At 38.5% G+C, this 142,515-nt stretch overlaps 9 protein-coding genes and 1 non-coding gene across 21 annotated transcripts; 7 read left to right on the forward strand and 3 right to left on the reverse strand.

Moving 5' to 3' along the window:
* Positions 1-3,289: 3,289 nt before the first annotated feature.
* Positions 3,290-5,518, reverse strand: mrpl32 (mitochondrial ribosomal protein L32). Its single transcript, XM_041986804.1, has 3 exons — positions 5,347-5,518; positions 5,013-5,209; positions 3,290-3,846 (listed from the first exon to the last, which is right to left on the reverse strand). The coding sequence occupies exons 1-3, from the start codon at positions 5,441-5,443 to the stop codon at positions 3,595-3,597; spliced, it is 546 nt and encodes a 181-aa protein (XP_041842738.1). The 5' UTR covers positions 5,444-5,518; the 3' UTR covers positions 3,290-3,594.
* Positions 5,519-5,995: 477 nt separating this feature from the next.
* On the forward strand, positions 5,996-10,367 carry psma2a (proteasome 20S subunit alpha 2a). The gene is made up of 8 exons (XM_041988900.1): positions 5,996-6,094; positions 6,668-6,744; positions 7,208-7,340; positions 7,675-7,797; positions 8,798-8,879; positions 9,028-9,101; positions 9,253-9,310; positions 9,421-10,367. Exons 1-8 carry the CDS (start codon positions 6,054-6,056, stop codon positions 9,535-9,537), a joined length of 705 nt encoding a protein of 234 aa, XP_041844834.1. The 5' UTR covers positions 5,996-6,053; the 3' UTR covers positions 9,538-10,367.
* Positions 10,368-10,512: 145 nt separating this feature from the next.
* LOC121642268 (ATPase family AAA domain-containing protein 2-like) lies at positions 10,513-26,684 on the forward strand. Of its 4 annotated transcripts, none has more exons than XM_041988885.1 (30): positions 10,513-11,082; positions 12,435-12,583; positions 13,015-13,070; positions 13,161-13,344; positions 13,510-13,591; positions 13,711-13,795; positions 14,147-14,311; positions 14,519-14,636; positions 15,091-15,105; positions 15,722-15,823; positions 16,157-16,265; positions 17,025-17,140; positions 17,775-17,949; positions 18,157-18,245; positions 18,372-18,531; positions 18,959-19,049; positions 19,343-19,520; positions 19,678-19,814; positions 20,033-20,165; positions 20,775-20,961; positions 22,681-22,866; positions 22,999-23,134; positions 23,331-23,527; positions 23,843-24,002; positions 24,119-24,241; positions 24,742-24,915; positions 25,000-25,689; positions 25,926-26,059; positions 26,223-26,351; positions 26,482-26,684. In XM_041988885.1, exons 1-30 carry the CDS (start codon positions 10,885-10,887, stop codon positions 26,512-26,514), a joined length of 4,491 nt encoding a protein of 1,496 aa, XP_041844819.1. In that variant the 5' UTR covers positions 10,513-10,884; the 3' UTR covers positions 26,515-26,684. The 4 variants fall into 4 exon arrangements, with proteins under 4 accessions (XP_041844819.1, XP_041844820.1, XP_041844821.1 ...); XM_041988886.1 differs by having other exon boundaries at positions 14,150-14,311; XM_041988887.1 differs by having other exon boundaries at positions 10,513-11,076.
* LOC121642516 lies at positions 21,056-21,190 on the forward strand. The gene has a single exon (XR_006010910.1). It is a non-coding gene; the product is annotated as a small nucleolar RNA SNORA5 (small nucleolar RNA).
* A 955-nt stretch (positions 26,685-27,639) lies between the features above and the next one.
* On the forward strand, positions 27,640-44,585 carry LOC121642270 (zinc fingers and homeoboxes protein 1-like). Of its 5 annotated transcripts, none has more exons than XM_041988892.1 (10): positions 27,640-28,285; positions 30,268-30,613; positions 30,745-31,187; positions 31,522-31,725; positions 32,319-32,534; positions 33,011-33,175; positions 33,431-34,660; positions 36,061-36,126; positions 36,721-36,814; positions 38,355-38,706. In XM_041988892.1, the coding sequence occupies exons 2-9, from the start codon at positions 30,394-30,396 to the stop codon at positions 36,787-36,789; spliced, it is 2,613 nt and encodes an 870-aa protein (XP_041844826.1). In that variant the 5' UTR covers positions 27,640-28,285; positions 30,268-30,393; the 3' UTR covers positions 36,790-36,814; positions 38,355-38,706. The 5 variants fall into 5 exon arrangements, with proteins under 5 accessions (XP_041844826.1, XP_041844827.1, XP_041844828.1 ...); XM_041988893.1 differs by having other exon boundaries at positions 36,075-36,126; XM_041988894.1 differs by lacking the exons at positions 36,721-36,814; positions 38,355-38,706 and having other exon boundaries at positions 27,641-28,285; positions 36,044-36,123.
* A 74-nt stretch (positions 44,586-44,659) lies between these two features.
* Positions 44,660-49,061, forward strand: LOC121642272 (macrophage mannose receptor 1-like). Of its 3 annotated transcripts, XM_041988898.1 has the most exons (7): positions 44,660-44,997; positions 45,184-45,251; positions 45,418-45,451; positions 46,192-46,254; positions 46,638-46,929; positions 47,257-47,399; positions 47,990-49,061. In XM_041988898.1, the coding sequence occupies exons 2-7, from the start codon at positions 45,249-45,251 to the stop codon at positions 48,337-48,339; spliced, it is 885 nt and encodes a 294-aa protein (XP_041844832.1). In that variant the 5' UTR covers positions 44,660-44,997; positions 45,184-45,248; the 3' UTR covers positions 48,340-49,061. The 3 variants fall into 3 exon arrangements, with proteins under 3 accessions (XP_041844832.1, XP_041844831.1, XP_041844833.1); XM_041988897.1 differs by having other exon boundaries at positions 44,660-45,251; XM_041988899.1 differs by having other exon boundaries at positions 44,660-45,251; positions 47,350-47,399.
* Positions 49,062-49,267: 206 nt separating this feature from the next.
* On the forward strand, positions 49,268-54,141 carry zgc:101716 (uncharacterized protein LOC492784 homolog). 2 transcript variants are annotated; one of them, XM_041988895.1, is made up of 8 exons: positions 49,268-49,528; positions 50,500-50,601; positions 52,095-52,238; positions 52,472-52,522; positions 52,630-52,774; positions 53,202-53,307; positions 53,645-53,777; positions 53,863-54,141. In XM_041988895.1, the coding sequence occupies exons 1-8, from the start codon at positions 49,424-49,426 to the stop codon at positions 54,016-54,018; spliced, it is 942 nt and encodes a 313-aa protein (XP_041844829.1). In that variant the 5' UTR covers positions 49,268-49,423; the 3' UTR covers positions 54,019-54,141. The 2 variants fall into 2 exon arrangements, with proteins under 2 accessions (XP_041844829.1, XP_041844830.1); XM_041988896.1 differs by having other exon boundaries at positions 53,205-53,307.
* Positions 54,142-62,860: 8,719 nt separating this feature from the next.
* Positions 62,861-73,595, reverse strand: tbc1d31 (TBC1 domain family, member 31). The gene is given in 24 exon segments (XM_041989065.1): positions 62,861-63,805; positions 64,124-64,315; positions 64,587-64,653; positions 64,850-65,044; positions 65,136-65,264; positions 65,710-65,802; positions 66,443-66,578; positions 66,680-66,759; positions 66,901-66,973; positions 67,111-67,343; positions 67,458-67,637; positions 68,592-68,725; positions 68,857-68,990; positions 69,092-69,238; positions 69,333-69,412; positions 69,617-69,790; positions 69,926-70,092; positions 70,095-70,119; positions 71,133-71,292; positions 71,414-71,565; positions 71,758-71,936; positions 72,183-72,298; positions 72,457-72,597; positions 73,210-73,595. Coding segments are annotated over 24 exon segments (3,213 nt in total). The 5' UTR covers positions 73,281-73,595; the 3' UTR covers positions 62,861-63,650.
* A 4,628-nt stretch (positions 73,596-78,223) lies between these two features.
* On the forward strand, positions 78,224-83,279 carry derl1 (derlin 1). Its single transcript, XM_041987135.1, has 8 exons — positions 78,224-78,566; positions 79,715-79,826; positions 79,935-79,999; positions 80,654-80,680; positions 81,064-81,159; positions 81,292-81,344; positions 82,130-82,240; positions 82,423-83,279. The coding sequence occupies exons 1-8, from the start codon at positions 78,414-78,416 to the stop codon at positions 82,568-82,570; spliced, it is 765 nt and encodes a 254-aa protein (XP_041843069.1). The 5' UTR covers positions 78,224-78,413; the 3' UTR covers positions 82,571-83,279.
* A 2,134-nt stretch (positions 83,280-85,413) lies between these two features.
* zhx2a (zinc fingers and homeoboxes 2a) lies at positions 85,414-109,387 on the reverse strand. Of its 2 annotated transcripts, none has more exons than XM_041987134.1 (13): positions 108,964-109,387; positions 94,387-94,873; positions 93,433-94,149; positions 91,192-91,404; positions 90,735-90,998; positions 90,403-90,618; positions 90,161-90,245; positions 89,820-90,005; positions 88,914-89,323; positions 88,515-88,767; positions 88,282-88,438; positions 87,836-87,969; positions 85,414-87,096 (listed from the first exon to the last, which is right to left on the reverse strand). In XM_041987134.1, the coding sequence occupies exons 2-12, from the start codon at positions 94,483-94,485 to the stop codon at positions 87,852-87,854; spliced, it is 2,718 nt and encodes a 905-aa protein (XP_041843068.1). In that variant the 5' UTR covers positions 94,486-94,873; positions 108,964-109,387; the 3' UTR covers positions 85,414-87,096; positions 87,836-87,851. The 2 variants fall into 2 exon arrangements, with proteins under 2 accessions (XP_041843068.1, XP_041843067.1); XM_041987133.1 differs by having other exon boundaries at positions 87,850-87,969; positions 108,964-109,386.
* Positions 109,388-142,515: the final 33,128 nt, after the last annotated feature.

Here is a 142,515-nt window from a genome sequence, read left to right on the forward strand (position 1 = left end):
CTAACAATAAACAAAAGGCACTGCAAAGGCAAGCTGATCCACAAACCTACCTTAAACTAAAAACATATACAACTTAAAATGAGGCGATTGTTCCAACACCTTCCCACAAACTTAACTCTGTTAGAATTTATCAAGCACATAAGAGCAACCCAAAGTGCTTCATGTAATAAAAACAATATAAGAATACAGCAATAAAAAAGTAAAGACATAAAAACAATTTGAGATTTAAGAGAGGACAAGAATAAAAACACATTATAATAATAAAGGATTGCAAAATAATGATAAAGCAAGAATGCATTAAATAATATATCAAAACTACCCGAAAGGCCAAAAGAGATATTTTAGAGGAAAGCTCTCTCAAATTTTTGTTTTAAGTCAGACTAAAACCTCTGTGTCCCGCACACAAACCGGCAGCTGGTTCCACAAAAGAGGGATCTGAAAATGAAAGGCTCTACCTCCCAGTCTGGTCTTTGAAATCTGACAGTCAGCCTCTTGTTGCTCACACAATGTTGGTTGTTCTTGTGTAGCTAATATCATGCTCACGTATGTGGCCCATCAGTTTTAAATATACTGATCTTATAAATATATATATTTTTTAATTGTATTTTGTGTCTATTTTGCAAATAGCACATCTCCTGGCCTTCCTGTGCTGCATATCTGTTCCTGACATTGAGAAGCAATTGTGTGAAAAAATTTATATTTTATTTAAGTGTCATACACTTGCGTGCCCGACCAGGCTTATATGACACTATTTAACATTCAAAACAAGAAGATGACCACCATACAAAGTATAAATTCATCTCAATAACAATTACACAAAACAAGATGCTTTTAGTTCAGGATACAGTTCTTTGTTTAGGTTTTCATACCTTTTCCAAGAATCTTACCAAACTATATTTCATTTTCAAATAACCAACTCAGTATATTCCCATCAGTCATCCAGAACAAATCAGGCTTTTTATCTTGAATTTCTCAAACATAACAGTTCTGATATCATGATATAAAGGAAAAAAGAAAAAAAAGGGTGTGGTCAATACAGGCTGTATGTTTCCTAAACCAATCCACCAGTATTTCATTAGGCTCAATATATTCACTAAGTCACTTATTTAAAATGACACTAAACGCTTTATAAACTGTACTTAACAAACTTATGTCTCTACAGCTCAGAGGTTGGTCATAAGCTTGATCATTGATCTACACCACATAGATACCACTCTTAAAGCAACATTGAAATAAAGTGTGCAGAGTTTAACATCTTGGGGCATTTAAGAACCTTATTAAACAGTTTGTACAGGGCAACAGCTTTGAATGGTTTGTTTTTCTTGTATTTAATTTAATTGTACTCTGCACCTCTTCTAAGGTAATACCCTCACTTAACAGACTGCTAGCACAAGGCAGTGACAAATTAATAATTCCATCTTCAAGTAAATATTTTAATTCACAGATTTCAATTAAAAATGTATCATTAACTTTATGGAAGCTAATATAAGTGTACAAGTTGCTGTAATCTTTTTCTCACCTGTCCAATATTTTGTCGGTATCAAATCAAATATACCTAATTTACAAAACCACTACAGGACTATTTTAATCTCATTCAAAATTGGCTAAAAGCAAATTTGCTAAAACTTAACCTAAAGAAAACCATTTGCTTGTTATTTGGTACCTGAAATTTGCTTCACGCAGCTAACTTAAATCTCAGTTTTGATAATGCCGCATTAATGGATAATGAAATTACTGTTAAATATTTGGGTGTTCTTTTAGACCAAGAACTCAAATTTAAACCACATATTGACAACATAATCAAAAGAAATTATGCTAGTTTAATGCCTTTATACCGTTCATCTGTTTCATACAAGAAATAAAAAAGAAAATTGTCTCTCAGTTGATATTATCTATTATTGATTACGCTGACATAATTATATACATATGATATACATCTTAAACCACTAAATATCTTATTTAATACTCATTGTAGATTCATATGCTGTCCTTATAGAACTCATCATTGTACTCTATTTGAGAAACTTAACTGGTTACAGCCTGACGGGAGAAGACGGTGCCATTGGTTTCAATTTATTTTTAAATGTGCTTATTTTGACTTACCTTCATATCTAAAATGTTTCTTAACACCTTTTTCATCCTCCTACTCTGGAAATCTCTCCTTTATTGTTCCATTCGTGAGGAAGGAGGCAGGAAATTGTGTAAACTGCAAATGACACAAACTCTGTGTTAATTTAATTTCTATATAGTTTTGGTAGAAGTGGGTTGTGGAAGCAAGCAAGTGCTAGTCATATCATGTATTGTCCTTCATTTATATATAGTGTTACACAGTATGCTTGGTATACTGTAATATTTTCTTTTTCTGTTATGTCTATGTCTTTATGTTTCTTTTGGTCCCCCTTGCGAACGCGATGTTACATCTCAAGGGGTTTTCCATAATAAATTGAAATTGAAATGTCGAATGTAGACTCCTCACTTTATGTGGCTATTTCAGATTAGATTAACGTGTTATTTCTTCTCAAAACTACTGTAAAGTGGTGTTTTGAGAAAGCTCTATAGGGAGTGCTTTTCCTCTCCTATATTTTTTATACAATAATCTTTTTTTATTTAAATCATGCTGACAGGTTTTACATGTATTATACAGGTCCTTTCTGAAAGCATGCACCTTGCATTTTAAACACCTTTTCTCCACCAAACGGAGATTTAATCAAATGTTCTGTAATCCACTGTCCCAATGTTTTTTTTTATTCTGTGTTTCTTTTGGCTGCATTTTCTATTTATTTTTGGTTAATATTGACTAATTTCCCCATGTAGAACCATACAAAAAAGTTCATAGCAACAATCTATTTTGTCTTGTGTTGCTTGTCCTTTTTCTAGCTGCAATTAAACATTTTTAAGAGCTTCTCAGAGGCGAGAAAATTGTTAAGTTTCTTTGGGGTCTTTTACTGAGCAAACTAGAATCAGCTCTATTTATAAATACTACTGCTGTGTGAAAATGTAGGTAAAGTTTAGAGTGATCTGGGGGCCTGCTTCTGTCATCTATTATCCCCCGAGACCCGGTTCTTTCCATTAATTCAAGGGGTGCTAGTACTTTGGTAGCTGTTGCTGGTTTTGGGTTGCTTGTGTCTTCTGTGCTTTGGGTCCTTTGTGAAACTGAAATAAAGTTGTCTGAACTGAACTCACAACTGGAGAGTCATCAGTACTCCAAGTTGTCCTAGAAGTCATGAAGCAGAGGCAGTAAATCACTTTCAAGCAAGGATTAAAGAAAAAAATAATAAATCCACACTTCCATACAATGAATTTATTGTAATCATGTAAAGATTATGCAAAGAGTCTCTCTTTCTTTTAAAACCCTGACTTGTTTTAAATCTAACAATCATTTGATACAGTTACAAAAATGAAAATTGTCACAAACTCCAAATACTTGGATATTTCAGCGTAGTCACATAGTAATGAAATTGTTTTTAAAGAGATAACTGAGAATGTATAACTGATGTTTACATGTTTATAAAAGCTGCTTGTTTCAATTTGATAGAGCCACATATTCTATTCACATAATGACAAATCTCTTCAAACTCTGTATTTAATAACTCATCAGTAGCTGAACCAGGCAGGCCTCTTCCTGGCCCTCTCCACTATCCTCTTGTCTTTGTCCTGTTCGCTCGGTGTTTCACCCTCGTACAGGACAACAGACTCCACAGCTGGGGTCCTCAGAGGGCCACCTTCCATTGTGTTAATCTGTTGACGAATCTGAGCAGTCTCCCTGGACACTTTAGCGTAGCAGAAGCCACACAAGATGTGTTTCTGCTTCAAATGGCCACACTCAGGACAGGGCTCGATGTTATTCTGAGACAAAAAACACAAAATCAGCAGGATTCAACGACATAAAATAGAGTGTTTGTAATTTACTTGTTATATACAGTATCACAAGTATCACTGCTGATTACGCAGCTTATCTTCATCAATAATGGTTTATAAGCACCAAAATCTGAAAATAAAATATCTTTCCTTTGGAGAATCTGAAGTTTTTATTTTCCTGGTGTGTCAGCTGAACTATCATGTTTTACCATTTGCTCAATAAAATGTTCCAGTTGTGGCATTACTTTCAACAACAACAGCACACAAGAGAACTAATAAATATGAAGTATATTTTTTAAGTCAAGCTTGTTTCATTTGAAAAGACGCCTCTGGTTTTCCCTGCACTGCAATGTTCCGTGAAATATGCATTTTACTTAAAGATGTGCAGCTGCCAGTGTCAGGTAAACACATTGTCACATAAATAAATGACAATCTATTTTTGTCTTTTGGTGTTTTATTTAAATGACCTTTATTTTTTCCTCTTAAATTTATTGCAAATCACTATAGTCTAAATTAAATTAAACTGAATGAAAACACTCTTGATTCTTGATTGTTGTCTGGCTAGGATTATTTGATTTTTATCCGATTTACTGTCACTGGAATTTCAGTGACAAAATTTGTGGCAAGCTTAGGTTTGTCTGTTACTTTGCATTAAATAAAACAAACATTTTCCAGAGCAATAGTGTTTTTGTCAACAGTACAGGAGCTCTTGAAAAGTGTCCACTGTATGGTCGGTGGTTAATTGTACTTTATTTGGTCAATCAGTATGACTGATTTTGTAAAAGCAAAGCTTTGACATGTCTCAATCCAAATACTGTAAAACAGGGATCAACAACTCTGGTCCTCGAGGGCCAGTGTCCTGCAGGATGTTTCTCTGCAGCAACACACCTGATTCAGATGAATGGGTCATAAACAGACTTGTGCAGAATTTGACAACAAAAAGTTTGAGGTGTATTTTATTTGAATCAGATGTGCTGCAGAAGAGAAACATTCACTATCTGGACCAGCCCTTGAGGACTGGTTGGGGATCCCTGCCTCTGAAGACCAGACCAGAAATGATAAATAAAGATAAACATACAAGATAGATACAATTAGTTACTGTGGTTTTGGGCTGAAATAAAACATTGAAAGGCTCTACGAAATACTGATTATACCTTCACTTTAATAAGTTTGTTCTCATTTCTCCTCCTGGTCCGGTTGACCTCTATGGTGCGTCGCTTCTTGGGTGCTGCCATCCACAGGATGCTGTCCTGGGTGCCAGGGGGCTGGTCGGAGCTCTGCTGCTCCTCTAGGTGATCATCCTGGTCGAGCTGAGGTAGGAGGCTGGGGCCATATACTGCCAGCGCTGGAGCTACATGTAGAGGGAGAATATTAATGGAATGCCCAGAAAATGGGGGATGAATATGAAAAGACAGCTAGGATACGAATTTCTAACTATTAACAAACGTACGGACAGACAAAATATATAAGCAGTGACTGTAAACTCACCGAGGTGTGCATCAAGTCCAGCTGCCTGCAGAAGTCTGCTTTCGATGTGTAACAAAGAACATCTGAGGCTGTGAACCAATGCAGCTAAATTCATCATTTTTGTTGTCAGCACGCTCCTTTGCTCTCCAACATGTCAAACAGTTCTCGGTCACGGATGTGTGCTACGTCAGAAAACCGCGACAACTTTTCTTCTTCTTATAGTCTTGTAGGCAGACTTTCCGGTATTTTTGCAAGTAACGCCATCTAGCGGCAAAATTACAAACAGCACTCATGTTGTTTTTCTCAGTTATGTGAGTGTGACAGCTGTTTTTTCTTCGTTTTTTTCAGAAAGAGTGCTGAAAAAACTCCTCCTGTCGCTTCTGATCATGCATAGCTTGTATGTTTAAAAGGTGTCTTTCTCGGTTACAACAAATCCAACTAATTTATATCCTGTAAGAATACACAAAATTAGTTTATGTTATATTTTGGGGCAACTAATATATATATATATATATATATATATATATATATATATATATATATATATATATATATATATATATATATATATATATATATATATATATGCACACACAGAGTTTTTAAAGTCTGTAGTTGTTTGGTCGGTATCAGAGCCCTCAGGATTAAATTGTGCTTACAGGGGGCGACACACACCCCCAAGCGTATTTAGAACTCTCCAGTCCTTCATCGTAGAAGAAGAATTCAAGATGGCGGAACGTGGCTACAGTTTCTCTCTCACCACATTTAGGTAAACTTAACTAAAATACTGATAAATTTAGGAAAAGGCACGGGAATTTGTAAGATTTAGTGGTTGCTGTGGAATAACAGTTTGATTAAAATAATGGAACGCGGCGTAATTGAATGTGTAGATGGAGTTTTGAAGCAGCATTAATTGATGCACTGTCATTGCCAAGAAATGAATTGGCTAACGATGATAGTTAGCATAGCGGCTAACGACTATTTAAGTCAAACGCTCGAGATACTTGTTTTTAGTATCAATGATGAAGAAACTAGATAAATTATTTTATGTAGAAACATTAACCAAGCAGATAGATAACTGTGTTTTACAACCCTGTCTTTTTTTAGAGACTTAACTAGCATTAGGTTAACTGAGATGAGTCAGATGTTTCTGGTTTTTACTTTCAGTTTCGTCTTTCGAAGTTTTCATAGATTAATTTAATACTAACCAAAGTAATTGTTCCTTTTTCCATGTGATATATATATATATATATATATATATATATATATATATATATATATTTATTGATTTTACCTTCACCTTTCTGCATGATAACGCAATACTATGTGTGTCTCCCTGCAGCCCCTCTGGTAAATTGGTCCAGATTGAATATGCGCTGGCAGCTGTAGCAGCCGGAGCTCCTTCAGTTGGCATCAAAGGTGAGGCGTCCGGATGCAGATCTTGTGAAACTGCAGAGAAGCAAAATTGGGTTTAGAATTAATCCGTCTGTGTTAAATGTAGTTAACAGCTTTAGTTGAATGAGATGTTATGAAGTTGCATGATTTTGCTGCAAGATAGCTATTAGTGAATGAAGCATAATACTGCAAACCAAAAGTTTTATACTCGTTGCATTTTTATTTTTTTTAAGGTAACTTAAGACTGGTTAATGTGGCATGTAATACTGGAATGTATTTTTTCAGTTTTCTAAATTTTCATTTGGTAAAAGTAGTTGCAATGAGCAGCAATAATTTAAATTGATAAATCTCTCTACGTAAAAGACTAATACCACAATACCACTGTGGATTCACCAGTCATTGTAAATGGTATACAGGGCAAAGTTGCCTCAGGAAAACTAATCATTATTTAAGATTTGGGAGAACACTAACTTTGGTACCTTTTCAGCTTCTAATGGCGTTGTCCTGGCGACAGAGAAGAAGCAAAAGTCCATACTGTATGACGAACAGAGTGTCCACAAAGTGGAGCCCATCACTAAACACATAGGCATGGTCTACAGTGGCATGGGGCCTGACTACAGGTGGGCATTCTTTGTGGCTGTGGATTCATCTAGTTATTCATTCTGACTTCAAGCATCTGTGTGATGTCTACTAGCTGCCAAATGCACCATGGATATACCAGAGGAATTGCATGTAATACCTCTTCAGAAGATTTAATGTATTTAACATAATCTACATTTTAACAGATTGTGCTATGTACTATAATTAGTGATTGATCTATTTTAATTGATTGACTGACATCCTGCTTTCCTGAGGATGTGGGTAGAAATCATTTGCATTACTGTTTGTCCAGAAGATGTCAAACACAACTGATGAGACTCCTGAATATATGAATGGAATTTGTGATCATGGCAGGGTTTTAGTGCGACGAGCCCGGAAGCTGGCGCAGCAGTACTTCCTGGTGTATCAGGAGCCAATTCCCACAGGCCAACTTGTGCAGAGAGTGGCCTCAGTCATGCAGGAGTACACACAATCTGGGTGGGTAAATGCTAAGATACACTAACACACACACACTTGTATTACATTACCCCTATGTGTAGAAGAAGGAGAAATGTATTAATTCCAGAGCTTGGTGATCTAAAATTATGTCAGACTTGGGTTGCGATTAAATTTGAATTGACTTTGATGATCAGGATGACACATTTTAAGCTGATCCATCTACTGGGTATCCCTCCCCTTGTTAGTTGACAGTAATGTACCTTTGCTCTTTTGAGAAAACCCAAAAGAGGGGTTAAAAAATAAAAATGCCTGTCAGCGCACAAAGGAAGGAAACTGAGCAGAAACATAAAAGAGAATCAGCACACCTAAAGAGCCACAAAAGAAACAGAAAGTGAACTCAGGTTATCTTCCCAAACTTAAGAAGTAGACCAAACAGGACCCACTGCATCAGGAAATGGAAGAGGTTTGGATTCAGTAAAAATTAATGCATTAGTTCAACGTGCAGACTTTTTTATCAGTTAGTGAATGCCAAAACGGAAAGCAAAATTAATTTGTTTAATCATCAGAAATGTTTACACCTCGGTGAGTATGCAGACAGCATGAAAATGCAATTCTGTGCACGAGTCCGTGCATTGCAAGCATCAAACAGAAAAAATAATTGCATGATCTGTGGCTGACTTGTGTTTATTATTATCCCATGTGAAAAGCAGTAAACATAAAACAAATAGATTACAACAGCACCAAGCTCCAAGTTTAACCTTTTTTTTTTTTTTTTTTTTTTTTTGCTGCGTTCATTGCAAGTATACGTTTTAAACTGACATTGTTAAAATCCATATCATGATCAAGATCGACTGACTGTAGAAAATGTTGATGACTTTTTTTTTTTTTTTTTTTAACCATATCACCTATCCTAATTCGTTCGTATTTGCTTGTTGTTGTTGGAGACTACCAGGACTGATTTTTGTCTTCCTACTGGAGGCAAATTTATTTACATGAAGTCATTTCAGGTCTTGTAATTTGATTTCTTCATCCCCTCTAGTGGTGTGCGTCCATTTGGCGTGTCGCTGCTGATAGCTGGATGGGATGAGGACCACCCCTACTTGTTCCAGTCTGACCCTTCTGTACGTTGTTCACATTCCAGAGAAGCAATTCTTGTCTTCCTTCAGTCAGCTCTTTACATCTTTAAATGAACATTATTTTTACAGCTATATCTACCAGATTCATGACTAGTACCAACGTGGCGATGTTTAATCGGTTTGTGTCTGGCAGGGTGCATATTTTGCATGGAAAGCCACAGCCATGGGAAAGAACTACGTTAATGGAAAAACATTCCTTGAGAAAAGGTACAATTTTCTAAATTTTGAATAATTATTTTCGGCATGATGAATGTAGATGTAGATTTTCAATCCCTGATTTCTGATCCATGATTATGATAATTACAGACTTTAAGAATGCACATAATTGTATGTGTATGGTGTCTTTATTGCTTTCCAGGTATAACAATGACCTAGAGTTAGAAGATGCCATCCACACAGCAATCTTGACATTGAAGGTACTTTTTTTTTTTTTTTTTTTCTTGACAAATATTTGGTGTTACAGTAATTTATTTGTGAATTTCCTTTGTATATCAGCTACTAAAAAGTGGCCATATTTGTTTTTCAGGAGAGTTTTGAGGGTCAGATGACAGAGGAGAACATCGAGGTGGGGATCTGCAATGAGGCCGGCTTTAAAAGACTCACCCCAGCGGAGGTGAAAGACTACCTGGCAGCCATTGCATAAACACATCCTGATGGCAGAGTCTTGTGGCCACATTTCAAGAGAAAGATTTCACGGCACAGTAGACAATAGTCTAATGACAGATATTTTTTAAAACCTTGGTTATTAAAACATTATGGACTCGTGTTTATGATTATCCTATTCAACTCCATGAACATCGAGTCTACCTACCGTGATGGAATTCTACTCAGGCTTATAATCTGCCTGCTGACTATGACTAGCTTGCTGTAAAGATCTGTTCACTTAAGACAATTATTTGTAAAGTGATACATTGACTAAACTATAATTGATGGTAGATGGTAGATTTGGGTTATAAAAACTAATTGGCCTTGTTGTTTAACACGTACCTTGGTTATCTGAAATATGGCGGTTGATTACTGTGCATATGAAAAGGAATGTGGGCTCTGATGAATGAAATCTCAAGTTTTCCATAGAATCCTCATTTTCTTTCTTTCCTCAAAGGCAGTGCATTGATTTTTAGAAATCAAGTCAAGTGAAAGTTCTGCTCATTCCCAAAATGTGGCATGGCTTCTGTTTATTAAAAAAGGTAAATGTTTGAATGGTAAAGCTTCCTCTTACTATTAGCAATGGTTAAGTCTTAGTCTCACATTTTCAGAAGTCAGTTATTTTCACAACTCCTTAAACAGGATAGTTTATCATCAGAAGAGAGAGAGTGAAGAGGATCTAATGGGAAGTTTTGAGGTTTTTGAGTCAGTATATGGCTGCCTGTTCTGGATTTTTACATGATGTTTTTTTTCAGGGTAAAACGATTCTTAAATTTGTATTTTCTCTTCTAGTATCTGTCACATATTCAAATAAAAAAGATGACTTGGTGTTGGTTTATTGTTTTAAATTGATAGGTTTTTATACTAATACTGAAATGCCATCTTAAGCATACGTTGTTACGTTACGGGAGCCATAAATCAGCGCGCACTGCTCTAAAGTGCGCGCTCTAACATCTACCGGATCACCTTGTAAACTAGCATGTATGTATTCCTCCGCTTGTTTTGCTGAATATTATAACTGCTGGTGGAACAGCAATAATGATGATGGCGGTCACTGGAATTCGCTGCAATGATGATACATTAAAAATTGGATTACCTTTACATTTTGACTTCATTTTACAAGTTTAACAAAAGATCTATTTTGTTATGCGGCAGCTCATAGCGGCTTACCTCACAACCTCCGATGACGTTTATGGCGCCAGAAATCAAGGGTTTAGTAAGGCGCTTGACTGTCGGCTGTCGGATATTTGCCGTTATATCTGCTATGACGGTGCAACCATAAACTCTAAACATATCAGGTGATTTTCCGTCGTTTGTGGACATATACGGTTGATCAAGAGTCAAGATGGTGATCCTACGTAGCAGCGGCAGTGTCGGAGCTGAACCGATGGCTTCTACGCCGAAGAGGAGGTCGATTGATTTGGATACAAGCTCAGAGTTTTTGTCCCTGATTCCCGCGTCGCAGAGAAAGTCCGCCCGACTTACCCGGTCTTCCCGTTGCTTGAATGACAGCTTCAGCAGCCCTGAAAACACCTCGGTAAATGTAAGAACATATATGTACACAAATGGTTAGCTAGCTAAAATGCAATTTCATTGGAGGATAAATTGCCAGTTAACACGACTTTTGGTGTGCTACTTTTGCTAGCGCTTAGCTAACTAGCGAGTTGCCTTTGCCACTTGTCATTTAGCAACAGCACTGAAAAGTCAATCAAATGTACTTTAGCACTCCAACATAATGTTTATGTTGTTTAGGCTTAGGGACGTTGAGTTAAATTAATGCCCATTACATCGTCGTCACACTAGGTAGATAAGTTCATTGTTTTTTTTGTCAAACACCTTAGTAGGTCTGGTACAGGTAAATGTTTCTTAGGTTATCAAATGTTGATGTAAATAATTAGTAGGGCTGTTACTATTTGTTCATTATTTAATAACGTATGTAATTTATTGTTAACGTTTGGGCATTTTGTCATTTGGTTTCTTGAGGCAACATTTTGTAACTGCTGCAAATTGCATTAAGTCAGTTTTGAAATATTTGCTTTACTTATTTTTACGTATGCAAGTATAGAATAGAATAGAAATACTTTAATAATCCCTTCAGAGAGCCCTCAGGGAAATTTGGGTACCAGTAGCAATACAACACCAACAGTAAAGCAGGACAAGTACAAGACACAATATATACAAGTACAAAGCAAAATAGAGGCAAATAGAATGCAATAAATATAACAATAAGATAAGTTAAATAAAACAATATAAACAATATATGTAGTATGGCACTAATGCTAAATTAAATCAGATGGTAGAGTTCATTCTCTGAATGGTTTTGGAGTCAGTATTAGAAATTCCAATGTAATTAATAAGTAACAAACCATCTGTGGCACATAACTAGGCTTTCAGTGGGGTACCTGTAAGCCAGAGGTGAGCTGCAGCCCTGCAGGGGGAGATTGAGGTTTATTTACTGAAGAGCACTTGCCAGTTTTACTACAGAAGGAAGACCTTCTTTAGCTTTTGTGGGACAATCACTTCCACTCAGAAGAGTAGTTTTTGCATTTACATGAAATTTATCTCTTTTGTAAGTAAGGTGAAAAAACCTACTTCAAGTACCTATAGCTAATGTTTGCTATGTATTGTTTCACAGTGTATATTATGTCAGCCCATATTTTAAACTATAGTTTTAATGTACAACTTAACTGAGTTACAAGCACTAAGTTTTAACAGTGAAGTGGTTTTTGAATATCTTTAAAGAGTAATATAGAGATAGCTAAGCTTACATTTTTTCTTTAGCTGAAAATGAATAAATAAAAACAAATATGTAATCTCAACATGTGATTTCTTAGAGTTGACATATTGGCATACTACTATGTGATGTTAACTTAAAACTCATTCTGATTTCACCAGGGCCATGCTGGTCAGAAAGAGGGAAGCGGTCTATATCATTCTCTAAGGACCAGAGGACAAAGAAGTAAACTAGAGGTCTCTTTTGCTGACATGGAGCCAAAGAGCAGCTCTCCTTTAGATGAAGCCAAAGCTGAAGGGCACTGCACCAGGTAATGCAGAACTACTCACTCGAGCAGTTAATACAGAAACACAAGAGAACCAGACATGGATGTTTTTTGCAGTTTCCACTTTACAAATGAGCTTCAGTGGAGGAGATTGTCTGTGTGAAATACACTCTCAATACTGGAGATACTCTGAAGGGAGGCACAGGTGAAGTGTATAGGAGACAGGACATTATGTATTCAGTAAATAGCAGAAATCACAGTGTTAAAATATTAGATGAGACTCTGTACCCAGCCATTTATAGTTTCTTTTGTGTTGAGATCATGTGTATTTTGGTTGTGTTGAATCCTTTTGCAGGCATTTGTCTTGTATTTTGACAGTCTTTCAAAAATGTGTGTACATTTGTAGAAGTTTAAACACAATAAAAGAACACAAGCAACAGATATTTGATTTTTTTTTCTTTTTATGCATTCTCCAGGAAATCATCCAGGCTGCAGAGAGAGGGAAAAGCATCCAGTGGAAATCAGCAAGCAGGTACAGAACATTACAGATTTCTTGACTAATAATAGAGAAGGCAATAAATTATAAAGTACACCAAACATATGGATCTCTTCTACCCCTCAGATGTTCCAGATGTAGTGGAGGGGTCGTCCACTCCTAAGAGGAGTCGTTTTAACCTTCGGAGCCGAGATACTGAGGAAGAAGAGGAGGAAGAGGAAGATCGGGCAGTGCGACGAAGCTCTCGGATCACCAGATACAAATTGAATTCTCGCAACCAGTCTGTGCTTTATGATCGTCTCATCACCAAGTGAGTCCAGCAACCTTCACTCTTTTTTTTTTTTTTTTTTTTTTTTTTTAAAAAAAAGAAATCTGCTATCTCATGTTGGATGTACCAAACACTCCGACCTGTAGTTGTGGGATTTATGACTTAATGACTTTGATTACAGCCAGTGAAATAATTTCTTTTCCTCAGCACTGCTGAAGCTGTTCTCCAAAAGATGGACGACATGCAGAAGATGAGACGCAGACTGAGAAGCAGAGACACAAAAGAAGAGGTTGAGACCCACATAAGAAGCTTTACTCTATTAATCTTTTATGTCAAGTGTTTACGGTGACCAAGTGTATTAAGCTTCAAAATGCTGAGTTGGTTGGGTTTTTTTTTTCTACCTTTTAGCAGCTAGGCGGGTACACCAATGGCAGGATGCAGCGGTCTCTGCTGACAAGTGCTGAGAGTAAAAAAAGTGAGGAGAAGAACCAAGGTGAGATGGTTTAATTTAGTAGCCACATGTGGGACGATGCTAGAAAACACTGTAAAACATACTGCTGTAAAGACAACTGAGTCAGAGATTTTTGCACTGAAGTCCTTGTGTTTCTGTCAGACAAACTACATATATATGAAATATATGTAGAACAAGTGTGTATCCCTGTGTTTAAAAGCATCTTTCTTTCTTTGAATTAAATACAGACGAAAAAAAATGCTGTTTTTTGGAAATGTCTTTGTCACAACATGTCAAGGTTTATTAATGACATCCTCCGATAAGTTATATTAGACCGCATTTTATGTAGGCATCTTTTTAAGATGTTTACTTTTTTTTGTTTTTTTAACTCAGTAGAGGATGATGATGATAATGAAGAAGATGAAGATGATGAGGAAGAGGGAGAAGATGATGATGATGATGAAGATGGCGAAGATGAGGATGAGGAAGAAGAAAACCAACGACGCTATGACTTCCGACAGAGAAAGACTGTGGTTCGCTACCAGGCCCCACAAGATGGTACTTCCTCTGTTCATAGATTTAATGATTAAAAGGCAGAATCCCCGACACAAGGAGGACTTGGAATTTATTAATACATCAGGACAAATGGAGAAGCTTTTTGAGAGCAAAGTCAGCTGAAAATCTTCACTTTTTAAATCAAAAACACTTTCTTTTGCATTACTTTGGTATTACAATGTTTGAGGAAGTCTGTTGATCTTTTGCCAGAACCCCGAGAGCCCAGGAAACGCAGCGTGTACTTTGAGGAGCATTCGTCCCCTACCAGATGCAGATTCAGATTCAGCTCCACAGCCCCCAGAAGCCCCTATAACAGGAGAACCAGTAGGTTAGTATTGCAACGCACAGTCATCTTAGAATTAGAAATAGAGAATTTGCTTTGGATTATTGAAGTCATGATAATTTTATTAGCACCTTCTGCGGTTTATATTATGATAAATCTTAATTGCCAACTATGTTATGATATAGCTATAACATAAAAAAATGCAACCTACTGCTAATACACAGCAGAATAACAATTTCTCTGTAGTGTTAAACTTGTACACACTTGATTCCCAGTTTAACAGCTTTTGTATTAGTTCATAGCTTACACACTCTTCTAGTGTTTCAATAAAAGATGTTTAGTCAAACCTCAATGGAAAAGCATCTGAAATCTGTCAGTTTTTGGTAATAGCAATGTCTTGCAACCACTCTTGGTTATCATTGCACATTAAATCCATCCCAAAATTCCTTTCTCCCCTTTTTTATTTATTTATTTTTTCTAAATGTCTTCCCACGCTCAGGAGTAGTTCTGAGAGGTAAGGCCCTCACTACATGTCTTTGTCAGTCTGTATTGAGTTTTTGGGGGTGCTGTCTGTCTTTGTCTTTGTCATGGTTGTTGGCAGGTGGCACAGCTGAGTTATACTTTGGTACTGATATGTGCACAAAGGTAACTAGGGTTGCACTGGTTATCCTGGTTTCATGACAAGTCATGGTATGAAATCCGTTTGTCATGACTATAAGGCTTTCTTTTAACTGAGAATTATTGCATTTCACTGTATAGTCTGAAACTAATATTCTGATGCATGATGACTGTTACTCCAGTGAGTTGTAAAGTGCATCTCATCCTCATCAAACAATAAGAGACTTTTTGGGGTGATGGTATCTTTCAAAGTTCCTGCACAAACGGATTAAAATCAGCTTTGCCTTCTTCATGAATCTGTCACTCATTACATTAGCAGTATTTATGTGTGCAAAATGCTTATCCTTATTAGTAATAAATAAATGTGATGTTTATAGTTTTGTTTGACAATTTTAAGTTTACGGTTAGTTTTTACTCTTTTTGTCCTTGCCAGCTGTGTTGTTGCAAAGGTTTACATGCCCACATGATGTTGGCTCTTTTTGTTTAAAAGAAAATGTCTTTTGACCTGGCAGAAGGAGACATGCCATCCACAGTAGTGACTCCACATCCTCCTCTTCGGATGACGAGAAGTTCCAGAGACGAAGGAGTAAAAACAGGAGCAGGTCTGTGAACAGGTGAGACCATCAGGAGCAGCTTTTTTACTGCATAACCACAGATCAACAGAGTTAATGTTTGTTTTTTGATGGCAAAAATTTACAAAGGAACATGGGTGAAGTTTACTGTCTAAAGTTCACAAGGATATATTTTAATTCTTGGAAAATAAACTTGAGAACTTTTCAAAAATAATCTTGATTTGGTTTGTAAGCATAAGTCATTCATTAATGAACTCATCCAGTAAAGTGAGATTTAACTCCTGCTGTAATACTTATAAATGGAGTAGGTAGGTATGTAGAGTCACTAAATATGGATTAAAAGTGATTTAATGGTTTTTGCATTTTGTCTTGAAGATGTCTGCCAATGAATCTTGTTAAAGAGGACCTACTGGGAATCCACAAGGACAGGATGAAGATTGGAGCCAGCCTTGCTGATGTGGACCCTATGCACATTGACAAGACGGTAATGATAGATGGATAGATGCCATCAAATTTTAATCATTCACTTAGAATGAAACTGCCCAATAATCTATGGAAGAGAAATGTTGCTTTAACAACTTTATTCCCCAATCAGCACACGCAGGCCAAGTTCTCTCGCTTTCTGTAAACAAGTGGGAGATAGAAAGTAGATCTTTATAGCTCACCTCATTTACTCTGCCCCAGCCAGGTCCACAATAGAAGCTCGAAGATAAACTTAGAGTGAGCTGACCTTATAGAATTTATATATCAGACATGAAGCAATCAGAATATTTTATTTCTGAATTTATATATCAGAAATGAATGTCACATGGTTCAAGCAGCAGCAGCAGCAAAAACATGATTATTTCAGTCAGAGAGGAACAGTTGAATTAAGTGTATACATGCTAACACTTTCCTGTTGATCAGATTAGCAAGTTTATAACGTCTTGATGTGATTGAGAAATAATTCTGATTGAACTGGCTCAGATCTGTTTTCCTTGTAGCGTTTATGCTAGAGTTTTTAAAAGAAGCCACCCCATCCCACACTCTGATTGGGCTAATTGTTTGTAGTACAGTTGTTGACTGCAATATACCATACTATTTCCATTAAAAGTCAAAGGAGAAAACTTTAATTCTGATTACCCAGACTGAATTTTTCACTAAAACTTAGAATTAAGCATGAGGCAGTACACATAAATACTTTATTTTTTGTCTTATAGAAATAATTGAAGAATCGTAACATCCTGTTTTACACCTGATCCAGGTTCGCTTTGACAGCATTGGAGGTTTGAGCAAACACATTTCTGCACTTAAGGAGATGGTGGTGTTCCCTCTTCTCTACCCAGAGGTCTTTGAGAGGTTCAGGATACAACCACCAAGGTAATAAATCTATGTGTTGTGTACAAGAAGTATTGCACTTTCTTGTGGATATCAGGATGTCACCAGCCAGACTTAAACTTCTTTTTTTAAATATGTGTTTTTGTATCTTAGTGTCCAAAAAACTTTTATACAAACAGACTGGAAGCTGGAAAACTTGTTGTTCCAACTTTGTGAAAGGATTTTTGTACAGTTTTAATTTCCTTTTTATTTACCTCTGCCACATCATCTTCATATGTTTTTAGTGGGGCTGTCAAAAATAATGTGTTAATGGCGGAAACTAATTTATGTAATTAATTGCGTTTGCGTCGCAATTAACGCATGCACAGCATGCTCTATAGATGGATTTGAGAATAAAAAGAACATTGATGGAACAACACATGGGCATCACCCCCGTGGAGAATGATAGTGTTTTAACACCTGTAAACCCCTCTGTGTCTGCTCCTCCTCTGCGTCTCCTTTTATTCCGTGAATCTAGATAAGGTTCAACCATTGTTTAAAATTCTTCATTTGGTTTGTTTAAAGGCAAACACCAGTGGCGAATGTACTATTTTAATCTCCCTCTCTTGTTGTCAGCTTGTTCAGTGTCATTTCAGTCTTAAGTTTGCTTCATTTTTTTTTTTTTTCCTGTCTTCAGGGGCTGTCTGTTTTACGGTCCTCCAGGCACAGGGAAAACCTTGGTGGCAAGGGCTCTGGCCAATGAGTGCAGTCAGGGAGAAAGAAAGGTGTCATTTTTTATGAGAAAAGGAGCCGACTGCCTTAGTAAGTGGGTGGGAGAATCTGAGAGACAGCTGCGACTGCTGTTTGACCAGGTAAAAAGAGCTTCTCATACATCATTCCTTTTGTAAAACTGATGAAGTTAATATTTAAATTCTTTACCTATCTATAAAATGCCACAAAACATTTTTAACACACCAGTTTTTATATATGGTTCATTAAAGTCAGTGCTTACATACAACTTAATGGTCAATATACATCATGGTGGCATCTGATTGAAATTCTTTATGAAATCTTTCTAGGCATATCAGATGCGTCCGTCAATCATCTTCTTTGATGAAATTGATGGTTTGGCTCCAGTCAGGTCCAGCCGCCAAGACCAGATTCACAGGTCAGCTTTGTACCTAACTTTATGCATAAAGTTAATTCCACCACCTTGAATTTAGAAGCTGCCTCTGTCCTCTTTCCTGCATGGAGATTTTAGCTGAACAGAACTTTTTTTTTTCTCCTCCTGCAGTTCTATTGTGTCAACCCTTCTGGCTCTCATGGACGGATTAGACAGCAGAGGAGAAGTTGTTGTTATTGGAGCTACAAACAGACTGGACTCCATTGACCCAGCTCTGAGAAGACCAGGACGCTTTGATAGAGAATTCCTCTTTGGCCTGCCAGACAGAGAGGTGGGATATAACAGTATTTGTAATATTAGAAAGCTGCCTAGTAAAGAGCATACAAGAGAAAAATGACAGCCATTCTGAGATCAGTTTATAACAAATCCCCTGAAACGGAAACAAGATGCTATGTGGAGCAGTATTTTTTCATGTGCATTTAATTTCTTGTGTATTTTGTATGCATAGCAACTTACTGTGTTGAAAACATGGTCCATTTAAATGTAGGTAGGTCATATTTTAATTTTAGTTGCAAGGATCCTGTGAAATCTTTAATAACATCTGGCTGTAAAGAATTTCAAAGTGAGCAGCAATTTCACGTTGCAGAAAAATAGCAAAGAATGCTTTCAAATGATTTTGTACTGCAGCTATAGAAGTTTTTTTGCTTGCAAACTATTGATTCTGATGATAAGCTTTTGTGCTCTGATCTTTATTGTAGGCAAGAAAGGACATCCTTAAGATCCACACTAGACAATGGACTCCTTTACCCTCTGATGCTTTCCTGGAAGAGCTTGCAGATAAATGCGTTGGTATGTTTGCTTACAATTATACAAAAAAAAAAGGTTCAGTAGTAGCCTGAGAGATGCACATATGATTTACTGCCAAGCTATCTCTATGCGCTAGTTGTACATACTGTATAAATGAGTGTGAAAATTAGGGAGACATATATTTATCCTTCTAAATGCACTATTTTAAGCCTAGGAAAAATCACGCGTCTCATAGTCAGAATTATCCTTGGGCTATGAATTTTACAGGAAAGTTTTGTACTCATACAGATTTGCTGATCGTCTTAGTTGTTAACAATAAGCTTCTTGTTTTTCAGGGTATTGTGGAGCAGATATCAAGGCAGTGTGTTCAGAGGCGGCCCTTTGTGCGCTGCGGCGTCGCTACCCTCAGATCTACTCCTCATCACAGAAACTTGTACTGGATGTGAACTCTATTGTCATCACTAACAAAGACTTCATGTGTGCCATGTCCAAGATGGTGCCAGCTGCCCAGAGGTAGAACCATGATACTTGAAGCCACGTTTTTTGCCGTATTGCTTTTTGGTTGCAGTGTGAATCTTATTCTGACGGCTCCTAAATTTGATTACTCCATAAAGTTGTGATTCTGATTAATTTCTCATATTTTCTTCTTTTAAATGGTCTGTACTTTTAGGGCGGTAGTGTCACCTGCTAAAGCCTTGATACCTGCCATTCGTCCTCTGCTGAGCGCAACTTTGCAGAACATCCTCCACACAGTCAGCAGAGTGTTCCCACATGCTGAGCAGGGTTTAAAGAGGAAGAGAGAACAAAGTACAGTATTTTTCTTTTCTGTTTGCTTGTTCATTTTTTTCTGCCCTTCACCTTCTCTTTTGATCTTTTTCTTTTAATTTTCATACATTTGTTCTTTAAGTCAACAAAATGTGAATGCAAATGACTTTTCTTTTATAACAAAATAGAGCAAACCATGACTGCTACTTCATTTTTCAAAATATGATGTATCACAACTTTAAATTTATTTATCTATTTAGATCTGGCCTGTGGATTGTCTGAGGATGAGCTGATGTTCAGTGAAGAAGAGGACTTTGAGGTTTCCTTTGGTGGACTAACCTCTCAACCCCACCACAAAATAACTGCTGCTAAAAGCCTCTTGAGTGTTAACAGGTAGATCACTTGTTCTTCAGGCCTCCAGACTAACTTTTTTTTACGAGCACAGTGGCCCCTAACTTAAATTTTTAGGAGCGCAAGCAGAAAATTTTGGGGCGCACACTGAAATCGCCTTGCACAGAAAATATTCACATTACCTCTCATTTTCACTGTATTGGTGATAAATACTTTAGAAATTACAACGTTAACGATTCACATTTTATTGTGCAGCAGTTGACATAACAAAAAAAAACAAAACAAACATCTTACTGGTCGCACTAAAACAAAACAAGTAGGCATAGAACTTGTCAAATCAAATTGTTCGTCTCCTTTTCTTGTATTGAAGTTAGAGTCGGCAAACCTACTGGGAACTACTGGTCTAAAGAGGGGAACAGAAGTTTGTTAGCGACAAAATAAATTCAGTTATAACTTCTACAAGAAAAGACCGGCAAATGTATTGGTCGCCATTGCGCATGTAGATGAAAAATTCACTCGCACTGTCTCACATTTTAGTCGCAAAATGTGACCATTTGGTCACAGTCTGGAGCCCTGCTGTTTAAGGTTAACTAATAATAAATGGAAATACCACCTCACCCATCTCAGTCTCTGTCATTTCTCCTTTTATAGAGGAGTGTTGAGCCAGCCGACGTCCTACCGTCCCAGGCTTCTGTTGGCGGGCAGACCAGGCTCGGGTCAGAGTTCCCACCTGGCTCCTGCTGTTCTCCATGCTCTGGAAAAATTCACAGTGTACACACTGGACATGGCTGTGCTGTTTGGAGCCAGTGCAACGTTACCAGAAGAAACCTGTGCTCAGGTAACTGGCATACAAGGATATTTGAAATCTTGGTAAATGAATGTGGTCCAGATATTTGGTAATAGATGTGTGAGATGATGTTATACTTTGCTGTTGCAGCCTTGTCAAATTCAGTGTGTTCATTGTAGTGGACATCACTGGCCAAAATGGCTGCTACAAAAAATGTAGTTCATGGGCCTCACTGCCTTACATTTTGGGAAGTGAGGATAAATATGCACTACAGACAAATTCATTTTACAGGGATGTTGAAAATGGTTTAAAAAATAAAAGTCTTCTTCGATTTTATAATATTTTAATTATAAAAATGTTGTAAATTTAAGCACAGAAATACAGAACTCCACAAGATAATAAAATACATTTTATGTTTATATAGAACAGCAGTTCTTGTTATTTCAGGTAATTTCACTTAAAACTTTTATTAGATGTGATAGATTCTCCAACCCTCATGAACTGAATATATGTTAGATTAAATATCTACTGAGAAGAGTTGGAAATCTTATGTGCAAATGATCCTTTCCTACATTTTTTCCAAGAAAAAACTATAACTATATTAAATCCTCAGTTGATCACATTTTTAAAAATGTGTGCCTGTCTGCTTTTGCATGCATTGACTACGTTGATTTCAGGCTTCTCCTAACTACATGCCAAAGTGTCCTTGGGCAAGACACTGAACTCTAAGTTTGCCTCCTGATGTGTCTGCTGGTCTAGGAATGTGTCATTGATGAAAAGCACTTAGTATATAACAATAGAAGTGCTGTATGAGTGCGTGATACAGTGAATGTGACGTGTACAGTAGTGTAAAAATTCGTAGAGTGCTCAACATATGACTAGAAAAGCGCTGTATAAGTTGCAAGTCTTTAAATTGTAGTGCCCTATTTTATTTTTAAGTGTCATGATGAACAAGTGAGCTTTGCTTTCACATAAGTTAAACACACAGAGTGGCTCCTCAGCCTCATTTAGGCTCCCTTAATGTATGGGTACGTCCCTGTCAACTGTTGTCGAATGTCACTTCTCTTATACTTCCATACGACCTTTAAGTTGTCATGGCTGTTGGACAATACATCTACTTTAGGTCAGTGAAGAGTTTAGAGCCCACCTCTAAGTTTTGACATCAGTTTCAGACAGTAACAAACATGGCGACAGTGAACAAGATTAAGCTAATCTACATTCTCAGAAAGACATCAAAAGAGGCAGCGCAGTTAATTTTACTGGTACACATGAGCTATACTGCACAACACCTGCTGTTTCCAGTGAAACTGCTTTGCTGTCTCTCGGTACATATCTGCAAGCTCTCCGAAAATAGAGTGAAATACACATGTAAAGGGTGCAGAGGACAGAAAGCTCTGTCCATATGCATATTTAATGTAGAGCATAAATGAGACTTGAGTCATGTAATGCAGCAATGTTCTCATCACTTTGTTCTACTCCTGCTGGGATGCTGTAAACCTGGGGGCTTAACCTTTACCAGTGCATAAACACTGTGTTTCCCCAGCTCTCAATTTCTGTTCTCTTCGTAGTATAAGTTCAACACCGTTCCTAATCATGTAACATTTTACCTCACTAGTATCCACAGTGCTTTGCTACATAAACCAAAATGGTGGTCTATGAAAGTAAAATCTATTACCCTCAGCAGTTCAGTTCAAGTATTATGTCATGAACTTTACTAGATTTAATTCCAACCAGCACCATAAATAAGTGTTTCTGTTATATCCTCTGCAGATTTTTGTTGAAGCCAAGCGTACCTCTCCAAGCATCTTGTACATCCCCCACATTGAACAATGGTGGGAAACAGTGAGTCCTGCCTTAAGAGCTACCTTCCTGAGCCTCCTTAGCTCCATCCCTGCCTTCTCTCCTATTCTGCTTTTGGCTACCTGCAGCCTCCATTATCACTATCTCAGTATGGAGGTATGGAAAAAAGGCAACAAGACACAACATTTGCAATTATTAATCTTTTTTTTTTTTTTTTTTTTTTTTTTTTTTATGTAAAAAAAATGTCGATCTGCACAAGAATGACATTCCTCATCTTTCTCATCTCAGGTGCAGGAGTTGTTTCGGATTGAATACGGAGAGGTTTTTCATGTCCAGGTCCCCACCAGCCGAGAAAGAAGGGACTTCTTTGAGGATCTGATTCTTAACCAGGCTGCAAGAGCCCCTGCTTCAAAAAAGAAAGCTGGTATGAGTGTAGTCTAATGTAATTAACATATTTGTTAGAGTACTTTTTAAACTTGAAATGATCTTGTCTTTAATATGCAACACCAGCAGGGTTAGATAACACATAGTGGTGGTGTTAAATAATTCACTTATTGGGCTAACAGAACAAAAGATATCAAGTTTATTTAGTCTGACATGTATCAAACCTCAATCCTCAGTGCTCCATGCTTTGGAGGTGCTTCCAGTTGCCCCTCCCCCTGCACCACGTCACCTGACAGAAGAAGAGAGTCAGAAACTGGAAGAGCAAGAGGAGGACACCCTCAGGGAACTTCGTCTTTTTTTGCGTGATGTCACAAATCGCCTGTCTCAAGATAAACGGTTCAAGGCTTTTACAAAGCCTGTGGATTTAGAGGAGGTAGTTATATATATTTTACCACACCGATGCTTTACTTGTACCTGAAATGGTGTACCATATACCAACAAACAAGTATCATTGTTGTCATAGCAGTTATTATGGCTATGTGAGATTGGCTTCAAGCATCTTCTGGGTGCTGCAACTTTTGGTTGCATTAACAGATAATGTAAATGTAAAATAAACAGTTGTAGAGCAGCCTGTTGACCTAATGTTAGTTGTACTTGTGATGCATTTGTTTTTATTAATCCAAGTGATATTTGAATTTGATTGTTTTTCTCCATGTTGCTTGTAAATAAATATTGCCGCATGCTTTAGGTTCCAGATTATGCCGAGGTGATCCAGAAGCCCATGGACCTGTCAACGGTTCTTTCTAAGATAGATCTTCATCATTACTGGACAGTCAAAGAGTTCCTCAAGGATGTGGATCTTATCTGGCAGAATGCCCTCGAATACAACCCAGATAGGGACCCTTCAGGTACAAGACACAGCAGCAGCATATAAACTATTAATTGCTACAGTAACAGATTAGTATATCTCAACAATTGGCTTTTTTGTCCGATTTAACTGAATGTTTGTGACTGTTTACACCAGATCGTCAGATCCGCCACAGAGCATGTGCATTGAAGGACACTGTACAGGCTATCATCCGAGAAGAGTTGGATGAAGATTTTGAGAAAATTTGTGAGGAGATCAAAGAGTCGCGCAGAACAAGAGGTCAGTAGTGTTTGTGTTTACTTTTTCCTACATAATGGGGATGAAAATCTCACTGAACACCAGCTTATGTGGACTTCTTCTTCTTGTTAACATGAGTATAGTCATGCGTCCCCTTGAGTACAGAGTGATTTTTATGGGTAAAGACTTGGCTTTAGGGTTTGAATTAACTGTTATGATTAGGACAAAAGGTTGGGGCTAGTCTATCTGTTTGTTGACCAAGGAAACAAATCTTGTCTATTAAAATTTATGCTTATCACCTTTTACATATTTTCAATTAATTTAAGGCATGCATCATTTTACATAAACTACTAAAAGCTTGTGTGTTGTTAAACCCTTAATTACAATTTATTAAAGCAAGGCTTACACAGTTGTACTTATATCCAGAGTAAACTGCTGTTTTTTTTTTTTTTTTCAGTAAAAAAACAGAAGAATGGCATATAAAATAAATATATATAAGTGAGAGTCTCTGTTAAATCCGTTTTTTATTTTTGGCCCCTCAGGTTGCTCTACTGCACAGTTTGCCCCCTCCTTCTACCATGTCCTTCCCAAACAGCCCAAATCTGCCATGAACACCAGCATCGCTGACACTGAACCACAAAGAGAGACAAATGGATCCACAACTGCAGTAGCTCCCACTACAAGTTTCCCTACTATTACAACACCCAAAAACACAGGTAAAAACTAAGTGATTGCAGGGTGGGGCAATTATTTAGCTAAAGAATTGCAACAGAGAAATGTATTTTCATTTCTTCTTCCAGCCCAGAAGAAGAAACGCCGGAAAAGTCGCTGGTCTACTGGCCACATCGCAAAGAAGAAAACTTACTCTTCTAATGTGTCCAAAGATGATTCACAGTTGGCCTCTGAGTATGAAGATGATGGAGATGATGAAGAGGATGTTGAGAAGGGAGGAAGAGCGGAGCATCATGGAAACAATGAAACAGAAGAACATCAGATGGTTGTTGAAACAGAGCCAGGACCTGCAGCACCGCAGGATGGTAGTTCCATGCCCCGTGAAAGAGAGCTGAACAGTCAGGAAGAGGGATCGCAGCGGGACGAGACAAAACCAGCCACTGAAGAGGAGGTTGCTCTGGGCGAAAAAGAGAAACAAGAAAATGACAGAGAGATGGAGAAAAACAAAGACAAACCTGTAAAACATCAGTCAAGACAGTCTGAAAATGAAAATAATGAAGGAAGAGATGTTAACAATGAGTCCATCTCACTGAATGTTAACAAGGAGGGCCATACAGAGGCAGAATATGACGCTCAGAACAGTAATACAGCAGAGACTATCGCTGAAAATCAGTCAGAGACTCAAATTCTACAGACTCAGTCTTCAGAAGAACCACAGAGCAATGTAGTTACAGCAGAGGAAGCTGAGCTGAATAGTCCTGCAGAGCCAATGGAGACAAATACAACAGAACCCTTAACCCCAGAGGGAGCTGTCACAGGTGAGACGGACACAGGCACATGTTGGCTTTTAATAATGTCACTCTCAAGTTCAGCTACTAATGTTTGATGAAGGTTTAAGATAAATATTGCCCTTATGTCTGCATGATACCTAGTAATAGTTGCAGATGTAGTGCATCTATAGACTGCAACAAATCAAAGAGGCGATCAAAGCTCCAGAGGTAATAGCAGACTGTCATCCAACAGTGGTGTCAACTTTTTTTTTTTTCCCCTTCAGATTGCAACATGAGGCGAATGACTCGGGCTCTAAAGAACACTGTCCTGCAGCAGCAGATGATCAATGTGGACAAAGCTCTGCAGATCCTGCACCAGGAAACGCCTCCTCTGGTTGTGGACAGAGACAAATTAAAGGCATGTGATGCTCTAAATGTATATGCAACATGTTTTACATGGAGTCATAAACAAAAGCTATTTTTCGTCAGCTCTTTCATTCCTGATATTTTCTCCACACAGCACAAGGTTATGTTTTTCTATACCTAATGCCAATTTTGTGGCTTTCTTTGTCAAATTTCAGGAGCTGTTGGAGAAAGTGGTGTCAAAGACTGAAGGCTATGAGGTGTACAAGCTAGAGAAACTCTACGCCCTTCTCTGTCAGAGTGTCTACAGACACAGACGAGACCACAACAAAACAGCACTTCTAAAAGTTAGTAATGCTTCTGTCTTCTTTAAATGTGAGGAAAATCAGATGGAATTAACGTCAATGATCTCAGTTTGGCCCATAACAGCATTTGAAACAGGTGCATTTTTAATCTACTGTTCTTCTGTTTTTTTAGGACATGGAACAAGAGATTGAAGACTTCTGCTGATCTAACAGCAACATGACCATTTATAACAGTGACCATTAACCCTTGATCTGTGTAATTTTACATATACTGGTTCTATTTTAATAGAAATTTATAGGCATTTATATTTGTGCTGTAGCTTAAACTTTGTATAACCTTATTTGTTTATATGTAAGTAAATAGTTTTCATCTAATTATTGTTGTGTGCTTTTTTCTGTAAACATATTTTAGATTGTATAGTCCAACAACTCAACTTAATATGCTTGTGAAGAATGTTACCATTGATAATTAGGCCTTTCTTATTATTTTTCCCTTTTTGTCTAGGCAGTTAGCTCTGCCTAAATAAAAAAGATCTTGTTTGCTTTTAGTTTCCATGTATCTCTGCTACAGAATTGCAGGTAATTGGTCATCTGGTATTATGTGGTCCACTGAAAGCCAGACAAGCTGGAAAAAAATATTAGCAAAGCATCAGATGACTTTTATAAGAGACACATTTAGAGAGAAGTACACAAAATGTGATGACAGTTGCATAATATTTCATTGTGTAGGAACGTCATAATTATGTGACCCATCTCGTTTTCAGCATTTAATATTTTAAAGATGGTGGCATTTATTCTTTCTGCTGTTCTGTAATGAGGTCAGATTAAGTTAAACATATATATATATATATATATATATATATATATATATATATATATATATATATATATATATATATATATATATATAGTGTGTGAGAGAGATTGCCAAAGGTTTATGTGTGACCCTAAATTGCTGTGATAACTGCATGGCCCTAAGCTACATTATTCAATTTCTTGAGAAGATGAACATAAATCTTGGAAATAGCAAGTTATTGTAACGTATTTGTTCATCTGCTAGTTGTAATTATGTTCACATTGCTCTAAATACATATAGCGCTTGTAGCCTATTTTAAAATTTTTGTCTTACAGTGCAGCATTTTTTTTTTATCCTTTTTTGTTAACATATAAAATTGTTGACATAAGCAACAAAAAGTAATATACAACAACTGCAGAGAGGATCAGCTTGAATAAAAGGCAACCAGCGGTGTTGGTGTCCTTAAGTAGCTTCTCAAACATCCCTGCTGGGTCATTTAAGGACATTTTGGCAAACCGCCGAGTAGGAAAACGAATGTTTTTACTTCCTTCTGCGCACACCTCTTAACGCCTTGTTCGTGAACTTGTTAGATTTAACTCAACACATTCACGTAGTGCCTGCAGCTGAATAAAAGTACATATTTTTTTAAGTTTCCTAAATTTTTAGAGCCCTGAAAGTCGCCGAGGAATGACGTCAGGACGTATCACATTGAATGATGACGCCGTTTGATCATTAAAAAAAAATCTGCCGTTAAAAAAAAATATCTGAAAATTAGGTCAGCAAACAACACAACAGCGACGGTCCCGTCATGAATAGCTGCTTAACCGTCTGCTCATTAATTTGAACTTTCACAAAGACGCGCCTCTGGCGTAAAATAACCTGTTCCGACGAGGAAAGATGTCCGGTGTTTTCAGCATCAAACGAGAGCTGTAGCGTTAGACCGGTCCGTTTTTATGTCCGTGTTCCTCGGCTGGGTTTGGGAGACCCTTGAGCCCAAATCAACGTTGACGCTGCTACCGCCCCGGCCAGACTGAGGCTGAATGGTTAGCCGGGGGTAGGAAAAAACACCGACAAATACCACCGGAGAGAATCTGGAAGCTGTTCTGCCGAGACCTAGGAAATCACTCCACGCTTCATCTCCACAGCCTGGTAGCAACACAGTGCACATTTCAGTAGTTCAGTAAGTTTGCCGCCAGACGTTATAAGACTGGCCGGGCTAACACTGGCTAGTTGGCCCACAGTATAGACCAGATGTTATGGAGCTAAATTAGACTCCCTTGTATGATTCATTATTTTATCGTTATTTTAAACATATTAAATAGGCTAGCTCACACCTTCACATTAAATTGCGGCTACTTGTTAATTAAAACGAAGATATTGGCATAGCAGCAGCACAGCATCGTGAACACAATTACTGCATAATCGTTTACACAGATTTTACCAGCACCAAGACGTGAGAAGTTGGCCAAAGCATGCAGTTGTGTGTTAAAGGGAAATATTTGTACATTTGTTTTGTCACAGTGTATGATCTAGTAATACACAATCAGTAGCCATTACATTTAGCTCTGCTATTATCATAAAAATAAAGGCACAAATACACACTTATTACTTACTTAAAAGTACTACTTTTTGTAACCAGGTAATGTGTGTCATAAAGCAAAATGAAAACAATGTCCTGGTGTTTCATCAATTAGTTTAGTGTGATTATCATGTGGTCTCTACTGACATTACTGAAATAATCCCAGTCCACATAGCTCTTCCACAGTATTCATTGTGTATAAAGCTCCCTAGTAGCACCTATATGGAAATTGGGTTTGTGCTCATGTTGGAGAAATCCTAATGTATGTGCATAGAGCAGAAAAACTAGATATTTTACACAATTTACAGGCATCTATAAGTTTTCATTTATTTGAAGGCCTTAGCTAACTATTTGGTTCTTGGGGTGATGAGCGACCAACTTTTTTGGTCGATTTTATATCCCTTTGGGCATCTTTCCTCTTCCTTGTAGTCTCAACAACTTATTAGTTTACTTTGTTTTACATCCCTAAAATGTAAAAGCACTGTCACGTAACAGCATCCATGTCATGGCCTATTTTACACTTCTAATATTATTATTATTATTGTAAAGTAAACCAACATGGGCATCTGATTCTTTTTCTGTATGAACTTTCCTTGTGTTATCTACTTCAGTTAACTTGGTAACAAGAACATACAACAAACTTCAATAGAAAAAAAGACCAGTATTCTTTTTATAATGACTGGTTCAAAAGGCCTTCCGCTAAAGATTTTATGATCATTGGCACCTAATCTAAAACTCTCTCTCTCTCTCTCTCTCTCTCTCTCTCTCTCTCTCTCTCTATATATATATATATATATATATATATATATATATATATATATATATGTATATTCTACAGGTATCCTTACTTTTTTACATGACTTTTATCATGAAAATGAAATAACAATTGTCCATGTAATTTGTTTGTAGTATAGTAAGAACAAGAATATCACGTTCCTCGCTACAAAATGTTTACAAGTAAACTATTTCTGCAGGATGTAAATCTTTTTTCTTCCACAGTACTATATCTGAGAATGATCAGTATCGGGAAATTGTTTAGTTTGTATTGTAATAATAAAGTCTTGAAAATAATGATTATTAGCCATTATGAAACATATCTTCAAAAATATCTGTCATAGTCAGAAAGGCTTAAACTATTTATTATGTGCTGACAAGAAGGAGTCAGTGTACTTATCTAGTGTAATGATTTATGCATCGTCCTTTGTTAATTTTCTGTTAATTGAAGTGTGTTGTTTGCTCTGTCTTAACCTTTATTTTGCAGCATATTACAGCATGTAATCCCATTCATAATGAGCTGCTATAAATGTTTTTTTTTTTTAAAAAAAGTAAATTAATCAAAATTTAAATTAGGGAAATGTTATTTGGATTTTTAAAATTAGCAGGTGTTCTGTATACAAAAGAGAGCCATTTTAAACATTTATTTTTATCTATTTTTTGTTAATATTTACTTAAATGTATAACCTATGTGGTAGCTTTTTGATTTACACAATGTTTCCCAAAGCAGACAATTGTTTATTTATACATAAAACCCTGAGAATCTATTAACAGGTCCTGTAATGACTTTTGTATTTGTTTTGTTTCAGGAAAAATATTTGCAATAATCTGGCACGTGAGCACAACTACCTACAATATGTGAACATCATCACACTGCCGCAGATCTTTTTTACCCCCTGGTAGACGTGAACAGTTAGGTTGAGTTTGCTTCGACAATGTCAAGCCGCCGGAAATCCACCACACCATGCATGGTGCTGCCTACTGATGTGGTGGAGCAGGAAGTTGTAGAAGAGAAATCAGAAATGACAAAGGAGGAAGAGACAGGTGATGAGGAGGAGGAGGAGGGGGGGAGAGTGAAAGAAGGAATGGAGGGAGGACCACCTGCAGAGGATCTTGGTCAGCCTGTAGTGGTTGTCCCCACTCCACAGGATGCAGGTAAGACTTTTTCATGGATGAGTAGCAGTACTACTTTGTAGACCTAAAGTCAACTTTATAGCAATTCTAAGTCAATGGGAAAGAGGCTGGAATTATGTACCACAATGAATTGTTTTCTATCAACTCTACAGATGAAAGCAGTGTCTCTACTGTTGAAGATGCAGCCGTTGACTCCTCCCTGAAAAGCAGAGCTGCAGATCCTCCTGATGATCCAAGCAGTAATCAGCCGATCCAGGAACAACAGCATGATTCACCTGAAGAGGGTGGGGCAGACCCTTCAGTGGTTTCTGCCATTTCTCTCAGCAAGACCCCAATCATGAGAATGAAAACCAAATGTGAACCCAAGAGAATCGCCGTGTCCCTGAAATCAGCTGATGAGGCAGCAGAGGGTGATGGGGAGTTGGGTGGAGAACAAGAGCCCATAGAAGCTCCGCTCGGGCCAATGACACCTGTTGAGATGTTGCTGCACAACCCTATGAAATTTGGGGGAGGTGGCTTCCTGGTCAGTCCACCAGAGCATCAAAGAAAATCATCCATATTAAATCCCACTATTCTGCCTGCTGGCCTGGCACAGGTAGAGTTGAGAGAGTTATTTGGTTTTAGTGCAATTTTTCAGCAATACGAAGGTCAGAATGCAATGTTTTATTCATATGTGAAAAGTTAATATAGGTAATGTAGGTATAACAGCCACTTGGAGACTAAAAACTGCAGAAAGATTTTGGAGAAATAATTCTATGACTAAGTTGATTATTAGCAGCAGCACTGCAGTTGATGAAAGTCATCTTCAGCTACATTATAGCTGGACTGTAACTTACCAAAAAGAGCTTGTGCATGAGTTCACTTTTGCCTGTATAAAGTATCAACAACTGCAACATTTCTCAGTTCTCTTCCTGTCGCAATTATTTCAGGTGCTTTCTGCCTTCCAAGCCCAGCAGAGTGCAGCAGCAGCTCAGCCACAGCTTCTGATTCCACTCAGCAGCATCCCCTCCTACAGTGCAGCTATGGACACTAACCCTCTTTTAGGCAGCACATACAAGAAGTTTCCTTACCCATCCATGGCAGAAATCAGCAGCCTGGCAACGCAGACACAGTTTACAGAGGAGCAGATCAAGGTAGTAAGAGGGGGTGGGATAATTTTACACCCCAATATTACAGAAGAAACCTTATGGATAGTAAATTGTTTATTGTATATATCACCTATATGCTAATAATAGTTCATATTAATGCTTGAATAAAAAAATATTAAGATATAAATAGATGATTGATTTTGGAATCAATCAAGTGACAACAGTGTCCACGATTAGAGCAACAAACAGACCATTTTCCCTTTGTTACCACCTCCCTTGCAGGCTCACAAGCATATCAGCAGGGGATTGATACCCCCAACCCCTGCCCTCCCCAAACCCACCCATTAAGCTTTTGTACTTTAACACAACACTAATCCACAACAAAAGCACATTAGTCTCGCATTAGTTCTGAGAATTTTTGGCACAGATAGCTTAATCTGACCATTTAAAATGCTGTCATCCCATTGTGTTTCTGTGAACAACATATTCATTTTTAAATTCATCATGGTCCCTGTAAATATCCATCTTTTATTAAATGAAACACTGTTTCATTTTTCAAGGTTTGCATCAGTTCAAATACTTTTTTCCTATGTTTTTAAAGAAAAGATTACAGTCAGATGTACCTGATCCCTACATAGGTGTGGTTCTCAGCTCAGCGACTGAAGCATGGAGTCAGTTGGACTCCAGAGGAAGTGGAGGAGGCCAGGAGGAAGCAGTTTAATGGTACAGTGCATACAGTGCCTCAGACTATCACTGTCATACCTGCGCACCAACTGTCAGCTGCTGCTAACGGCCTACAGTCCATTCTGCAGACCTGCCAGATAGTGGGCCAGCCTGGCCTTGTGTTCACACAGGTAGGTAAGGAGCAGACATGTTACATTTGACTTGGTCTTGTTAGATTTTGCTTTACATTTGTCCCTTTTGCCTCAGGTTTGCATTTTGTTTATTAGCATTTTGGCTTAAATATCAGTGATCACATGAATTTACCCACATCATCTACATCCTGAATATAATAAATCAACTGTTTAACACATCACTGCCATAAATGCTGGGTTTGCCAACAGGCTTGGATTCCAGCAATGTCCAATCATCCATTTCAAGACTACAGTGTTATTTACTGAGCTGATGTTCTGATCTTTGGTGGTTTTGTGTTCTGACCAAGCTAATAATTTAGAGATTTTAGGAGAAGGGAAAGGTGGTCTTGCAAAAAAACAAAAAAAGTATCCACCAGCAAAAAAACTGAAAAGCAGTTTAGTTTCATAATTAAGGAGCACAGTCACTTCAAATGACACATGCATGCCTGTTTATCTGTCTGTCTGACACCCCGTAGGTTGGTCCAGGGGGAAATCTTCCAGTAACCAGCCCCATTACCCTTACCGTTGCGGGGTTACCCAATCGGTCCCAGAGCTCCAGCAGAGTTTCCTGTCAACCGACTCTAACAAACAGTGAGCTGAAACGAGCAACCACAGTCCAGCCTCCCTCTTTGTCTCCACAGGTTGGGGCGCCATTACGATCTAGCTTTTCTTATCATCCGCAAGTAAATTTCTGTTTCTGTGCCTTTCTCAGTCTGTGCATAAATTAACCACATTTCATCAGTTTGTGTTCACTATACTTGTGCATTTAAAAAATGTGTGGCACTCTCACCTGTAGCCATTTCATCTTTTTCTAGTCAGTAATAAGGTACGTCAGCGTGTAATATGGCACTATAATAACAGTTGATTAATGGATAACCTTTTCTTTTCTCTCTAAGGAGAACTCAGCTCTCAGCGCTGACACATTCAGCACCCGACCTAAGAAATCCAAAGAGCAGCTGGCAGAACTGAAAGCTAGCTACCTGAAAAACCACTTTGTTACTGATGCAGAAATTGCCCGCTTGATGAAACTAACTAACCTGACAAAGGGTGAGATCAAGAAGTGGTTCAGTGACACCCGGTACAACCAGCGCAACTCCAAGAACAGCCATGTCATTGTTTTCCATGATGGTGGAAGTAGAGCTGGGAGCAGTTCTAGCAGTGCTGCAAACGCCACCATTGTTATTGACTCAAGTGATGAGACCCCCACATCCCCCCAACCTCCATGCACTCCTCCTGTGAAGGAGAAAGAGACCCGACCCAAAACATGGAACCCTTTCCCAGACTTCACCCTGCAGAAGTTTAAGGAGAAGACACCAGAGCAGTTAGTGGTGCTGGAGGAGAGTTTTGAGAAGAGCATTACTCCATCAGATGAGGAGCTGAGTCGTCTGAGGACAGAGACGAAACTCACTCGGAGGGAGATTGACGCCTGGTTCACTGAAAGACGAAAAATGTCATCTGTCAGTACTTCCTCCCCAGATTCTTCTGAGGGGGATAAAATGGAAACAGACACCACAAAAGCAGGAGCCGGGGGAGAAACAGGAGGACCAACCACCTCTCCTCTTTCTGCCTCCTCATCTCGAAAGGGTAGTCAGACACCTCCCAGCAGTCGCAGTAAGCAGCTGCCCAACAGCAGCAAGAAAGACATAAAAGATAAAAGTAAAAAGTCTCCGGAGCAACTCCATATTCTGAAAAGTGCCTTTGTGCGGACCCAGTGGCCCACACCAGAGGAGTATGATCAGCTGGCAGAAGAGAGTGGCCTTCCTCGCTCCTACATCGTCAGCTGGTTCGGAGACTCTCGCTACTCCTGGAAAAATGGAAACCTTAAATGGTTCTTTCAGTACCAAAGTGGCAACATTGAAGGACCAAACAACGGAGGTAGCAGTAAAATGGGAGGTGGCAGCGGAAGTCGAAAAAGACGTGGTCGAAATCGTGGCTGGGGACGATCCCGAACCAGGAAACAGCCAAAGAGGTCCGCCTCCTCCTGTGCAGATATCAGCAAATTGACCCCGCCAAAGAAATTTAAAACTGCGAAGGAAATCCTGAAGGAATACTACCTGAAGCACCAGTTCCTCAATGAGCAAGATCTGGATGAGCTTGTCACCAAGACCAACATGAGCTATGAACAGGTAATAAATATTTGCACAAGATACATACATTTCATTGTAACATCGGGGCATTTTGTACCTTTAAAGTTTGCTTTATAGGTCTAAGATAATCCCTTAAATCCATCTCAATAACTTTATTAATATAATTCAAGACACTTATGGGTATACTTGACAAACTGATACACTGCTCTCTTTATATTCTGTTTCCATGGTCCACATTTTCACTATCACAAAAATATATCAAATATAAAAGAGAGATGATTACATACATGCATTACATTTATTTGATTACTACTTGATTTCTTATTTTTTCATGTTAAAGAATAACATTCACTTCAGTTCAAAGCCTTTATTGTCACGGTACACATAGTAGTGCAATGAGGCTATCTGCCTGAAAAGGCAGCAAACAAGATAAGTTAAACTAACTTTAACCTGATTACATGAGTAACTTTTTTGTATTGCATCATGTGCAATATTCAGTGGCATCTTGATATGCTTGACTGATGGGTATTGTTACTACATCTGCTACTACTTAGTACTGATGGGTTGGATAACACTCATCTTAAAACTTGTATGTCATTTAAGTCCTTCCAGGAAATATGCCACATTTCTTTTAAACCCCAACAAATTTACAGCTGTTTTTACAGCATCTGGGTTTAAGGTGTGTAGTGGGCAACTCTGTTCCATTCAGCCCTTCTCTCCCACCAGGTGTGTCTTAGTTGAAAGCTGTCCTACATCTTTGAGGTTACATGCAATTATATATTTGGACACAAATCACACCCAATAACCCCTGTTTTTGTAGCCAGCCAGAGAGTTTGCACTACCACACACCAAACTGAAATAATTAATAGTAATTTTATTCTCAAATACATAGAATTTCCTTGTCTGCAGTTCAGTGTTGGACAGTGATTTGTTAAATAGCCATGGTTTTTAAAACTGTACCAAAGTGGGTAATGTTTTTAATTGTTGCTTATATTAAGTACTTCTGGCAAAGGTGCAAGCAGTGCATCAGTGACAAATTTAAAAAAGGGAACAAAAAGACAATTAAAAATGTATTTCCTTACTTTAACATAAAGCTAACTTAAAAATGTTTTTACTGCTCTAAGAGCTCCTGACTTAAACTGCTTAATCACATTTTGTGATCAGTGTAGCAGACAACACAACTACCACAGCTACATGGTGCTCCAGTATGACTTGGAAATGTGTGCTGAGGTTTTTTTTTTCATTCTTATCCATATTTTAATACCAGGAAGGATTGAGAATGTATGTGTGTGTCTTGTGAGTATGAAAGACTGGAGTTAATGTGAGCATATCTCACAAACAGGCAACTTAGTCATCATTTATCTCAAGGTTTACAATCATTAGACTTTACTTCACTCTCTCTACCAATTTGTTACCAAACAGAAATACTAATTGTACAGTTTCAACAACGCAGCAGAAAGACATTCGAAAGAAGAAAGCAACAAAACGGAGGATGCAGAGACCAGGTAAAGAAACTCATTTTCTTCCTTTGCTGTGTAATTCTTTCCTGACTTTTGATTTAATTTTAAATTTATATGATAGAAAGTGACAGCTAAGCTACTGTATTAGCTATGTAAAGTTTTTTTTTTGTACATTATACAAGTGTACAGTATATTTAGACTTTTAATGCATGCCTGCATTTCTTCAGCTGGTAAGAGTTTTGAAAAACACATTAAAAAAAAAACAATGTGAGATTGAGAAAGGATGCAAGCTACATCACAGGTTTATCAACTTTATTAATGTTATCAGCTGTCATAAAATGGCAAAAAACTACATTAGTAAGCTGTAATGATTACTGGTGTCTTGAAATTGCAATGCAGTCAGCTGTGTGACTAAATGCAGAGGAAACCATGGTCAAGTTTCTACAGTTAGATGAGGGAAGCTGAAAGTGAAATGGAGGTAGCAGCTGGTCCCAGTGTGGTACAGGCAGGAGATAGGTGATCATGCTGCACAGTTACAGCATGTAAAGTTTATCCACATAAAAGAGCAGGTAGATGACATGTGGCTGCATTTGATTCTCTTTAATATTTCATTATGTAATTCCATTTCTCTACATTCAGGTTTCAGTCACACGTGCAAACCTGACAGGCTGTCTGGAGGGAGACCCTACTTCCCATGTCATTCCCTAAGAACTGAGTGACCTAGGTTTTTCAGGTGGGTGGTGGGTAGGCAAGTTCAGTCCTAGAGAGCTTTTCTATGTTCTGCTCCAACACACCTAATTCAAATTAAATGGATCCAAGTTCTGCTCAGTGGTTCATTAATTTGAATGGTGTGGTTGAAACAGGGAAACATTGAAAACCTGTAGGACTGCTGCTCTCTATGACCAAACTTGCCTATCCCTGATCTATGAAAACCCACGGCCCTCTTTCCAGTGAAAAAAAGCAGAAAGGAACACCAAGAGCACCCCATGGAAGAAATGTGGTACTGATGTTAATGGACTATTTTTTTTTCTTACTTTCAACATGTAAACATTCCCTTTCTCATTATCTAAGAATTGTGTGTCATTCCAGGTCATCAAACATTATATTTTTAAGCTAAATAGTAATCTGGAATCCAAGCTCAAGAACAGGGGTGGCAACTCAAGGGCTGCAGGTTTTCCATTTTTCAATCCTCAAACACACCTGATTCAAAATAAATGTCTCTCTTCAGCAGCTTATTGTAAAGTTCTGCCCAAACACGTAGACCCATTAACCTGTTTCCAGGAAACATCCAAAACCTGCAGGACTGTGGCTCTTGAGGACCAACTCTGCCATCCCTGCTGAAGAACACTGAAGTGTAAAGCTTGTTGCTTACATTGCCAAAACAGACAACTTTTTTCTTGTTCTTGAGGAGGCAAGAACAAAAAAATAAAACAAAAACAAACAAAACATGTCTTTTTGTGCAATGTACAATTGGCTTGGTTATTTCATACGTCACGAGAAACTTTGTCCATGGCAGGGAGGGGTTTTTGTACGCATGTCCGTGTCTTTATGTGCCACATGTTGTACATGTTTAAAACTATTCGTTCAACTTTGTTTCATTTTTTTGAATAAGCAGAGAAGTGGAAATGATAACTTTTCCAATTGTCTGGGTGAGATGGAAAGAAGCTTTTTCACCTCTTTTTCTTACCAACCACAGAGTTGTTCTCAGACTCCACATGAGAAACAACTCGAGAACAAGCTGCAAGAACTCCCAAACCAGGGCCACGGCAACAAAATGTCATGATTTTTTTTCTTGCTGCCTTAAGAAGAAGAACAAAGTTCTTTGTTCTTGTGAAGTATGTAACAAGCTTTAGTGGCCCTGTGATAACTGTATGACATTTCAATGTTAAACGTTTTTACAGAGAAACCCATCCCAGGAGAGAAAGCCAGTTTAACAGGAGTGAATCGCTTACAAGCACCACATTTATCAGGATCCTTTTAAAATCAGTACATTTCCTGAATTAATTTGATCTGATATGTCTCATCCATGTTGTTTTTCAGAATGACTTACTTTAATTTACATGATATTTTTCCTCTTTATTGTGTTGTTTTTAAGAACAAGACACAGGCCCAAAGTTCTCTTCTCTTGAAAGCAGCAGGGCTGGTCATCCCTGTAAACTAGGAGAGATTTTTCATCATTGAAAGTTGTTGTCATCACTAAATACATTTTCTAATACCTGTAGTTTATTCAATCCAGTACATATTTAGTTAAGCAAATTTAATCTGTTTTTCAGATCTAAACTGACTGAAAGGAGACCAGCTGACTGCTTATTAAGGAAAATGATCAGTGGACCGGCACCAGAGGCATTTCCTGGACTGGAATTAGTGCTCCTTTGAAAAACCTTGAAAGATTGAGTGCTCTAAGAAAAAGTGCCATCTTTGTGCACATTGGAGGTTATATATTTATTTGTATTTGTTGAGTAAAGTAAGTTCAAAAGTAATCTTTTTACTAAATGTATTTATGTTTATGGCTGATAACAGGAATGTAACACCCTAGTTTCACTTGCACAAGATGCATTCTTACACACATTCTCCCTTTCTCCCGGTGTTTCATAAACAGAGATGGCATTAAATAAAAAAAAAAAAAACATGTTTCAAAAGTTTTGTTTATCGCATTTGTTTACTGGCAGGTATCCGGTTTCTGTCAGCTTGCTGTAGATTTAAAACAAACACTGCACAGTTCAGTGACTTCCTGCCACGCTTACTTTGCAAAAACATTTGGTATCAAATTCAAATTACATATATAGATACAAAAAAAATCATAAATACTGTAAAAGAAAAACAAAATGCAAGTTACAGTGTGATTGAACAAATAAATTGGTATATCAATATAAATACAGCTGTGAGTTGTATAAAGGAAAATGTCTAAATTTATTATGACCAGATTTTGCACAGTGATGAGTTTTGTTGTGGGTGGCTTGATGATCAGCTCTGCTGGGAGCAGCCTTGATAGTGGAGTTTGACAGCAGAGGGAAGAAAGAATCTGTGGCACCTTTGCATGATGCACCACAGTTGAAGAAGTCGGCTGCTGATGGTGTTTTCTAGGGCTCTTACAGTCTCATATAAGGGAGGGGAGGCATTGTCCATGATCGATGACAGCGTTGCCGTCATCCTCCTGTCGCCCACCATTTCCACTGGCTCGAGACCGCAGCCCATGACAGTCGGCCTTCACCAGTATTTTTCTTTATCTCTTCTATTGTGGTGCTACTGCTTCAGCAGGCCAGACCATAAAATAAATAAAATACTTTATTAATCCAATAGGGAAAGTGCATTATTAAAAAAAATATTACTTTAAAACATACAGGGTGTAACAACACTGAGCCATTTATATATAAACTTGTTGTGTGTCCACATACATGGCTGCTGCCATATTTGTACAACCATCTTTACTACAGTGTCTGAATGACAAACAACTTTGTGTGTAAAGTGAGAACGGGCTTTGACAGGTGCTAGAACACCGTTTGGGATCAGTAACGCCTTAAAAGGCACATTGAAGAAAACAGGACATGTACACAATGTTGAAGTACTTACCTCTTTTGCGCTCAATTCACTCGCAGATGAAAACATGTTTATGTCTGGAAAAATATTGGCCACTGACGGCCACCGTCCATTCACAACTGTGCTTGGTATTTGAAGTAATTTCCCATGTTTACCACTAGATGACTAATTTTACAAACTGTACCTTTATATTTGATTTTTTTTTCCCTGTGGTATCGATTGTTGAATATTTTTTTTTTGTATTGGTAATACTTTTAAATAATGTTGCGTCAGCACTAATGGAAGTAAAGATAGGGAAACTTTTTTTACCCTGAACTGGGAATGTGATGTAGAATTTAACTGCATATCTGAATCTCTCAAGTAACCGGGTGTTTTCAAACATACAGGAATCCCAACCATGTGCCGGGTATGTGATTTTCTTTGAAGTTTATTAGTTTTTAGTCACAAGTACATGCGCTCAGCAAAGGAATTCTTTTCTTCATAATTATTTAACTCAGTCAGATGTTAACGTCTGCTCACTTAATTGGCTACATTCTAAATTTTGCTCCCTTATTAATTTACATTTGCACAAACCCACCACACCACAGAGGACATGGCCTGCTGTCAACACCCTGTTAAGGTGTAATTCTGTGTCTCTAAAGGTGCGGGAGTGGTTTGCTGAAGTCCAACGACGCTTGGACGTGGGATTAGATCCCTTCCTTGACCCAACTGTGGAGAGAACAGATGGAGACAAAGCAGCACAAAGCAATGACGAGACGCAGGGAGAGACGTCCGTGGCCTCCGAGGAGCAGACCGGCCCAGGGGTGGGAGATGAAGATGATGAAGACGAGGAGGATGATGGCGAAGAAACGGATGACAGTGAGGTTTGGGAACCATCACGAAGCGTCAGGAAATCATTGTCAGTTTCTGAAGACTAGAAATGGTGGGACAGGGTAAAACTTGACTGATTGTTACAAGAGAAAAAATGGTTTTGATCAATGCTGGAAGACTGCAAAACTGTGTAGTCATCATTTCACTGTTTTTAAACGATTTCTGAACATGTCCACATGAGACTAATGGATCATTAGGGTTTGTTTACTCAGTGTTAGCAAAATTTACACAAAAATCAAACTCTGAGTAGCTGGTAAAGCATTTAATTAGTAATACCTTGTAAAAAAGAACATCATGATGTGAATTAGTCTGGCTCAGCTGACAGTAAAAACAACTGAGATAATGTACTTATCCCAAAATTACAGTATTCCTTAATTCTGTTTTAAACAGCTAATGAATACTGGCTGCTGAACATGGCAGATCCTCTGAGGACTTGGCAGTTTTAATGTGTACCCTGTTTATTAAATTAGCTTTCCTTTCTTGCTAAAATAAACCACTGAAGTCGATTTACACAATGATGATGGGAGGGTTAAACGGTTGTGAGCACACTCTTAGATTCAAAATTCAGTCTACAATGCTATGAATGTCTCATGACTAGTCCCAAATGAAAATATATGCATAAATACAAGAATTAATAAAAAAAAATCACAATATCTGTTTAAGACAAAAGCCTCAACTAGTGGTAGAAAACGTACCTTAATGTTGAATAAATGCTTTTAAACAACACAGGACTTCTTCCCCTCATGTAGGCCCATTGTTGTATTTCATTAATAGAGATTTTTAACTTAATACCTGCAAATCTGATGGGAATGATCCTACTGCTGTTAATGTTTTCACTTTTTTATTCACCTTTTGATAGAAAGCATCCTGTGCTGTTCTGGTGTTCTTTAGGGGGGAATGTAGATTTGGACAGTAAGTATCTGTTGTGCCAAAGTGGAATATGTTGCCTTCCAGGCACTGAGCTGCAGTTTGTTGCAGAGGCACTCTTGATGAACTAAATAATGTAGACCGTGAGGTCATTCAAAAAAACTGAGAACTTCTGCTGCAGTATTTCACTGCTGGTTGTATTTTCCCCCCATGATAATGTCGATGTAAGCACCAGCTGCAGATTCAGGGTGTTTTAGGACTAAGTCGGTCCACAAGTGATGATCTCAGCCCAAAATCACTGATGCCAGGCCTGTGAATCATTTGTGTCCTGACCTATGTTGTGAGAGACAAGTACAAAGTAGAATTTGTTTTGCACTGAAATTAAATCTGAAGCACCTAAATTAAACTTTAAAAAGCACTCTGTCCGCTTGTCCATAGTGGACTAAATTTGATTAGGCACCTTACTCTCATATTATACCATGAAATGGCTCTGTGAGACTAAACTGTTTTTTGTACCAGTATTTTGCCTTTTTTAAATTATTATTATTGTTGTGTATTCAAAAGAAGGAATATTACCAATGTAAGCATTTTTTTTTCAATAACATACGTTATGTGTTTGAGTTATAAGTTTACACGACTAAAAACAAAAAATAGAACAATCACCTTTATAGTTTTTTTCATCACCAAATTGCACAGTTTGGGCCCTATTATTAATTATTTGTCCAGTTTATAAAGCCTGTGTTTGTTAAATTTGTCATGTATATTGATTTTTATTGTGGAAGCTTCCTCCCCTCTTTTGCTTTTCCTCCTAGTCTGACTGCTTATGCTAATTCTCTTGCCTTCTTTTGTAAAATGAATGACTAGATTTTTAATGTGCACTTCCCCAAAGCTTCTCTGCAAATGCTGGCAGTGTCTTGTTGGCTGTCATGTCTCCTGAAACTGCTCACAATGCAGGCAGACATAAAACATGGACATCTTCACAAGACTGAGTTATTTAAAAAAAAGAAAAAAAAAACATTCTTGTAAAATTTGCTTTCATTCATGGAAAGAATTTAGCTGGGATAAAGACTTTTCACAGCCTTCCCTTTGTGGTGGGAAGTCTTCCAAACAACAAGCCTGTTTGTGTTTTTGTCACACTTTCCTGTTTTAAGATGTCACAACAAAAGACTGACCACCATCTTAACTACTGTTCTTCACCTTGAGACTCGGATGAAGCTTTGCTGTAAACCTATGTGCCTAAATGGCTTGTACACTTGTTTGAAAGGGGAAGTTTTCAAACTGTTAACTATGGAAATCAGAAATCTTCTTAAAGAAGACTTGTTCAAACTGAATTGTGATGCATGATCAAGCTCTGCTTTCCACTCAACGTAAAAAGATGCTCAATTGTAAAAGTTGACTTTAGCAACTTCTTTTATAAATCCTCAAACGGATACTTTGTGGTTCAGAATTTAATCACGTTTTGTTTGCAGGTAACTGTCACACCAGTTTCTGGCATCTTTTGTCACAAACAACGTTCTAGCAAGCATCTTTGAAACTAATATTAGATGTCATCTGTAAATTAGCTTGTTTTTAGGAACTGAAAAGAATTAAAACCTTGGTGCATTTTTTTAGGTGAGCTGTGCCTGTTCATGAAAAGAACAACTTCAAAATGTGACGGTGTGTTTTTGTCATATACTGCATGCAATAACTAAGAAACAACAACTCATTTTGTACATACAATATGCTAGCTTGGTATACTTGGGAAAACAGAAGTCTAATCTGGGCTAAACTACCAGTTCCTTTCTATCACCTAATTGACTGTAGTCAAGAGTTCTATTTTCATGTTAGTCCCCAACTTTATAAACTCTTACTCAAGTCTAGCTACTGCCAGATTGGAAGGGCTTGCTTTTTTTATCCAACTTAATTTAGATTAAAAAAAAAAAGCCCAAATACAATTATTCAATGGCAAGTGTTTTGTACCCTTTTATAAGCATTTCACTCTTGGTATTTTACTAGTGCTTAGTATGAATGGTTTAGTCACAGGTTAGGCTTCCTGCTCCCAGGTGTCCAGCGCTCAGTTTTTACTGTGTTCTTTCTTTACATAATAGTCTGCTCTGTGTGCTCCTATGTTTCTGTCAACACAAAGTAAGTCATGTCAGCTCTACCCAGATCAGTCAGTGGATTGCGTGTTCAGACAGACTCATACAGTATCTACAGTAGAATAGTGCATATAAATAGAATCACTTTTAGAGTTCAATCAGTGTTGCACAAGAGGCTTTTTGATACATTGGTTGCAAAAACTATAGAAGCAGACCTCAGTAGACAGGACAAAGTCTAGTGGAGGGAGTTACTGGGAGAGAATGGGAATTTCTTTGTTTTTGCTAGGCTTATGTTCAGATTTGTCTCTTAACCTGGAGCCAAACATACACAAAGATGCAGTAAATGTTACAGGAACATATAAAATCTATTAATGACAAAAATGCACTGAAGATTTTATTATTGAAATTCAGGTCATGGGTGTTGGACACAAATCTAAAATGTTTGATATAGAAAAAAAATGTTTTCAATCTGTGACATTCTGCAATAAAATGCAGGCAGTTTTACAGTTAAAATCTCCATATCTGACAAAGTGGCTTTGTCATGGTGCAACCTGTATTCACAATTTCCCGACATCTATTCAGTGAGTTATGATTCTATATCCTATCCTCCTCACGTATCCGAGTTACTCTGGTGCAGTAGAGCAAACATTATGATCTGCATAGTTTACCTGCCGTCCGTCTGTGCCCATGCGTCTTAACTGTAACCTCTGCTGTATTTCTGCTGTTGTCCTCATTTGTTTTCTGTATTTAAGCAGGTAGTGTGTTAATGTTCCTTTCAATAATCAGACTGAGATGTAGTTACTATACGACCCCCAACTTTATGATAAGAAATACACCATGTCAGAAGGGAAACATACTGTTTGTAGAAATGAAAATGTCTTTTGAAAATCTTTAACTGATTTTTCACCATCTGTTCTGTTGTCTGATCCTATTCTTACTTTGTGACCCCCCCCCCCCAAGTTACTGCTTAAAATGGGCACAAGTATCTTTTAAATCAAAACATGAACATTTTCTGTCTTTTTTTTGCTTTATTACCTGAATCATGACAGTGATCTTTCACCACTTATATTAAGTTATTGAGACACATATAATGTGGGAAGAATACAATGATCTTACTGTATGCTCTGTCCTAATAAATGGATTAAGACAAGATTATTGTGACATCACTCCTTACTCAGTCTAATAAAGTTTCCAGATCCATGTTACATTATTTTAAAAAAAACTCTACCAGGAAAAGGTGATCTGAACTAAATGTGAAGTAAGAGTTGAAAATTCACCATGTCTGTTTAAAACCCAGCTAAACGTGTTTATTCTAATTGTGTTAATTAGTTATAAGGGTGTTTTGTTGCCATGGTCACACAATTTTGGGTTAACTGTGATGTAAAAAGCAGTGCAGTATCACATGTTAACACCTGAATTAGTTTCAGGATACAGTCCAAAAACCAGTCTGCTGAAATGTCACTGAAAGCCTAAAGGTTTTGTTTTTGTTTGTTTTGTTTGTTTGTCTTTTTTCTGCACAGAGTGAATAGAGCTGTTACTGAAAAGCTACCGCTGCTCAAACAAAGTAAGAGGAAATGAAAGGAATATTTGCATGTGTTGGAGAGCTGATGAATAAGTTTGGATGTGTGCACATGTTTGGATATTTACACATGCAAATAAAATGCAAAAGGCTTTAGATTAAATAACTGCTTTGACTCTAAAGTAGAAAATGTGATGGTAATCTATTCTTACTTATCTAATCTAATCTAAGAGCTATAAGAATGCAGTTTTTGTTGGGAGAAGCATCATGTGAACTTTAGAAGAAGAAAACCTGCCATGGTGAGTGAAGTCAGCTTAATCTGAATTATTCATTTTAATCGTCTAGACATTCCTGTTTTTTATTTTATTTATGTGTTTTTTGTAGACAAGGATGTCTCTGTGCAGTGATTTTTTTCTATTCTGCATTTATTTTTACATTCATTTATATTATTGTTCTTCACCATAGATGCTGTGGAGACTGTTGTTCATCGTTGTCATTGGTAAGTTGCTTGTTTTGGTTCACATGAAAGTATGTCCTGTGTAGCACATTTATGCTTTACATGATGATTACAAAGAATAAAAATGATGACAATAAAATAGTTAAGTCTAGTTTTACTGCAAGATGGTCCAGAACAGAGAAAAATAATGTTATTTGTAAAGATTTTTTAAGATGCATTGAAGGGTGAAAGTTCAGGGCTGGAAATTCTGTGTTTATATTGCAGTCCATTATGAGAGCTGGCAATGACTTTTTATTTAAAATCATTAAAGCCCCAGGAATAATAATTTGACAATAAATATGTGTGTCTGCAGCCAGCTGGTAATTATGGAAATAAGTGGCAGTGCAGTCATGTTGCAGATATCAGAAGACCTGTCCAAGGCACACCTTTACAAATTATTATAGCAATGGAAGATAGACCTTAGATTAAACTAGGAAATTCATATTACATATAAACAGCACATAATTAAAAAAATAATGGATCGGTGAAATAAAATAGTTCTCAATAAACAACACTAAAAGAAATGACAGCATTTGAAATACAAAAAAAGAGTAAAGCGAAACACTGAAGGTTTTGTAGTCAAATAAATCTTTATTAAGACTTTTTAAAGCACACCTAATAATGTGTTCATTGACTTTTTGTTATTTATTTTTGCTTTAAATAAATCCTTAAATGTGTCTTAAGGATCTAGTGTAAAGAATGTTAAATATAAGTGATTTAGATTTTGTCTGTGTTCTCTTTAGGTGCAACCGTTGGGATCCTCAGTGAAAAACACTATTGCCAGGAGCCACAGGGGAGAGAGCCAGGTTAAAAAAAAAAAAAGTGTGAGATGTGTCAGATTAAACTCAGTTTTACAAAGTTTAAAAGCAACCTTGGTTACTAAATAAAAGAAGAGCTTTGATTTGATGAATTAGTAAAAAACTTTCATTTCTGCTTAATATCTGACTTGTTGCTAACAGTAAAAATGACAATAAAGTTTAGCCTGAATTCATAATGTGCTTATTTAATTTTTACTCATATTGTTAAAGCTAGTCCGTTTAAGACCCAACCCCCTACCCAACACACACACACACACACACACCCCTAAAAAGATCCAAATGACACTCCGGTACAGTAATGTTAAAATTAAGATTATAAATGTATTATGTAAGCGCCAAAATACTGATATACTGTGATTTTGTCTTTTCAGTTACAGCTAAATGCAACGCAGGAAACGTGATTCTGACCAAGAAAACCTCGTCTCAGTCATCTACTTTTACAGGAAATGGGATCACATACAGTTCTGACAGAGCTGTTGATGGAAATTACGACAAATGTTCTATCACCGATAATAAACAGTCATGGTGGAAAATTGATCTGCGGGGCATTTACAACATTTCCTGTATCTCTATATTCAACATAAATGCAACTCATGCAGATATAACCAATGCTTTGATCTACATTGGGAACTCGAGACGGAACAACGGCACCAACAACACCCTGTAAGAACCTCACATTACTCTGAATTGCTGGATTTCACATTTTCAGTCTTTGGGAGGTGGAAAACTTTTAAGATGTATCCGTGGTTGGCCTGTGTGACTGGCACATTAGTCACCAGCCCAGTAGCAATTTTTCATACTACCAGTGAAATGTACAGCTATTTCTTTTATTTTTTTTTATCATAAAACTGCAACTCATAAACTAGCAGTGCACAACTAACTATTATAGGTTTACTGCTTTCTTGACCTTTTCCAGTTTCCCATCCTCTTGCTCCTCTGGTTGTTTCTGTTTCTGTCTCCAAGTGTGTGTTCACTGGTCTTTCTTTACAGGGTTCAAACTATCAAAGCCTTTACAGTGTGCAAATCCAATGTCTATAATTTTACGCCATCAGTGGGACGCTACATCACTATGTTCTTTCCTAGAGACAAAGTTGCAGTTCTGTGTGAAGTGAACATCAACGGCACAATAAAAGGTGTGTTAAATGTTCTCAGCCACAAACGCACAACTTAGCAGATGCAAATTAATTTGGACAAAACATAACATAAACATCAGCATGACAGAAAGCTAAATCCAGGTGCATTAAATCATACTAGTACAATCCAGATGTTAAAATGAAAATATTTGTTTGGATATAAACTGACACCATATGACAGTGAGACTGCCCCTGTTATGAACGATTTATCAACAACTGACTACAGATGTCAGGGTTTGATGTGTTATGGATTCTGCTGTATGCATTTCCCCTAGTTTTATGACAAATAGTCATTTGTAAAAGTTTCAAAGATACTTCTGACATGTAAATCTAATAAAATCATTTGGATAATTTTAATATAGAGTTGCAGAGCTACACAGGAGGAGCCATGTTGTAACTTTCTGTTTCAGAGAAATCACCTGTTTTATGTTCTGTAAAGTGACAGAGAAGGATTAGAGAAATAAGAATACACTTTCTTAATCAAACTAAAACATTTGCTCTTGTTTTTTACTGGTTCTCTGGTATGGTAGTTTTTATATTTTTATTACATTTTAATATTTTTAAACTGTTATTTTTTTTCTCTCTTCAAGAATCACCTTTTATATTAATCAAGAAGAAAATGATTTGGGAAGATGCCCTGTACTACTGCAGAGACAATTACAAGGACCTGGCCTCCATCCTTGATGAAGAAGCGCAGGCCTTTGCTGAGCTGGAGGCTGAGAAGGCAGACACTGAGTATGTGTGGTTGGGCCTTCACTACACCTGCACCCTGCAGTTCTGGTTCTGGGTAGATAATCACGCTGTAGAGTTTGAGCGCTGGAATATAAGCAGTAAACAAGAAAACTGTGACATGAGTGGTGTCATGATGAAAAACGAGGAGCATTTCTGGCACACAAAGTCTGACTATGAAATGTATAATTTCATCTGTGCAAAAAAATAATCATTCTGTGGTTGTAATGCTGCCTATGTTCAGCAGTCATTTTGTTTTGTTTAACGATAATTTTCTTTTCAATATCTATTGAACATTTTGTAAAATGTCTTTTTTCCAGGTGTTTGTACCTAATTTTGGATTCTAAAAAATAAGTTGAGTTAGCTAAGATGTTTTTAATCCTCTTTATGAAAGTGTATGATCATCTGAAATCGGTATATTTCTGTCATCAAGTTGATGGTTCACATATTTTGGGTAATCTACATTTTATTTTCTCATATTTGGTAAATACTGTAAAGTCTGTTGAATACATGTTTGTAATCTGGTGCAGCTCTTTTGGACATTATCCTGGTTTGAGGTTTGGGACAGGTGTGAGAATTTGAACTTATGTAAAGCTGTTGATGGGGTAGGATTAAATAAGCTCTCTTCTTCCCAATCCTTTTTGAGCATTAAGGATTTGCATTTATTCTATTGAGTGAAATTGGACTGTCTGATGCTGTTGTACATTGGTGATTTGTGTTACAAGTGCTTGAAATAAAAAATTAATGAATGAATGGTAGGCTAAGAATGTTTGGCCATCTTACACATTGAAAATATTAATGATTTTCAGACTTTATTACTACTTCAAAGTGCATTTTTATTTAAAGATGAAAATAAACACAATATATGTTATTCAAATACAATATTTATGTATGCATATTTTGGACAGTTGTCCTAATAAAAAGGGTTGTTCTCTTAGCTTTAAGTGCTTTATTACATTTTGTTGTGTTATCTCTAAATATGAATGGATAACATGGAAATTAAGTTTATTAGTGTGGTAAGTAAGCTAAGTAACGTCAACACATCCATAAAATGTGTTTAAAATAATTTTATTTTATATAGATGGAGCTGATAAAGGAGGCGTATGTGTGCTGCATCCCTCACGCTTCCGTCGGAACCTTTCTGCCCGGAACTGTAGTTATTGTCACCGTTGTAGGCAGCGCAGTTTATGATGAAGGACTGTGAAGTCATGAGGACGTAAATAAGTAGGCTAGATATGTATTTAAACCTATTAACCCGTAAAAACTGAGGAACTGGCCATACTTTTTGGCTCCAGATGGAGATTTTAGGTAGCACGTTTGATGACTCGGTCTTTTCGGAAGCCAGAGACCGAGTGTGCGAGTCTCTGTCCTCATACAACGCCAAAGTGTGTGAACCAGAGGTGAGACTAACCAACAGTAAAAATGACACTTTAGTTTGTGTTCAACCAGTATAAGTTATTCCCGGGAGGAAAAAAATGTGTACAGCTAATGTTGTTTTCAAGAATTTAAAATAAACATCTTCCATATTGCTCAAATTAATTGTACTCTGACAGATGTAGGCTTAATGGTTTCTCCAGTACTTACACAGTGTTACCTGCTTTAATAGTGACCAGTTAGAGCAGAGACCATCAACTCCGGACCTCTTGAGCCAGTGTCCTGCACGTTTTTGATTCCCTTTTGCAACATCCCTGACTCAAATAATGGGTTCATTTCATTTTAATCACCCATAATGTGGAGCATATTCGCTATATTAACTGAAATTTTGTTTATATTTTCTATTCTTTTAGAAAAATAAAATAAGAGAATAAAATCGGGTACTTTTGCTTCATTTAGCAGAAAAAACACAAGATTCAGTGAAAGTTGTTACTCAGTAGATACTCAATTTTACATATGAAGTTACCAACAATTATATATGAATTTATTTTTAAGTTTAAAAGAAAGTTAATTGTGCATTGTCCAAATGTGTCACATCATCTTAACCTGATGAAGCTGCATACAAAATTAATCCCAAACCCCAAAGACAGAAAAAACAAGAAAATTAGGATATGATAAAGAAGAAAGAGTGCTGCCCCCTTCCCAGTTGTTATAATGTCTACTGTTTAAAAATGTGTTTTCTCTGTTGTATCTAGAACACTTTTACTAACTAGTCATTTCCGCAGAAACAGCTGTTTTGCACATTCTTAAGGACTTTCGTTGTTCATGTTGTGTCTTTCTGGATTCAATGCATGCTTTTAATTGATATATATAAAGAATAGTGCATTGTACACAAAAGTGGATGTTTTTCTCAGTCCAGGTAACTGAGCAGCAGCTTCAGGCAACTTTATGTTGTGTTTGAAAGTTATCTAGATCCTTTCTCCTCCTCTCCCTGCAGTGGTTTTGTGAAAGCAGTGCCCTTGATACCGAGGATTCTTTGGAGAAGCAGAAAGTGTACAAGTTTAGAGGTGACTTGGCTTTAAGACAAGGGAACTATCAGGTAATTAAAGCCCTTTTGATTGATCTGCTATCTCTCTAAATCATGAAATTAACAAATCACCAGTGACGCTGTCAAAAATAACTAGAAGAGGAAACTTAGTTTATAAGCTCCAGGAACTTACAGGCTATTTCAAATACAGTTTATTTTCTGTAAATAATATGGACACTGTTATGTCAATTTAGGTTCTTTGGGAATTAGTTCAAAAACTTAATTTGATGTCTGTCAAACTTTGTAAATGTAACTAAAGAAATTAGAGCAGACTACTAATAACAAAGTGACTAAATATACGATTTGAACTTGGTTCTTTGGTAAAGTGTCTGCCACCTGTAGATGCAACACTAGTCCATGCCTTCATTATTATTATTATTATTATTGATGATTTATTGATCATTGTTAAGTAGCTGGAAAAAAAATTACACAAACATTCCTCTGGAAAATTTAAAAGAACAGGACTGAAAATGGAAGAAAAAGCAGTAAATATACAGCTCTGGAAAAAAAAAAAAAGACCACTGCTTTTTATTCATAAATAGGCATCTTTACGTATTACTAGATAAATGTAATTCCAACACAAGCACATCTCATTCTGCTTTACCAGGACAACAAAACTACAGTCTGGCAGAGGGCAAAAACAACGTTGAAACAAAAGGAATGACTTAAAACTCGTCACTCAAAGCCATACGCTGACATCAAGTGACTGTCAAACACAGTGGCAAACCGAGAGTGAAGTGAAGTGCACAGCAAGGCTCCTGGAGGCAGGACTGAACTCATGCACAACTCATCTTAATCAGTGAGAAGCAAAGACTTCAGGCTGCGGTTTGAAAATGACCTCAGCCTGTGGTCATGTTATGAGTCCAGGTTTCAGCTTTGCCCAACACCTGGTTGTTTTATGGTTAGATGGAGACCCGGAGAAGCCTACAAGCCACAGTGTCTCACGCTGTTACATAAAGAGGAGGATCAGTGATGATCAGGGGGACTTCAGCAACACTGGAATCAGGCAGATGTGTCTTTGTTAAGGATGCATTAATAAAGACACACAGGATTACCCTGGAAAATCATATACAACCTTTACTCTTAGACTCTACTCCCCAATCCGGAGGATTACAGCAGGACAGTTCTCCAGGCCACACAGCCAGGGGAATCAAAGTCTGGATGGAAGATCACCACATCAAGAGCCTGTCATGGCTACCTCAATCTCCAGATCTGAACCCTGTTAAAAACCTCTGGAATGACATTAAAAGGAAGCTGGATGGTCACAAACCATCAAGCAAAGCTGAGCCGTTTGATTTTTTGCAGAAAGAGTAGCAGAAAGTTATCCAACAGCAGTTTGAGCAGTGGTCTCTTAATATTTTTTTTCTAGAGCTGTACACAGAAAAACTCAAAGAACTATGTTAGTCTTTTCTTTCTGTTTTATATGCCAGTCGTTCACTTTGAAATGCACAATATGGACATCTGATTTTCTTTCTGTGCCTCCTCTGTTATCTGTGTGGTTTCAGGGAGCCTTGGAGGCGTACAGCAGTTGCCTGCAGTGGATCGCCGACAACAACCTGAGCATCAGAAGAGACGTCCTGGAGGGAATGGCTCGATGCTGCACCAAACTGGGACTGAGACACAAGGCGCTGGACTTGGTTGATATACTGGTAAAGACGGTTCCCTAAAACTGCGTGTTATCACATTATTGTGCTGAAAAAAACAAGTTAATGTTGGAAACATCAGTAAGTAATAACAGAATGTGAACATACTCTACTATTATTTTTAGTCATTTTTGGTGAATGATTAGTTATTTTACTTATTTAGACTTAGTTATTAAACAAACACAGCAGCAAGGCATCCCTCTTAACACAACAGTGATATTTACACAACCTTTCTTCAGAGCAAAGAAGCATCCAACACCTGTCACCTGACCAGCCTCCTGCTCCTTAAGGTCAGATTTAGCCAGAAACCTCACATATTAACTTCCTTTTAAAAGGAAACTTCAGTTTCTTCAGGTGCTATAAACAGTATTTAACTGAGTTTTGACCTCTCCTAAAGGTCAGCATCTACCAGCATTTTGGGGCGGTAGGATCCCAGATGTCATGTCTGCAGCAGCTGTGTAGTTTGCTGCCCTTTAACCCCTGGCATTGGTTCAACCTGGGACAGACATGTTTGCAGCTGCTGGCCAGTAACACACACACGGGTAAGGTTAGCTTCCTCTCTTAACACCCCCACTGTTTGTTTACTGTACGATACTGTGCAAAAGCCTTACGCCACTCATATGTTCCATATTTTCCATCCAAGCATCCATACTTCTTGCTGTCTTTTTAAGTGGTCTTGAACACTTCTAAAATTAAATACTTCTCCAGTAAGGTCTGAAGAGTTTTCATTTTTTTCTTTAAAAGTTGTCTGTTTTTTACTTATTTTCCATTTTTGTTTTGTTTGTTTTTTTTAAATCCCTGCATTGATTGTATTTTTCTTGGTAATAGATAAGAGACTCAAGACTTCTGTGACACTGTAGATTGATTAAAATGTTTCATTCTTATAGTTAGATTAGCTTTTTTTAATGGGAAGTTGTTAAACACAAGGATTAAATGTAAATATGTCCTCTTTCTCTCTCATTTATTCAGCAGCTGAGCCTATGGTTGGAGAGACTAAGCAGCTGCAGGAAGAAACAGCAGAGCTCAGTGAGGACTGGCTCTGGCTCAAAGCTTCTGTCTGTTTTATCAGGACAAGGTACAGCTTATAAGTCCACTGTGTTTACATAGTGCATTACAGGAAACATCATTTTCCAGAAGCTGCAACTAGAAATCAAGTATATCATTTTGTTGTAGCTGAAAATTCCTTAAAAAACAGTTGTTCAATGTTCAGAACAGCTTTAAGGGTTAAATATCTAATCAGAGCCTATTTTTACTTAAGCAAGAAAGCTAAATCATTAAAGTATCTTATTACATTTTAAAAGGTTTCCCTCAGATCTGAAGTGTACACATAATCTGAGAGTCAAATAAATAAGATTCCAACTTGGGATGCTAAAAGTTTTGCTCATATGCAAAGACTGTTCTGCCTCCCACAGACTCCTGTTGGGAATCCTTCGGCAGCAGCAGTCCTCCTTTGTGTTGCAGCGCACTGAAAATGTCCTACAGAAGACAGAGGAGATGTTGCAGCAACTAAATCCTAAAGAAACAACACTGCAGGCGCTAACTGAGGTGACGACACACTTTTTTCTTTCGTGCCTTATCAAGGCTTGAATTCCAAGCAGTCTGTTGTCACGTCTCTTCCTCCATCTTCCAGGTGATGTCAGAGGACCTGATCCCAGAGAAGATGAGGGAGGACTACCAGGACGGGGAGAGTCTGGCCAGTGTGTGTTTGCAGAGCTTCAGAGAGCGCTGGTGGAACAAGATCTTACTAACAGGCCTATTACAGACTGATCGGGTAGAGAGTCCTTAGGACAGGATGTGACTGAAGACCTGAAAGATTTCAAACAAATATCAGCTTAAAGTGTTTCAAATCTTAAAGGTGTGTATGAATGTAGATATACACACATACACACATATAAAAGCAACATTCAGAGGTGTGAATTATAGTGTAACAGTATTTTTCTAAAGAACAGGGATTGAGAATGTGGTGATTGTACATGGACCAAGTCCGTTATTTCATACAGTGTGAGATGTAATGTGTCTGATTCTGTTCTGCCTTATAATAGAAAACAATGAGATTCATTTTATTTCTATTGTTTACATAAAATGTGACATATGCCTTAACATGTTCATGAAGCATGAAACAGTTTATTTTTACGACCTTGTGCATTATCATTAAATAACAGTGGCTGAAAATAAAACCTGTCATCACTTCTCTTGACAAGTATAGACAAGGAGCAGAGGTGTAACTACTGGACAACGATCTAAATAATGGACTTAAAGAAAGTATTCAATATCTTAATGAGTTCCTTTCTTATGCTCTAGTTAAATTTGGCTATACATAAACATTCTGCTGCACCTCCTAAAACAGGGTCAGTACGTTTTTCTTTATTAACTGTTATCAGTTTTAAGATATAAGAGCATCTTTCCTGTTTAACTTATTGTAAAGTGTTGGTTATATATGGAAAATGTGATTATTGACTGCTTATCTAGTTTACTTATTTTTAAATTTGACAGGGACAATACACAAAAAATGTTTAAATTAAAGACAAATACACCACCTGTGATGAATATAGGACTTTTAGTTGTGGCTGTTTTGTAAACCCTGTCCCTTTTACCTCTTCACTCACATATACACAAAACACTGATAACGCATCACAAAGGAAAACTAAGATAATCTTTTTTTTTTTTTTTTTTTTTTTAAAGATATTTCCTCCATTTTAACAATGAGGCCAAAGAGGTCTTTAGTTTTGATGGGGCTGTTGTATAAAAGATTGCTTAGTTTTGTTGATTAAACATTTTTAATAAAATCCCAAAAGGAAGGTTTAAATTTCTGCAGGGAAATCAAATAACAGAGTTATCTGAAAGGCCTACATGTACAACTGAAGGACATTTAGGAGACAAGATGCAAGTAATTATGTGAGAAGAGTGGCATCTGCTGTCGGCATGCTGACTTACACATTGAATAGAAGCCAGACAAGTTTGGCGATTGTAAATTATAAATTTTTTTGTATAAAAAGTTAAAGTTTGCTCTGAAAAGTGTGAGATCAAAGCGGCTTGTCGCTGTCACGTGTCTGCCTCACATTTCCTTTTCTGGGAGAAGTGTATCTGGCATAACTTTGCAGCTCTTCGCAGCCCTTTTCCAGTTTCCCTGTCTGAAATTATCCTCGATTTGGTTTCTCCTCTGGCTCGAGTTGCCATGGAGATTTTTTCTGTGCAGTTAGTCTTCTCCAGATAAAGCTAAGAGCCAGCTTAAATTATTCTTTGCAGTTTTAAAACTCAGAGGGGTCTCACTTTACACAATTTGTCCATTCAGAGACATAATATTAAAAATGGTGGCACAAAAACAGCAGCTGGCATGTATGTGGACCCACATCAAGTAGAAATAAATGGCCTATTAGGGAATTCAAAAAGAGATAACAGTTATTTTAGTAAAGTGACTAGATGTCAATAAAATGTTCTGTCAATGATTTTTTTTTCTTTTTTGGGGGAGGGGGGTCAAACGTTGCACTTTAATCCACATTTTTATCTAGTCATGTGCTTTTTATTTAGTTAACTTCCATTAACTAAACCTGCAAAATGACTATTTTTTTCAGGTTAACTGTGATCATCACCAATGTCATAATAAAAGGGATTGGCTGCTACTGTGACCATAACGTTGTAGTTATATAAAAAGTGCAACTCTTCTTGTGAATACACCTGGTAAGCATCACTCTAGTTGTTGAGTTGATTTACAGCCTTTTCAAAGTGTATTTTATTAGAACACTCTATAAAATACCTGCACACAGATGTCTTTCTTACAAACAAAATGAGGGATCATGAAGAAGCTCTCACACTGAGGAAAGGCTTTTCTTGAGTGTTTCAGGACAGCTTAGAGTACCTTGGTCCAGTTTTTTAGCATCACATGGAACAAGGCTCTGCTTTAACCACCACTAAGATAATCTGTATTGTACTAGTTTTTTTTCTTGATAGGGGTTTTTTTTTTTATGATGAACTTATAAGTAAAGCCAAAATTCACTGATTCATTTCATATTTACTTTTGCTAAGCCTTGATTTATTGTAGTAAAAATATCAATAACAGAAATCACACAGCTGCAAGACAAACACTTTTTACTTTTACAAAGTTATATTTTACATTGATTTATAGTTGAAATTATTTTGTTACAATATGTACACCTTTAATGACATTTTTATGAAAGGTTTTACTTCCTGACAAGCCTCTTTATAAATTTTTCATGTCCACACTAAATAATCTGCAATCGATCTCTAAGTCTTTAGAAGACTTTAGTGGCTCTGGGACAGTCTGACAAGTCGTCATACATGAAGAAAACCTCGATTTCTTCTGTGAAAAATCTTATTTGTCTTAAAACATATTCAGAAACAAAAAATTCTTTACAAAACTGATTTAAAAAAACAGAATTAAAAAGCTTTTGGAAAGAATCACCTGGATAATAAAAGTCCCCAACACACTCATCTCTCTGGCACGTGGATGTTCTCACTTACGTATGTGCCAGATTACACAGGGGGGGGGGGTTGTTGTTCATCAACCTGAGCAGAAGTCTTTTTTAGCTAGTAGGTGATAACAGTGATGAAAAATCTTTTTACATTTAACTAAATGATTTTGTAAACTAAGAATGAAATGTCTCCACAGTGTTCAGATGTATGTTGTGTTTTGTTGAAGGTCTCCTCCTCTGAAGCTTGCTGTGTGTCTTTCAGTAATGCTCTTGCTTCTTCCCAGTGATGTATTCATGCTGCTCTGAGGGGTCCCCCAACCCTGTTGTCTTTTCTCCGTGGTGCCGCTGAAAGAGTTGAAGCGAGAAACAGCTCTGGGTCCTGCAGCCTGCTGATTTTGGGAGATCCGGTTTAGTCTTGGAGGACAGTTAACCTGCTGGTAGGTGATGGGTTGAAGATGCATCTTGGCTCTTGCACCTGGCAGAAACATCTTGGAGTCTGGCTGCAGCGGAGGGCTAAGATGAGCACCCATTCCTGCATGTGATGATTCTGAATTTGAGAATGCAGTGTTGAGGTGTGAGTGGAGCAGTGGATGGGAATGCTTCAGGGTCTGATCTTGTCTGCCTGGTTCTAGGAAGGAGAATTTGGCTTGAAGTCCAGATGTGTGTCCTCTGGAGCTGATAAAAGGTACCTGAGGGCTGTTTATTATACGTGTTTGCTGTGACATTGAAAACAGGACGTTGGGATTATCAGATGGAAGCTCTGACTTTGGTTGAAATTTAAGTGAGTAACTCCATTTTCCTCTTTGTGTGTCTTGGCCTGACACAAGCCCTAAAGGCTTTGTCACTGTGCTCTGCATTTGCTGAGATGCAAGTCTTTCACTACACACATCGGGGTGGTTGAGATTTGAATTCTTCATCAAAGCTGAGTAATAATTCAGAGTACTGTGGTGTCCATGTGTTGGGGAAGCAGCATGCATCAGATTTGGCTTCTGATCCCTCAGACTCTTTTCAAGTGTGGGAGTGATAGTAGTGTTTGCAAGCTGAGACTGAACATTTGAGAAAAATGTCTGACCGTGAGGGCTTGAGAGACTTTGGATCTGGTCTTGATTCTTCTTTAGAGACTGCAGATTTGACTCTGAAGCAAGCTGAGTGCTGACAGCTCCCACTGTGTGCTGTGGCGTTTCAACAGATACACTCTGCACCTCACACTCTGCTACTTGTTGAACTAAAGACTTTTGGAAAAGTGGTGTAGGTTTTCTTTCTGCGTGTGAGCCAATACCTGCTTTCTGCTCAGACTGGTTACAACCTTCTCTGCCCTCAATCTCTGGGCTCTGTGGGTCACAGAAAACTCTCATTTTTGTATTTGTTTCAGCATTTTCAGCCTCTTGATTCCAACTCCAAAGTGACATCATATTTGCCTGGTTGGATTTCTTCATACTAACAGCACAGTTGGTGTTCTGAGTTTTGTGTGATGTAGAGTAAAGACATAGAGTCTGTGGCAGAGTGATGAAAGACACAAAGCCGGCGACCGGCTTAGAGCTGGAGTGGAGTCTGTGGAACTCCTGAAGGAAAGGTGTGACTGAGCTGCCCTTTATGAGAACAGCAATGCTCCGATGGACCTGCCATGACAGCCAGGTGAAACTAAAGTTGAGAACACACAGGTACATATATTCAGTAGTCAGAAAACAGAACTAAAAAGACAAAGAGATGCAAGTTTGAAGATGCAAAGTTTGAAGGTTTTACGTATCAGGACATAATAAAAGAAATGTGCTCTTCACCCGAGTTTAAAATACAAGCTCAGATGAACAACACATGTAATTAATATTAAATGATTTAATAACTACATGGGGCCCAAGGGTCTGTAGAGATTAGAGATCACATGGAAAAGCTCCTCCCAAGTAATCAATTATCTAAGACAATGGGGAAAAAAACAATACTGTACATCTGTATGTTGACAATGACAGTGTGTCCGACTCTATTAAATACTGAAGATCTTGTTCGACTTTTGTTTAGAAGCATCTTCATGTGAGAAGTGCAGAAGATATTAGGCTACTTAACCTTCAGTAATTGTGCTAAAACTTATTACTTTTGCAGATTTGGAACTAACATTATTATTAATATTTTGTTAGTCAATTCATCTCTGAACCTTAGATTTACTTGCAGTTTTCTACTAAACTAAGTGTTTGGCATATCATCATCAACATGTCTGTTCCTGTTCACAACAGTCTTATAAAATATTTTGAAACTAAAATGACTGGACAATTATTTGAGACTGAACATGCACATATCCAAAGTCAGAAAACCCGAGTGGATGACCAGTGCCGCAGCACAGCTTAGTAGGACCTTCATTGTTAAGGTTAGTTCACGTGAAGATGATTTTAAACCTGCTCTGTAGTTCCGATCCCAGATCTTGTGACTCCAAATTACCTCTGTGTTTGACAGCTGGTATGTGGTAATTGAGCTGATTTGCTGAGTTTGGTTTTTACCAGACATGGAGCTGTGCATTAAAGACAAACATCTCCACTTTGGTCCTGTGATTTTGAAGGACACTGTTCCTGAAGTCTTACAGTTTGCTCAGATGCAACTTTTGCAAACCTAAGTCATGCTGCCATGACCTTTTTCGATAAAAGAGGCTTCCTCGTGCAACCCTTCCAAACAAATCATACCTCTCCCATCTTTTTTCTAATGGTAACATTTAACATTCTATCTGAGGCCTGCAGACTGTGAGATCTAGCTCTGGGGTATTTTACAACTTCTCTTACAATTGCATCATTTAATTCATTTGGTCTTGAATATTTTCCACTTATGATTCCACATAAGTTTTCTCAAAGAAGAATTACGGATTCCAAATTATTTTGCAAAGGTTTTACATTATTTTCTAGATTGTTGAGCAGCAGCAGTTGCTTTTCTAAGCTGCGTTTCCTCCTTGGTGTTGCATTGACATTCTGAACGCTCCAAACCAGCAATTTACCGAAACATTTGTTTTTAAAGAGGAGATGACAGGACAATTGCCACTGAGCTATAAGTACCAAAAGTAACCTGGATTAGGCCCAGACATGTCTGCACTCTGGGGGGTGTACTTGTGTTTTGGCTTTGTGTTGTTAAAGGATGTTATTAAGGATGTAGAGTATTTTTGTCAATTTGAGATTGGATTTACTTAACCTTTAAAACCTGTTAACGGCCAAAAGAAGTTTTATTACATCCTGATACATTAAACCTTTGAAAGTGTGTTATTTTGTCATGCAACTGTGTTAGATATACCGATAAAATAATATTTAATAAATATGTTCTTACACAAAGTGGGTCGTATGTAAATTTACGTGTTAGTACCTGTATGACCCGGTCAGTACCTCCATCCAGTCAATGATGATAAAACTCTCAGCAATCTGACCTGTCAGCTTCCTGCCCGTCTTTGCACAATACGTCCGTCCATGGACGCTTCGTACGGACAGCTTCTGCACACACGACACACAAATTATCTCGTTAATCCAATTTCTTTATTTTTGTCATGAGGAAACATGTTGGCCTGTTGTGCAGTGTTGCATTTACAGAAATCCCCTGGATTTCAATGCACAGGTTGTTTATTCATCACAATTATGCAAAAAAGGGAAATGAAAATACTCACAGGGAAGTTTTTACTGTCGAGTTTGAGGTCCTGCCACATGCTAACAAACAGGTTCAGGTTGAGGTGGTCCAACAGCAGATGAACAGACACATTTCTCTTCCTGCTCGCCTCCAGAAGATCACAAAGCATTTCTGCATCAGTGAAGCTGTCCATCACTATGGCTACGGCCTAAACTCAGACACATACTGTCAGTCATCTGTTATAGAGGTTATAAAGGTGTTGCTAAAATTAACAAGCATCCATGTCATGCACTCTACATGTACTACAAACACATGAACGCACCTGATAACATACCATCTTAGCCTTTCTGATGAATTGTCTGACCAGGTCCTTCATGCCTGCTGCCCGGCTGTCAGAATAGAAGAAAACCTCAACGTTGGGATCCTCCATGACAGGATCAATCAATTTCATATCTGTTAGGACAAAGACATATTTCTTTTAAAAAAAGAAGCACCTAATAAGAATTTCCCAAATGAAGTAAACTGGCCCCACATATTTAATTGCTTCCATGAATTTTTTCCACTTCTTCAGCACCTCTTAGGCTGCTCTGGTCCAGCTGTTTTACAGTGTCTATAGACGCTGCAGAACACTGGGAGCTTGACTCGCAGCCAGCAGATAAACTTTCAAACTCTTTGTCCTCATCATCTGGTGCATCTGTATTATCTGCGTAAAGCACAAAGCTGTATAAATCTTTGATGAATAAAAAGCAGCTGTCAATATCATCAGTTTGATGCATGTTTTGTCCTCAAGTACAACAGGTTGAATTAAACAGATTATAGGAAAATTCTGATTATAAATATGTAAAGATGTAGAACCTGTGTTGACTTCTCTTCCATTTTCCAGGATGTAATTCTTCTCCGTGTTAGACAAAAAATCCACTTCTCCCTCTGCCTTTAACATCTCGTGGTATGCCTTCAAGCCCTGACTGAGCAAGCAGTCCACAGCAAGCCGGGTGCTCTCATTGTGGCTCAGGTCTAACCTGGGTCTGCTGGATATGAAGTCACAGTAAGAAAAAGAAGGGATGCGGAGGTCTTGAACCCGTCGCCTTACTTTCCCCAGAGGTTTAGAGCTCCTGGACCACAGTACAGTAAAACTGTTTGATGCATCCATGGTGGATGGACCTATTCTCTGGAAAAACAAAATGTAAAAAGCCTAAAACATTAATGTTTTCATCAAAAAAATAAGCCCGACTACAAACAAGGTAGTGCTACAGCGCTGTATGAGAGAGATCTGTAGATTCAAGAGAGAGAGAACAGTTGGTCCACCTCTGCTGAGAGCAAGGTGGTTTTTTCACGCATGATGATATGTGACAGGTGAGAATGAGAGTAAAGTTCATGCTTTTTGCTTACGACAGCAACCTTTCAAGATGTTCTTCAGAGTGTAAAGATAAAAAAAATCCACAGCAAAGTTTGACTATGAAAATGAAAGGCTTAAAATCATTTAAGCAGTTGAAATGCTCATGACAGCCTGTAAATATGACAAGTCATTTCAACTATTTTGGCTTTGAGACACATCTCAGTATTACTAATAGGCACATAGCTTTTGTTTTTGTTAATTTTACAGGTCAGGGATGATACAGCTCAACACGGGCTTATTTTGCAGTTATTTTCTCAGAAGCAAAGTCAGCAGATGAGCACAAATAAAACAGATGGATGGACAGAAATGAATGAGTGACAGGAATGGGGATGGCTGTCATCTCAGCTCTCATCAAACAACACCTGGATGCATATTAGACAAAAAAAAAAAGAGCAGACACACCCAGTGGTGAGGAGAAGAGGCCCACAAGTCCTGGTTTGTTTCAGTGCTTTTACTTTCATGGCCCTCAGCTGATATATTCTATTGGCTTTTTCTTCATCTTAATATACTGCAAATAGAAATCTTTTAATCCTCTCTAGGTTTACACCTTTCACTTGCAGACTCATCTTTATAAAGGCGTTTGATGGATTGCTGCACCGACTTGTCTTCCAGAACAGTCCTCTCATCTGAAGGGATCTGGATCTTGTTCATGTGTTTAGTTTGTTTCATGACTGACCAAGACAGATCAGCCAAATATAAAAATGTTGGTGGCTCCAATCCACTGTGGCTTCAGTTACTTTCAGTGCTGCAGAAATTTCCATGTATCCTCCAATAGATCAGTGCTGTGGCAGTCCTGCCATGCAGACAATTGATTTTACCTTGTGGCTCAGTTTCCACTCTGACATATGTCATCATTTGTAAAAACTTTATAAGGAGTTGGGAGTTTTCTTTTTATGTCCTGTGAATTAAGCACAAGTTCAGTCAAGCTGTAAGAACTTGAAAGTACCACCGACAGAAGAATGCTCTAGAGCCACATAAATACTAGTAAATATATGTTAAATAAATTGGACTACAACCCAACAGGAAGTGAAAAGCATCAGGACTTTCCATCAGCAATATAAGGCAGCTTACCTTGTGTAAAAGATCCACTCAAAATATAATCTTTCTGGTCTAAACCATATATACTCATGTAGCTATTAAAATTGCAGTTACCATTCACCTATATCAGAATGTATCAATAAAAAAGCAAGTCAATCAGGAGTTTTCAATTTATTTTTATCAAAACAAGTTTTAAATAAAACAAAAATAAAATCGGGATAAAAATTTAAAATACTGCACCTATACTCTCACTAAAAAAATTACAACCATGAATAACAGTTGGAGAGCAAAACAAAGACGTTATTTGTTTTTGTGGTTAACGTGTCAGCATTAGAGACAGCAGAAGTTTCCACAGAGTGTTAGCAGAATGACTCAGTTAAGACATGACGTGTTGTTCATGATGCTAACTAACGCTTCTTCTTTGTCTCCTGTCTTTGCAGGACTGGAAATCGAGGAGCTCAGAATGGAAAAACACAGGTGTGGCACACTGAAGTCAGACATAACATATTAGCGTTGCACATAAGCATAGTGAAAAGTACCTGCAGTATCTACGGTATGCATGGTTCATGGGTTTATCCACTGGTAGTAACTGCTATCAGAACTGACTTGAATGAACCTGCTTGCAGTATTATTATAAAAAAAGTCCACTTTGCATGTCAAGTTGACTTGGACCCAAGAGTAATCATGTGACTATCACACAGATAACATACCATAAAGTGATAAAGTGATGTTTTGATGGAAAAGGGTCTCCATGAGACATTAGTTCCTTATGTACATAAAAAGATATTCAGTTACATTGATCAGTTCTGATAGAAGGTGGGAGGAAGAATGGTATATAAGCACTAAAGGAGTGCTGAGCAGACACCAGCAAGTCATTGTGCTCCTCACTCACTGTTTATACCATGTTCCAGAAAACTTGAGATAAGAATATGTTTCTCTTGCAGTATATCAACAGAAGGCTGCTTGTGGTCACTGGGAGACAGAGGACAGTGTGTGGACAGACTGTGAGGAGGACGAGCTGGCCTCTTTGGCTCTGGCTGCCAGCTTCTGTCTCAGTTCTCTGATTTCCTTCAGCAGCTCTCTCTCACTGCTGTCCAGCTGAGCTCGCCCTCGGTCCAAAGAGACTAACAAAATAAGAAGAGACATGAAGACATTTTTAGGAAAGAATTTTTAAAATTAACATTTCAGGTCAGAGTAAAAGAGAAGTAGCTTTAAAAATATCTTATCTTTTTTCCCTCATCATGCTGAGGTGTCATCTTTCACAATTCATAATCTCAGAGAAGGATGTGGCCACAGTTCTGGCTGCACAACTAAGCTCTGTTTGATTAGCAATAAAAACTCTTTATCAGGAATCACATTTGTGGGTGGTGTATTTCAGAAAGAAAAGCAATAATAAACCTACTCCTTTGTTTTTGCTGTTGTACATAACTTAACTGACTTACAGTTGGTGGAGGTGCTTTCTGAAGGTGAACTGCTGTTCAGACACACCATGTTGATCCCTGCTGGCTTCGGCGTGGTGGCAGAGTTGGCTTTGACTGCTGGACTCACACCTTTGGTTCCAACAGAAACAGCAGGTCTGTGAAGAAGGCCTCTAGTGTGATCCGGTGATTGTACCCCCATCTGCCTCTGCCCATCTGACACAAAATAAATACCATAAATCCATGTCTGGATTCTAGAAAACTATTCTGTGTGAGCTTGATCAGTAGACTTAAGAGGCCTAATATGTTTGTGGGAACTGAAATGGACATGAAAGAGATTGTGGTTGTAATATCACTGTTGTAACTGAGGTTAGGGTAGAGGGTAGGTGTTGGTTGTGAGGATTATAGGTAGGGTCTACAAGTTATACTGCTACAGTGGAGATTCCTGACAGAAGAAGTAAAAAGAAGGTTGAGTGTAGATTGATACCCATGTCTGCTGACCAGGGCTGTCGCTGCTCCTCTATCTGGGCTCTGGTTCTCATCACTTCACTCCACTGCAAATCAATATAAAGTATAAAATAACATAATCATCAGTAACGTTTAACAGTTTTTCAGCTGCGTACAGTCATTAAGAAAAACACAAGTATCAGTAGTTTTTAAAGTTTTTTAATTTCAGTGCTGAATACCATATGAAATACAATCACTGTAATTTTTCATGTTCCATTTAAAGTAAACCGATGTTGCTCTCACCTTCCTTCCTGCGACTTGTCTCATGGTATCAGCCAGTCTCTCCTCCTCTGTCACCGTTTTCCTTTGAAGCTCCGTCAGTCTCTCCTTCTTCCTCTCCTGCTCATCGTCCACCTGCTGCAGGCGCTCCACCACCTCTCTCTGCCAGTCACAGTCCAAGCCCAACTGGTATGCCTCTGCCAGGGACTCCTCCAGAGCCTGTGTGTGTGTGTGTTTTTAAGTTTGGATGATGGTGTTGCTTCAAGATCATGTGTTGTTAGAGGTCACAGTACAAGAGTGAATCGCTGACCTGCATGTTAGTCTCTGCGCTGTGTAGCAGCTCTGAGTAGCTCTCCTCTGCTCTCTCTGCCTCCTTCATTTTTACCTGCACCTCCTCCTCCACCTCCCGTCCAACGCGCTCCTGCTCTTTCAACAAGTGCTGAGAAAGAAGGAAACAAAGGAACCAAAAATTAAGATAAAAATAGAAATGTAAAGACTACTAGTATGACTACAAAGTGGAAATTTAGTTGTAGTTCAAATGACAGAGCTGGAAATGTAAAATTAAAGTTACATACAGTGTTTACAGAAAAGGACATTAACACAATGCAGAATTCTCAGAGTTTTACAGATACTGTGTTTGATTGATCTCAGTGTTGAGTTGTGTGCATGTTGACACCTTGCATTTAGGAGGCGATCTGCTTCCACTTACCAACTTTGATTAAATAAAAATTTAACAAAAAGCCAAACCACTCCTAACATCTCTTCCACATTTAGTTTATTTAGTAAGAAAAGTTGTTTGAATCGTAGGGGATTTCTGAGAGCTTTGGAGAAGAAATCAAGATATGAGTCAAAGAACAAAGAGGATTCAGGAAGGTGTTTGTTACCTGTTCAAGCCGTTTCCTTTGAACTTCCATTTCCATCTGTCTGACTTCTAAATCCTGGACCGCTGCTGCCGTCTCCTGCTCACGGAGATCCATCTGAAGCACAGTGATGAGCCAAAAATTCACTTCCGGTATTAACAAATATTATCGAGCAGTCCAGGATTTCATCTTCTGGCTGGGAGCACTCAAAAAGGTTTTCCATTGGAATCAGATTATCACTAGTTTGAAATTATCCAGGACACATAAAACTGCCTAAAAGATGCTAACAAGTGGGTGAAAATCAGTTTTCATTCAGTATTGAAATGTAACTGATCATTTATATTTAGAGGACAAAGAAAAGGTGAAAAAAAAAAAATTCAACCCTTTCTAGTGGATGGATGTCTACAATGTATTTGTCATTTTTTGCCCCAAACTACATCCTCATTAATACTGCCCCTCTGGCAACATTACGCATTGCCGTTTACTCACTTTAAACCAGTGGAGGGAAACCAGTCTGATTCATGCCTTTAACATTTGCTTTAGTAGTGAATGGAAACCAGTTTGTGTCTCCTCATGTGTCTGACCTGTCATATGTAAATGAACACAACCTGCACCCCACACAGTCAACTCTAAATAATAATCGTCAAGGTACAACTTTATCCAGCAGTAACTTTTTAATAACTAAGTTTCTTTAGAAATATAAATGTTTTTTTATGGAAGAAACAGAATTTAAATGGAAAAAAAAAACATCTTTTACCTTTCTGCTGATCTCCTGGTCTAGTCTTTGTATATGTGAGGTTCGCAGGTGCTGCTGGTGTTTGAGAAACCGTCTCCTAGTTGCATCTAGCAGCTGTAACTCCTTCACCTTCAGCTCCCTCTTCATGGCTGCCAACCTGAACAGGATAAAGCATAAGCAAAAGCCACTTCTTCAAAATCATGTCTTTAATTTTTTAAAATAAATCTTCTATGAATGTGCAAGTGTTTTGTTGTTTACTTTGCCCTCTGCTGTGTTAGCTTTTCCTCTTCTTGGGCCAGGATGTTCCTGCGCTGCTCCTCTGCTGTCAGCAGCAACTCCTATGTTCAAATCATTTACAGCAGTTCAAATGTTTCACTTCATCTGCAGTCAATGGATTTTAGTGTTTTTTTTTCCCTAAAATTTTGGTGAGCTGTAAACATTTTGCATCATGACACAGAATACTCTGAATACAATTTTACCTGTTGTACAAAATAAGCATCCTCTTCAGCTTTGCGATGCACAAAATCTGCACGCAATGCTGACACCTCCTGTCTGAAGACAAAACACACACACACACACGCATTTAAAAATTATGCCTTTTCTCTCACTGGTCTCTAAACTTTACAAACTACTATCATTAGAATAAATACACATTTTTGCCCCTCATTGTTATTCATCTATAAGCTCACCTCTCACGCAGATACTCCATCTCCTGTAATCGGATTCTCTCCCTCTCCCTGCTTTGGTATTCCACTATAAATTCTGGATACTGGTTGAACACAGGATACTGGCCACTGGTGAGTGGAGTAAAGTCAGACAGCATCATCCTGGGATGGATATCAGCTGGTGTGCTGCCCATGAGCCTGTAAGCCTCCTTTATCATGGCTCCAACATCAAGGTTATTACGATGATGAAAGAAGTACTGGACAAGTGGAGATGAAAAAAATAAAAAAAGAATCATGGAGGACAGACAGAAGTTAAAAAAATGACTATGTTTATATTTTCAGAGGAGAGGAGAGGAAAAGGGAGAAGGTACCTCAAAGTCTTGTTTCTGGGAGCATTGCAGCAAAGGTTCACGGCAGCAGATGATGTAGGCAACACAGGCCATGAGCAGGAATGATGGGTGGTTGGAGAAGACGTTGTCAAAAAGTCGAAGCCATTCGTCACGTGTCAAAACCTCTGAGAACAAAGTTTCCAACAGGGGCCACACATAAAGCTGAAACGGACAAAGTGATATGAAAATGAGTTAAAAAGAAAAAAGAGGACAGACATCTGTAATACCATTTAAGTGAAATTCAATGCAAATATCAGACATCTTGCCTCACAACTTCCAAAAAGGCCTAGGGGCCAAAACTACCTAGCAGCTTAAACATATCTAGGGTATTTCTAAGTGATTTGGGTCAACTAACCCAAACAGCAAAGATCTCACTAAGATGTACTACAACAGTGGTTATCGAGTCGGTCAGCCAACTCAGGTTCCACAGTCACGGAAAAACAGGTAGAGCTGACAGGAGATGACCAATCACAACCACATATTCCAGACAGGCTGAAAAGCAACACAGCTGCTGCAGCTAAAGCAGGAAAGATAGATGACAAAAAGTGCAAAATATATCAATGACTATGGTATCACAGCTTATTAGGTCATGTACATTGATAACGCAGAATTGTATGTCTTATTAAAGACTGTATCAAAGGTGTATCCTTTAAGTAAATGAAAGATTTGTCAGTCTAAATTCTGTTAGATGCAACACTGGCTGTGTTAAATTATTGTTGCCCCTAATCAAGAACAAACTGAAAATGAATCAAACCAGTCAGTGGATGTGCTGTAAAAGGTCCAAGTTCATATTCTGTCATCCAGATTGAAGAATCTAACATGTGTAATTAATTTAATAAATATGATATAAGATAAAATGTGTATAAATGTGAACATTTGATGCAGTGTGGTGAGTTTGATATGCTGTGCACACATACACTGTTGGGGAAGACAGCAGGCGATTATTTATTTAATTCAGCAGCCTGATACACCATCCCTTGCTCCAGGCTGATACAACTAGACAAAACGTGAACCAGCGTTATGATACCAGAACCCCAAACTGAACCTGAAGTTCCTTTGATAAGCCAACAATGCTTTGTAGTATTAACCCCTATTTTATTTGCATGCAGGTCCCACCTGTGAAGTGATGCCACAGTCCACAAGGTGCTGCAGCAGCTCCTTGTCATGATGAGCCAGAACATTTTCTGCCATGCTCAGGATGTTCAAAGGAGGGTTGGGGAAATATTCAAACCAGTGTTGACACCAGTTCACTAGGAAAAAAACACACATGCGTCAGAAAAGATTCCACTGAGACTTTTTAACATATAGATGAAGCAGCGGCTCAAACATTTAGATTAAACATGTGCAGCTTAAATATTTCAAAGACTTTAACAAAAGTTACCAATCAGAGTGGCCACCACTTCAAAGCAGAGCATTGGATTGTTCTGGAAGAGCTTGACGAAAGGAAAGGCTACCAGAGGGAGATATTCCACTTCCCCAAATATGGCTGCCCAGTGAGCTAAAGCAGACAAAACCCTGTAGGCAAGACAAAAAATAATAATAACATGCAATCAAAATGTGTTTAAGACAATATGTCAGTTGCATGTAGGTGTGTGTATGTGAGAGAGAGAGCATACCTCTGCAGTCCTCTCTGCAGCTTGTGACTTTTGATGGGGTACTTATCATGCAGGGTGAGAAAGGCTGAATGCAGACCTTTGTCAGTCAGACTGCTGTATGCTGCATGGTTCTCTGGTAGATGCAGCAACGACCGCCACACAAACATTCTGCAACCAGGATACAGAAAAATAACCATGTTGGCACACAATATTCAGTTATCACAAACGACATGACTCTTCGTCCTTTGAGAGGGATTTTTACCTGTATTTAGCTGGATATTCTCCAAATGCCCTGAGCAGAGCCACCAATCTCTTCTTATTCAGACCAGCTGGTAGTTCATTCTATAAAACAGAAAAGACACGGAACGCTAAATACTCAGTCAGCTTACAGACACGTTAAATCCTGACATGTTTAATCTGGGAAATCTATTATGCATTTCGGTGTATATGACATAAACAATCCATTAAACTTCATGAGAATCTGAACAAAAACAATCAAAAAGAAGAAACGGTTGGATAAAATGTGTTTTTCTCTGTTGTTTTTACCTCTTTATCGTCAGCTGAAGACCCTGCAGGTGGTCTTAGTATCTTCACCTGTGTTCTTCTGCCTGAGCTCTTAGCTGGTCTCTGAACCACCTCTGACCTAACCTTCATCTTTAGGTTAGAAAAGTTCTCATCGGATTCGCCACCGGAAACTACAGCCACCTGAGAGGGAGGAGGCTGCAGAGAAAGCAGGATAAAAAACAGAAAGACACACACATACAAAAGATGTAAAGGCAAAAGCAAAAAAACAATTATTAACAAATTAAATTAATCTTGCCATCTTGTGCTTCATGTACTTCAACATGCTGTCACCTTATTTAATTCCTGTGTAAGACTCTGGACGCTGTAGACATTAATGCTCCCATTATCCATGATAGCCACGACATGTCGGCCATTTGGGCTGACTGCCACCGTGGTAATGGCTTCATCGTGGGAACCCATTTGGAAAAGTAGTTTACACGAGTGAATGTTGATAAAACACCACCCTGACTTAGGACACCTAATGTCTGAGGAGAAACATAAAAGAAAGGTGTAAACAAACAGGGCACTCGTAAGTGCTGCTGAGTTAAAGTACACACTGTGATGTGCAAAAATCTTCAGGCCCTCCAGATGTAATAAATCGCTGTTTGTCCCATAGTTCTTATCAGGGAGGAATCTGATAAGTTATTCTGTCAACATTAAACAAAAACTCCAAAATGCAGTCAGATTTACAAAGATCCTTTTTAAATACAAGAAACAGACATGACAACAAAAAAGTGCATAAAGTTTAAATATGCAAATAAGTCTGCAGTTAAGCGAGCGCTTTCAGAGCTGCTGCACTTAACTGATTAACGGGAAACAAGACCGCAACAAGAGAGCTGCCCATGAACACAGTGGAAAGCAATGTAGCAGAAGATGTTGGTTGTTTCCTGTTAGACTTGCCTTAAATTTGAAACAAACAAAATGGGATGGTTGTAAAGGGCGAATAAATGAAATAGGCAGAAACAGGAGGTAATGTCTGTGAACAAGCTATGGGGAACCAGATGAAGAAAATGTCATTAATTCCCAAAAAAGCCAAAAGTAGATCAATATTAATGCCTAAACAAGGGGTGTCAAACCCCAGTCCTCGAGGGCGGGTATCCTGCAGGTTTTCATTGTTTCCCTGATCTAACAGACTTGACTGAAATTACTGGGTTATTGTGAAAAAGTTGACAAGATCCATTTGGATCCATTTGATTTTATTCAGGTGTGATGGAGCAAGGAAATAACTAAAACCTGCAGGACAGCGACCCTTGAGGACCAGAGTTTGACACCCCTGGCCTAAACAGAAAAAAACAATGTTACAATGGGCTAACAAGAAGGGGATGGGAGATTTATTCCCACCTGATATTGCCATAGGTAGTATTGAAATTCTAATGTATGTAACTAAAAGACACCTGCTGGAATTTTTGCTACTTCTATATATAAAATAATACCACAGAAAGTTTAACCAGTAGAAAACTTAAAAGCTCCAGAAAGAGAAAATCTACTGTACCCTCACCTGGCTAGCTCCTCCATCAAAGCTGTCAGGCAAGAATTCCAGCTGTCTGACAGTTCGAACCTGACTGGGCATCTGAATCACTCTGATAAGCTGTTGGCTGTCCAGACACCACAGGTGAAACAAGTTGGAGCGGCCACCTGCAGCAAGGCTTTTACCATCACTGTAAATACAAAGCAACACATTTTTGTGAGACAAGATTTAAGTGTTGGTAAACTTTTACTGAGCTTGTAAATTGCTTAGATGGTGAAACATATTTAGTGGCTATCATGTGAGAGACCCACCGGGTGACAGCAAACGCCTTATAAGAGATCTTGGGTCCACAGTCAGGAACTGGGAGCTGGTATTTGCAGAAAAGTGTGTCGCTCTCCCACGCAAAGATGGAGTCATCACTAAAACAGCTGAGAATGGTGTTGCTAAGTGGCAGGAAAAACACCTGCAACACAAGCGACAACCTGCCATTACAGAGACATCTATAAAATTAAGTGTGTACCATAAATTTAAGACAGTTAAGTGGTAACAACTGCTTAAAATTAACCACACATCTCCCGGTATGACTACACGTTGCATTACTTTTCATTTTGATAAGTCTAAGACTCTAGTCTTGGCAACATGTCTGAGTGTTTACCCTCTGTATGCCAACAGACTGTCTGATGTTAAGCTTTCTCTTTCGCTGGAAGGTGTCCAAGTCCCAGAGCTGAGCAGTGTCTGAGGAGGTAGTGATGGCATATCGGCCGGAGCTGTGAACAGAGATGGATGAAACCGCTCCTTCATGACCTCGCATCCAACTGACCAGCTGTTTTGTGTCTATGTAATGAAACATATGGCCAAAGAGTAGAAAAAACACATTTATATTTAACATGGTGGTGAGCAGAAGCTCACGACAAACTTTATTCTGGCTCTGTGTTAAAATAAACAAATGCTTTGAGTCAGAAAGACAAATCATGCAGACTATCAGTTGTTTGCTGCTAAAACAAAGGACATTAAAAAAGGTCACTGAAGACACAGCAAATAAAGGATAGAGCAATGTTTTTAAAGATGTGTCCATCCTACCTTTGTCAAAGCATTTGATAGTGTAGTCAGCCAAAGCCACAAGGAACTCTGTGGTCCTGCGAAGACTGAATGCCAGCGCAGTACAAGCCTGCCCTGTCTTCTGTACCAGGCGAAATCTACACCAAAACAGAAAATGAATAGCAAGCAGAGTTTAAAAACTTGACACTTACAGATTCAATTTTAAATCAATGTAAGACTATTACAGTTGACATATCTTTTTTTCTTTCTTTTTTACACAGCTCTTATAAATAGTTCATGTTTAACATTAAATCACCTGTTTCTGCTGATGTCAAAGACATAAATGTTGCCATGGTGATCTCCAGCCAGAAAAGAATCTCCAGTAGTGTCAAAGGCCACGTGGAGGAAACGCACAGCCTTGGCCTGCTGAACAGTGCGAACCACTGTCACTAACACACTGAGAAGATAAAATACGACCATCACAAGGGATGAAAAGTGGAGAGCAAAACATTAAATGAATAATTTACCACTGGGAAAAGTGGATGTACATTCAAACAAGCTTTTTGTAACAGTTTGCAACACAATAAAACTCTCTTTGCTGCTGCAAAGTGGGTGCAGCTCAACTCCAACCATCTGAACTCTTACCCATGCATGCATACACATTTTATAGTGAAGGTACAGAGCATTGTCATCATGTTATCTGAATCCACAGGTGTTCTTAAAGCAAGACTCATTGCGTAAACGCAATAGTAATTCACATCATTTTCATAAACACGATAGCCCAAATTATCCATCATAATCACTTAGATTTGTTCTTAAATGTGATGCATGTTAACACTCAATTATGACAGTGTTGTATCTTAACTATTACAATTTAATTTACCATAACTTTTTGACACATATATATTGTGATTAGAAACCTTAAAAGGATAGGGTGAAAAGAAGGGAAAAATAAGGATCAATTCTTCACTTCGTTACCACCAGCAACATCAAGAGCCGACTGTTTGGGAAATCCATGCTGTAAAGAGGCATCCTTTGGGATAAATAATTAAATATAAATTCAACTTACCCCCTCCCTACAGTGGGTTTACGATGCCAGACTTTTCCCTCCTCTTTGTTTCCAATATCTGTCACCTCCATTTTTAAAGTGTGTACAAACTAAATATATACATGGAGATGATACCACTGTACTTCACTGCCTCAGCTGACGTTACATGGTATTCAAGCTAACAGGTTAGCAAGCTAATTTAAGGCGGAGCAAACAGCGCCAAATTTAAAAGACAAACATTCGTTTATTCCTTATCGGGAAACATAAAAAAAGGAGTAAGGAAAAATGAATAAAAACACTCAAAATGTACTGTTGAATAGCACTTAATTTATACAACGCTAACACATACTGTTAAAGCGCAGTATAAGGAGAGTTTGTTGTTTGTTTCCTTGACGGTTATGTAGTCACTTAAAGTTGACGTAAAACAGAAGCAGCATTGCATTGTGGGAGTTGGTGTTCAACATGTCAATCTTTTATTTAACGTCCGTTGATTTATTATTTAATGCTTGAAGCATGCCCGAATGTGTATTAAAGCTATTTTAACGTTTTTATTTCACACAACTATAGAATTTTAAAAGATAAAATAAATGCAGAAACGCCTACAGCACATACTATGAATTTATTTTTATGAATTTATTATTATAATTACATGATTTTTCACAGATCTATCCATAATGTTTGTAAGATTTTTTAAATATTTAAAAATTTCATTACAAATAGATAAAATAATATTATATAATTTATGTTTATGACAGTTTTTACCACGTGAAGCCATAGAATTGACAGAATGTGTAAAACAAACAAACAAACAAAAAGGTTATTAACAAATGTACACACGATGACTGGAAATCTGAAATGTCTCATTCTCTTTATATTTCTGCCCATAAAACTGTAATATGCAGCTGACTGTTTTTAGATTAAGTTTGGTTTTCTTCAATCATATCTTCACACTTAATACATTTTAAATCTTTGTTTTTCAGAGAATAATCATTCAGTTAGGGTGTGTTTAGGTAAAATGTAAGTGGAGTAGGGAAACCCAAGGAATTCTGGGATGCAAGTGCTTTAGTAAATTGTGACATGTCATATCTCACCATGGTTATAACACAAACTGTAATATATGGAACTGATTGAAAATAATCATTTTAAACTGAAAATTAACTTTATAAACAGTCATCCTCAGGTGGCACACAGCAGCAGAATCGCCAGTTTAAAAGGCAGTAGAGTCCAACCCCAGTTTTTGTTTTGGACTCATTCTGAATGACAGCCAGGACATCCTGCTTTGTGATGACAGGAGGTTCATCAAATATGGCGTGATGATCTGGTGGAGCTGAAACCACAATAGAGTCTTTGCTGAGAACAACACAAACATATTTACCATGCAGGACAGAAGCAGATTCAGAAGGAAGGGTCAGCGAGGGAATCACAGCTTTATTTGTCTCTGAACTGGGTTGAGGCTGCTGCACTGGTTCACGGCAACTGAGAGGAGGTGCTTTATTATCAAGAGAGGCCAGAGGAAGAAGTGGAACAGAAGTCACAGTAGCAGCTGGGTCAATATGAGGTGTTGGATGTCCTGCTGGTGCATGGAAGACATCACAGGAATTAGTATCAGTGGTCATGGGAATGAGTGGAGCAAACAGGGAGTTTGGTTTTCCCCTGCATGTAGACAGAAGTGCTGGTTGAGTCTGGCTGCTTGTTGGACCATCATGAACTGCAGTGATTGCACCAGAAGAGGTAACAGGAGGTGACAGGGCTGGAGTCTCAGGAGAGTCTGCCTCTGTGGGATTCTGAGGCTGAAAATATGTACAGATCTTCACTGCTGCAACATCAGCAATGGCGTTTAGCAACTCTGGTGCAAAGCAGTTGAGCTTCTCCACCAGGATGTCTTCAGTGTAAGTCTGTCTCTCCTGTTCCTGGACAGACATGACCATATTGTCTGTGATGGAGTGGGAATTGATGACCTGCAGGAGGATGGTAGACAGAGCAGCGGAGACCTGGTCCTGAACTGCTTGTGTTAATCCAACAGCCATCTTACTGAGCTGCTGGGAGGGCAGTTTGAGTGAAATGCACTGAGGATGGAGCCAGAAGCCCTGCAGGATATTTTGAACCACTGCCATCACTACACCTCGTGGGCCAATAAACTTTGAGCCAGTGGTCTGCTGCAGCTGGTCTCTTAAACCCCTGGTGTACCGCTCAGCCTGGCTGATGATCATGGGATGTTTGTAGGTTACAGGGTTTCTTTGAAAGCACTGCAGAGGACCACAGCGATACCGCAGCCGGAATACTTAAACATTTATCACCAGTTAATCAAATATAACTCACTTAAACCGAGGAAACATGGTATCTGGTGAGTTGGACAGCCTTCTGGCTTTAAACTCAGCATCCTGCATCATCAAGCTTGTGTTCATCTCCCTCACCAGTAACAAGAAAAGACATAAATTGGAAATATTAAAATAACTGCAGAAGAAAATCAAATGTCATATAAAATTTACTGCAACTATGTGCAGTTGTTTCAGGACTGTAGCTTTACCATTTTGAGAAAAGACTTGGTCTCATCAAAGTCTTCCTGTTCAAACTCACAGAGCCTTCAAACAAACAGAAAACAAAAGTTGAATCTTTACTGCTCCTCTCTTCATGATCAGTTATGGTTAAATGGAGTGTGTTTGTGTCTGTATATCTGAACTCACTGCACTCTCTGAGTTTTTTTGCTCTACTTCACCAGCAACTCAGTCATATCCTCAGTGGTCATATCAGATGAGAGCTGGTTACTCAGCCAGTTCAGCCAGCAGTGCAATCTAAACAACATGCAGGATATCATGGTTCAGTATCAGAGACACGGCTCAGACTAAACCAGGACTAGGCCTTGATCTGAACTTGTTAAACCAGCCCATTTAAGTTGTTTTCCTAATCTCAGGTTAAGGTTGTTTTAGTTAGTGTGAGACTACGATTATGGATTAAGCTAAGTAAACCAGGTGATACTAAAAACCCGGAATGGAGTAAAAAACACAGTGCATGAATCTGAGAATAAAATTATATAAAATTAAAAGATGTTATTCAAGAAAGTTTTGCCAATCTGCTATTATCTGAAATAAATAAATAAATAAAAAATACCGTGAACATAACACAAATGAAAAACAGTGTTCCACACTTTTCATTACTGATGTAACTGCAATCATATTATCTTTATTTAGAGACATTTTTGAAGAACCTGAAACTGGCATACAAAAATAAAAAATAAATTAAAAGCAGAAACCAGAAGAGAGTGGTTTGATACTGGTGGGGGACCACCTCGAGACAGGAAAGATTAACTGGAATAATAAAGAACAAGCAACCACCTGATGCCTTACTTGATGATAACCATCAGGACCATGTGAACGCTGCACAGGTTAATTATAAAAAAATAAATTAATGAATTAATAAATAAAATGTTAAACCTTAAGTTAAACCTTCCCCTTTAAATGATTAATTTAAGAATAAACTTAATTAATAAACTGATTAGCTATAATCACTATTCTTGCAACTGGTTTAGTTGAATCCTAAATGAACTAAAACTATACGTTATTTAACTTTGAGTTAAGTCAGCTATAACAGGCATTTTAGTTTGGGACTAGCCTTAACCCCTGTCTCTGAAACCAGCACCATATGTTTATACAAAAATAGAACACACAAACTTAAGATTTTACATGTTTCATTTTGGTGTAGATATATTGTAAATCTTACTTGAAACTTGTAAGAGTCGATGTGCCAGCAGATATGCAATGTCTGCTCATATACTGCTGTGCCAAACAACACTTGTAATGGGAAAAAAATGTAATATGGCTAATTATATCACTTATTAATTTATCACTTTGTTTATAACAGCACGTGAAAATGCTGGCAATTAAACAAAAGAAACTATGCATACCCTGATGGGCCTGGAGATGTCTTTGCTTCCTTCAATGAACTCCATAGAGATTTTGTTGCTGAGCATCTTAACTTAGAACAGACTTAACTGCCAAAGATGCAGTGAAACTCTCACAAGGATGCCTTTAAAAGAGTACTCAAACACAGCGTATTGTCTAGATACACAAGAACAAAGTGAGTTCAGAGAAAATAGTGAAGTCTACAGAGAGATTATGAGATTTTCCTGTTCAATCACAGATGACAGTCTTCTAGAACATCCTGTATGTTTTACACACACACACACACACACTGATTTCTTTCCTTAAATCAGTGATTTATTTCCCTTACTGTATACCCCTTGCTATCACATTCAGCAGATATTTCATGCTGACCATTTCAGTTTATAAGCAGCATAGGCAGACAAGCAAAACACCTCATCTCTCTCTTTTTCTTTATCCTTTCAATTCAGTTTTTTTTTTAAATAATGTTGTTAATTCATAATTAAATAATCAAAACTGAGAAAAATAAAAACATAAACTGGGGGGTTTTATTTATCTGATTTATTTGGAAAACTATAGAAGATTACATTGAATGATTTAATTAATTCAGAAAAATTGAAAGTTTTTATTTTATTTCATTTTTAATTTAAATATCTTTTTAAGTGAACGCAATACGTTTCCGTAATCTTCCTTGAGCATTTCATCACTTACAGGTGACTGTTAGAGGACAAACTACTGGGTCTGGCACGCCTTTTTTTTTTTTTTTTTTTTTTGCTGGCTTCTTCTTGGTGGTCAAGTGGGGGTATTTGCAAACTTCACAGGAAGTACCATATAAATGAAAGCTGATGGTATTTGGAGATTAAAACGCGTCCGGTTTAAATCTTTTATCTCAGATTAAGAGCCTCACTCTATTGCTCTCTTTCTGCTCGCGCGTGTGGGTAATAAAAACAAAGAATCGATTAAATAAATGTATATTTCCAAGAAAAATGTGGTAATAATCCATAAATTTATGTTAAATATCTAATAAAATTGTATTTATTACTGGTGTAATGTGCAAGATACAACTGATTCATTTTTGAGAGATTTCTTCACAGCAGCAGCACTTACTGTGCAGTGGCAGTTTGGATGGATTTTTTTTTGAAAACCTGAACAGGAAGTTTTTGCTGAGATCTCAGGGACTTTATCATGCGAAGCTAGCTCCTTCTGATTAGCCACGTCATGTAAACTTAGCAGTGAAGCGGTTGTTAGTTAAGCGCACGAAGGTTTAGTTTTGGGGGGGTTTGAGGTAGTTTTTAAAAAAGAAGATTTTATTTAGAATTTATAAGTTGGCAGTTGGCTTATGGAAAGATGTCGGACATTGGGGACTGGTTCAGAAGCATCCCTTTAATCACCCGGACCTGGTTTGCTGCTTCGGTTGCTGTTCCCTTTCTGGGGAGACTAGGATTGGTTGATTTCAGGAATTTTTTGCTGTTTCCGGAACTGGTCTTCAACAGATTTCAAGTAAGTTTTTCATGGCTTGATTCACTCGTGTGTATTTTGGAGCAAACAGTTGTTAATGATAACGGTTTTGCTGTATTTCGAATGTGCTTGGTTAGTCAGCCGGTGGCTTACAGGCCTGAGTTGTGCTGCAGCCAATCAGAGGGCGCAACGCAGGAGGTTAGGACTTCCGGATGCTGTCAAAATGCACCTTCAAGTTGTAGTCACTGAATAAACGCCAATCTAATTAACCTTAATTATTAATAGTTTACTAGAGCAATATATAGTATTTAAATAATCAGAGAATTTGGTTTAAAAAAAAGTATTTTCAGAGTTTTTGGTGAGAAGAAGGTTATATTTAAGGTGCAGTTTTTTTGCACTCCACGTGATGAAGACAGAATCTTAATAATTAAGGATGCGTCGCTTTCACGCATTCAAGCCAGCCGCTCCTGCAGTACACAGGGACGGAGCACTATGACGCGTGACAATTTTCGGCTTTCAAAATAAAAGATTGGGTATTTAGGGCATTAAAAATACGTGTCAAGCAGCGCCGCTTTTGTTAAATTAAGTCAAATGACCTGGAGGTTATTCAGCTGTAATGCTAACGTAAAACAAAAACAAACAAACAAAAAAAAAACTTATGACAAATATTTGGAACATTGAAATGTAGTAGTAGTAGTAGTAATAATATTAATAATAATAATAATAATAATAATGATAATAATAAAAGAGGTGTATGTCAACCAGTTAGTTCGATTCTACATCGATTTTTAGCCAATTGGTCAGAAATTTTGGAGGCTATTGAGCTGAAATGCTTATTATATTGATGGACAAATAAATAAATAAAAAAAAAATATTTAGAGCATTAAAATATAAAAAAACAGGTATGCCAACCAGCCAATATAATACTATGATCCTGCTCTGATTTTATTAAATTTCAACACTCTACACAAAATTAAATAAAATAATATTGGTGTTAATCCCAGTGTATAAAAAATGCTTTGTAGTTTATTAATTTAATTTAGGTTGTATCAATCTGGCGTCTGTAATAAATACCTTATTCTCCCAATTTTAACTTAATTTTAACTTTACACCTGCTCAGTAAGCTCAGTTGACTAAATTTCTTTTCAGTAAGTTCTTTTAAGAGTTAATTTTTCTTCTTTTTGTTCCAGCTCTGGAGACCAGTGACGGCCACTCTTTTTTTCCCAATAACCCCTAGCACTGGCTTTCTCTACTTAGTCAACCTATATTTTCTCTACCATTACTCCTCTCGGCTAGAAACAGGTGAGATCTGTTGCCTTTTGCTTCACATGCATTGTCCTGAAAAGTTTGTAGTTGGTTTTCTAATTTTTGGTTTTATCTTCATAATGTTTTCCTTTTTTTATTCTTCAGGAGCATTTGATGGCAAACCTGCAGACTATGTTTTCATGCTCTTCTTCAACTGGATCTGCATTGTTGTATCCTTTTATTCACATAAAAAAACCCTAAACCGTAAATGACAAATTGCAGTCTGTCCATTGCTAATTATTCTCCAAGCATCTAAAGCTACATCCTTGTTTTTCCCAAACTGACACTGCTGCTTTCGTTCCCGCCTGCATTTCTCTTTCATCTGTCTTTCCTGTACCCCCATCTTCCTCTCTGCAGCAGTGTGCCATGTCAGGGTGGCTCTTTGCCAGTGGCCCAGTGTCAGCCTACCCCTGCAGAGGAGAGAAACCTAATCTAGGTCACATGCAGCACCAGCAGCACAGTCCAGCCCACATCTCAGCTCAGTGCTGTTTTGTCAGGAGTTCAGCTTTTATTGTCAGTGTGTCTTTTCAAACATATTCTCTGGTCATAACACAAAAAAACAAGCTCACGTTTCATGAATTGAACACATTTAGGTTTGTCACCTCAGGTAAGATTAAAGCAATAGGTGATTTTAGAAAGAGTGAAATTTCAGATATATGATCTGCCAAGGTCACATAATTTGTTCAAGTGAAAATGGCAAATGAGACAGGCGTGTCTTTTTGAGTTGGAGAAGCGATTGAATGAGCCACTTTCCAGTTTCCAGCTGCTCTAATCTTAAGTGCAAATGTGAGTGCATTAAGCTGTCCTTGACTCTGTGTCTGTAGATAACTGGGCTGCTGATGAATATGCGGGTGAGAACCGTCTCTTCTATATAGTAGCATGTAGTACTTTTTTCCAAGTATCACTTGAGTTTTACAATTGTGTCCTCTTGTTCCCCATTTAAATATTGCTCCTATAAAAGAAAAATGCTGACATTTCTGGAGAAACAATTGCAGAGATTTGATATATAATTCTGAAGCGATCACTAACACCTTTTAAAGCAATGTGGCTCTTTTAGGGGGTTATTTAGACTTTCATCTAGGTATGAGCCAGGAAATAGTCCAGTTTTGTATAGATTAAAGAACAAATGACAACTTCTTAACTAGAGAAGTACCTTTGTATATGAGCTGAAACATCAGAGTTGTTATTGATGATTGGTTTAATTCTGTCTTTTTTTTTCTTTTAATATTTGCAGTTACTGATGATTCCTCTGATAATGTCCGTTTTGTACGTTTGGGCTCAGTTCAACAAAGACACGGTTGTGTCCTTCTGGTTCGGAACTCGATTCAAGGTACCAAACTCAAAATGGTGCATGTTAGTCACCAATAAGAAAGGCAGTAACAAACTTTAGTTACAAATACATTCATCAGAATAATTGCTGTTGTGCCAAAGTATGAAGCTGCTCTTTGTTGCTATTTTCTAGGCTTTTTATCTACCTTGGGTCATCTTGGCCTTCAACTTTATCATCGGAGGGTCGTAAGTACAAATCTTTATTTCAAGTCAACCTACCATGGAATAAAGCAGTTAGTACCTTTAATGCAGTTATAGCTCAGCTGGACCATCTAATTAAACTCATTATCTTGTCCTTTCTTATTTTTCAACAACAAATAGGACAAAATAACAGAAAACATCAATGTGTATAAATATTCACCCCCCTAAAGTCAGTACTTTGAAGAAGCACCTTGTGCACTTCAGCCTTTAAAAGCTTTCCACATCTTGCCACTGGGATTTTTACCCATTCCTCAAGGGAAAAAGCTTCCCAAGGGAAGCCAGCAATTCTGGCCATTGATTCTCAGTTGGATTGAGATTTGGGCTTTGACTAGGCCATTTATATGTTTGCCCTCAAGCCACTCAAGTGTTGATTTAGCAGTATGCTTGGGGTCATTGTCCTGCATGAAGGTGAACCTTTGTCCTAGTCCCCAATCACTTACAGACTGGTACAGGTTTTGCTCAAGAATATCCCTGTAAATACCACCATCCATCTTTCCCTCTACACGGACCAGTTTCCCAGTCCCTGCTACTGGGGGAAAAAAAAATATATACATACACATCACAGCATTTTTTCTATATGTTGGTCTGCAGCATTTAATTTATTTGATATGGTGTAATTTAAGCTGGATGAAGATTTCTACTTGTCTTTTAAAAGCCAGATTTTAGACAGATGTGAAAATTCAGTTCTTTTCCAAACTTGTGAACCTATGAAATGTCTAACGGTGTTCCTGTGAGCTTTCATGAGTCTTCCTCTTTTTGTTACTGTGCAGTTTTGTGGATGAGCTGACAGGAAACCTGGTGGGCCACCTGTACTTCTTCCTCATGTTCAAATACCCCATGGACCTGGGAGGTCGCTCCTTCCTCTCCACACCAGAGTTTTTGTAAGTCCATGTTCACTTAAAGTAAATTTAAATTATTGACTATTTTATCAAAATGTTTACTTACTGTGAATAAAGATGAAGAAATGTGTTGGATGACAAGTGACAAGAAGAGTAACTAGACAGTTGAGTTCACATGGTAGCTCTATAGCATTTGATTTTTACCATCTCCTTCCTCTCTTTAGGTATCGGTTCTTTCCTAGTAGGAGGGGAGGAGTGTCAGGCTTTGGAGCTCCTCCCAGCAGGAGGCCAGCAGCCCAGGAGCAGGGAGGAGGAGGAGGAGGACGAGGACGTCACAATTGGGGACAAGGCTTTCGCCTTGGGGGCGAATGAGAGGAACTACACGCCCTCGGCTCCCACTAATAACAAATAGCTGGGCCCGATGTTTTGGGCTAAAATTCTTGCTTCCTCACATTATTTCTTGTTTTGAAGGAATAAAAACTTTAAGTTCAGGTTTGATTCATATTAATTTAAATTTTTAAAAGATGCAACGGGATGAAATCTGAGGAAGCATGTGCTTTAAGCAGCACTGCACAGCAGGACTCAGACTCTGGCTTTAGGCTCCGTTCTCCAATGAAAGCCAGCTGTACTTTTTCAACTACCGAGGATGTATCCATGTGAAGCTGATAGAAAAACAAATAAATAGTTTCTTTTCTGTGATCTTTCTGCCACCCCTTATTTACTTCTTTCCTGCCCTCTTCTTGCATTTTTCCATCCAAAACATGCCGTTGGGCTGTCAAGATGAGAGATGTTGCAGCTGCACACCAGCACGCTGTTGATTTTGACTCATGTTCCTCCCTCTCTGTGATGCCATATCAGATTACATTGTAATTACCAACGCACCAGGAACGCGCAATCACACATCCCTCGGCAGAACATGGGCAAAGCTATTTAGAGAGCACAGTTTCCAGGTCTGAATTGTAAAATGTTTTTGACCCTCTCTGGCACAGAGTTGGATCTTTTTTTTGTGTCAAAAGACCTGAAACTGATAAAAATGGATTGTTGCTCTTCTTTTTGTAAATACAGTTGTTTATTGAAAGCATGCGTGAGTCTGGCTGTCATTTTCTTGTTAATAGAAGACTTGAAATAATGTAGAGTGGCTGGCATAATAATCTGACATGATACAGTATGTACGTGTGGAGAATATAGTCGGGGATAATAGTAACCATTTCTTGCTCGTCTGTAAACTGGCCAGAGCAGTTTAAAAAGCTTTAGTTGAACAAAAGAGTAAGAATGAAAGACTTTTATTTCACTAACATGAAACTAAAAGTTTGCAATGCATAAAATCACTTATTCTGAACGCCACTTGTTAAGCTGCTTAAGCTTTAAGTGAATGGTTACATGTTTTATCAAACATTTCTTCAGCTGTGGTTACTTTGAGCAACTTATTGGACTTCTGTAGGCCATTAGCATAAAAGGCTTTAAGAGGATCTGAGAGCTAATTCAATTGTTTTTATTCCCCAGCAGATAGAAACGATTAACCAAAGGTTAAAGAGCCCATGCAATCTGATGTTAAGATGCATGAAAATACTCTTTCATTTAGCAATACCACCTGTCTTCACTGAACAGTAAGCTTGGAGTATTTTAACGTCTCCAGTTTCAAACTCAGACTTGCAGTAGTAGATTAGTCGCTCTGTATTTAGGCTGACTTATAATCCTGTTTTTTCACACCTATTTAAGTTTGGTGGTCTAAACCTATCCCCTATCCTGCTTCAACATATAAAAATTGCAAATGTGCTAAACTGCACTTGCATCACAAAACTAAAACCTCCTTTGGACAGGCAGGTGTGCGTGTGATCATTTACTGTTCATTAGTAGGAAGCTGTTTTCTAATGTATCACCACACATCCGTTTTGGAATTGCCCCTCAAGTTATGAAACCCAACATGAACTTTTTATTGTTCAAAAAGCATCTTCAGGCCTGTACGAGACTTAAATTCTGCACTACACCCAGATTTACCTTGATGTCTTAAACAAGTTTGCCCTGAAGAAAATGAGGAAAAGTAACCAGTCTCCCTTTGCCTTGTTAGAAGTCTTTAACTTCCTATAAAATTATAGACTCGCTACACTTGGTCAATGTTCATTCAGCTTTTTCATTTAGTAGAAAAATAAAACAGATATTACCCAAAAATGCATTAAATAGCTGAACGTTCCTTTGTAAAACCTTAAAAAATGATTATTTATTTATTTTTTTTTGCCTTTTTAGATTAAGGAGAGTAAAAATAAATTATGAAACTATGGTCCCAAAATATTGATTTAATGGTTTGTTGCCACTACTGTCTTTCAATATTCTTCACTCCAGGATCTATCTCCATTCTTATATAGCAGTCAGCAGATCAGCTTTCAAAGCTGGAGCCTTGTTGAGACCATTGTTTTCAATTTCCACCATAAATCTTCAGTCAGATTGAGATCTGGATTGTTTTCTGGCCGTGGCATTAAGATGATACGTCTTCCCTGCATGGAAGACTGATTGTTGGGCTGATAAAAGTATCCAAAGGTTTAATGTACATCTCTCAATTTTATTGCAGATGTAATGACTGCAATCTCCTTTGGTCCTTCACCCGACATCAACGTTGATTCCAACTCTGGAAATATGTAGGATTTGTTCAGTCAGTCATTGTTAAAGGTTTAGCTGGACCTGGTCCAAAAAAATCAGATTTTTATACATCACTTCCATCCAAAGCCCAGACTGCTTCTCTTCAGCGCACTGTAGCCTTGTTTCCTTCTGGGAGTCATAGTTTATATTTGGCTTTTCTGAGCGTAAACCCCATTTTCCTCAGGCAGTTTCTTACAGCTCGGTCACTCCTGCTTCCACCCATTTGTTTTCAGTTTCCTGTGTTGCATGTTTTCTTTTTTCAAGGTTTATTATTTTGAGTTTTCTGTTCACAAGCTGTTGTCTTTTTTGGTCTACCTGTATGTCTCCCTTTCACAACCTTCTCGTTTTCTTTGTACTTGCCCCAAAATTTGAGACACATCTAAGCAGAAACAATGAAAATCTTTTGCAACTCAGAATTTTTAAAAATCCTTTCTCTTGTTTCTGCCGACAGATCTCTTCAGAGCCATGTTCCGTTAATCGGTAAAGCGAAACAGCTCGTAAACAAACACCATCTCTAACAGCAGGCTCATTTGCATATGCACGTTTTTCCATTTTAAAATGTAAATAAAGAGCTGTTTCCATGATTTGTTTTCCTTTATTTGATCTGAAAAAATATTACTATTGAGATCTTTTACAAAACCAAAATGTTCAGCATCTGTACTTTAATTTTTCTGCTAAAAAAGAGCTGAATGAACATCTTCAGGTGTAGCAACGTCATGATTTTTGTCAGGGGCTGTAATTTTTTATTTGATTTACACTGCAGTTGCAACAGAGATTTTACAGTTAACTGTGTTTTTATTGAATTGCTGCAGACTTGAAGTAGAAAATGAAAATGCAAGCAGTAATCCGCACTGGTCAACCAAACATACAGTATTCCAGATACTTGTCCGAACATGAAAGTAAAGCAGCAGAAACCAACATGCAGTCAGCATACAGCCATACACCTGCTGTTAAAAATCAGGGCTCACACTTCTCTTTCTTTGCCTGCACAAATATTGCAAAGGTTTGAAATATAACAGAGAAATCAGAGATCCCTTTAAATCACTTTTGAAAATGAATTAAACTTCAAACAGCTGAAGTACATGCAAGCAGTTCACAACAGCTTTGCTTGCGGTGGCGTCCCAAATATTTTGAAATCTGCAGTTTAGGTTCATCTGTATCACAGACATTCATGAACCACCATTTTGAGTGTGTACAGAAATAAACAGAGCCAACTTTAATTGATGGCCCCACCTACAAAGTTGAGATAGAAACGGTGTGTTCACAGACCACAGCTAAACAAAATGGACATCTGAAATTACTTAAATAAAAGGAGTTCTTTTAAAATTGCTTGTAATGTTTTCACCAAAAGGTTTTTGATGAGTTCAAAAAAGAATATGTTAAACCCTGATAAACTGAAATCATACACCACTCAGCTCTCTTCATCTGAGGCTGGAAGGAAATGCCGGGTTTAAGCTGGAAAGGCAGCATGGTGTGATCGAACAGACCCTCTGCTCTCTGATTCATTTTTATGAGAAAAGGTTAACATTCTTTACTGTTTTGGCTTCACGAACACACCTCAGGCACTGATCCTGGAGCAGCTGATAAAAGATACCAGAACAGCATGTTGAAGCACTGTCACGGTGCTGTTCGTCGTGGTCTGTCCACGTGTTCACTCTGGCCTCTTAGCAGTGAAGCTGAGGCTGTGTTCACATTTCACACTCCTTTTACTCACCCCTCTAGCACTTCTGAGTCATTCCCACCTTCACCACTGGAACTCTTATGAAGGCGTTTGAAAGCAGCCTAGTATAGATATATCTATCACTATCGCGGGAAAATATGCAAGAGCCATCAAAATGTACTCGTAATAAGCATTATGTCTGTATGATCAAAAAAAAAAAAGAGAAGCTGATTTTCAGCTAATAAACTATAATACAATTTGATCTTAGAACAGCAAAGAACAAGAAAAACAACACATTCCTGTTTGGGGGTCCACATTCAAAAAAATAAGTAACAAAACCTGCTCTCCCAGTTTAACTGTACAAACCTTTTTTTGTGATACAGAAAAATATTTACAGGGGTGTTTTAGAAAAACAAAACGGTAATGAGAATGATGCATCGAGTCCAGCTTTGGCACTCCTCTTCATGTCTGTACTCATCAGTGCCAAAAACACTGAAAATAACTGCCCCTGGCGCTTTGTGATGACATCACGAGCAGACATCACTGGCTCCATGGTTGCTTGTCTCACGGTGCTGGTGACTCAGCATTCAGCGATCTACTCCACCTGGAATAGAAATGCAGTTGAAAACTAACACCTGGCAAATAATACTGAGAATATTTTACATGACTTTGACTAGAAATTTATCTATTTTTTGTTAATATATTAAAATAATTACCTTTGATGTTGCAAATATGGTCTGGAAACAAAAAGTACTGGCTATGAACCATAAATTTATCATCTTTTGCATCTTTGGTTCTGCTCTCATGTGACTCTAGTTTCTCTGTCTATGTGTCTGATGCTAATGATGGTGTATGCCATCTTTTTGAGGGACCAATCAGGGGTAATTACACACTAATAACATCCTGGCTAGCTGGAGGCTGCAGCTGTGCCATCTTAAAGGAACAGTTCATCATTTATTAGGGCCAAGTCACAAGCTGAGGCTTTCAGGGTTTATCTGGCCTTGTCAACCATTCATTCTATTTAGTCCTTCCTGCTGAGGGTCACAGATAGAACATATCCCAGCATGCTTCTGAGTGAAACGTCTGGAAACACCATAGCATACACAACCAGTGGCCATGTGGAACTCGTCATCCTCCCTTCTTTTTTCTTCCATGAAATCTGCAGCTTTAATAAAACTTGATGGCAGATTTTAAAGCTACGCTAAAATGGTTTGAGAGGTAAAAGGTGTGGATTGTTGATTATTAGCAATGAAGCAGTAAACATTTGATGCTCATGCATTAAACATTGCACTTCATTCCTGTTTTTACTGCCCATACAGTTTACAGTTAAAGGGCCATTTCACTTTTTTTGACATACCATCAACTGGTGACTCTCCCTGGTTGCTCGAGAGTCAGAATTTCATTGTCCGTTGCCAGTTTCTGTCTTTCCACTCCTCCTTCTGAGTCGTCCCCAACAGCCACAGTAACCTTTACCCACCTGGCAACAAACAAGAGAAACTAACTCTGTTTGAACACTAAATAGACTCTTTCAAGGAACTGGAAACAAAAAGCTTTTTTTTTTTTTATGCAAATTGAATGTTTTGGGAGAGATTGCATAAAACTGCATGAACAGAGATTGTATGACAAATAAGAGTAAGAAGTGGAGTAATTAAGTAATCACAGCTCAATATTGCCATGTGATTTTGTGTTTCACGGTTTCTAAAAAACAGAAAGAAAATAAATAACAAATATTGGCAAATATCTTTTTTTGGTCTGTATTCAACATTTGCTTCCTTCTCCCTCCACTCACCTCTCTTGGTCAGCAGCACTATAGCTGGTCTGGTCTTGCCTGGTCCGGCTCAGGTCTGTCACACCCTGCACTAGTCTGTTATTAAGCCACTGGACTTTGTCTTGCTCGGACAGTTTGCAGTTCTCTGCGGCTGTTACATTCCCACCAGTCTTCTCCACTGCACACACGGTTGTAGGATCAACAACAGATAATGCTATAAGTATAAAATAAGTATGTCCTCCCCAGACACTCACCCTTTACAGCATTGACTTCCAGGGAAACACTTTGGTCTTTCTCCGAGCTCTGGCCGTTCTGCTCCTGGCCTGCTTTCTGCTGCTCTCTGAGGTTTTGGTTTTGAACACCTTCCATCCAGTCCAGAGTTTCACCGTTTTTCAGTGCTGAGCGGTGGTCCTTGAACCAGCGGACTATGTCTGTACGTCCCAGGCTTGTCTGTACCTCCAGCTGGCTGTACTCTTCAGGAGACGGCCACTGGGTCTGGCAGAACGTCTGTCAGGACAAGGTCAAAGACATAGCAGAATACATGTCTTTATTAAAAGTTAGGTGACACAATCAGAACTAAATTATTTAATGATTATTTTATCACAATTATGTCACCTAACAGCATATCAAAACACGCTCCCGTCACGTCTTACCTCCTTGAGCAGAGCCAGTGAGTGGCTAGAGATGGGCGCTGGACTCGTGGAGGCCGAAAGAATGGGAGGATGTGGAGAAGAAGAGCTTGATGATGTTAGGATGGGGGGAGACGTTGAGGAGGAGTGGGTTGGCGGGTGAGGGGAGGAAGCTGCGAGCACCGGAGGGGAGGAAGATGAGGAGGAAGAAGACAGGACAGGTGGGTGAGGAGATGAGCGCAGAGGCTTCCCGTCCTGCTCTCGATGAGATGCTCCATTCAGCAGCCCTCCTCCCGGCCGCTCTAATCTGTCCTCTGTGTTCTTAGAAGCCATGCTGAGTAAAACCATCTCCATGTTGTCCCTCAGGGCCCTGCGCTCTGAAAACCAGCAGTCCACCTCCGTCTTGGACAGCCTGGTCTCCTGGGCTAGCTGGTCTACAGACAGAAAAAAAAATTATATATATATATATATATATAAACCTTGGTGGATTAGATGAGCTGCATTACTTGAGTATGGAGGGGTTCTCTTTTAGAAACCTCAAAATTCAATTTCTCTCCAGGGAACTAAAAAAGGGGCTCATTAAAAACATTTCTGCTATTCCTGTCATGCAGAAACAGGCCTGCAGCTCCTCCAGGGTGAAAGAAAATGAAGTCACATGCTGGGAGCTTGTATAAACAGAAAAAAAACACAACACACTTGATTTCATAAAGTAATTTAAAACATCTAATTCATAAGTGAGGATGAACTTGACAAGAACACAACAAAGTGGTAATTAGGTCGACTGGTACAGCACAGAATTAAAGAAAAGGGGAAAAAAGCCCACTGTGATCGTGAGCTGATGGTTAAGAAAAAGCCAATCTTTACGCCACAAAGAAGACATGCGGTATGATATTAAGATCACATTCTTGTTGGATGGGTGATTAACTTTACCGAGCTCGGTCTCTGTTGGGGAACTGCTTCTCTGGAAGCTCTCCTCCAGCGCCTTCAGCTGCTCCGATGACTTCCCCTTCACTCTTTCCAACAGGGGAAACTGGTTGGGGACCACTTTCTTAATAGGACCATCTTTTAGTGGTGGTGTCGTTTCTGCTTTCACCAACACAGGTGGTGGAGGTGCACCTTCAACACACATATAAAAACAACCATTTTTTTCCATTACAATCCAGTTACTAAAAGAAATTATTTGTTTCTAAATGTTTAGTAATCAAGGCCAGAAACTAAATGTATTCACAGTGAGGACATGTTATTCTGTCAGTGTTGACTCAAACACGTACTTTTGAGATTGAGGAGCCTCTGTTCACTGAACCACTTCTTGATCTCCCCTCTGGAAAGCCCGGTAGTCTCTATCAGCCTGTAGATCTATCATATTACACAACATTAGATGGAAAAATAAGGATGTGTGTGGGTTTAGGGGAAAAAGAAAATGTAGAAAAAAAGGTATGGCAGACGTCCTTCCATTTTGTACAACTGTCATCGCACACAAACACGCAATGCCATTTCACTCACTTATTCTTACCTCATCTTCCTCAGGGAAAGGGCACTGTGTGTAGCTGGACCTCAGCACTAACAGCTGCTCTGCTGTTTTATTGGGGTCGACTGTGAAACTCAGCACTTTGGGTGACGTTGGCTGGGATGCGGCCATGGGTGCGGAGATGGTCTGAATGATGGACGGTCGTTTGCTCTCACTGGCAATCACTGGAGAGGCCAGGGGTCGTTTGAGAGACTGTGACACCTATCACACAGATCACAGAGGTTAATCTTCCAAACTCGACTTTTAATACATGTTGCTAAATATCCTGTTATTTGTCCTGTATCTGCAAGATTTGATTTGTGGCTACGGTTATGTACCTGGTTAGCTACAGTGAGTGCCAGCGGTGCACACGTGACGGTGGAGCCGTTGGCTACAGGAGTCAGAACGAGGCTGGTCTGACCCAGGAGCTGACAGGGGAGGGACTGGAGGACAGAGGCTGCCGACTGCAGGGATTTAGAGGTTGGGGTGTGGATAGGCTGGTTGGCAGAGGAGTGGGGGTTGATCTTTGGAGCAACCACGGTCAAAGTTTGAGGCACAGAGGAGATTGTACCGTTGAACATCTTCTTCCTTGCTTCCTCCACCTGTCGTAGAAGAAATGGACTTGTTACACATGTAACACACACTTGTGTTGTTACACAGCAAGATATTTTAAACAATCTCTTCTGATAGCAATGCCAGCTAAAGTGGATTAAATTCAAATTCAGAACCCAGTGTCATGTTTTAATCTGTTTAAAGAAAAAAAAGTCACACAAGAATAAGTCTTCATCACAATACCTCTTCAGGTGACCAGCTAATACCCTGTTTGAGCCTCTGTGTGGTGAACCAAACTTTGATTTGCTCCTCTGGGTGTTTTGAGGCTGCGGTGAGCCAGGAGAGCTCTGCCTGTGTTGGGTAGGGGAACTTATTGAAGGAAGAGATGAGCGTCAGGTTATTGTCAAGGGAGGGGTTGTATTTTGTTGTGTTGAGGGGTACTGCGATCTTTGGCACCTGAAACACAAAAAGTTAATCTTGCAAATTTGTCATGTTTTAATACTTTTTTTCAAACTGAACTTTTGATTTCTCTGTCTACAACATAACGGATCAGGAATTAGTTCGGAAGCAATGCTACAAACTTTGGCACAAATGAAATGAAACAAATGAAACTACACTGAAAATAACATCCCAGTGACAATGGTAACGTTAGTCTCAAAGAGTATTAAAAACAACAACAAAAAACATTGACTTCTAATTATCTACCAACTTTGTAGCCAATGGCTGCAATTTATTTATGAGCAACAGCTACAATTTACCCTCAGTGTGACCTTAGCATGTTTTAATTTTGGATGTTATATTTTTACATGGCGACTTGCTGCACTCTGCCTCCCTCAGTTAGATGTGCAGCTTGTTTGAATTAGGGAATTAAAATATATCAAAAGGAATACTTCCAGTTTCATCCTTAAAATTGGCACTAAATAAAATATTTTCCCCCAGAAAACTTTCTAAAGACTGCAAACTCAAAGCACAGTTTTACCATTAAAACTTAAAAAGGTTAAACTGACAAATCCCCCCACTTTTAACTTTTCATTTTAAATGCAGAGCCTGAATTTACAGGGAAATTGAATTAAGAGGAGAAATTTTAATAACTCTTGCCTGGAGCTGTACTGATTCTAAAGCCTACACACATCTTATTAGCTTATTAGTAACCATGTTACACAACATGCAAATTAAACAAAAACTGGACAGTAAAACATAACAGCTTCATAGGTGTTAAAATATTTTTCTTCATTAAACAGGCCCACACTAGTTGTTTCCATCTGATTCCAAGCAAACTGTCTGCTGAATGTTGCTGCATACAGTCATGAGAAAAAGAAAGCACATCCTCTAAAAATCCTAAGAATTACAATGACATTAGAGAAGCAAAAGATGCTGTTATCATTCTGACACGGGTCATACGTCCAATATTTTACAGATTAAGTGTAAAACAGTCAAGACAGTTATTAGGCTTTTAAGCGCAGACAAGTTCTTCCTTAATTCAGATCTTGCAATGCTCTGAGAAAGTACATGACACATGAATGAAACAATATATAAACAAACAAGTATGGCTTGTTTAGAAGGTTTTTCGTCTTAAAAGAGCATGGCAAGACAGCTTATGTTTGCAAAGTTGAACAAACTACAATACTTGTGGAACAATGTCCTCTGGACAAAAAAGATTAAAGTGTTCGGCCAGATAAAGCACACACAGCTTTGCATTTGTCAACACCTCATACCAACTGTCAAGCACGGTGGTGGAGGACTGATGATGTGGGCTTGTTTTGGCTCTACAGGACCTGGACACCTTGCAGTCTTAAGTCAACCAGTAACCCCTCCATATGCCAAAATATTTGAGGGTCAAATGAAAGTCAGTCAGTCTGACAGGTAAAGCTTGGTCCAGTTTGGATCATGCAACAGGACAATGACTCCAAACACAGTGGCAGATCTACACAGAATGACCAAGAAAGAAAAAGGTTCAAGGTGCTGCAAATTCCATGTTAAAATCCAGATCTTAGCCTGATGTGCTGAAGTGCTGTGGTGAGGCTTTTTGAGAGCAGTGCTTAAAGAAATCTCAGTAAACTGAAGAAATGTTGTGAAAAACAGAGTGAACCAAAATTCTTCCGTAATAATACTGACATTATACATAAAAAAAAAAAAAAAAAGTTGTAAAATGATGCTACAATCTACACGTTTTGTTTTATTTAGTTGTTTTTTAAATAATAGCACAGAGAAAATGTGATACATTTTTCATTAAATCTTCAATTGACCCAATCTTAAGACCTGATAAGGTAAAGATTCTTTATCCTGGCCATATATGGAAAGCCTAGAACTGAAAGTGATGTACTTTCTCTTTTACATGGCTGTAAGACAGAAGCATACAGCAACAGTATGCATCACCTTATCTAATTCTTGGCTAAAAGCAAACAATGTTTTTAAGAAAATGTTAATCTTTTATTTAACAGGAACAATATTTGAAAGATGAATTCTTCTTCCAATCCGACCTACCTGCGTATAATTTAGAGGCTGCTGTAAGGAAGGCATGATGTGAGAAAGGCCGTCTGCTTTGAGGAGAGTGGACTCTGGGATGATGACAGTCCCGTTTACATTGAGTGCCGTGATTGGCTGTTTGGCGAGATCAGGGGCAAGTTTACCCAGCTGAGATTCTGTCCGTTTGTTATCTGTTGAGATTATTTTTGGTTTACTCACTTTGACTGCAGTGGGTTTGTTCAGAGCCACAGTTCCCAGTTCGTTGTTTTTGCCAGTAACGGCACCTGATGTGTTATAAATAACTGCATTGTTGCTGCAGCCTTCAATTGTCTGTTCCAGGATTGTCTGATTGTTCATTTTGATGCGTTTGAACTTGAAGTTGGTCTCGCCAGGGTGACATCTTTCATTGTGTTCAGTCAAGGTGTCAAACTTTTTTGTGTTGAAGTTACAGACAGCGCACAGGTACAGTGGGTTGAGGATGACATTTGGGTGGTTAGCATCAACATGCTCTTTGAAAGTGTTGAGATTCTGTGTGGAGAAGGGGCAGTATTTGCACTCATATCCGCCCTGTTGTCTACGCTGTGGTTTGGAAGGGTCTGGGGGCTCAGTTGCTAGTTTGTCAGGGGCTGTTGGGGGTTCAGAGGTCTTGCTTGTTAGATCCAAGTCCATGGATGGCTCTGCTTGTATAGACAGATCTGCATTCATGGGTTCCCCCTGAATATGGTTCTCTGTTGTCTGACAGATGGAGGCACAAGTCATTACATATTAAGTCATTAGATTAGATATTGATTCAAATTTGTAAACAGCCTTTTAAGTCAAATTTGGACACAACTATTCACTGATTCTTTACAAAACGTTCTGCAATAAAAAGAAAAAAAACCTTCTCACAAATTAGTCACTTTTGAGTTAATAAATGAAACAGTACAATCCAGGAACAACCTTTAATGCGATTTAAAAGAAATTTCACTGTACCTCCATGTTTTGTGATTCCTCTGTGTCATCGTCCAACTCCACCATGGTCTGCTCTGGTCGGATCATACAGGGAGTGGAGGCCTTACGTCGACTGGACATGATGGTTGCAGATTCTGGATTTGTCTTGGTAGACAGCAGCCCTCGCTACGTGCTTGGGCCAGGGATCTGATAAAGGAGTCTCTTGCTGTGGCAGAAGGTTCCACGATGCAGGAACACAGAGAAAAGATGATGTGATGTACTGAAGAACAGCCAGGAATACCGACTGCAGATACACGTCCAGGCGTTTAGGGTTGTTCTAGAAAGCACTGACGATTTCTGGGATTGCAGCAGACAGCTGCAAGGTCGAAACAACTCTGATAAGATTCAGTGGCTGGAGAGAAAAGAAAGCAGTGGGAGATGAAGGTCTGGTTGTAGTGTAGGCTGCATTTGCTGACTGTGTCAGCTCCAGCGCTGGCTCGCCTCCTGGAACTTCATGACAGGATGATTCCTGGATGATAGACAAAGCATGATGATTAAGTATAACATTAATACATTGTTATTATTAACAAATGTTTTGTCTCTTAGTGTACATGTTTCATACTTTATGCAAACTATTGCAAAACGAAAAAAAAAAAAAATCCATGTACAGACTAAAGTTTCTCAATTTGAAATTTTGTCTTAAAAAGTGTAAGGAAAAACATAAAAATGCTCTTTTTAAGTGCCTTTGAGAGCTTTTAGGTATCACAGCAAGTACTACATAAGGTTCAGTTCTAATGTATCAAGCAACCCAACAGTGCTGCAATTTAATTTGCACCATGCAACCACCTAAAAATTGCAGAGGCAACTGCTGGCCAACAAGCAAAAGTGGTTTAAAATGAAAGAAAATGGTGGCTGACAACCACAAAAAGCACAACAGTCTTTGGGTGTCCTGAAGATGGAAAATGAGAAGAAACTAACTGGCTTTGTAAAAAAAATTTTACACAGAGAAGCAAAAATCACTGAAGGATTATAAACTGCTTCTTTGCAACAAGGTGTGAAAAATCAAGGTAAGGGCTTTGTTACATCAATGTCATTTATCACAACAGAAATTGACTGGTTTTTGCTTGAAAGATAACTATTTCTGTTTCTTTGTGTTCTATAATAACACAGATATTAATAAGGTGCTGAGTCACCAGAGTTGTCTAGTGTCACAGATTCATAGTATGGTTTGTTAATATTGCTGGTATTCAAATCTAAGCACTGAACAAATCAGTATGACAAACTGTCCTGAGAAATACTGACTAATCGTTTATCAGACCTTCCTGCAAAATGTGAATAGGAAGACAAACTAGACATAAATCAGCTCCAGACACATATATTTAAAAGCCAAGAGCTGCTTTATTAGGCTTGCTGGAACTGACGGCTCATCAAGAGGGAGCAAAGATGATGATAAGGGGGGGAAAAAAAACAAAGGAAGAGTGAGCTGGGGAAACTTTCCTCAGTTAATATTGAAAGCTAATGAGTGGAGATGAAGAGAAGAGGCTTATCTGACTGAAAAAGTCTATTGATATTCTGGAGGCCTGATGCAGAAGCTTTACACTCATATTCACATGAGTAGTAATCAAATGAGTCCATGCAGCAGTGCTGCTCTTCTGTCAGGACATAATGAGGTTCTATAAAAACAAGCACAGAGGACTAGTCCTCTTCTAAATTAAAATCCCATGCACACATCACTTCTTTAATATGTCAGTAAATATGAGCAGAAGAACTTTGACCCAACAAAGTTAAGTCAAGTAGTTCACGTACACAAGTGCCACATTTGGATCTCCACAGCAGCTACATGTATCCAACATCACTGAAGCTTTTAAGACTTGAATGCTGTCATATATTAGTCCACTTATTATTGTCTCGAGATATCTCAACTCCTCGAACAACCCACTGAGGCATCATTAGAATGCAGCCTCATTACCATGGTGTCGCTATAGCAACCGTGGACTTAGAGTTGTAGGAAAGTGGAAGCTACATCCATGTCAGTTGCAGAGGCTGTAGATGCAGACATACCCTAGCTACATGTGGGACTGCATGTGCTTGGTGTCTTTTAGAGGAAGAAACAAAATAAATAAATAAAACAAATGCTGAAATATTGTCTGGATGAGTGTTTTGGTAGCATGGGAAATCCAACTAGTACCACCATCAAGAATAATCAAAGTCTTAAACAGATTGCAGAATAGATTACAAGTTTCTTGTATTCTTCTACTCATTTTGCTTCTGATCGCTAAATCCCTTTTAAACACTGGAGCACATCTAGTGGGTGTTGAATTGAATTGTTCCTACAATGCATCGCGATGCGGACGTGGACAATTCTGTATCAATGCAGCAACAAAACATAAGCCGCTTGCGTGTGCAGTGTTGCTAACTTAGCTTTGTCGCTATATTTAGAGAGTTTTCATACCCCTCTAGCGACTTAAAAAATGCGACTAACAAAAAATCTAGCGAGTTTTTCTGGTATTATTGGAGACTTTTTGAGACTGACGCGAATGAGGAGCGGGTGCTGCGCAGACTTCATCGTCCAAAAGCACTTATACGAGGCTTAGTCTTCTCGGAGCAGCAGCTCCCAGCTGTATTCAGAGCAGACAACGTTATTTATTTATTCATTTATTTATTTGCTGTTCTAAACATTATTAGGTTGTCTTTTTTATTTATTTATTTTTAATCAATTTTGCCTTTCCCACGACATCCCTCTTTATGGCAGCATCCATTCCAACTATGTGTACTAGGCTGATTATGCTAATTAGCGACTTCTAGCCACTTTTAGTACAGCCAATAGCTACTCTTCTTACCGAGGAGGTGGCAACAGTGCGCGTGTGAGCTAGCCTGCTGGAAAAGGTCGGTAGACCAGAAGCTGAATCCGTTTTGAAACAAGTACTTAGGAAAACTGTAAAACATAGCAAACATACAGAAAATACACTGGAAATACATTAACTGTCTCGGTGTAATCACGTAACATTTCAAATGAAAATGTATGGAAACGGATTAGTTAGCTTAAAACCAACTTCTGGAAAATACCATTGGCAAGCAAGAGTTAACATAGTGAACTAAATGGATTAAAAGCAAGTTTGTCCATCAACAAATGTTTACCGCAACAATATTCTCGGTTTTCAATTAAAAATGAACTAGAATACTTGCAGGCAAATGTTTTCTGGTCATAAAGGAGAAAATAAAAACCATATTAATGTCCATACTTTGGCCAAACTGACTACGGGAAAACTGAGGGGACAAAACACTGCAAGAAATCTCATTGCTGCAGGGCTGCTTAAATGTTTGTTGGATCGGAGTATAGTAATATTTCTTGATTTTCCAGCAATGAAACAATAAAATATAATAATGAAGTTGAAAATAAAATAATTGTTTACATGTTTATGATGTTGGTCAATATCAGGACATTCAGATTGATTTCTGAAATAATTATGAACTCCCTGTTTATGTATAATTATCTGACTGCCTGTATTAATTTATGCAGGAATTAGCTATGTGCAGTGATAAAGAAAACTGAGGATGCAACATCACGATGCATCACTGAATTGAATCAAAGACCTGATAATCGTAATCAAATCAAGTCATGAGTCCAGTCCAGTAACAATTCTGTTATATACAAAAATAAAAAAAGGTGGCTGCATCTGTTAGCTGCTCCTCAAGTGCCACTTGATAAAACCTTCTGAACTTCAGCAGCCTAGATGCAAACAGCTTAAACACTCTTTGATGATGGATGAGGTAGAACACAGCATAGGAAAGAAATCACTTAACTGTAGTTGGATTGTTAACTCCTACTCCTATCACACACATAGCAAAAAAAAAAAAAAAAAAAAAAAAAAAAAGGCAACTCCTTTCTGCAACATCTAAAATTACAGCAACTCCCATTACAATCAGTGTAGTCAACTTGTTGCTTATAGTAATTCCTAAAAGTTTTGCTCAAAGGATGACATCAGATGCTGGTTTGCATAGTATTAGAAAAAAAAAGGGCCTGCTGGGTCACTAGCATAACATGTCAATTTTTAAGCAGCTCAGTGCCAACACAGTTTCTTCTTCTGTCAACATTTTCAGTAAAGGAAAAGGGGGCTGCTCTCCTATTGGGTACTTGGGGGTATGAATTTCATCACGCAGATGATACGCAGGATTAATAATCATAAGGAAGCAGCAGAAATTTATAAAAAAAAGAAGGTAATGCAAACTTTAAAATAAGTTTGGAAAGAGGCTTCTAGGCACATAGATTATAATCACAACCGTCTGACATCCTTGAAAGAAGAATTCTTTGGGTCTGAGCTGTGTGAGTATTTGACAGCAAACATTTCAGCTGCCTGAGCTTTCCACAAAAACATTCACTTTCTCCTGGTAACCAAAAATTTTAATTAATTGCGGACTCAAACTTGAGCTCCGTTCGTGACCCAGGTCGAACTGTCAGACTCCCACCTGTTCCATTAGTGTGTCTAACCTCATCAGACAGTGTGTGCAGAGCAAGCTCTGTGCAGGAGCCACAAACTCCCTACTGTCTGGATGCTCATTAAACTTGTATGAATACTCAGCCTGGCAGCCTCTTGCTTGGCCGTCTGTCAGTCTGCGCTTTCCTGTTGTTTGGCTGGCTGACTGGTGCATTGTAATAGCAGAACCCTCTTTTCTCGAAAGAAATGCATTCTACTACAAAAGGCTGTGAATAAATTTATCAGCCCTGACAGTAATAAGTTTAAGCTATACACAGCCCATACTGGAGAGAACAGCAGCGATCAATAAGAATCCTGCGTTCCACAGAGCCGATTTAATAAATGAAGACAGACCGATGATCCGATATGTCAGAAACATAATGGGGCTATAGGAAGGACATGCATCCAAATAGCAGCAAGAAGCAAATGACATAGATGAGCCAGATATTAACACGCTCATTTCAGCTCCTAGTTCTGCGTGCCATGAATGTAATCTCAAAGTGAAGCATGGCATACTAGTGTCTCAGATTTCACTTAGAAAACTGGAGTTTTGCTACAGCTGAGGCCTTTTATAGCATATATTGTTAATGGGAAAACATTAATCAAAACTTGTCAATACCTATGCGACCTGGTTAGATTAGTCAAGGTTTCTAAGTTATAATAATACTGTAGGCAGACTGGTGTACAGAGCATCTTTCAAGGCCATGCGGCCAATGCCACACCCCCAAGATCACGCTGTACAATTGGCAATGTTAGTTGGCTTTAATGTAGTTGATGAAGACAGAATAAGGCGGGAGAAATTATTGTAATAACACAGCCAACCGAATGCCAGATTTAGCAGGCATGTGGTCACAAACACAAAGGCATACAAATGGCAACCTCTCCGGCTCCCGCTACTTGAAGCCATGGATGAAGTACAATGCAGTCGGTCACACTGCAGCTCGAAAAAAATAAGCATGAAGCGAGAAAACAGCACAACACAAGCTGCATCAATACTGACCCTAATCATGACATGTTGTTGCTTTGAGGAAAAAACTGAAAAAAATAAAAAACAAAAACAAAAAACTCTTAACTACACAGAGGGAGTGTACACCCTGTTCTGCTAGATTTGCTCTATGGGGCGTTTTCCTCCATCTCTGCGTTGTTTCGAGTGCTTTACTGCTTAAACCACAAGTCAGCCATTGCAGCGTGGAGAACACAATACGTGTGTCGGACTTGTGCGAGAGAGGAGACGCACCAACGTGTCCCAGCAGGAGGGAAATGATGGAGACAGAATTTTGGACTGTCGCAGAATTAATTTAAATCTCATCATGCTGCTCCTCTGGAGCAAAGCAAAGTGCTGCACTGTGCTTGAGTGCTTGGCATGTTCTGCATAGCAACAGAGCAAAGCTACTTTTGCTGGTCTGGTAAGAAGACTAAATGTAAATCACTGATGAAAATGGTCATTTTGAAACCAGATACAAACTTATACATCTCTTTATATTTACAGTCATAGGCAAAATAAAGTGACTCCCCTTCAGTTCTAAAGTTTTACATTTCAGGTAATACAAACCTTTACTAGGTCTTAAATAAGGCAAAACAACCTGAGACGAAGTAAGATACAGTATATTACAAGTGTCATTATTTATTTAACAGACAGACACACACACACAAAAAAAAGGCAGAGGCAGTCCATGAAAGCCCAAGTACACCTGTACTGCTTCCAGAGAAATTAAAAAGGGCAACTAGCAGCAAGGTGCTGCCCCTAAAAGTGCTTGACTAACTAATCAGCAAGTGTGACCAACTACATTGTTGTTGCAGCTGTTTTGGCAGAGGTTTAAGTTGTTTGCTTGTGCGGACCATTTCGGTGTATGTTAACACAATGCCAAGGTGGAACGAGATCAGCATTGATCTTCGCTAATCAAATGCTGCTGCCCATCAATCCGGGAAGAGCTGGAAGGCCATTTATTATTGTGCCATGAAAAACAGAATATAAAGATCTGCTTTGTGATGGGGTGAATTTCAGTGTTATACAGCAAAAACTGTCCAGTTTAACAGTTGTCCTCTGAAGTTGCTTTTTACCTGTTTTCCTTTGCTATTTCTCCTTTCTTATCTTTCATTGTTATGAAATAGATGCCAGCTAGAGTCAGGCCCTCCTGGGCCCAAGATACCTTTCAGCCAATTAGCATTCAACTCAGGAATTGGTCTGCTTTTAAAACAAAACAAAATAAAACAAACAAAAAAACAAAAACAAACAAACAAAAAAACAAACAGTCAAGTTTGTGGGGGTGAAAGCCCGGGAGATGGGGTTCTCCATGAAGAAATCACTGGATAAATATTCAAAATAAGACATTAATAGCTAAAAACTGTCTACAGTGGTTGGTCCAACCCAGATAAGAGATTTTTGCTCACAAAACAGCAAGCTGCCTTGGAAGATGGAGTCCTAGATGTTTGAATGCAACTTTTAAACATGCCACTGGTCCCCAAAAAAATGTTTCAGACCAAATATACATAGTATTGGCCCTTTTAACTCAAGACATGAAACAAAGTCATTGATCTGGCCTCCAACCTTGAAGGACCTGCAACTGTACGCTGATGCAGGACACCTCATACATTCATAGCATCACTGCTAAAAGCACTTTTGGCGGCAGTATAGGGACCTAAACAAACAGGTTGGTTGTTTATTTAATCAACCTGACAGTAAAAGGTCAGAGAATTTCTTGATGTCACATTAGAATCCACTTTCTGACACGTTACTGAACTTTTAATCATACGTTTTGGAAAACAAGCCTGATCATCGCTGCTGTGACCTTATTCAGTTGGCCTATATACAGTACACTGGAAACAGACTGCACTGCTTTTGACACACTCAAGTTTTCTTCCATTTAATTCAGTTTAAACAATGCTGAACACACACTTTTCTTTCATTGCCATACCTGTCTCCTCACTGCACCGCCATACACAAAGGCTGAGCTATAAAAATATCCAAGTGTCACCCACTCTGCGGCTGATGGTTGTGTTACTATGGTAATGCTGTAACCAACAGAAAGTGTGCGTAAGCGTATGTTTCCACCCGGGAGCAGAAACCCTGCAGAGGTCTGTCAGCATCACAAAAATCAGTGATGTTTGAAATCCTGCTCAACTTTTGCTTTTCTTCAGACACGTGGCTGACAAATTCTTGAGGTTTTGTGAATCACGAACATACAAAACTGAGCCCTACTTTACAATATAAGCCCGCATACATTAACATACATTAATAGCACATATAACAGGCACTGAGGATTTCCTAAACACTTGCCAAGCTATGAGCACTGTAGCCCCACAATGGACTCAAACCAAGCCAAATATGAGAGTTGCTTACATTACGCTAGGATCTGATACACAAAATGTTGTGCAATACCTAAATCTGTCTCGTATTGTCTTGTTCCCGCAATGCCTCCTTCAAGGCCGGCATATCATTTGATATAGCTGATGGAAGAAGGACTAAAAAAGTAAATGGGTCAACAGACAGAGTTTAATAACAGCAAAATAAGAAATACTGGATAATTCGTCTTGGACAGTTTTATTTGGCTTCTTTTAGAAAGCCCTTCTCTCCACTTGGTTTTGTGATTGTATTTCCACCCCACCCTTGTCCAGTAGGGCCACTCCTCCTCAAGCCCCACATTCTTCTTATTCATTCTCCCTGGACGCTTTGTACAAAGCCAACCGGCCATGTTGAAAACCCTTTTCCTCTCACAGCTCTACCATTTTTAAGAGTTTAAATGACTTAAAATGCTTTTTAAGGTTTAATTGGGAAATGTGATATTCAAGTTTCAGTATTTGGAGAAAGGAAAAGATCATGCTATCCCTTATTGGCAGCCTGCAAATGAGTGTTTTTCAAAACCACAGTGGTAGGTTTAAACAGTAATCTGGGAATTATCACACTGTACTGCAAATGATGACATGGATGTATATTGTCTGGAGGTAAGTCTAGCCACGAGAGCCTGGAGAGTACTTTGTGTTTTCCATGTGCCCCTCATCCAGTGCTCCTGTGCGGGTGGATTTCCCACCTGTCAATCTTTGCCTTCCCTGCAGTGGGTGTGGCTTGTGAATTGTCTCCAGCATTTCCTTATTGGTCTCAGGCAGGAAGGAGGGATGTGCCTAAGCTCTTCCACTGGCTGACACAGTGCAGTGCACAAGGCCTTGCAGAAAGCCCCCCCCCCCCCCCCCAAAAAAATTACATTACATTCAGAGAACACAGAAGAATGGGACTATGGTAGCTAGCCTAAATGCATGTTCAAGCTTAAGTGGCCTACATGACGTACACATGCCAACTGTGTGCATGGAACTTCTTTAAGTTTCATGAACCGACTGTAAAGCTCAGGATTTTGTTTAGTAAGCAGCAGAAGTTGTACAACACTGCGGTGGCTGTGAGAAACGAGACCTCTGGCTGCTGGATGATGCATACTGGGTAGTTTAACACGTGCTTACACATGCAGAAACACACCACTGTCTTGCACCCATATACTTAAATAATAATCAATGCAGCAATGAAGCAGTGAGGTCTTTAATAAAAAACAGCGATCAACTGCTGATGAAGTGTGTTTGTACAGATACTGAAGGTGTAGTGCCAGTGTGAGCACCTCCTCGTTCACAAAGCACACCTCTGCTAGGTCGTTTGCTGCTTCTCATTCACACTACCCAGACATTCCGACTGTAGTGTCGTCTTTCTTTTCTTTGCCACCCTCTTGATCTTACCTTCACTTCAGTTTGAATTTCCAGCATAGTAAGTTTAAAAATGTACTATTAAGATCATTCTTGTCATGTGGGATTTTCTTATAAGAGTCTGAAGGAAACCAGTTGATGGCACCATATTAAGTAAGAGATGGGGATTAGCGGTGAGGACACACAGAGGCAAGAACGCTGTAACTTTTTTTTTTCCTTGTGCTTTTGTCTGGAAATGTTGCCGCTGTGATGGAAGATTTCCAGGAATCAAATGGCAGATAAAAGCCATCTAGGCTGAAAATCAATTTCAACATGTAGAACTAATTTAACAGGTTAAGACACATAAGGAGCGTTAATGTTTTGACTTCTGCTTTCTAACTTCATCACTTTCATAAAGAAATATTCAATTGCCTGCACCGTTCTCTCTTAGACATCACACCTACTCTCAATCACAGCTCCCTCCTCTGTCCATCCTTCTGTTAACTCCTCTTCTCTGTTCCTACACTTTCCTCCATCACACTCTCCGGCTCATCCCTACCTACAGGTGATGAGCTCATCTCTGCGGTTGCCTTGGTCACCTAACAACACGTCTGAGAAGCCGGCAGAGGCTCAGTGGAGAAGAGATCCAAAAACAGTGGAACAAAGCGCGGCGTAGATGGAAGTTGGTGATGTCATCACAGAGCCCAGCTGAACACGACAAGCCGTGATGACAACAACCTCCATCCTCCAACCCATGATGACTCACTCCACTGTTTCACCAAGAGAATGGACAGCCATTATACAGCTCAGGGCAGGATGTGGAGATATAATACGCAGTCAGGAAAGATGGGATTGAAGCTGGGAATAAAACTGAATTAAATGTGCATTTAATTATTATTATCATCATTATTTTGGTTTAAAAAATCATTAGAATGAGTATTGTCTTTCTATAAAACTAACCATTGACTGGAAACCATCACGTTTTAGAATTGCAACCATTAATCAACCACTGCTGGATTCCTAATTTTGATAGCAAACAATAAAGATGATATATTTGTAAATTCAGAGCTGAGCAGCTGTTAATTATATGGGAATTACACTTCCCTGCAACTGGAAAAGTACATAAATGTAACAGGTGACAATGTAAATGTTAAAGGCATTTTACTCATTAACAGGCAAGTTGAAAATTTAATGTCTGATAGATGCATTGATTTATTGTCTGTATTTGAAACTGCTGTTTTTGTTAGCCATGTACTAACCGTTTATGCTGCTTTTTGCCGACTGTCAACCAGTCACATGTGCTCACAGTTTGTGGAACAATCAAGCTCAATCTGGTTGCTTATTTTACAGTTTGATCTCAAACACACAGAACAAACAACTGCCTGAATCTGCATTTATGTTTTTACCAGCAAGTAAGTTTGACCAAGTCTGTGGGAGATTAAAAAAGATGAAAAGAAAAAAAAAACAAAAAACAAAAACGAAATGTGACAAGCAAAAAAAAAAAAAAAAAAAAAAAAAAAAAAAAAAAAAATCTAATTCCTACAGATATGGTGGGAAAAGTCTCCCTGTGCCCGCTATAATCCGGACAAACTATCAGGAGGTCCTAGTGAGAGCTGACAAGTAGGTTTGAATAAAATCAACTTATTTTGGGGCTCATCGGTTGAATGATTAAGTTTACGTTGTAATAACATGGCACTGTTTAAAAAAAAAAGAAAAAAAAAGTGGGCAATAACAAATTCCTATAAACTCAGAAGATGCTGGCTGGCCCAAGACCCCAACATAGCACAATGTTAGCAAACTAGTTTTACAAGTTTATTTGCCTGCAGCAACAACAAAGACACAGAGCAGTATTAATGCAGATATTAAATATATTAACCTACCCTGCCTCTTGCCTAGTTGCCACAGGGGTAGGCTCCAATCCCACCCCTTTCCCCCACAACCCTGCACTGGAATATGCAGGTATAGAAAATGGATGGATGGTTTAATGTATTCGTCAGTGCTGCAAGTTTTACTTATTACTATGGCAACAACAGCATATGGTTAGTACAGCTGTTTTTAACAGGTTAAAGAAACACTACAGAACTTTGGTAGATTTTCTTAGTGACACATACACTAATGATGATTAAGTTGGCATCCATCTTGCATCCTACCAGTACTCTGAGCTCTCCCCAGTCAGTAAAAGTCAATCCAATGTTGACTCTTATCTCTTTCTCTGTCCCTTTCTCTCTTTCTTTCCCCTCTCTCTCTAATATTGTCCTCATATGTGTTTTTGCTGAATCAGCACGTGTCAGTGTGTTGACATCTAGGTGCTGGCATGTGTCGGTGTACCGTAAAGTTAAACTTGGCTGTACTCAAATGACTCAAATGAATAGTCATTGTGCAGAACCTGACAAGCTGTTGGAGAGATTTATTTATTTTGAATCAGGTGCATTTACAACCAGCGGTCCTTGAGGTGTCTATGTCCTCACTGCAGAACATGCACATACTATCAAACAGAGTATCTTGCTCTTGTTGAAGAATAGTTTGACAGGTTTGGTTTTTGCTAAAATATATGTCCAACTGTCCATGCCTTGTCCCAGATCAGTTTAGAAAGTGGCTTTGCTGGGCATGATTGGCAAATGCGATCAACATCTGGCTGTGTGACAACCATCAACAATCAGACATCACACAGTAACTACTAGTCAGATGACACCAGTGATATTCAACAATAAAATAATTAACTTGATGTCCTCATGGGATTTTTTTTTTTTTGAAAAAACAGATGCAATTCTCCGCTGTAAAACAATTCTGGCTTTGCTTTAAAAGCTTTAATCTGGACTCTGAATAAATCTGTCTAAACAACAATCTTTGTGTTTTCCTTCAGTTCCTCTGTTAAGATTATGACATCAATTTTTGATGCTGCGAGATCTAAATAAATGTGACAGGCTGAATCTTCTTCATTTTCCACCATCTGACTACAATAAATGAATAAATGCCTGTAGGTACAAACAGAGAAGATCACTTCACAGCTGGATGTTTTGGCGGTGACATTCTGAGAGGGTACAGTACGTCAAGAAAAACTGCATGGTTAGGCAAAACTGGAAGAAAATGACACTCAAACAAAAGAGGATTTATTTACTATGCCACTTTTTTTTTGTAAACAATAACAACTGTCAACTGCCTTACAGTCAACAAGCCAATCATTTTAAATAGCATTTTTTCTTGGTGCATGCTATGATAATTACTCACGTTTGGTTGCTGACACATCTGTATTTATCAAATTTCTATAGAAATACTGATAACAGCCCATTTAAAATGAATGAATGAAATTAAATATATGGTCCCATATACATTCTTTTTTTAAGATATTCTCCTCTAGAGTTGATTTTTTTGTTATGCAAAACCGTGAATAATTCAGAACAAGTTTAATCTTATTCAGCTCATTTAGTTGCCAATATATGAATAGTACATGTTAAACGCTAGCAAGACACATGAAAATAAATAAATAAATAAAAGGAAAAAAAATATCTTGGCGACTCGACAGTCTGTGTGTGATTATAATATGACAGTGTGCTTTTCATCAACAGAAGCAGGTACATGCTTTGATGGCTCCGCTACCAATAAAAATGATCCGACTGTCAGTCCAAATTACATAACATCATCTCTGATTTGCAAGATCAGAAGCGGAAACCATGTGAAGAACAAACATGAGCCAAATTTCTCTTCACATGGAAAGAGCAAGAGTTCAGGCCTTAGTGAGCGGAGCCAAGTTTATACCCAGAGGAATTACTGTAGCGGGGCTGAAAGGAGGGTTAACTGCAGTGTGATCAAAATCACTTCACATCTTTTTTTTTTTTTTTGAGGTGGGAGAGGGAAGCATGATTGGGGGTGGGAGAGTGGATCAGAAAATGTAGAAAATACAGAACATCAAGTCATCTCACAACTGAAAACTGAGTCTAATAAAACAGAATATTTCTTAAGATGAAGATGACAACTGGATGTAAGCTGTAGATGAATATCTACATCAAACTTCAATTCAACCACTCAGCAAGAGCATTAAGAAACTTTTTTATTCATAATTCTGATGACAATCATTTAAAGTCAACACATGACAAACTGGCATCCCTATCATTTTTTTTAAATATCCATGAAGGTAAACCTAAATACTAGCCTGATATAAGGCCGCTTCTTCATATTTCAAATTTGGATTCCTCACAACATGAGTCACTGGAATAACTGAATAACTGCCCACGTCTTTCTCAAATTAGTAAATAAAACACAAACAAAATTAAACAAATTATAGGGTTTAGGAAGAATACATGCCCACTTATCGGAAGGTCAGTGTGTTTATTGTGAGTCAGAAGAAATGCTGTCACACTTATAATAAACCTGCCGTTTGTGAGTTATTATAATAGAAAATGTGAGAACAAATAGGCTAGTAACAACAGAGCAATATTCTAAAAACAAGTTTATAACCCGTTAATGTAAACACATGACATGTGTTGTCACCGTTTATTATTATAATTCCTCTCAGTAACTTTACAAGTGTTATCTTATGCTGTGCCACAGCCGAAAAAAACCAACCGAAGTGTATCCCCGGGTGCATTAAGGACACACTTCCCTCTTGACTCCAGAGGGGGACCACACAGGATGTAAACAGTTTGAGGCGCAAGGTTTATGACCAAAGTGGATATTCTACACATAATAATAATAATAATAATAATGATAATGATATTAATAAAAAAGGATAAGAAGAAACAGATGTACCACGCCTGGCTTTCCCAGCAGTTCCCGGCCCACTGCAATGGACGGGCCAACGCTACAGCACAGTCTGCATGCAGTAAGAACCGCGGTTTCGGAGGGGAGGAGGCATCACCAGAGGTAACGTTACGCCTACAACGCAGAGTCCTTCAAATCAAAGTATATAAACAACGTCGGACTCCAAAAGTTGCTCTCAAGCCTCAGTGCTGCTGAATGAGAGCGGCTGCTCCGGCTGAGGTGCGGACTTGAGCGGCCGTTTCCACCGGCCAGCCCGAGATGTGACAGAGGGGCGCAGAAAAACACTCTCCCCAAATGTTCCCCCTCTCGCCATCGACGTAACAACATGTCGGCAAAGACGGCCATGTTTTGCTGGTTATGTCGACACGGGGAGGAGGAAAAGTAGACACGATGTTTATTCTCTCTGCCTTCCGCCGCTGCTGTCTCAAAAGATCAAAGTGAAACTTGCACGCGCGGGTGAAAACGTCCAATTAACAACTTGGCGGACACATTGTCTCAGTACGCAGGTGTAAACGGCAGGAGCAGGCAAAGTTCATGCGGCTAGACAAGTTAAAATATTTATACAGAGGCGTGTGGATGTTTGAGAGCCACGCAGAAGAAGAGCGAGGCACGAGAGAGACACAAACAAACAACTGCATGCAGTTTTAACTTGAGGGACTTTTTTTATAGGGTATCCGTAGCGAGTCGTGTGGAAAAACAGAGGAAGAGTTTATCCATTTCTTACCTGCCCACCGCTTTGGTGCGACGTTCAGGTAGTGCAGTACAATCCCACAGCGACTGCTAAACCAACAAGAAAACACCGAAAAGGTTTTAAACACTCTCGCAGCGGCCCAATAACCGAGGAGACAACAGGCGACAGGGTAGAAAAAAAAATTGGCGATCACAAGGAGGATCTACGCCAAAAGCCACATGATCGCCGACGTCAGAGTACGTATTTGCATGCCGTACCGAAGCGCCGGTATCCGTCCAAAGCAGCTCCATGGTGCTACAGCCGGAGAAAAGTTTAGCGGCAGGATGAGGAAAGTAAAACAACTCTTCGTCTAAATGACAGGAGTGGAGCTGCTGTCTCTGCGAGGCATGCCTGCTGCTCTGGTAATGAATGAACTGCGTCTTGTTGCTGTCATGTTATCCCTTGCTGATGCCTGCCTGCCTCTCTGTTCTCAGCTTATTGCATATGAAAGCATCGGAGGGGGCGTTTTTACCGCTTAGGTCCCACCCTCCATCTGTAACCCCGCCCACTCCAGTTTTTCTGCCCCAGTCTGGTGTGTGTGCATGTGATGTGAGGTGAGGGTCTGCGGCAGTGCTTTCTCAGATGGAGGCAGTTTGACTCTGTGCAGCAGCGGAAACCTCGTACAGCCCCCTCTCTGCTTCACGTAGTAGAAAACACAGACATGAGAAGCGATAAGGGTTAGATTGAGGTCAGCTTACACTGATGAAACTGACTTGAAGTGGGTAAGACTCACAACAGTGACCTCCTCTGGATCAATTTACGAATAGCTGACCTTGGCATATCGGCAGGCATCTAAGTAACTCAATATTTATGCAAAACACTGCTACAATGAATCCTACCATTTTTCACAAAACTCAGAGGAAACATGGTAAAAATAAACAAATAAAAACATAAAACAAAAGTGTTATTTCATGAATGTGACCAATCATTGAGTCAGTCAGTGCAGATTAAGGCCAGGTTTAGTTTCAGAGCAATGACCCTGGAAGTTCCGTTTCTTTGTTCAGGGATGAAAACAGGAATCTTTCCTCCTCCTATCTCTTTCGCTTCTCACAAATTCCTGATTTTTCAAAATGGCAGAAGGTTCAATAAAATGTTTTCATGTAAAATTTGAATAAGAGCAAAATCATCATTCAAAGCAGTGTGTGTTTAGTATTTATGAGTGTGAAAAACTATTTTGGATGTAGTTTTGTCAAAGTACATACGGTGAAAAAGTATTCACTTCTGGGATTTATCATTTTTTAAAATTACTATTAGTAGGAGTAATAACGAATAACAGATTATTTGTTTAATTTTTCATTTGATTATTTATCTATCTGGGGTCATTAAATGATTTTTCATTTAATTTAATTATCAATTATGAATAAAATGTTTTTTAGGGTCTTCAACACAACATGCAGGGTGCAAAACATTTTTAATTGTGAAGAAAAGCAATTAAATTAAAATCTATTTAAAATCAGCCCAGTGATGGACTGGTGAGCTTTCCATGGTGGACCTAGTCTACTGCCTAGTAGCTGCTAGGATAGGCTCCAACCTGCTCCATGACCTTGCTTTGGAATATGTGGGTATAGAAAAATGGGTGAATCTATTTAAAATCTCAGTTCTCAGAAAAACTCAGAGGTTTCACAAACAAATTTGGGATGACAAATACCCCTGCAGCTTGATGCTGCAATGCCTCTCTCAGGAGAGGATATTCTCATTTGGCATTTGTGGTGTTTTCCTTGATGGTCATCAAGTTTACTTTTCATGCCATCTATCCAGGGTGACGGTCGACTGCTTTGTGGTTTTGTGATTTATACATACTGAGGTCATGTGACACTAAGATTTCACACAGGTAAAATTTATTTACACAACATCAGAATGTCATTGGCAACACCAGGTGTTAATTTTTATCTTCAAATAAAATAGAGTAAACTCATGCATGCACCAAAAAATGTTCTTTTATTTCTCTTCGTCATTATTTAATTAAATCCATTATTAAAAATAAAATAAAATAAAAAATTAAAACATCCATTTAAATTAGAAGTAGTTATTAACACTACTTCTATTATTAACACTATTAATTATTTAAAATTAAAATATATTTTAATTTAAATTCATTATGAAATAAAATAGGAAATGGGAGGTAAATACAACTCCAATTAAAAAAATGTTGAGACACTGTGTAAAATGGAAGAATACAACTAATGATGAATTTAATAAATTTGTGTTTCATTTTTATTACTGGGCTTTGTGGTGGTTTTGTGGTTAGCACCACGGCCTCCCAGCTAGGAGGTTACTTGTTTGAACCTCAGCTGTGGAGGGGTTCAGACAATGGCCTCTCTGTGTGGAGTTTGCGTGTTGTCCTGGTGTACACGTGGATTCTCTCTGGGTACTCCGGCTCCCTCCCACAGTCCAAAGACATGCATGGATGGTTAATTGGTCATAAATGGACAAATATTTTATTCAGAACACGACACAGAAAACATATTAAATCCTAAAAAATGAGAAATTGAACTATTTTATAAATAATATTTAAATTAGATGACAGCAACACATCTAAAAAAAGAAGTTGGGACAGGGTAATGGTTATCTCTGTGCAGCATCCTCTCTTCTGTTAACAACAGATTGTAAACATCTGGGAACGAGGAGACCTGCTGCACCTTTGGGAGCGGAACGTTGTCCCATTTCTGTCTAATATGGGAATAAGCTGCTGGATTTTTGCTCTATTTTCACATTCATGACGGGCAAAATGTTTTCAGAGTTCTGGACTGGATAGTCGCAATTGTGAATCATGCTCACATTTGGCCTCTTCTTTGCACAGTGAAGCTTTAACCTGCATTTGCAGATTGCACCATGCTCTGTGTTAACAGATAGTGATTCCTGAAGGTGATCCTGAGCCCATGTTGTGATTTCCATGACAGAATCCTGCCTGTTTTTGATGCAGTCCTGCTCAAGGTCTCAAAGATCACATGAATTCAATACAGATTTTTAGACGCATCCCTTGTACAGAGTGGTGTCTCTAGTTAATCTGAATAATTTGATAACATCATCTACTGTGCGTAGTGTAATATTCAAAGGCTTTGCATTTTTACATCATTAATCTGAAACGGCTCCATGATCTAAACACACAGTTTGTTTTTTGCAGGTTGTACCTTGTGTCAGATTCTGCATTTATTTAGTGCTCTTTTCATACATTCATTTATTCAATTGTGAATCAATAATGGGGTTTATTAGGTTTCCACATCATTGTATTCTGTTTTTTATTTAGATTTTATCCATCACCCCATTTTTGGAGTTGGGGTTACACAGTTTGAAAGCACTGTAAAAGTCTTGTTCATTGCATAAATAGTGGAGTGTTCCTGAGAGTGGGATGGAAATTAAAGTCATTTGATTAAATCAGGACAAATGATATGCTAAAAATAAAGCCTACATACACAAAGCCGTAATAAATAAAGTAAAGCAGCAGCTTCCAAGGAGAGCATTGCTAAAAAAGTTCTATCAAGTTTAAAAATCTAAACCATTGCATATATTTATAATGAAAAATAGTGATTAATAGACTTGAAAACACAATAAATATTATAATATATAAGAGCTTCCTGAGCCTTACAGATGATAGTATTTTTATACTGTATTTTAAGCTAGAGAGTAGGTTTTGTACATTGCATATAATCAGATGTAATTCGCGCTTTAAGAGGTGTAAGTACAATAAAAGGCCACTAGATGGTGCTAAATGGCTGTCTCATCAGATTTAATACTGTGCCGAACTGCAGGGATGCCTGTTGGACTGAATCAATGAGGGTGAATCTCATTCAGTTTTTGACACAGATAGAAAAGTTTTAATAATCCACTTTAGATGCTGTTGCAGAGAAATAACCTTAATAAGACATAGATAATGTTCTGACAGAATTGCAGGGAGTGGAGTAAGAGGAGAACTGAAAAGGGTTTGGATTTGAAGGGAGCTTGTGTCTGAGTAATAGGGAAGTGAAATCAAAGAAGGCTGATTTAATTTCAGTATGTTGTAAAACTAATTTACCCCATGTTCAAGTGACCGTGTAAGATGTGTAGTCAAATGGAAACAGATTTGAACAACTTCTCGTCTCATCACTCCAGGAAAACTAACTTAAAGGAATTCCCCAACTTATACAGCAGTTAATATACAGAAATATCTTTGTGAGATCTGACCTGTACCCCTGTTTCTTCTAACTCATTAAACCCAGAAGCACCCTTCTGGGCTGAAGCAAGTTCACTGTTCAGCTCAAACTTTGAAAATGCTGTAGTTCTGATGACTGTTGGAGTGTATTTGTGAATGTGTTTGACTGAATTTATGTGTGTTGTGTCTTCAAGTTGTGCCTGAACTCATTCAGACAGCAGACAGTTGGAATGTAATCAAGAAGCTGTTTTGGTAACGATGCATTCAAAGTCTGCTCATCTTATGGGAGCTGTTCTTCCTGTTATCACTGCAGCTTTAAACTGATTTCTCTTCCCACGTTCAGGTTAAACCATGACACAGCTGTTCATGCAGCCATGATGTTGCGAAAGAAGAGGACGCGAAAAGAGAAGCGAAGAAGAGGAGGAGAAGATCAGCAGCTCCAAGTAATGATCTCTAAGAGAAAAAGCATAAGAAGAGATGACTTGGTGGATAAAGAGACAATCCTTTCTCAGCTCCACCATGTGCTCTGTGTCTGAGAGCAAGGCAATAAATTAAATTTAATTTTTGGAGAAGGCAGATGAAAAAAAAAAGAAAAAAAAAAACCTCTCCCAGTCTCAGGAGAGACCAGAAATTCATTAGTTTGGTTGCATCCATGAATAGAATAAAAGTCCTGAAAACTATCCTCAGAATTTCACAGTGGATGCTGCTGAAATGAGTAGAAGTTTTTACAGTTTTAAAATTTCTTTTACTCTAAATGAATTTTCTATAATGAGAGAATATTAAAAAACAAGCATGACAGTGATATTAAACAATCCGATCCCCTTTCATTGACATGATCAAGGATAAGTCTCAAATACAACAAGCCATAGCAAGAAAGAAAGCAGAACCCTGCTTTCTCCTCTCCCAGTCCCTCTGCTCCTACCACTCATCTCTCTTTGCTCCAGCTTTCTTTGATTTCAAATCGACGTAATTCTTTTGTTTCACAGGACAAAACCAGCCTTCTTTCTAATTGAGCAAGGCAGCAGCACAATACACAAAGCTTGGCATCATCATGTTTTTCCAAGACACACATACACAAACACACAAAAGAGCCTTTTAACCAGCAATTCATCACCCTGTTTCCATGTCTGTGAAACACTCATCCATGTGGTTCAATGTACTGTCTCTTCACCAAACCAAGATATGAACAATTTACCACAATGACATGAGTTGGAAGGAGAAAAGAAATGCTTCCTTTTTGTGTTTGAAACGTGTATCTTTTGTCAGGAGTCATCACTGGCAAGTTGCGTGTGTGTGTGTGTTTGTACGTGCTCGTGTGGGTGCCACCTCCATCTGTTATAGAAAAGTTTCTCAGACTCTGACAGAACAACCACTGTAATGGTCCGACTCACATATGGTTGCAATTAGAGCCTATGGCTTCTAGTATCAGAAGAAGAAAAATGGAAAGCAGATAGGGAGATAGCAGAGGCCAAAAAACTTAAAACCAGAGGGCTGTGAGTGAGGGGTGAGAAGAGAAGAGGAGAACAGGGGGAAGAAATGAAGATGAGGGAAAAGATGAAGACATCAGAGATGAAAAGATAAAATGTTAAGAGGGTTCAGTAGAGAGCAAAAGAAAAAAGGGACAAAAAAAGTTGGAGGGCTGCAAGTGAAAGACTGGTTTCAGTTAACTTCTCATTTAAATCCTTGATATATTTTCAGGATTGGAAAAAGTTTAGATATCTCCTCATTTGACTTATCATCTTATACCTAAGTGGCAAGGCAGCTTGACAGTGATGACCTCTTGAGGGACAGAGAGCCGCACAGTCCAAAATAGAAAAAGCAAGCTTGTAATCCCTTCACTATTCACCTTAGTTGAATCTCCTTTGTGGGGGTCTAATCTGTTCCAGTGGTTTGTGCAGAGATATAAGACAGGGGTCAATGACGTAAATCTATGTTTTGAATAAAATATATAAAAAAAAAGAAGACCGCATGGGAGGAGTTTGCCCTCAGGTCTGTCTGGCAGAAAGCCTTTCTGTGTTTTCTAACATGCTGGGAATATTGTGAAAGGGTCTATTTATCAGTAAAAAATTATCTCTCTTTTGAATTTAACCAATACTATGCATAAAAAAATGTATCAAGTCAATAAAGCTTAACACTAGAAGTCCCAGGAATTTTGATGTCTCCCTAAAGTCCCAGAGAAGGGTCAAAAGACCTTTAGTCCAAACTGACGACTCTGCTGGCAAAAATTAGCATCTCTTCATTTGTAAATGCAGCCATTACCTGAGGAATGCACCCATTGCATCCAGCCCCTCCTTGTTACCTTGAAACGTCTGGTAAATTCTGTGGCAGTGGGGGATGGTGGGCTGAGGGGGATAAATAGTAGCTAGCTTCACCTCGAACAAATAGAAGGAAGCAAAATGCAGAGGCGGCTTACAACTCAGCAGGCATTGGACCTGATCCTCAGCGATACAAACCCTTGTGACTCAGATGGAGAAGAGATACAAATTCAGCTGGATTCGGACTCTGACTCTGAGCAGTCTTCAGGTAAGATTTGAAACTATTATTGAACTTTTTGGTATGACAAATTTCTTTCTTTCTGCTTTGTCCTGTACTGTGAGTTGCAACACTGGAATTTCTCCATTTTGGTACAAATAAAGGATTTTTTTAATCTTATTTCCAAAACATCCTATTTTCGTCCTCTGAAATTGTGAAATTGTTTACCTTGCAGATGATGAGACTGCTCCACTGCCAGAAAAGAGGGCTCGGTTGGGAAGTGAGAGGACAGAGATGGCTAAAGATGGCACAGTGTGGCATGAAGAACAGCTGGGGACATGTCTCAATTTCACCCCAATAGAACCATACGGCACAGATGGAGAGCCAACTGCTAAGGCCAGAAGAAGTATCCGGACTCGTCTTCAAAGCTTCTTCTGTTTTATAACACTTGAAATGCTTCGTAGCATTCAAGAATGGACCATTCAGCATGCACGGCAAAAGGAGCAGGCAGATTGGTTCATGAACCTCCCAGAACTAATGGCATTTATTGCAATTATTATCTTGCGGGGGGTGAAGAAAGTTCCATCACTACGTGACAATTGGTCAGCAGAGCTGGGAAACCCACGAATCATTGCTACTATGGCCCGAAAGCGCTTCCAAAACATCATGCAACACCTACGCTTTGATAACATGTTCACACGCAGTGAGCGAGTGGAGACAAATAAGTTTGCTGCAATTTCTAATCTGTGGGAATCTTTTGTCAATAACTGCATCAGATCTTATAACCCTGGTCGACACATCACTATTGATCAACAGCTTTTCCCGACAAAGACTCGCTGCAGTTTTCTGCAGTACATTGCAACAAAACCGGACAAATTTGGCATTAAGTTTTGGCTGGCTTGTGACTTGAAATCAAAGTACATTTGCAATATCCTGCCATATCTTGGCAAGGACCCCAGTCGTCCCAGTGGAGAGAGACTCTCTGAGAGTGTAGTGATGAGGCTGATGGAGCCGTTCATGGATAAGGGCAGAACTGTAACAACAGACAATTTTTTTACATCGCTGTCCCTTGCGCAACGACTGCTTAGCCGGAAAACCACCATCCTTGGCACAGTCAACAAGATTCGCCGGGAAATTCCTCAGTCAACTAGACAGAAGGACCACACTAAATTCACCACTCGAGTGTTTTCCACCACTGGTGCAACACTCACAGTATATGCGCCGAAACGGAAAAAGACTGTCTATCTTCTCAGCAGCATGCACAATGTGGTTGAGACTGAGAATACCACCAAAAGGAAGCCAAACACTGTCACACAATACAACACCACAAAGTGTGGTGTGGATGTGATGGACCAGATGGTGCGGGAGTACAGCGTGCGTGCAGGAACACGGAGATGGCCAGTCGCCGTGTTCTACAACATGATCGACATGGCGGCACGGAACGCTCATGTTCTTCATAAGGAATGCACCGGAGTGCAGGAGAGAAGAGTGGACTTCCTGGTTGAGCTCGCGAAAGAGTTGGCCAACTCTCATGTGAGTCAGAAGAAGGCACATAAGGAGCAACTGCTTCAGCAGCAACCTCCCACACCTAGCCCTGGGAAAAGGGCAAAATGTCAGGTCAACCATCGATGCAAGAACAATTGCGCAACTGTAAGATGTGTTGACTGCTACAAATACACATGTGGCAAATGCAGGATGGAGATACCATGGAAGTGCCAAGCATGTTTGGACTTAGCACAGACGGACTGCTGAAAGAGCAGAAAAGCCATTCACACAAGGGCATGCCACTGTAGCCTTGTGTAAATATTTGTGAAATTGTTTCATTACTTGCATTATTTTAACTGTTTTGTTGTTTTTTTATGACAAAAATAAAAAGCATTGGAAAAAATTCACAGTTGTTCTTTTATATCTTTGTCATGTTGACATTTATGCCCTCTTGACTTAGACACTAATGCTTCTGGACATTTTACTCACAGACCCTGCCTGTACCACCACAATCAAAAAATGTTCATTTTAAATATTCAAAATTGTTCATTGCTTGGGCTTTTTGGACATAAGGTACATGAACATTGGGTTAGAAAGTTTGAAAAAATTGGTAAAAAATTCTGAAAAATTTGTATTTTTTCATTTGTATGAAAAGAGGAGAGCTGGACCTTTTAAAGTGATTTTTTAAAAAAATATGAATTCATCATTTTGTCATATCATTCTAAATTGTTTGCTTTTTATTGAAGGCCCACAATGATTATCTTTTTTTTTTTCTTCTAAAAGCACACAAATGTGTCGAGGAGGTATATATCATATATCATATCAAATATATTTTTAATTATTTGAAATATACTAGAATGCAGGAAAACCTTTCTGAATCTGTTTGAGGTCTACTCCAATCTCATACTCAGGGGACCAAGCAGTGTCTCAAGCCAAGCTTTGGGCAAAAGTTGACAGTCCAGTTTCAAGAGTCTACAGTGTCTCCCCTAAGTATGCGCCCTCCTGGGGTGTGCCAGTAATTGACTCGTCTACAAACAAAAGAAGCTGTTCGCAGCTTAAGACAGGATTTTAGCTAAAATCCTACTGGTCAATCGACCCATCTCTGGGTTGTAAAGGTAGAAAGGTCAATTGACCCCTCTCTGGGACTTCTAGTGTTAAGGGGATCCCACTCATAAAAAACCTCTGGGTACATCTGTGCATCTTGAGCAGTGATGAGTAAAGGCCTAATTGTATTTTCAGTGCGTAATCCACCATTATCATAGTTATTTATTTATTTTGTACCCCTGCTGACTCATTATGTTCAATTGTCATCAGGTCTATCATTGACAAAAGTCACTCTGATTGGCTCTTCAGTGTAACAAGTGCACAAGCAGAAAGGGGGCAGTGACTGCAAACTTTGCATGTCTCATACAATCCTTTCTCACTCTTCACTGGCTTCAGGTTCTATTATTGTGTAACATATGTACTACCACCTAGATAGTACAGTACAGGAGCTCTGCAGGGATGTGTGCTTAGCACCTTGCTCCTCACCGTGCTGACACATGACTGCACACCAACATTCAGCACCAACCACATAGTGAAGTTTGTAGATGATACGACTGTGGTGGGTCCCATCTCAAGCAATGATGAGACAAACTACAGAAAGGAGGTCAGTCGTTTGTCCATGTGGTGCAGCAATAAAACTCTCCTTTTAAATGTGGGCAAGACAAAGGAGATTGTTCTGGACTTCAGAGGCCACATCGAACACCCCACTCTGACCATCAATAGTGCTGCTGTGGAGAGAGTGTGAAGCACCAAGTTCCTCGGGGTGCACATCTCATCCTGGAGAGCCAACTGCACATCTGTTGAAGAAAGCCCTCTACTTCCTCCACAGACTGGAGGAAGAGAGTGAGAGCCCCTCTGCTTTTACTGAGGCACCATTGAGAACATCCTGACCAGCTGTGTCACTGTGCTGTTCGAGGGCTGCAGAACAGAACAGAAAAACACTGCAAGCACAGTGAACACAGCGGGGAAGATAATTGATGTCTCACTTCCCTCTCTCCTGGACATGTATAACACCCGCAGAGCAGTCCGCATTGTGAGGGACGCCAGCCACTCTATGCACAGCCTGTTTGGCCTCCTGTCTCCTGGAAGAAGGTACCAGAGCCTCCGGGTCTGCTTTAGCAGACTTTTGAACAGCTTCACCCACCAGGCTGTCGGAAAACTGAACTCTATTGTATTTTTGCACTGAGGGATGCAAAAATATTTGTACATTTGTATGTACTCACATCCTGCATAAACTGAAAATAAAAAAGTTTGAATCTTGAATCATTGCCTTCTGCACTGGGAAATTATGGGTGCATTTACACCAGGACGGTCCACTAGACTGTCTGATTGAGGACTCGGTTCAGTTGCAGATTGCAACATTCTTCTGGACTGTGTTCGTACTGCACTACTCAAACAAATCGGATCTTTTATAGAACATGTTCCATTCTCTGCCAGAGCAAGCACCAAGAATTAGTGAAGGAGAAGATGAGACACACAAAGAGACACTGTTATACTAGGTAAAAAGCCTTGTTTTTTAACCTATTCATGCTCCTCATTCTCTTTTCTTAGTGAACTTTGTTGATCTTACTACATTCTGTAGTATATTTGATTAAAATATTACACCTTATAAGGGATTAACTTATAATTCTGTTCTGATCTCGCATATTTTTATTCAGCCTTGGTGGAGCAAAGCAATCCTGGACTGTCTTTGTTATACTGTGAGCAACATTGCAAAGTTCATGAGTTGAAAAGTTTTTAAAGTATTTTTTTGTCTAGTGAAGGATTTTATCTCCCTTTTTTTCTTTTACTACAAATAACTTATAAGTCTGGTGTATTGTCCAACATGGTGGTAAAATAAATATACCATTCCAAATTACAAATAATATTGTCTGCTCAGGAAAACCTTCACATGAAAAGTCACATTTTCTGCTCTTTGCTATCTTCATCAAATGGTGCTTGGCATCCATGAGAAAGTCAGACTGCCAGCCTGGGATCCCGAGGAAGAGCTGAAGGACATGACATGGGAGAGGAACACAGTGCAGCCTGTTGTCATCAGAAAAGTTAGATAAGCGGTGGAAGTGAGTGAATAGAAGGACAAAGATTTGTCCACTGACCAGCATGAGAAACACAAGAGAAGAGTGAAATAATAGTCAATGATATTAAAGGTCCCATACTATACATTTTTTAACAATCAGAGGTCCAACAACATTGTTTTCAGAGTGTATTACCCCAAATTCACCCCCAAATTCACCACAAAAAGTAGCTCTAGTGAGCTCTAATGAGAATGGGCTGTTTCTGTGTCTAAACCTTTAAATGTTTATGAGTGGTGCCTGTCCACATCCCTCTCTGGGAGAAGATCCGGCTTTTGCTGGCACCCGCTCTGAGATTTTAGAGGGCAGGCTCAGCTAGCCGGAGGGACAGGCTCATTGGCATTATCCACTACCAGGGGCAGTGGTTATTTCTCTTTGTGAGGTAACAAAGGGAAAGATATCAGACTAACTTATTTGAGCACACTACGCTAAAAAGTGGAGCAAGAAAGTGAGAGAGGGCCTCATGTGCAGGCTATGAGGACATGTGACTGTAAGAAAACGAATTTTGCATAATATGGGACCTTTAAAGAAAGGAAGACCAAGAAAGTTATTAATGCTGATCGTAAGATTTAAAAAAAAAAAGAATAAATAAAATAAAAAAAGCTTCCACTGTTATTTGTGTTCAAATTTGTATTGTTCAACATCAATAGCCTACCACTTGTGACTTATTCGGGCTATCAGTTTAGACAAGCCTGACAAAACACTAATTGATTCAAATGTTGTATTAGAAAAGTCACGATGGGACATTACTCTGCTATGTAGCCATAAACTGTCACTGATGCTCTGTTTCTTGCTTGCAACTGTGACATTTCTAATTTCTACATACACATAATCTTTACTTGCTTTGGTTTCAATGTGTATAACCTGGATTTACATTTGTTTGATACACTTGGCCTGTTAGTCTTTAATCAGAGTACTCAAAACCAACATTATGTTAACTGTTGCAACAAACTAGTTTTTTATGGAGGATATTTCCCCTTTCATTTAGTTGTATATAGTATTTCAAAGAGCCTCTCTTGCTTGTTCAGTTGGGACTTCACATACATTTTTCAGTGCAAATAAGACAGGATTGCAATAGTTTACACAGCACAATAATGTGTATAGAGTTTTTATTGCGGGGTTTGAAGTAAGGCTATGAACTTCTGAAGAACACAACATCTTCACAGCCTTTCTCTCCTGTTTCTGCTTGTTTTGTGTGCATTTCTCATTGAGTCACTCATTTAATTGTTTATTTTTTTACTATGCTTCCCACATCTCCTCTGTTATTTGGAAACCTCTACATCTTTTCAGTAACTTGGTTAGTCTCTGTAATCCTTTTGTTCTTTGATTATGGAAATCTTTATTCCTTTTAACAGTTTCAAGACTGTAGAAGTAAAAAAATAAAATAAAACCATCTCAGTGTTAAAACAAACACTGCATGTCCTTTATTTTCAGTTCTCTTGAATATCTTGCAGATATTTAATGAACAAATCCATATGGTTAATTTAGGCATGCCACTGCACTAAAAAAACCCTCCAATGTAGTTGAAAAAATTGAAAACTGCTTTAATGAAAACAACACTGAAGTCCTGCTTCACTACCTCACAGTCTTTCCTTGCTACTCCCTGTCCCTAACGTTTTCAGTCTCACCTTATTTGAACTTTCTGCCCCTCTTTTATTTTTTATTCCCTTGCCCCTCCTTTGACTCCCTCTTTGTTTTTTCTCATTTACACCACAGCATTAGCTGTGGTAACGTCTGCACGAAGAAGGCAACTTAGGTCTTTCATTTGTAAGCAAAACCACACAATGATAGTTTTAAAGATAAAACTATGTAAATGTTGAGTTGTTTCGACAAAAACCCAACAACTTTACATCTTTTTCTTCTTATCATCTCTACTTTTCTCTTTCTCTTTGTTAAAAGCCAAACATTAGCCTCCCAGCTGGGCGTGTTGCGTGTCAAGGAAAGTTAATAGGCCTTAAGTGTCTTAACGACCTTACAGACTAATGGTGTCCATTTACAGCCAAGTGAACCAGGCCAGCAAATGAGTGAATGAGGGCACTGCTGTGACCACAGCCTGAGCTGGTCAGCTTGAATTGGGCTCAGATACAAACAGGATATATTCCAGCTAAATTCACTCAGATTTACTAGTTTAATTGAATGCTTGGTCCACAGTCAGGGATGCTTTCTTGAATAATGGACAGAAACGGAGGTGGACTGATATGTGGTAATTGAAGGACAAAAATGTTTGAACCCTGAGAACACTGTTTGATGTCCAGTAGGGATCTGGAGTACTACCTGATTTCATGCTGTTTCATTTTGGAGTTTTGGAACAACTTCAGACTTGTTGTTGAACAAAAGGAGACAAAGCTCAGAGGAATGGACATGCTACACTCCCAAGCTTGTGTGGCCACTTTTCACGTGGTAGCACATTAGCTGACATTTGATAACATACATATTATGACCACAACAACCCAAAATAAGAGTTTACATGGTGTAAAAAGGCTATTTGGAATATGTTGCAGGTCTGAAATTGCATTATTACAATAGATCCACCTTGCTAGTGCCACATTGGATCCACTATTGCCTTCAGAGCTGCCTTGAATATTGGTGAAATTGATTCAACAAGGTGTTTGAAACAGTCCTCAGAGATTTTGATATTGGCACGATAGTATCATACAGTTGCTGCAGATTTTTTAGCTGCACATCCATACTGACAATCTCCCATATTGGATTGAGATCTGTTGACTATGAAGGTGATTAGAGCACAGTGAACTTTGTCATGTTCAACAAACCAGTTGAAAATGATTTAAACTTTGTGACATGGTGCATTATCCTATTGGAAGTAGCATCACAAGATGGATAAACTGTTTTCATAAAGTGATGGGCATGGTCAGCAATAATACTTAGAAAGTTTGTGGGGTTTTAAACCATGCTCAGTTGATACTAAGGGTCCCATAATGTGCCACACCATTACACCACAAGTCTGAACCATTTCTATAAGGCAGGATGGCAACCTTAGAGGTGGCTGATTAACTATTTGTATTATCAAATTATTAAACTTTGTATACCTAAAAGTGTATAAAAGTTGTCAGCAAGTTTAAATAAACAGTTGAAATGAGGTTAATGATATGAAACCTTAAATATTTAGCTCAGTAAAAAAACAAGAGCAAATTTCAGCAAGGCTGGAATCAGGCAGACGTGTCTTTGTGAAGGATGCATTAATAAAGCCACACAAGATTACCCTGGAAAAATATTTACCTCCTTATGTTACCACATTAAGTGTGATCTGATTCTCAGAGGATAACAGCAGGACAATCCTCTATACCACACAGTCAGGGGAATCAAGGTCTGGATGGAGGATGACCACATCAAGAGCCTGTCATGGCCAGCTCAGTCTCCAGAGCTGAACCCTGTTGAAAACCTCTGGAATGAAATTAAAAGGTAGATGGATGGTCACAAACCATCAAGCAAAGCTGAGCAGTTTGATTTTTTGCAGAAAAGAAAGAAAGAAAGAAAGAAAGAAAGAAAGAAAGAAGGAAAGAAAGAAAGAAAGAAAGAAAGAAAGAAAGAAAGAAAGAAAGAAAGAAAGAAAGAAAGAAAGACACTAGAGCTCAATACTGATAAACTCTTGCAATGGTGGAAAAGAATTAGTTACACATGTATGATTAGGGTGAAATACAGTATGTTGGCGCTACATGGTAAACAGTTAAGAGAAAAAAAAATCTTTATAAAGGTGGTTTTGAACTCAGGATTTGTGGGCTTTGGGACTTTTCCTCCTCACCCCTGGAGCCACCTTAAGAAGAAACAAACAATAGTCTTTGACTTCCTGGGAAGCTAGAAGGGCTGCCAAACCTATAATTTTCATTCACTGTTTTTTATCTATAGTAAAATTTCCTGTAAATATGACTGCTCTTAATTCCATCCACCACGTTTTACTTTTATTGGCACATATGTGTGTGTGATGGTATGTGTGTGTGTGTGTGTGTGTGAGTGTGTGTGTGTGGTGGCTAGAAGTTAAGTGGCATTCTGGTTTCATTTTTCTCAGCTGTATAAAATTTGGGAGACCATTTGTTAATTGTCAGTTGGTTAGCCTCTATTCCCCATCTAACCTCAAATAAAAACCACTTGACATCTAAATCAGCTTTGGGAAGGCGAACTACCCTGACATACCCTCAGCATCTGGAGCATGCACAGCTTTTTATGCCAGCATGGGGATTTCTTTGATCTTATATGCTTCCTAAACAATGAGTAAACCGTGTCCACAGGTGGTTTTACAGTTAATAAGCGATGGTCTGGAAACATCTCACATCTCTTATACAAGAAGAAAGTTGCATTATATACTTCTGGATACCTGGGCATGGAAATATACAGGATTTGTAATGTTCTGAGTGGAACTATACAAAGCTAACTCCATAGGATCCTGATCACAATTACAGTGAAAATGTGAATTAACAACAAAATGTATGACCTGGGCTTTTGCTTAGACTTTAGTCTGGAACAAAAATCAACAATGAGTTTCATATTCCACCCCTGATGACTGTGTGTCCCATGTATCTCTGGCCAATTAAAGCTGGATTATGCAACTGTTCTCGAGCTGACCTCCTAAACTTCCTCCACAGCTGTTCTGCCCCAAACAAAAGACAAAAAATAAATACATTATCAAACACAAATCTCCAAGACAGACACACGGAATATCCTTGTATAACTGACCACTGAAGTGTTACAGCTAACACATTACAGCTATAAGATCTGGAAAAACTCGCTAAGTGCAAAGAAATGTGGCAAGGCAGCTGATCTCATGATTCACATCCACACAATATAATACGTATAAAGGGTTCGATTTAGATTAAATACCAACAACAACAACAACAACAACAAAAAAACCCCCAAAAAACAAACAAACAAACAAACAAAAAAAACCCCCAGAAATTTCAAAGTAGATGAGGAGAAAACTGTAGCCCGGGGGTGTCCAAAGTCAGTCCTCGAGAGCCGCTGTCCTGCAGGGTTTCAATGTTTCCTGCTTCAACACACCTGACTCAAATTAAATAAATCCAACAGCCTATTAAGTTTTGCACAATTACTCATTAATTTGAGTCAGGTTGTTTTAACCTAACATGCATGTCTTTGGACAGTGGGAGGAAGTCGGAGAGAACCCAAGCATACACGGGGAGAACATACAAACTCCCACAGAAAGGCCACCACACCCCAGTTTCGAACCTCCCCCCAGCCGAGGCTTGAACCAGCAACCTTTTTGCTGTGTGGCTGCGGTGCTATCAACCACACCACCGTGCAACAAACAGCTATGATCTATTCATAAACAACGAGAGAAATTAGTTTAAGTGGCAAAAATGGATAGCTTTTTAAAACTGGTTGCAAAAATTTGCCCAAGAAATGTAACCGTGATATGAATGTGGTTTGAGGGATGGCGTGGAATGGAATTACATATAATTTAGTTCATGTAACTATGGTTGCAACAAGTTAAGCTAAATTTGCTAATTTTCACAACATTACTGTCCCTGTCATGGATGCCAATTTATATGTTGCCACGGATACATGTAAACACAACACGCTGTGACAAAAAGATGTCAGTTCCGTGTGCACATTTACCACATGGGAACATAATGGGACAGAAGCCAGTTTTGTGCTTTTCAACCATTAGTTTAAGTTTTCATTTGTGTTGTACTAGGAGTTCAGTGTGTTTTTGACCAGGGCGAAAGGAGCATAAATTTACATACGGTCATTAAAAGTAGCTCAAAACACATCTACTGTAAAGTGTCACTATTCTGTAAGCATGGCTCACATGACAGCTCTTTCTGCAACCCAAGAGAGAGGAAAAAATATCCAAGAGCAGAAGTTTTAGAGCAGAGAAATGTGTCTGAATGTGAGTGAAAGAGACCAAGTCTGAGCACAGAGTTTTGAAAGGAAGAACAATATATTTGAAGCAAGAGGGAAATCTTGCTCTCAAAGCAAACAGTTGTGCTCTTGATTAAAGATAGAAAAATAGCCCCATATGACCCTTATTTAATAAAAGTAAGTGTATGGACTCTGTGTAAGGCTGTCATGATACAAAAGCTAAAAGCAGTTATAAAAAAAAAAGCTGGTGTGTATCAAAGCCAAGTTTTAGAACATACACTTCTCATCAATAATGTGGGATGAATATAATAGTGTGTGTAGTGGGATATGCAACACAGCATAGAACATTGGGTGGTATGCCCTGTAGGGACTCCAAATGACTCAAGTGTTTATCCTGATGAAAAGTAGGCCAGTCAGATTGACTGAGTGAACTTAATTGTGATTGTATGCAGTCAGAGTTATGTTACTAAGAAGTGATAACAGTTTTTAAAAAATGTGTGTAGGAAAGTCAATTTAACAATTTAACAACGTCCATTTCTTTTGGATGGCAGTGGACATTTATGAAGATTCTGCGTGAAAATGAATTAACATAGAAACATCATTAAATCTGATATATCATTTACCAATAAGTACTCATTATACCTACTCAGTGATTTATGAACCCCAAACCCCTGTGCAGCCCAGAGGACTTTCTAACTGTGGGGGCTTTGTTCAGTTTCTATGCCTTAAAACAGACGGAGGACTACATTGGTGGTGGCCTGTTACAGAGAATGGCAGTGGGAGGCTTGGTTTACGCACACACACACACAGAGTCAAAACAGAAAGGTTACAGGAGGTAATTGTGTCAGATATGTTTGGTGTAGGAAGCTGGGCAAAGAGGGGGGGAGTCAGGGGGGGAGTAAAGGGAGAACAGAGGAGGCAAGGAAGGAGGGAGACACATAAAGAGGAAGCTGAAGCTGGAGGGAGTTGCATGCTAATTGGAGCCAAATGGGCAGCATATGAGCAAAAGTGGTTTGCAGTCCTGACACTCACACACATTCTGTCTTCATTGTTCCATCTCTGTCGTTTCTCTCTCAGCCTTGCTAGGAAAGAATGATATATTACAGCATAAAAGCATATTAAATGGACACATCTTTTAGGTCTATTGATCCTCTGTCTCTTAAAGTAACAAAGATAGAGGATCATGGTATGAGTTTATAGATCTTTACAGAGAGGCCGGTTTACTGGGTGGGGGGAGCCACTTGAGTCCATCCTATACCTCTCTCCTGTGGAGTGTGCCTCTTTTAAAATTTGTCCTATAGGTTCAAGTTATCATGAAAAATAAAAAGTCAAATAATACGTTTCAAAATCCTGGAAACACATTATTACTGTATAAGAGAGCTCAAGGTGCCCAGACTGAGAGTTAGCACTAGCACACCCCAAACAAAGAAAAAACTTCAGTGCCAATTTTAATCTCAAATGTTTATATTTCTGTCATCTGCTGTTTGTCCATAGACTGTTGGAATTTGTCATTTTTGGCAACATCTTGTTGGAGTCATGTGTTGAGCCGACCCAGGTTGGAATAACACTGAGCCACAGATAGGAACACAAAAACATAATGGCCATCTGGTTATTAAAAACCATGTGCCTCCATCATATATCAGGTGCATTGACCCTGACTAACTGTTGGTGTATTCCTCTGTCTTTTGTTCAAGTTTTAAGAAGCTAAATTTACCTGCAAAAACGTAAGTTTTTCCCAGCCAGCCAAAAGATAGCCTTTTTATTAGAACAAGATCAGCAATGCTTCCAACACACCACATCTGTTCATGGCGTTTAACTGTCTTCTATCTCCACCACCTGCTCAACCACCCACTGTGTTCACTGCAGAAATGTTTGCTTCCTACTTCACTATAAAAAGGTTGCTACCATCAGTAACCAATTCCCTGAGCCTGACCAACTCAGCCTGCCCCAACCAGCTACTGGTGCCTCACTCTGCTCTTTCTGCTTTCTAAATTAGTACGAAGTCTCTAAACTTCTAGTCAACTCAAAATCCATAACCTGTCCTCTTGATCCTGTCCCTGCCGACATCCTGTAGAGCATTCTACCTACAGTCAAATCTGCAGTAACCTATATTATCAACTCCTCTCCTAAATCCGGTGTCTTTCCCTCTGCCTTTAAGCAAGTTCGGGTTACCCTGCTGCTAAAGAAACCCACACTCAACCCAGCCCAGGTTGAAAACTACCAGCCGGTCTCACTGCTTCCGTTCATGTCTAAACTACTAGAGCGTGCCGTCAGTTCCTCCAAAACAACAACCTGTTTGATCCATATCAGTCTGGCTTTAGGCAAGGCCACTCTACTGAAACTGCTCTCCTGTCAGTTACTGATTCCCTACGGCTTGCCAGATCCGCTGGTCAATCCTCAATCCTTATACTGCTGGACCTGTCTGCTGCCTTTGACACTGTCAAACATCATATATTGTTCTCCACACCCTAAGAGCTTGGCATCTCAGGATCTGTCCTCTCGTGGTTCATGTTCTATCTCATAGGAAGATCCTTCAGGGTATCTTGGCGTGGAGTGTCCATATCACATAGGCTGACAACAGGCATGCCTCTGGGCTCGGAGCTTGGTCCTCTTCTCTTTCCACTATACACCTCCTAACTCGGTGCAGTCATTAACTCTCATGGCTTCTCCTACCACTGCTATGCAGAGAGCTTTTCCTTTCCTTCCCACCTGACGAGTGTGAATATCAGCATGCCTTGCTATTATCTCCACATGGATAAAGGATTGCCATTGTCTTTCCAGCCAATCCTTCCTTACTGCCACAGATAAGCGTGCAGCTTGACTCTATCACGCTTGTGCCTTTGTCTTCTACCAGGAATCTTGGTGTCATGGTAGACAACCAACTGACCTTTAAGGACCATGTTGCCTCGGTTGCTCGATCTTGCCGATTTGCTCTCTACAACATCAGGAGGATCAGACCCTGAATACATGGCACAGCTCCTGGTGCAGCCTCTGGTCATTTCACGCATTGAATACTGCAACTCCTTACTGGCTGGCCTGCCTGCATTCTCAGTTAAATCTCTGCAAATGATCCAGAATGCAGCAGCACGTCTGGTCTTCAACCAGCCAAAAAGAGCTCATGTCACTCCGTTGCTAATTGCTCTTTACTGGCTTCCAGTTGCAGCACGCATCAAATTCAAAGCTCTGCTTCTGGCTTACAAAACAATAACCTAAACGGCTCCGGTCTACCTTCACTCCTTAATCCAGAGCTGCACTCCCTCTTGACAGTTAAGCTCTGCCAGCGAAAAATGCCCAGTGCTCCCACCACAACACAGAGCAAAATCAGTAGCTAGACTCATTTCCTCTGTCATTCCCCGGTGGAAAACAAACACTACCCCTAGCACTACATGACAACACCTGGTTCCAACTGGGCTCACAGCAGTCTGACTACTACTTAATTATGATGTCACATCCTGTTTGAATTCTTTCTTGTTTTGTTATTACTCTGACATGTAAGTCACTTTGGAGAAAAGTGTCTGCCAAATGACTGTAGAATAGAATAGAATAGAATAGAATAGAACAGAATAAATTTAAGAACTATTGAGAAATACGTTATATTTGATTGTTGTACTGCCGAAAGTGCTGTTGATACTGAGTGTGCATTAATTGACAAATGGGAATTTCCAATTTCCAATAAGTTATAAAAATTTTAAAAAGCACAAATTTTAAATTGGAATTTCTAGTTAGGATAAAAAAAAGCATTAAACAAAGTCTTAAAGCCATTCTAAACAGTCTCCCACTTGACCTAAAATGCTGCTGGGAGGTTTCTGATGAGGACAGGCAGGACAGATAACATTTCCACAGTCTTAGCTTCTTGGCACTGGCTTCCTGTGAGATCCAGGATCGAATTTAAGGTTTTATTACTTTCATTTAAAGCTCTAAACAATCTTGCTTCATCTTACCTTAAAAAAACTCCTAGTTCCATAATGTCCCAAGCCAACACTCTGCTCTCAAGCAGCAGGCCAACGCTTGGTTCTTCGGGTCTCGTAGATAGGGAGGCAGAGCCTTCAGCCATCAGGCTCTCTCCTGTGGAACAAGGTTTCAGCCAGTCTTCGGGATGCAGAACATTTAAATCATGGGCAACAGCTCTGGTGGACATTCCAGCAGTCAGCATGCCAATTGCTTAAAACTTACAACATCTGTTGCACTGTGCTACACATCTTAGAGTGGTATTTAATTGTGGGAAGCAGTACTGGGTAGTAACAACTGTCCACATTACAGGGCCACTTATGCAATGATCATGCTGTCTAATCAGTATCTTGATATGCCACACCTGTGATGTGGATGGATTACCTTGGCAAAGGAGAAGTGCTCACGAACACAGATTTAGACAGCTTTGTGAGCAATATTTGAGAGAAATAGGCCTTTTGTGTCCATAGAAAAAGTCTTGAATCTTTGGGTTCAACCCATGAAAAATGGGAGCAAAAACAAAAGTATTGCTTTTCTATTTTTGTTCAGTGTTTGTCGTCCTCTGCTTTGCTAAGATGTTAGGAGAGGCGGTGAGGGAGGGAATTGAGAGCATGCAGTTTGGGAAATGGTTTGAAGGGAGAGTCCTGTGTCTTTATTTATTTTTTTTTGCCTAGCATGGACATGCTGTTGCACTTCTGCTTCCTCATGTGTCACTTCACTTATGCCTGATTCGCACACATGTGAAGAGTAAACGCTCCAGTGTTTGGCTGGTCGGCACTTGAGCTGTGGCTTGGAAAGTTACATTTTTCACAATTTTCATAAAGCAACTAACTGACCCCCAACTGAAATTGACAACATGAGGCATCTCCTCATTAAAACTGGATAGAAAGCCAGACCATTGCAGGCTGAAACACACATGTACGAGCCCTTGTCTTACAAAGCAAAGCCATGCAGAGGAAACTACAGCAAGATCACATAGCTCATCTGCACTAAGTTGTTTGTTGGATGATTTCTTTCTTGTGGAACGTATGTGAGATGTTATAGGGGATGGTAAACATAAAAGAAGTCATTTCCATATGCAGCAGAAATGAAACTGAGCAAAGAAACAAAAGATGCTACCAGACAGTGATAACAGTGAGCCCTGCTACAGAAAGCTTAACAACAGGCATCACTTGCAGAGGTCATTCTCGGGTCTCTAGGGGCCCCAAGCAAAATTTCACAGAGGGCGTCTCCAACCATGTTTCATTGCCTTTTATTATGATATTGTACACTTATATAAAAGACAATAACATGTTAATAATGTTATCTCTAACAGGTGTCTTTAAAGGCGTTACTCTGGAGTCAATACTTTGATATCAGCCAGTCAAAATATTGGATTTGATACTTTTTTGAATATCAAGATACCACTCTGCTAATAGAAAGCATGCCATTTGTTTTAATTTCTGACAGATTTAGCCAATAAAACTGCATCTGAAGCCCAGCTACAGTGTATTCCTTTTGTGTCACGTGATTATGGTAGCCTATCAGATGTCTTAATGATGCTGCTACTGTTAGTGATGATGAGGTTTTGTTACCTTTGCCAAGGCGTTGGTTTATCTGTCTGTCTGTCTGTTAGCAACATAACTCAAAAGGTTATGGATGAAATTTTCATGAAATACCTGAAATGGAATGAGGAACATGTGATTAGAGTTTGATTGTGATCCAGATCACTGCCTGCACCCAGGAATTTTTAAAGGATTCTTTGCTATGGGGAGATAGGGATAAATTTTCCATTACAGCTTCTTATCACTTAAAGAACAAGTCGAGGATTAAAGGACTGATGACTCAGCAGGATTTAGAAAAACTTGTTTATGCATTTATTTTTAGTAGACTGGACTACTGTAATGCTGTCCTTACAGGTCTCCCTAAAAAGTCTATCAGACAGCTGCAGTTAGTCCAGAAGGCTGCTGCTCGAGTCCTCACTAAGACCAAGAAAGTTGATCATTTAACTCCAGTCCTCAGGTCTTTACATTGGCTTCCTCTCTGTCAAAGAACTGACTTCAAAATCCTGCTGTTAGTTTACAAAGCACTGAATGGTTTAGGACCAAAATACATTCAGGATCTTCTGGTTCGTTATGAACCAACCAGATCCCTCAGGTCATCGGGGTCAAATTTACTTTGTTCCCAGTGTCAGAACTTAACATGGAGAAGCAGCGTTCAGCTTTTTTGCTCCTCACATGTGTAACAAACTCCCAGAAAACTGCAGGTTGGCTGAAACTCTCAGCAGCTTTAAATCAGTGTTAAAAACTTTTTCATTTGTCCCTAGTTTTGTAAACTGTGAATCCCTAACACTGTAATTTTATTTCTTACATTTTAAACTATTTGAGCTTTTTCTGTCTTTATTTGATTTTTATTTCCTATGAAGTTTGTTTTTAAGGTACTTTTTAATTGTTTCCTCTGCATCCCGCTGCAATGCTTTTAATGTTATATGTAAAGCACTTTTAACTGTCTTGTACATGAAATGTGCTATACAAATAATCTTGCCTTGAGCTGAGGTTGACACCACCACATCACCATGCGGCCACACATGTATGTATACACCAGCAGCTGGCTAAGCAATATGAAACAAAAGATTTTTTTCATAAATAAGTTAGATTATATTTTATTTTGTGAAAATAATTGTGAGATGCTGATGACTCATCCTGCACTCAGGGGTCTATAATAAGTTTCTTGCTTGAAAAACTGGACTGGTTGGCAGGAGCTGTTCAAGAAAGTGGAGTTGACACTTAAAGCATGCAGAACATATAAAAGGGAGAGATGAGACTTGGACATTTAAGTGGTACAAGAAGTAAAATAAATGTTTATCCAAGGGACTTGATTTCAGTTTAGTCTGCTTGATTGCTGCCTAAAGTATAGGAAAAAAAATGCTTGAGGAATAATAACAAAAATATAAAAATGCAAGCAAGAGGAAAACACTTTTAAATCAAAAGATATAACTACAGGGTTGAAAAACAGATAGCAGAGAAGTAGGCCTACTTAAGTTTTTGCCATGCTGGTTTTCCAGTTATGAAACTGAATTTGAAAGGGCTCTCCCATGAGTTCATGATGTCAACAAAGCACTTAACTGGCTCTTTATCTTAACTCCTAACCCTCTCTTACTCTTGAGATAAAAATTTAAACTCCAGCAAACTTGTAAGAATGACTAAAGTTTGAGAATGAGATCACAATCATATTTGTTTCTTCAAATGTAAGTTCTACATTTGAATCTAAACAGATTTATTTTGTGTGATTGCATGTCAACTTGCTCGAGTTCTGAATTAAATCTTGCTGCAAATCAATACATGAAAAGAAACCCTTGGTATCAGTAAGAATGTGACTAATGGCGTTGATCCAATTAGGTGCTAGCCTGCAGTGTCAGAGCCAATCAGGAGGAAGAACACCATGAGACCATTAGTAAAAAACCAAGGGCCAAATACTAATTAGCCTCTTACTTTTCAAATCTAGTAAGCTCTGTTTGATGAAGAAGAACAGAGAACATTACAGGCACACAAGTATCAGACAACACTTCCTCTTGAAGAGACACACTGCTCAGTGAGTGTGCATGCACACCATTTACCTGCTGCGTGTTCTGAGAAGCAGGGATTATCCACCTGTTAATGCTTGACTTGATAATCAAGGTGAACAGTGGAGTGCCGCCATCAAATCAAAGAGAACATCAATACAAAATATCATGCTGAGAAAAAATAAAAAGTGTCAAAAATGCATAAAAGACACTGATGTGTGTCTGGATTAGTGAGTGTGTTAGCAGATATCCTGATGGTTGCTGTGCCAACAGATACCACAGCAGAAAGCAGTGCAAGCTGTTGACACAATACAATGCAAATGAACTGATCAGCTTATAGTCAAGTTTCAGGTGCTGTCTACATCTCTATGATCAATATTTATACTGATATAATGAATTATTCACATGAAATTAACATTATGTCCAAGTTAAAGGTAGCTTCAGTCTGAATCACATGAATTTAAATACAAATAAAGCATTTATGGTCTACATTAAATATGCATACACAGATGGAGCCTCGGTCTGTCTTCTGCACCATTCAGCATGTTTTCAGAAAGCCTGCAGATGTGTGTCCAGATGTAACAAACAGAGCAGTACAAGCAGAAACTGTGGGGGCAGTGTTGCACTGTATAGCTCACATGTGACCAGTGAAGGGAACAAAGAAGAAGCCACGAATTTTGGACTTAGGAGGTTTTTGCCTGACAGCAAGGAAGGATTTGGAGCATTTGTCAATCTCGGCATCATTTATGTGTGGATATGTTTCCTGATGGAGCAACAGACCACTGCTTCCTCTTTTTATGTCTCTGTATGAGCATGCACATTATAACGATCTTGTAAACTCTGGACTCTGGACGGTCCTCTAGTGGACGTATTGCCTACCAGTCAAGCCAGTGTAAAGTTGGGCAGTGACGTTTGATGTCTGACACAGTCGTACATATTTCTGTATGTTAAAGGAGCATAGATGAGACTCAAGGCTCACATAGCTGCACTAGTAATCATACAGCTTAATTTGAATGATCAGATTTAATGCATTACAGAGTTTTTAAAAGGCTAAATATTATATTTTGTTTTACTCAGACCTAGGCCATGTAAATGCAGTGCTGTAAATAGGCTACAGTTAAACTTTGCTACATCACTGTCATATGGCAAATTGTTAAATCAGTGTGAAACCAAAATTCCCACTATTCAATCTATAATTTAGCCCTACTTACAACCAGGACTCTAAATTATCACCCACCAACCTGCCAAATGCAGATTAAAATGAATTTTGGTGGTTATAAATAAAAACATACTAACCAGTTTGGCAGCTGATGAATGAGGCTAATATTTGTCCTTCATTTCCTACACTACACTAACACTATATCATTGGATGTGCACTGACTTTAGTGTGCCGTTTACGTGCTGCAACCTTAACGAAGGCTAAATGAGGAGCATGTGGAAGGAGTATGAGGAAAAGTAAAAATATTGCAGATGGTAAAGAATGAAGCTGGTTTCAAAGAAAGAAAGGCGGTAGCGGAAAATGTTGATGGTGTTAGAGGTGAGACTATGAAAATGATGACGTTTAACACAAAATGGCTTGGACTCATGAGTGGCTGGTATTTGACAAAGAAAAATAGCATAATGTACTTTATATACTGCAGCATCTAAATAAATGACAAAAATAAATGTTTATTGTTGGGAGAAATAATTATGAGGTGCAAACTGTGAAAGACCATGAAACTGTTCACAGTGTTATTCAGATGGAGGCTCTGAAGATCATCAAAGCTCTGAAAACATTTGCTTGTGTGTCAGTTAAATGAGGAGTTAGGATGACTATTTAGTTAAGATGATCTTTTCCTTTCAGTTATTAAATTATTCTGATCCAAGTTTTTTATTTAATTATTTTTATTTATTTATATTTTTACTTTGATCCATGTTTGACTTCTGATAAAAAAGAGAAATCAACATCATCGGTGCACAGAATTGTGGGAATATTCACCATTTTGGGTGTACCCATGGTCGATTTCTCCACCGAATTCCGTATTTCTGATGAGTATTTCATTTTATCACTTTTTCCCCAGAGTTGTGTCCTCGACTGCAGCAGCAGCTTCATGATCAGTACACAAGACAGCACATGGGTACACCTGGATTCACAGCAGTCTGACTGCTACTTAATTATGATGTCCCACCCTGTCTGAATTTGGGCTTGTGTTGTTCTTAGTCTCAGATGTAAGTTGCTTTGGATAAAAGCGTATGCTAAATGACTATAGAATAGAATAGAATAGAATAGAATAGAATAGAATACACAAAAAGGAAATTAAGCAGCAGATTTTCATCCTCCGTTTCCGTCTTGGTGCAGTGAATATGTTGGATAAACGCATCCCAGAGAACAGCAGACTTCTGCAGAAACTTTTCCAGGTGATGTGCTTCTGGCTGACTGTGGGTTGGATATAAAGGACAGTTTGAGCTTTATGTGAGCAGAAGAAAAGATGGCTGCGTTTACGTGTCAGCTCAACAAGCTGGATGATGAGAGAGCAGGTGAGGTAATAGCTTACACCTGAGAATTCATATAAAAAGGGTTGCTGGCTGCAAACACAATAAGTACATGATTTTAAATGCAGTGAAACCTATGTGGAAGAAACTCCCATGAGTCCCTGTGTTGTTCTGTCAGACATTAAGTCACAACATTCAGGACTGTTTGCCCATTTCAGAGCTGGTCTGCCATCAGATCCAAAATTTATTGTTGTTTCACTGTTGTAAATAAATATACGTCTTCATGTTTTTGACTGCTTTTATATTTTTACTGTTTCTTTTGCTTACACAAGATATATCACAGTAATTAATCCTGTATATTTAGACATCTGTCTTTATCTTTTATAACACCCAGAATATATTCATTTACTACATCTGCCTTGGCGGAGGTTATGTTTACAGCAGTGTTGGTTGGTCTGTCTGTGTAACTGTCAAAGCTCTCCATGACCAGGCTGCATTGTATATCAAAGATCTCATAGTTCCATATTCCAAACAGAGCACTTTGCTCTCAGACTGCAGATTTACTTGTGGTTCCCCGAGTCTCTAAGAGTCTAATGGGAGGCTGAGCCATCAGCTATCAGACCCTTCTCTTGTGGAACCAGCTCCCAGTTTGGGTTTGCTAGGGAGACACCCTCCCTACCTTTAAGATTGGGCCTAAAATCTTCCTTCTAGACAAATCTTATAGTTAGGGGTGGTCTAGCCATCCCTTAGTTATACTGCCATAGGTTAAGACTGCTGAGGGACGTCTCATGATACACTGAGCACTTCCTTTTCATCTCTCTGCTCCTTATCTTCCATGTATAAACTCATGAAAGCATTGCATCATTAACGTGTCTCTTCTCTCTCAGCAAGTCTCCTTGCCTATAAGTTGTGTTGCTTGTTGGTCTCTGTTTCCTGTCTTCTCCACCCCAACTGGTTGAGTCAGATGGCCACCCACCCTGAGCTTGGTTCTGCTGGAGGTTTTTCCTTCCTGTTACAGGGGAGTTTTTTTTTCCATTCCACTATTGACTCCGCGCTGTACATGCTCAGGATGGGGGATTGAATCAAAGTCAAGATTTGATGCAATACATGTTGGTTTTCCTTAACTAAGCTATTATTTACTATGAACTGGTTTGTATGAGTACAGACTGGATGACAACAAATTACCTTAAATTAATGGTATGTAAATGCCCTGGGATGATGTTATGAAACAGCACTGTACATATAAAAGTTTAAATGAATTGAATTGAATAGTGAAAATTACGGAATTTAATATGGCTGCCAACCTGTGATGCCACATTATAAAATTTGATGACAAATTTTATGGCCATCATAAACTCTAGTTCATATTTAACATTTTTCACATTTACAATATACCTTAAAAACCTTAAAAGCTCTGGTGCCTGAAGGGTTAAGACCAAAAGAAAAAAAAAAAACAATTAAAAAACAAACAAAAAAAGAAAACAAAAAAACAAAAAACAAAACAAAAAACAAACAAACAAACAAAAAAACAAACAAACAAACAAACAAACAAAAAAAAAACAACAAAAATACAAAACATGAATGATTAAATGAACTCACCTACACTTGTAATCTGGCTTATTCTCCCCAAAGACGTCTCATGGAAATTGTGGCTGCTAACTTTAGGAATAGTACCAGCCACATTGGCTGCTGATTAAAAAATGTTAATTTACAGTGCTCCCTACAAATATGTGTTTTAAAAAACATTTCCACTTTTAATGTATTTTAACCACTGATTAAATATTCCACATGTCTGTATATAATGTGCCCCCCCCCCCCAAGCCATTTTAACACTTTATGAGAAAAAAAGGATCAAAATGTCAACAATCTCATACATATTGCTCTGGCATGTGTGTAAATTTACAACTTGACCCATATACCACTTCTCTGGTGGTTCAGTCCACGTTTTACTATCACATCAGTAAACTAGCTGCATAAAATATCACTAATCTCCAACATTTGGTTCTCTTGCTTCTCAAGAAGTGAAGTCTCAGCTCAAAAATGTGTTTGTTTATACTTATGTGTGTGTGAATGTGTGTGGTCTACTCTCATATTCCCAAAGTTGCGCTCCCAGGCCTCAGAAGTCATCAAGTGAAGAGACCTTTGTCATCTCTTGTACTTGTTTTAATGAGATTAATAACAGCATGAATAAATTAGTTAGTTACAACATCAAATGTCTATAGTCAAGTACAAAAACAATAACTCAATGAATTGTGAGGCCATTTTAAAAGCTTCTCTAAACTTTAATACCTTAAATACAAGAGGAGAATCAATTGTGTCAACTTTCCATAATATTTTTTATTGTAAGAAGGGTACTGTAACAAGTTTTAATGCAGCTTTATGGCAGCATCTAATAAAACCCTTTATTTCTGTGCTCTGTGTCAGTGTTTATGTGCAGACACGTGTGCATGGTGCAGCACTATGAACCATTAAAGAGGTCTGGATGGAATCCACTGCTGCATGCAGCTGCGTGTGCGAAAGCGCCAGATAATGGGAGGGGTTATGTGAGGGATTACAGACAAAGTATTGGGACAGTGAGGTAACGTTTGGCTCCTTAGCAACATTTGGGCCAACAGCTCTATTAATTTCACAATCACTGCATTGTTATTAAGCAACAAAATGTAACCAAGTTGGTTACACATTTGTAGATGTGAAATAAATGACCACTGTGTTTTCTTTATGATTAAAATGATTTTTTAAAACGTCAACTCATTAGTCTATTCAAATGGATGGTTTCTCATTGTAGAAAAACAGGTTATTCGTGGGCTTACTTGTTATGACCAGAATTTTGTCTGTCCTTGAGTTCATGAGTTCACAATGAATGTTTGACTTTTTACAACTCTGCCAATTACTTGCTCTCCACTCTTTTAAATGTCTGCAGCTAATTTTCTTTTACCCTTTTTGGGTCCCTCTGTAAAATGGAAATGTGATATTGTTTTTTTTCTTCTTGTCCACAAAATTCTTTGACCACTGCTAATCATGCACACTTAAGAGCATTTTATTGAGAGGCATTTTACATGATCTGAATTATTAACAAAATGCATAAGAATTTCATTTAGACACTGTATAAAGACATTTTTAATTAGCTGAGAGAATAATATGCTAACCAGTTATCCCAGCATGCCTGTTTTTTTTATACCACATTATCTAATGATAAAGCTGTGCACCCTCCAGTCTGTCCTAAGCCTGACATGACACCATACAGACATAGTGCTTTCCAAACTTAGTTTTCTAATATGTGATGTATGATGCCAACCTATCTGTTAATTATTTTGAAGGAGAGGCTGTCAATGCATCAAAAATTAAACATAAAGGCTCATCTCATTAGCATGTGACCTGGAAATCATTCAGTCCAAATTTCTTGATGGATGTCTCAATTTCTGAAATGCAGCTTTGAAGAGAGGATTGAGGAGGCATGTAAGGGAAACTAAACCAAGGATACAATAATGAATCCTTTGTGGAAGTCTTTCTGGCATCTGAGTCATCTAAAGGAGATAGATATTGAGATAAACGAAATGGTTTGTTACATACTGATTTTATATTCATTTGACATAAATGATCAAATACAGTGGTAGGCAGCAACATAGCAACTGAAATTTAATTAAAAATCTCCAATGGAAAATTTTAATGTATAAATATATATATGATAAAATACACTGGTTTAATGATGAAGCTGCTGCACACATTATATTTAACAGATATCAGTTTTTTGGGGCTCTAAAAAAAAATTTTCAGTTTGATGAACTTCTGTATACTTGACTCCTCATATGTCCCTAACTCTTCTGCTTTGGTGAGAGGGACTAAGATGCTAGGAAAGGAGATGAGGGAAGGAAATGAGAGCATGCATGTTTTGCCTAGTATGAGCATACTGTTGCACTTCTTCCTCACGAGTCACTTCATTTATGCATGATTTGCACACATGTAAAGAGTAAACACTCCACAGTGTTTGGCTGGTTGTCACTTGTGGCTTGCTCTCTTTTCAGAGAGCAAGTCAAGAAAAGCGGTGCAACTGAGCTCCAACTGAAATCGACAACATGAGGCATTGCCTCATTAAAACTGGATGGGAAGCCAAGCCATTGAAGGCTGAAACACAACTGTGTGAACCCTGTCTTAAAGCAAAGCCATGCAGAGGAAACTACAGCAAGATCACACAGGTCATCTGCAATCACAAAGGTTTGTTTGGTGATTTCTTTCTTGTGGAAAGTATGGGGGATAGTAAACATCATGAAATATGTCTGCAGTAATTTCCATATGCAGCAGAAATGAAACAAAAGATGCTACCAGACAGTGATAACAGCAAGCCCTGCTACAGAAAGCTTAACAACAGGCACCACTTGCAGAGGTCAGTCTTGGGTCTCTGGGGACCCCAAGCAAAAAGTCATGTGGGCCCCATGTTTCGTTCCCCTTTTATTATGATGTTGTATTCTTATATAAATGACAATAACATGTAGTAATGCTATTTCTAAAGGAATTCTTGTTACAGCATTAAATTCTTCACCTGCAACTTTTGAATGTACTTTAAAAACTTTCACTTCTTCTACTGACTTCTACTTCATTATTTACTATTTTCCTGTAATTAATCAGGGGCAATATGATTTAATGTAGCTCCAATACAGAAGATTAAACTATGCGCCAAAACCTGCATTATGACCCTTTAGGATTAAATTTACAGCTAATATGGCACATACATAAGTAGTTTTAGGAAGCATAAAGCCTACTGGACATGGAAAATAAAATATAAACACCACTTGCACACAGGGATTGGTGGATCGATACTCTGGAGTAAATACTTTGATATCAGCCAGTCAAAATATTGGATTCAATACTTTTTTGAATATCAGGATTCCCCTCTGTTAATAGAAAGGATGCCATTTGTTTTCACTTCTGACAGATTTAGCCAATAAAACTGCGTATGAAGCCCAGCCACAGTGTTTTCCTTCTGTGTCACATGATTCTGGCAGCCTATCACACATGTCTCAATGATGCTGCTACTGTTAGTGATGATGATATTTTTCTGGTTTAATGCATGGTTATTGTACATTATGTTTTAAAATATTTTGTCATATTACTATTACATATTACATTGTTTTTATTTTACATTTAATAAATTTGCATAATCTTATATTAGCCTGTAGTTTAATTATTTTAGAATAAAAAAAACATGTTTCTCTTATTTTTGTTTAATTTATTAATATTAAAATATTGTTTTAAAAACACTGATGAAGAACTGGTGTTTTTGAGTTTATTTATATTTCATACTACCCTTGCAATAAAGTTAATAATTTATACTGTTTAATTGTGATTTTCCTTTAAGGGCCAAGAGGTATCGTATCAGTATCAATGAAAAAGTGCCATAAACTAAATGTATCTACAAGAAATATATTGGTATCGGCCACCTCTGACCACTTGTACTGGTTTTATAGGGTGAACAGCTAATCTGAACAATGCTCTTTATTCCCATGTTTAAAACCAGCCCAGTCTCACAGGAAAACGTGAACTAGTTACATCACCAAAAATTGCACATTTGCGCAAATGAATATAAAATCTCAATTTTTATCTTTTTTTATTCCAGCATGACTTTGTGTGTACAGCCTTTGTGTGTTAAGATGAGGGGGTGCGACACAGCATATGATGATCCAGAAAAAGAATTTTAGGGTCATTTTTCTTAATGGAAGTTTTAATGTTCCCTCATCTTAACCAACTTATTTAGTTATAACCATAACATTTTAAATGTCTAATCTTAACCAAGTCATTTGTATTGTGTTAAACAGTTTTAAAGAGCGTAGCTCACCATCTTGCTGTTTTAAAGTATCTCATTAGCATCATCATGAGTGGCTTCTGATCTTTATATGAAGACTTTCTGCTGAAGCAATTTCCCCTTAGCTTCATTTCTGTTTCTAAATTGTCCCTTAATTAACTGTCTCGATCTGTCTTTAATTGACTTTTTTTTTAAATTAATCTATTCTATGTTCTCACATTTCAATGACTTTTTATGGCAGAGAAAGTGCACTAGTGCTTTGCTGTGGACAATCCTCACAGTTTACCTCAGCCAAACATTTCCTCACCCATGAGCTGGATACAAAAAGTGCCTTTCTTCATCATTTTATTGCAACCACAGTCTGACAGCTGCTTGTTTTATCAACTTTGCATTAACAGTTAGTCGTGGAGAGTCTGTTTTTGATTAACATTTAATAAAAACAGTTTTGTTATCGGATCTCCACACGAGAAACACTTTGACCGTATGTAAAAATGTACACTGAACACACACATTCATTGTTCCCCTTTTGTCTTTCTTTCTTTGTCATTTGTGTAAAGATAACATGTATTTTCACCATGAAGTAGGGATACAGTAACACTGTTTATTTGAGGATCCTCTCTTAAGTCATTCCAAAACCCACAACATTAACATAATAATCAACCATCACATCACATGCTTAGATTAGAAGATACTTACACATAGTTTCTCGGTTATATTCTTTCTGCATGCAGAATCTCTGACTGCATTTGAACCA

The sequence above is a fragment of the Melanotaenia boesemani genome, chromosome 6, assembly GCF_017639745.1.
Source record: "Melanotaenia boesemani isolate fMelBoe1 chromosome 6, fMelBoe1.pri, whole genome shotgun sequence".
Classification (NCBI taxonomy): domain Eukaryota; kingdom Metazoa; phylum Chordata; class Actinopteri; order Atheriniformes; family Melanotaeniidae; genus Melanotaenia; species Melanotaenia boesemani.

Bases quoted from the DNA above. Each gene is read 5' to 3' on its own strand.
- mrpl32 (XM_041986804.1), bottom strand. From the start codon at position 5,443: ATGATGAATTTAGCTGCATTGGTTCACAGCCTCAGATGTTCTTTGTTA. The intron at 5,210-5,346 runs GTGAGTTTACAG...CTCTACATGTAG, and splicing joins TGGACTTGATGCACACCTCG to CTCCAGCGCTGGCAGTATAT. The intron at 3,847-5,012 runs GTATAATCAGTA...TTTTTGTCTCAG, and splicing joins ACAAACTTATTAAAGTGAAG to AATAACATCGAGCCCTGTCC.
- psma2a (XM_041988900.1), top strand. From the start codon at position 6,054: ATGGCGGAACGTGGCTACAGTTTCTCTCTCACCACATTTAG. The intron at 6,745-7,207 runs GTGAGGCGTCCG...GTACCTTTTCAG, and splicing joins TCCTTCAGTTGGCATCAAAG to CTTCTAATGGCGTTGTCCTG. The intron at 9,102-9,252 runs GTACAATTTTCT...ATTGCTTTCCAG, and splicing joins AAAACATTCCTTGAGAAAAG to GTATAACAATGACCTAGAGT.
- LOC121642268 (XM_041988885.1), top strand. From the start codon at position 10,885: ATGGTGATCCTACGTAGCAGCGGCAGTGTCGGAGCTGAACCGATGGCT. The intron at 12,584-13,014 runs GTAATGCAGAAC...TGCATTCTCCAG, and splicing joins GCTGAAGGGCACTGCACCAG to GAAATCATCCAGGCTGCAGA. The intron at 20,166-20,774 runs GTAGATCACTTG...CTCCTTTTATAG, and splicing joins AGCCTCTTGAGTGTTAACAG to AGGAGTGTTGAGCCAGCCGA.
- LOC121642270 (XM_041988889.1), top strand. From the start codon at position 30,394: ATGTCAAGCCGCCGGAAATCCACCACACCATGCATGGTGCTGCCTACT. The intron at 31,188-31,521 runs GTAGAGTTGAGA...CAATTATTTCAG, and splicing joins TGCCTGCTGGCCTGGCACAG to GTGCTTTCTGCCTTCCAAGC. The intron at 32,535-33,010 runs GTAGGTAAGGAG...GACACCCCGTAG, and splicing joins CTGGCCTTGTGTTCACACAG to GTTGGTCCAGGGGGAAATCT.
- LOC121642272 (XM_041988897.1), top strand. The intron at 45,452-46,191 runs GTAAGTTGCTTG...TGTTCTCTTTAG, and splicing joins GTTGTTCATCGTTGTCATTG to GTGCAACCGTTGGGATCCTC. The intron at 47,400-47,989 runs GTGTGTTAAATG...TCTCTCTTCAAG, and splicing joins CATCAACGGCACAATAAAAG to AATCACCTTTTATATTAATC.
- zgc:101716 (XM_041988895.1), top strand. From the start codon at position 49,424: ATGGAGATTTTAGGTAGCACGTTTGATGACTCGGTCTTTTCGGAAGCC. The intron at 49,529-50,499 runs GTGAGACTAACC...CTCTCCCTGCAG, and splicing joins CCAAAGTGTGTGAACCAGAG to TGGTTTTGTGAAAGCAGTGC. The intron at 52,775-53,201 runs GTAAGGTTAGCT...TCATTTATTCAG, and splicing joins GGCCAGTAACACACACACGG to CAGCTGAGCCTATGGTTGGA.
- derl1 (XM_041987135.1), top strand. From the start codon at position 78,414: ATGTCGGACATTGGGGACTGGTTCAGAAGCATCCCTTTAATCACCCGG. The intron at 78,567-79,714 runs GTAAGTTTTTCA...TTTTTGTTCCAG, and splicing joins TGGTCTTCAACAGATTTCAA to CTCTGGAGACCAGTGACGGC. The intron at 82,241-82,422 runs GTAAGTCCATGT...TCCTCTCTTTAG, and splicing joins CTCTCCACACCAGAGTTTTT to GTATCGGTTCTTTCCTAGTA.
- zhx2a (XM_041987134.1), bottom strand. From the start codon at position 94,485: ATGTCCAGTCGACGTAAGGCCTCCACTCCCTGTATGATCCGACCAGAG. The intron at 90,006-90,160 runs GTACGTGTTTGA...TGTGTGTTGAAG, and splicing joins GAGGCTCCTCAATCTCAAAA to GTGCACCTCCACCACCTGTG. The intron at 88,768-88,913 runs GTAAGACGTGAC...TTGTCCTGACAG, and splicing joins CACTGGCTCTGCTCAAGGAG to ACGTTCTGCCAGACCCAGTG.